Genomic DNA, 144179 nt, shown 5'->3' with positions numbered 1-144179 from the left:
GGTCAAATAAAGGAATGCTTTGTGGGTATGTGGATTACCAAAAATATGTAAGAGGATGAAAAGCATAATCTGATATGGGCACGGGCAATATATGTCATGTGGTACTAAAGTGTGGCTCAAATGTGACAACACATTCCAAGACCTCTGATAATTGCAAATACCTAATTTGGTGTGCTATTTCAGGCTTGCTGTGTCTGAAACATGCATAAGAGCATCTTATAAGGCTGACCACGGTTGGAGGAGTCTAAGTCACTTTGTCAGTTGCAGCTCTTTAATGATATTAAATTCATTAGTTCACTAAGACTGAGGTGAGAATAAGAAGTACTCACAAAAATATACTATTTCTATGGTCTTTGAGTTTTTAAAGGGCTCTTAGGGGTAGTTGAAGCAATCTGTCAAAAGAACTGAGTACCTCTTATGCTAGAGGCAGTGTGCCAGGTAAGGAAGTGGGCTACAAATAAACCATAAGACCCAGTTAAGACTCTGAAACAACAAACTACCTTGCTTGAGAAATAAAATCTGAAACAACAACCAAGAACAATTGAAATCTCTGAGATCCAGCCTATCAGTGTCTAGACTGTATTGACCATGATTAAATGTTGAATAGAATTCATTCATTCGTTCATTCATTCATTTGAGGAGGGGAGACACCACCAGAGTGGGCACAATAGTACATACCTCCTTTCTTCAGTATTTTTTGACACCACCATATCCTCCTAAATATTGGAACATGGGAAGTGAGAATGGGAGGTGGGGGAGGTTGCATAGGGGTTGGCAAGGATGACCTTTTGATAATCTCTGTTTAACTCAATTGCACTTGGATATATTAATGTAGAAAAATGAAGAATATAGAGGAGGAAAGATAATTTTTCCTCTATCTGTCTGAGTTCTTGTCTGAGATCCCTGTAATAAAAGACAGATTAGCAAAAGAATACCAAGCAAATTTATTAACATGTACAACTCACGTATACTTGGAAGATACCCAGGAAAACGTGAATAACTCTCTGGGGTGGCTTAGAACTCAAGCTTGAATGTCATTTTAACCTAAAGATAAAAGAAAGAAATGTGCGTGTTTGGCAGAGGCCAGTTATGAAGAGGTTACTAGGAAAAGCTTAGTAAATAACTGTAAGATTTGTTATGAAGACTTAAGCACGTGCCTTCTCTATTGATAAGATTCTCTTGTGACTTAGAGTCATCCTTCTCTTCCTGGTACAGAGAAGGAGACACCCTTACAAATGAAGATTTCATTTATAAATGTAAATTTCTCTTTCAAAAGGGTACCTTCTACTTTTTTCAGAGCTTTTCCTGTTGTGCTGTTTCTCAAAATAATCAGCTCAAAATAATGCTTATGCCAAAGAGGCATATTTTGGGGTGGCATATTCTGCTGTCCTTTATAGAAGAACATTGTTTACATAATTATGTAGGTCAATATGACCTAGAAGAAATTTTAAATTGCACTTATATGTGTTAGCTTCATTAATTATATATATATTTTGGAATATACAGGAAAGGTGTACAAAGGTGTCAGGCAGTTAACTAATACAAATATTTTTTCCCCTCAATTTTATGTTTGTGCTACAATCAAAAGATGTTAGTTTTTTAAAAGATGTTAGTTTGTTTACTTTTCTTCAGTAGAGTCCTCCAAATTGTATGAGTTTTAGGCCTCATAAAACTTTTATCCATCCCTTATAAATATTTAGCAATAATAATTTAAAAAATACATTTGGTTAAAAACATGAACTCTTAGTCACTTAACCAGATGTAAGTTATATTTTTGACATAGTTTTCTATCAAGCTTGTGATAATGAGCCTATAAGTATTAACTGACTCATAAATGACAGAAGGGGCCACTGCAGCTAGCAGGGAAGTTAGTTGTTAGGGTCATTAGATAAATAGGAAAAAAGCTATAAAAGTGGAAGTGTTATAAATATCACTGTATGATGTATACAAAACTTGCCACACATTGCATGAAAAATCTTAGTACAGGAAAAATACTTTGATATCTATAAAAATATAATTATTTGAAGTCTTAGGCATCATCTTATTTGAAAAAATTGACTTTCATATTTTTTCTTCATCAGGGTTCATCAACACTCATAGGTGTTTGAAATAGCTCAGGAGATTTGTTAACAGAAATTCTCTTATAATAGTTTTCCAACAGAAAACAAAAAATTCTAGGAGACTTGGTCAATAATCATTTTTTCCTAGATAAAGCATGGAGTGTTGTATACATTTTTTAATAGTGGTAAACATGTCAGACTCTAAAATGAGACTAACATATTATCAAGGTATTTATCTTATTAATTTGTGTTTCCAAATTCTGCAATTTTTGATTAATGCAATGTTTGGAAAAATAAATCTGCATCTACAGATGTGATTCTCTCACCCAACAATATCTTCCTACAATTGTTCTTCTATTCTTCAAATTCCACTTCTTCAAAGAAGACTTCGTGACTGACCCTCTTTAACCCTCTCTCCTCTGAAATCTTATATTACTATTGTTTTACAAATACTCTTTATAAATTATTCCTCACTGCGATCTTAATTCTTCATTGTTCAAGTCTAATCTCCCCAATTAGCTTTTAATCTCTATCAAGACAAGATCTGTATCTTTTGACTTCTTGGTACTGCTCACAGTAAAATGTAAGTAATTAAGATTTAACATGATTGAATTTAATTTAATTCGTTGTAGATTCCAATGGATTTTTTTCCAATTAGATGGTTTGGGACTTTTATCCATTAAAAAATATGCTATTATTACTAATTTTAGCCCTTCACACTTATCCAAAGGATGAGCTAAGACTTGTTATATTTTGCAATCTTGAGATACATTTCATAGGCTCTTCATCTAATCACTTTTCTATTCATCTTCTACAAATTCTTTCCATAAAATATAACATGCAGTTGCCTCAGCTCAGATTTACTATAAATCCTTGTTCTACAAGAAACCGTATATTTATAAATTTATGAAAAACATTAGATATAGGAGAAAGGACATATTGAAAACATTTAAAATATATTATTCAAGAAAGAGATGATAATGTATCAGATCAGATTTAAGTACTGAATAAAGAAGATAACTTCTGGATGGGGGGATCTGATTACTGTGTCTTGCCCCTATCACCCACAATTTGACTACTCTCTTCAAACATTTAAAAATATATATATTTAAAACCATTCAAGGTTTAAATAATCAGTTTGTTGAGCTGTCTAAATTCAATTGCTTTAAAAAAAATGAAGCAGCTTTATTTTTCTTCAGTCACTGCCTTTAGCTATGCTGTAACTTATCTCCATTTCTGGTCCCTTAAACAATATTTGAGAGAGATTCCCTATTCCCAGTCAATCTCACTTATTATAACCAGCCCAGTTAAAACATTGAAACTTAAACTCTTTATAAATCTCATCTCCTCACCTCTACTTAGCACAGACCAGATTCCTGTCTCCAACACATGAAGGGAGCGCTGAGAAGCATGGCTTTGGGATACATCCACCACTTCTGTCTTCCAGGTCCAAAATTTGTTCCATTACGAATTGAAGGTTCAGCTTAGGGGACAAGATTACTCTCATCATTTCAAAGGGAAGAGATAGAATCCCCTCTTTTTGGCTACAAAGCTTCTCAGGACAGATGGCAATTGGGTGAATAGTCACCTAAAAAGATATGTCCAAGTCCTAGCCCCTGGTATCTGTGAATGTGACCATATTTGGAAAGAGGATGTTTGCAGATGTAATTAATGATCTCGAGATGAGATCATCCTGCTTTTATAGGATGGTCCCCAAATCCAACAATGAACATCCTTATAAAAGAAAGAAAAGGAGAAAACACAGAGACATACAGAGAGGAAAGTCATGTGAAGATGGAGACAGAGATTGGAGTTTTACATCTACAAGCCAAGGAACATCAAACATTGCTGGCAGCCATCAGAAGCTAGGAAAGAGAGACATGGAATGAATTCTTCCTCAAGCCTTCAAAAGGAACCCACATTTCAGACACCTTGATTTTGGACTTCTGGACTCCAGAGCTGTGTGGTAGTAAGTTTTTATTGGTTTAAGCCACCCAGTTTGTGGTAATTTGTTATGACAGCTGTAGGAAACTAATACAGACTCGTTCTTGATACCTGTGTGTGGCAGATATCTAAATGTTTGCCCTGTCGGGTTGTATACTCGAATTCTTAAGAGAATCTTAGGCAGTCTCCCACTGTCATTTCCCTGATCTGAAAAGTCAGCCTTGAGCTCAAATTTCCCTCCTCATCTTAACCCCTGTAGTAAGCAGTATATCCAAAAGTTTGTGCTGTTGTTACCATCTTGCCTTGAGGTCAATTCTCATTTATGGCTCACTGGCAAGATAGCTCAGATATTCTGTTGTATTTCCCTGATCTCTGAGAAACCCACACATTTTCAACACGACAAATACTGAAAACAGGTCACTCTAGTCCTTTTACTTCTGTACCTCTCCCTAATTTTCTTGTCCTGCTCTGAGGAGTCTAATGCCTAACAGTCAACTAACTTAGGGAATGGTATGCCAGCTCTTTCTCCTGAAGGACGTCCATTTCTAAGTGTACAGCATGGTTTCAGATTTCTTGAGAAGCAGTACCCCCTTCCCTGTGGGGAGGGGGATTAATAATATTTTCTCTAAGAATTTATAGTTTCTACAAGAAAAATAACCTAATGTCTTTCTCTCTCTTACTCCACATGGACCCAACCTCTTTCTTAGATTGGGAAAGAAGATGGAATAGCAGCTGGTGGTAGAGTTGAGGCTGGTTCTCCAAACCCATAATTAACTCAGGAGTCAGGGTGGAGTTAGACAGTGTTTGTCCTTAGCTGTTGACCAGCTCTCCTTAAAATGTTGGGTAGTTAGTGACTCTTTGTCTTCAACTTTGGATGCTGGACACTGATTTGGGGTGCACTGGGAGCCATTTCACTCAATAACATTACATATACTTTACGTGAAATCCCTCCACTAGTTATCTTTAAGTTTGTGGATTAAAATCTTTAATGTGAAAAAGCAGTTAGCAAAATTTAATTTTACTATTTATTTGATGTCCAACTGAACTCTTCAATTTAATTCTTTGTAAAGTAAGAGAATTGGACAAAAATCAAGTATTTCTTACGTAACTGGTGTTTAGGAGATAGAAAGGAAAATAAATGTGCAAAGTAGTCACTGTGAATGGGGGCTGTGATCAACTTAAAAGTGTCAATACTTACCTGAGATGTTGGCATTGTTAGCCAAGCCAATCATAGCAGGTCTTCTGGAAGCCAGTTCCTAACCTCTGCTAGATGGCCTTTAATGTCCATTCCACATTTAATTGTCCATGCATCTGTTCTCTATGCCACTTAGACAGTGTGAGACCATATTTTTCTTGTCATAATGATCGGAAGTAGGTGCTACTAGTCTTTTTAGTTATAAGGGACCAGAAATATTACATATGCAATTCTCCTTTGTTCCACATGATTTTCAAATGGCACATAGGACATTCATGCAGCGAAAAAAGTCTGTTCTTATTTATTTGAATAGAAACTCAATTCTGTTTTTTATAGAGAGAGATATAGATAAAGACTCCTTGCATAATTTTACAGAGATATTTTTCCTGAAATACACATTACTGTGTATATTGAGGGATTATTGCACTTTATTTTGTTTAAAGTCTTACCCAGCATTATTTAGTATCAGCCACTCTTTCACAAAATCATTTCAGCAACAACAAGTTATTCATAGAATTTGAATCCCCAATCCTTCACACCTGAATCAGGTAGCATTTGTAGTTTTGCATTTATGTAATTATATGGATAGAGGCCAGCATCTGACTATGTCATGAAATCTTCTTGTGTAGCTATGCCTAAGAGTGTACATACTGAACTTCAGATTTTTTCCCTAATAAACTGCTTTCTTATTATTTATACTTAAATAGCAGATAGGGCATTATATAGATATTAAAAAAATATGTGTAGGTAGATCTTCATATCTGTGGTCTTCATTTTTGGGTGGTAAACCATGTATAAAAAATTATTTGCTATAAAAAGGGAAAGATGGTTTGATAACACTGATCTATACCTACTTCCAGAGATCTATAAAATTCCAAAGTTCATCAAAATTCCAGAGTACCCATATATGTACACATATGGACCTTCACCTATTTCCTGGTATATACCTCTGCAATGTCGTTTACCATGGCATTGTCCTCACACTATGATATTCTTTTCAGAGTCACGAGGGGTTTAAAATAGTTTGGTCTTGTTGTAACATAGTAAAAATTTCAAGCCGACACCAGTTTCCAGAGAAATTATTCATTTGATGATTTCCTGAATAAAGGCAGTTTTCAATTCTAGATTTAATATGAGAGAAGTGAGGCTCCCTAAATATTGTCTATGGTTATTTTTAGATTTTTACAGAATTCTTTTTTTTACCATGATTAAAATATTTATGAAACTGAGGAATTTTAAAATTCAAACTAATAAATTGGAAACAGGTTAAATGGCAAAGCATTTTCAACATTATAATGATGGATCATTTTATTTTCAGATCCTTTTTCTTGCTAATTGAATCTAATTAGTGAGCACATGCTAAAAAAGGTGAAAATATTAATGAGATATTCATAGATGTTTCATAGAATGAGGTCAAACATTATCACCTATATATATATATTTGTATATATGTTACAGAGAAAATTCTCATTATGCAAGATAATTGTCACTTGTCACAAAAATTTTCCATAGAAATTACAGGTGGCATAAAATTGCAAGAAGCCATTTATCTGATCTTTCCCCTTTCAGTTATTTTACTACCTTTTGTCATAAATGAATCTTCCTATTTTCTCACATCTTTAATTACCACTAACAAATAAGAGAGTGAGAAAGCAATTTCTACTACAATTTTAAACTGAAAGTTTGCTCATTCTGCAAACGTGGTGAGCGCCTGATACAGTTAAAATATAGCGTAGATGTTGTCAGGGACAGAAAGTGTGGGAGACGATTTATATCTCTTATTTCTCTCCATTCTGCAATTATAGAAAAAGATAGTTTACATTTAAAAAAATTTACATAGTCTTTAATTAGTTACATTTATTAAATTGGGCAACAAAAATAAAGTGATTTTTAGGATAGCCATTTCTGTATCTTCTTTTTCCCTAGTTTGTATTTTCATTATTTTATATTATTTTCATTTCCTTCATAAAGTTTTATATATCTGTGATATAATGTCTAAATTTGGAGATTGAAATAAAACCCAGGTTGACAGTATATATGAACAGTATTATAATCCAGAAGGAATACCTTTATATTGTTCATAATTGTTTCTAATTTGAACTATAATTATTAAGGGAATCTGCTAACAGAAGATTGTTTGGCAGAGGATATAACTACAGTGTTGTGTAACATACAAATTGCTCCTCAAGGTAGCAACCAGCTTGAAGGAACCTATAACTGTCTTGTCCCTGAGGGGTGCTTAATCCAGAGTTCATGGCTGAAATTGTATGCAATATTTTAAGCATTTTTCTGTGTGTGTGTGTCTGTGTGTGTTTGTGATTTTTGCGGGGTGGGGGAGGGTATGGCCCATTTATTATCATCAGATTCTAAAACCTTAAGATTCTAAACTCCCTAAACCTTAAGATCGCCTGAAACCTCAGCTTTCTACAGGAAAAGATTTGATTTCTCCCCTATTTTAAATATTTCATGGAATAAATAAATTATCCTGCTATTCAACTGATAAAGGCAATACATGGTTTTTGCCATTAAAATCCACTAACACGGGCTTCCCTGGTGACCAGTGGTTAAGAATCTGCCTGCCAATGCAGGAGACGCGGGTTCGAGCCCTGGTCTGGGAAGATCCCACATGCTGCAGAGCAACTAAACCCGTGCGCCTCAACTACTGAGCCTGCGCGCCTAGAAGCCTGTGCTCCGCAACAAGAGAAGCCACCGCAATGAGGAGCGCATGCACCGCAACGAAGAGCAGCCCCCACTCGCTGCAACTAGAGAAAGCCCGCGCACAGCAACAAAGCCCCAACACAGCACCACCCCCCCCCCCCAAAAATCCACTAACACTATTGGCTTTGACAGGCTCTGCTCAAATAAAGACTAGTTCCACTTCATTTTTAAGCCATTCAGCTTTATCCAAGTGACATTCCTGAAAGTTGTACATTTCATTTGTGCATTCTAATCATTTAATTTAGTAAGCTTAATAAGCTTATCTCTAGTCAAAGATAACATGACATTTATATGACTCTAGGGTGTGTGTTAGGACTGGATTCTTCCTGTTTCAGTTTCAACCTAGACTCTATTTTGATAATATCAGATACCAAAGTGAGTGTGAAACAAATCTACCCAGGAAGATTTTAAAAGAAACTGATGAAGAACCTACTCTTTTATTTCTTGAAAACTCTCACTTACTTAGAGACTATACAAGAGGATCATGGTGTAAAGAGAGGATCTTATGAAAAGGATTAGTAAAGATGTTTCTTTGGAGCTGTTGCCTTGCTTGGCTGTTCCATCCTCTTTTGAGGAAGAGGCATTAAGAGGGGAGTTACTTTCCAACCCCAAGCTTGAAGAGGGTGGGCTTCTAGGCTCACAATTGGTGACTTTTGAAATAGTCAGGAAACTTTATTGTGCCTGACCAAAATAAGCAAAAGTAAAGCAGAATGAATTCTGAGGTTTTTCCTGCCCAGGAAACCCAAAGGAAGAGAGAAGTTCTGACCAAAAGCTGTTGCTTTGGTGGCTGCACTGGGGTAGGCCCACCCTCTCAAATCTTGTCAAGGAAAAAGAGGTGTAATTGTTTCTGGTGAACCAGACGTGGATGTGCTTTGAAGATTTTTGGGGGGCGGGGGATTTGTCCATTAGGGGTCTCAGGAGGAAGCGATGAGGGCTGGAAGTATGCTCTGAATGCTCTGGGACTAGGGCAGAGTCACAAGAGGCCACATGTTGTAGAGACAGATCAACCCAGGACAAGGGTATTTCAGGCAAGAGGAGGAGCATAGAACCATTCTGAAGCTCATAAAGTCAAGATCATGAGAGAAAGGGTCAGCTTTGACTATCTGCTAGGTGCACTGAAGGCACCCAGAGGTTCACCCATCTCCTCTGCCCAGATAGCACAAAGCCAGCCAGTCAAGTAAATCTGGTAAGGAACCAAACAGCAGCTTGCAAGTAGAGAGAGAAGCTGGTAGACAGCAGAAGCCCTGGGCACCACCCTCGTCCACCTTCCTTGAGCTTCCACTTGGGGAAGAAAGAGATTTCAAACAACATCGACTGGAGTGTTTTGAGCATCTGATAGTGGATAGTCTAATTACTAAAATGAAATAGTATCTGCAAACTGAAATGACCATATTGTGATCTATTCCTCAAGAATGTGCAAAAAAGCCTTGGGACCCACTGAGCTTCCATCCAGGGCTACAGGGATATGGTCTTTATTGTAGAAAGTTTAAAGGGATGGTGTTAGAGCAAAAGAAAGTTGTGTTTTATTCATGTCTCAAGTTCTATTTGTTCATTGTACTAGTTATACTGCTTAAATGGAATCCAGGCAATTAGTACTCATATTGATAACTGATTCTTTTTTTTTTTAATGCAACATACTATTTTTTTTTTTTACAGTACTGTAGATGAATAGATGGTAGAGTCTAATAGTACTTAGCTTTCAACTGATATGTTTTAGTCTCCATCATTTTCACTATTAAAAATATAAGTCATAAATGTTTAATCCTTGATGTGTTTTCCATACTATTTCAGGTTATGATATAGTTCATTTCCAAACTTAGTGATTTTCAGAAGAATCTGGGTGTCACTTATGTTAGTGAGAGTGTGTCTGTCATGCAGGGTCAATACTCATGACTCCATACAACCTTGTTTCCCACCTCACTCACTGGAGATGAGAAAACTCTGACTTTTAGAGACAGACTGTCTGGAAGTCATAATGTGAAATTGCCTTCTAAACGAATTCAGCTAAATCACATTTAATATCAGATTTTAGTGACTTTCTCATGACTGTTTATCAGCTCTCTAAGCTCCCAAATGACTCTTTAATTAATTGTTTCTCCTTTAGTGGCTCATTTTTTGTCAGGTCCTAGGGCACTGTTTCACCACCCATATGGCAGAAAGGCTGTCTGAGATTCCACTATTGTTAAATGTAGCCCAGTATCATTTAAGTATGTTACCTTGATGACGGTGATGTCACTCAGGTATTTGGCCTACAAGGAGCTAGCACAATTTCACTTATTTCATTTTAATGGGTCCCCTTGGCTTTGAGGCTATAAACTAAAATACCATTGCAGTCTCCTCTAGCAATCTCAAACTTAATTATTCCACTCCAGGAAGCTGTCTGATGGCCCTGCAGAGACCTGCTTTTTCTCTCAAATGCAATCCCTTATTGTGTGGCAAAATTACCTTTGTTTCACGTTCTTTTTTTTTTTTTTTTAATTTATTTACAAACAGCATGGAAAACACTTCTCAGCACAACTTAATAGGTGATTATCACACATTTGATTTCAAGAAGTTAGATTGGATATTTGTCAGGGTTTACTTTTTATTCTTTCCTATGTAATCATGAAGACTTCTTAAATACTATTCCAAGTACTGGGCATTGTGGTAATGAGGTGTAAATTGTCAGGATAGCTGACTCAAATCTTTTCCCCTACTAAGTTTTGATATTATTTATTAAGTTTCATAGTTCAGATGACACATCTTATATGCCCATCTCTACCAATATCTTTTTTGCTGCTTTGAGCAAATTTAGTTTTCTAAACTAAAATTTCTAAGTGATTTTGAAGGAAGCAGAGAGAGTGACAGAGATACATTGTAAGAGAAAGAGCCAGAGATATCAGAGATTTACAGATGTCATTTGCAATACACAGTTATTTATGAAAATGGAAATGGTCACTAACACATTTGATGAGTGATTGAAATTTTCTTTTAAAATTTTACATTTATAATATGGAATAATACTAATATGAATATTTTCACAATTTGAATAATAACCAAGAAAAATTCAGTTCATAGTCAAAAAGGAGATTGCACTGAAAGCCAGAAACTCTGTAATATTATACAAAGGAATATTTCAGCTCTATTCAACACTTTGGTCTATGAAGACTAATAGGAATCTTATTTCTTACTTCTGTCTCACATTCTTTAAAGACAAAGGGGTAGCCCATGCATGTGCTATGTTTCCTATTAATAACATTTTCTTTCCATTGTTAGTCTTAGGCTTTGGGAAAAAAAATGGCGAGGTGAGAGAGAAAAAAGTGAGAGAGCCTGGTTTTATTATACTTTATGTGTGCAAGTAGTTTTTCATTTTGTTCTTTTCAGCCTAATGCTCTCGTCTGTGCAAGAAATTAAGTGCATGAGAATTAATATGCTCCAGTCAATAGATGAAGCAATAAAATATAACTGAAGAGAAAGGGTCCCCATCATACACAAACTTTACAGACATTTAATTCCCTGTGTGGATGGGATATTTACTTCCCTGGACTGAAGCTTCACACAAAACAAGAATTAGATTTTCTTCATTTTGAGCTTGTAATCCTACTTCATTTAACAACTGTGGAACCGAGAAAGAAAAACAGATGCACGGGCAGACAATATTTGGAAAAAGAACCAGAATGAAGTTGAATTCCACTTGTTTATTTTGGGTTTTGGAGAATGTGGAAAAAAAGAGATTGAATTTAAACACACGAAAACCACAAACACTTTTTTCTAAAACTCATTTTAGTTATCCTCGCTGAACAAACTGAACAATATTTAGTGAAGCTCTGTCTCAATCCCAGTGACCAGTTTTAAATTACTGGATGGTCAGGGGAGAATTGGCGAGCACATCAAAGATTGACAAGTCATTGCAGACAGAGCAGGCTGATGCAGGTTTCACATAATCTATTGCTTCACCATGAAAGGTTCCCCATAAAATGAGTTACTATACTTTGCAGACACATTGAAAAACATATAGGTATTCATAGATGTTATTTGCTTAGGCTTAGAGATAAACAGAAACTAATACTAAGTTTTTAATATTAAGAAATGCCAATTTCTTAATATTAAAGAAGACTTTATGATTAAAGGCTAATATACCAAAACATAAAGTCTATATATTGTTACCACATAAGTGAAGCATATAATTTCCTATTCAAAGGGAACTAATAGGTTAAAATGACACAACAGTCCTGAAAGAACTTTGAAAACATTTATATAAACCTATAGCTTTGACTTTCATTTTGACCGTAATAAATTTCATCTTCTTTCTACTCCTGCAAAGAGATTATTTTCCATATTCAACAAGGTAAAAATTATGTTTTTAAGCAAGTGTCTTTGTATTATGAGGGCTGATTTATTCAACAAATATTAATTAATGGTACTTAGCATTGTGTGACTAGGTTTGCTTCACTCCTGCCATCAAACAGAAAACTTTTAGGCAGGGCAGATACAGATTTTGTGGTGTCTGAAGTTTCCAAAATTTTTAAAGGAATGAAGTACAAAATTGCAAACACATAACTACAAGGGACCCCTCCTAGGGTCTTGGAAGGTGTGTGGTCTAGTGAGGGCCCCAAATTTTAAGCTATATTAGCTTCACAGTTAATCTTACCCTGGTCTCTTGTAATCTTATGGAAAGCATGATTCTCCTGTCCTTTGAATTGGAAACAAATGGTGTCAACCTGAAAAAAAAAAAGAATGCACTCTCCTTTGTTTTTCAATACAATGCTGAACAAGATTTTCTTCAACTTTCCAGCATCAAATGGTGATAAATATGTCTTTCCCTACCTCTTTAGTGGTATTATGATAAGGACACATTGTTTGGGTGGCAATTGATCTAAATGACAGGTAGCAGGAGATGAATCCCACAGCATCAGGAAGTGTATTATGGAGATATGGTACAATACAAGCAACTTAAGATCTCATAAATATTAAGAGATAGTGTGGAGCCCAAACCAGGAGTGAACCTAGAGGTGTCAGAGCAGGGATTCAGGCTAGGGAAACTGAGGTCATGACAACTATTCATATACTAACTGAGACTGGGTTTTGGTAACACATTTATGGAACACTCACCTTTTGGCCATGCATTATGCTAGGCCCTAAAGATATACATACAACAGAAACCAACCACCAGGGAATTAAAAATCTTGTGGGAGAGGTACCTTCTTCAACAGGTGGCATTGAAATAACTGATTTCTAAATTATAAAAACCTATATAAATCATGAAGTTCCTTGAGTGATTATAATTTGTTTACTTAATCAATTTGGAAATCACTCCAGTCCTCCACTCTACCTGCAACATATCCCCTTGATTCAGGAGGCATATCTTTGATTACCTTCACTGCCATTTAATCCAATCCCTATGCCATTTCAGTTTTTCACAGATGCTGGAACTTGGTAAGCTCTTGGAAGGTGCACCTGGGGCAGGACTTGCTTTGCATGGTAAAGTTAGTGGTCCCATGTTTGGATGTGAGAAGAATTAAAAAATGGACAGACAGGTAATTTTATTGATATGCTGCCTTCACTATAGAAGTGAAAGAATACCTTGCTTCATGATCTCAGGAAAGAGGAGGCTTCCTTCTTCATGTAAGACAACCCTTCCCTAGAAGTTGCCCTATAGTCTCTGGAGAGAAGATGCCCTCATAGAGTTTTGAGCTCCTGGCAGCTTTGGATAGCACCAGTGACTTCCATGCCGTCAGATGCTGACTTCATCTATCAGCAGTGTAGGGGAGGAAAAAGGGTTACTCAATCCTTTTGCAGTCCTTGGCTGCGTCTGAAAATTAAACTAACAAAAAGCAATTAGCAGGAGAAAAGTACACAAATGTATATAAGTTTTATGTGACACGGGAGATTTCATTAAGGAAATGAAGACCCAAAGAAATACACCTGAGTATTTTAATGCTAGGTTTGATGAAGAATGCACAGTCGTGTAGATATAGGATAGGTCAGAGAGCATGAGGTAAGTATAGCAAACTGGGGAAACTTAGCAAGGCCTGTTTGTTCAGATTCTTCTAGGTGTCCCTTTGTCTTTGGAGATAAGGATGTTTGTTTCCTCTGGGTATAGGGAGGGCACCTCTCACGTAGGGATTTCATGGTCTGTTTCAGGGAAGAAGGGCAAGCTTGGGGCTGGAGGTCAGAGTGAACTTCCTGCTTCTCAAACTCCTTCAGCTTAAAATATTCAATATGCCAAGGTGACATATTTGGGGGTAGCATGTCCTGAAACCCAGCAGCAGCAGTACTGGAAACATTTGATCACTCCTGTCTCCTTAAAACACTTTCTCCTGACTTCTGGGACACAATTCTCTCTTGGTTCTTTTCTACCTCATGAGTTGTTCCTCCTGAGTCTGCTCTGTCAGTTTCTTTCTTCCTAATGTCTCCAAGTTGGAGTGCTCAGGGCTCAGTCTTGAAGCTTTTGTCCTGTCAGCCTATCTACACACTTCCAGTGGTCTCATCAGATCACATATATGGCTTCAAATAACATTGATATTGTGATGACTCTAAATTTACGTCTCCAGCCTGAACCATTTCCATGAAATCCAGGCACGTATGTTAAACTGCCATAGACATCTCCACTTAGATTTCTCAAATTAATATATCAAAAATTGTGTTCCTGATTTCCCATCCTAAACTAACTTTTCTCACCTATAATCCCACCTCCTAGTCAAAGTCAATTCCATTCTTCTAGCTGTTCAGACAAAAACTTTGAAGTCATCATTGATTTCTCTCTATAGTTCCCACCCTATATCCAAACCAATAGTAAATTCTATCATCTCTGTTTGCAGTCCAATATAGAATTTAATTCTTACTACCTTCATTGCTACTGTCTACATACAAAACACCATTATTTCTTGCCTGGACTTTTGCAATAGCCTTATAACTGGTCTCCATTATCACCCTTCTCTCACTACAGATTAGTCTCTTCCCACAGTCAGGGTGATTCTTTCTAACATGTCAGATTATGTCATCCCCTACAAAGCCCTACAATGGTTACCCATCTCCACAGGGCTAAAATCTAAAGTTCTAATTACCTGGCTTCCATGACATTTTTATGCTTTCCACCCCTGGTCTCCTCCTTGCTCACTTAGGTCCAGATATGCTGGCCAATGTGCAGTTTCTTGAACATGTAGAACATGTTCCAACCTCAGAATCTTTGCACGTGCTGTTCTCATTATGCTCTTCACCAAGATATTTGCACAGCTTATTCTCAGTTGATTCTTAACTTTCACGAGACAGAGAGGAGACAACACCTACCACCGAAATTCTCTATTCATCTTACCTTGATTTATTTTCTTCATATAAGGTATCTTCATTTAACATATTATTGAATATATATGTTGTTTTCAGCTTTATTGAGGTATAATTGACATATAACTTTTTGTAAGTTTAAGGTGTATGACATATGATTTGACACACTCATTTTGCAAAACTAGCATAGTAACATTCCTTAACATCGCCATCAACTCACATAATTACCATTTCTTTTTTGTGGTGAGAACATTTAAGATCTACTCTCTCAGCAATTTTCAGGTATATAATACAGTATTTTAAACTATTCTCACCATGCTGTACATTAGATTTCCAGAACTTTTTCATCTTATAACTCGGAGTTTGTACCCTTGGACTGACATCTTGCCATTTCTTCCACCCTCAGCCCCAGGCAACTATCATTCTACTTTCTTTTTCTATGAGTGTGACTTTTTTCCCCTAGATTCCGCATAAGAGTGATATAATGCAGTATTTGTCTTTCTCTTTATGACTACTTCACTTAGCATAATGCTCTCAAGGTTCATCCATGTTGTAACAAATAGTAAGATTTCCTTCTTTCTCTTGGCTGAATAATGTTCCATTGTACATATGTACCTCATCTTCTTTATCAGTTCATCTATTGATGAACACTTAGGTTGTTTCATATCTTGGCTATTGTGAATAATGCTGCAATGAACATGAGAGTGCAGATATCTTTTTGGGATTCTGATTTTATTTCTTTTGGATTTATACCCAGAAGTGAGATTGCTGGATCATATGGTAGTTCTAAATTTAATTTTGTGAAGAACTCTGTACTGTTTTCCATAGTGGCTGAACCAATATACATTCCCACCAACAGTGCACAAGGGTTCCCTTTTCTTCTCAACCTTGCCAACATTTCTTATCTCTTGTCTTTTTGATAACAGCCATTCTAACAGGTGTGAGATGTTATCTTGTGGTTTTGATTTGCATTTCTCTGATGATGAATGATGTTGAGCATATTTTATTTACATGTTGGCCATTTGGATGTCTTTTTTGGTGAAATGTCTATACAGATCCTCTGCCCATTTTAAAATCAGATGGGTTATGTTTTTCCTATTGAGTTGTATGTGTTCCTTATATTTTTCAGATATTAACCCCTTATCAGATACATAATTTGCAAATATTTTCTTTCATTACATAAGTTTTATTTTGTTGATTGTTTCTTTTGCTGTGCAGAGGCTTTTTTGTTTGTAAAAAGCCTCACTTATAGTCTCACTTATTTATTTTTGTTGCTTGTGCCTTTGATGTCAGTTTCAAAAAAACTCATCTCTAAGACCAACGTCAAGGAGCTTTTCCCCAGGTTTTCTTCTGGGAGTTTTATGGTTTCTGGTCTTACATTTAAATTTTTAATTAATTTTGTGTTAATTTTTGTGCATGGTATAAGGTAGGGGTTTGATTTCATTTCATGTGATTACCCAGTTTTCTCAACACTATTTATTGAAGAGACTATCTTTTCCTCATTGATTACTCTTGGTTCCCTTGTCAAATTTTAGTTGACCATACACATGAAGGTCTATTTCTGGGCTCTTGAATCTGCTCCATTGTCTATGTATCTATTTTTATTTCAGTTCCATAGTGTTTTGATTACTATAGGTATCTAGTATAGTTTAAATCAGGAAGTGTGATGCTTCCAGCTTTTTTCTTTCTCAGGATTGCTTTGGCTATTTGGGGTCTTTTGTGGTTTCACATAAATTTTGGAATTGTTTTTTTCTATTACTGTGAAAAATGCCATTGGAATTTTGATAGGAATTGAATTGAATTTATAGATGCCTTTGAGTAGCATGGCCATTTAAACAATATTTGTTAACAATATATAGAATTAGTAATAATATTTGTTCAATGTCTTAAGGGATGCTTAAAAAGATTTGGAAAAAATAATTCCAATATCCTATTATATAAAATTTAGTGTTTTTTAAAAAAACTAAAAATAGATCTATCATACGACCCAGCAATCCCACTACTAGGCATATACCCTGAGAAAACCATAATTCAAAAAGAGTCATGTACCAAAATGTTCATTGCAGCTCTATTTACAATAGCCAGGACATGGAAGCAACCTAAGTGTCCATCATTGGATGAATGGATAAAGAAGATGTGGCACATATATACAATAGAATATTACTCAGCCATAAAAAGAAACGAGATGGAGTTATTTGTAGTGAGGTGTGTGGACCTAGAGTCTGTCATACAGAGTGAAGTAAGTCAGAAAGAGAAAAACAAATACAGTATGCTAACACATACATATGGAATCTAAGGGAAAAAAAAAAATGTCATGAAGAACCTAATGGTAAGACGGGAATAAAGACACAGACCTACTAGAGAATGGACTTGAGGATATGGGGAGGGGGAAGGGTAAGCTGTGACAAAGTGAGAGAGTGGCATGGACATATATACACTACCAAACGTAAAATAGATAGCTAGTGGGAAGCAAGCGCCTAGCACAGGGAGATCAGCTCGGTGCTTTATGACCACCTAGAGGGGTGGGATAGCGAGGGTGGGAGGAAGGGAGATGCAAGAGGGAAGAGATATGGGAACATATGTATATGTATAACTGATTCACTTTGTTATAAAGCAGAAACTAACACACCATTGTAAAGCAATTATACTCCAATAAAGATGTTAAAAAAGAAAACTATAAAAAGGAGAGAAAAAAAAGATTATTCACTGAAAGAAAAAAAAAAAATTTAGTGTTAATATATTTTCAGGAAAAGGTTTCTAAAAAAATCTACCTCAAATGAAAGGGGCTATTTTCCAGACAGTGTAAATAATGGAATTTAGAATAGCTTCTTGGCTATCTGGCTTTTCCATCTTCTACAGTGTGCATGAAGAAGACCCTTGTCAGTTTGGTTGGTCACTTTGTTACTGTTGGTGTATTTCCTTTTTAACTTTAACAGATTTCATTTGAATAGATGTCATGTGCACATATTTCTGTGATGGCCTGGTGTTGCTCACTTGGTTTACAAACACCCAGGGATGTTGGGTTTAGAAGCTGCCAAGACATTCAGCACCCATGAGACTCTTTTTGGTCTGTATCAGCTTTGCTTCTCAGGTGGGGTTAATGGCTGTTCTTTCTAGAACTTGACAATTGTATTTCTAGTATGCAAGAAGTGTTTCTAACTGCTTTTAGTATTAGGCTTAACCTAGGAGTAACAAAAATCTTATTTTTTTTTTTCCCCTGGGGCCCTTCAACACTTCAACATGTGGGACCAGAAACTGTCTTTTTTAAGAAGTGAGAGAAATTGCAAATATATATAAACAATTTTGGGGAATATAATCTGTGAAAACAGTTTCATTATTCAGTACATCTGAAATGTGAAAATGAAATAAAACAAAACCAAAAGCACCATGGGACGGAATAGTTTGTAAAATAGATGGAAGAATTAGCTAAAGCCTGCATATTTTTGGTGGCTTCAGATTCTTAACATGAAGGCAATATGGACGAGAGTGTAAGAAAATGGCTTCATGACAATATGCCAGGAAAATAACCCTATAAATACTGAGTTATCTGTATCTAACCAATGTGCAGTATTTGGCAAATTTCTTAAACTTACATTTGTAAGAAATATCTATAGAACAGTTGTTTGGCTTCCTTAAGTTTTAATTCTTTGATAGATATATTTTTGCACATTTTGATGGAGTTGAAATGCAATTCAATTATGCTCTATAATTACAAAGTATTTTTGCAGGAGAAAATGTCACACCCTAAAATTCAGAAAGTTTGAAAAAAGGTAAAAAATTGTGAAAGGTCTTTCTAAGGAAGTAAAAATTAGGATCAATTTATCAGTGAAATGATTTAGCCTAGAGCCTAATTTTAGTTAATTCTAAGTCGTTAACATATATTTTAATAGTTTTATTGAGTATGTATTAATCTTTTAAAATATTTTAAAACACCTTTTAAAAACTCTGGTTCTCTCTATTATAATTTATATTAAATATTAGATAGAAGTTAGACGTAAGATGATAAGCCTTTTAAGGAAGATATATTTACTTCACATAGGTTTTCTACTTTCCAAAATAATCCCAAATTTATATATATTTTCAATATCATCTGACAGTGCTTGGCATAACACTTGGCATATCATGGTTATATCAGTCTGGATTCTGGGTTGCAAGCCACACTAACAATAGCTGGCTAACTTATCAGAAAAGAAATTTCTTGGAAGTATATCAGGCCATCACTCACAGACTTAATGGGAAAACTTTAAGATTCTCTGAGCCTGAGAATCAGGCTCAGAGAATGAATAGGAAACAAGGAAGAATCAACATCAAGATTTCCAGCTCTTGTCACATTACAGAGTTGTCTGATCTGGTCTCCATGACAAAATGCTGCTGCTGCTGAAAGTTGCCCCCTGAGAATATATTAAAAATTATGCCTTTGTCTTCATGTCACAAGCTTTCATGTCCATCTCGAGATTCAGTGTCATAGGTAATAACATTCACTTGACTGATAATAGTTAAGTGCCTGACCCTTACTGCCAAGGTTATGGAGAGACAGTATCTGATACCCTTCAGCTTGACAATTTACACCCCAACCAAGGCTTAAACAATGGAAGAATCCCCTCCATTAAATAAGGAGAAACTTTGAATAATGGGGAACTAAAGACAAACAGATGTCCTCTAAACTTGGCATTCTATAATATATAGACAGTTGATTATTGTTATTCAGGTTTGTTATGTTCTATAAAGTCTCCTTCAACACTGAGTTAGCCAATGCTAAGCATTGCAATTAGGGAAAAATACAGAATTAGGTTCCCGTGAGCCACTGGCTACAACATTTTCATCAGCCAAAACAAATGTATAACTTTGTTTTATTTGTGTTTATGTTTAAAGACACCTTATTTAACATATATTGTTGATTCATTAACCTTGGACTTATGACCAACAGCACTACAACTGATGTCTGAATGAAGCTTGTCTAACACACATATTTTCTCCATAAGACACATCACAGCCATCTTGACTTTTGTAACACCAGGTAGCACATTGGCACTATGCTTGGGGGCCATTTTAAACACCAAAATCATCAACGAAAAGCACAAAAATGCAAAAAGTGTGGTGCTAAATAAACTGTGAAAAGGACACTTGTTTACAGTATGAGAGCTAAAACAAGAAGATAGAGTATTGCCTTGTTCAATTTCCAAAGGGAATGTGAGTGCTGGCAGCTGAAATTTTTTGCTGCTCTGTGCTTGAGTATGTCTGCAAATGACAGCAAAAATACCACAAGTATTGATTTTGGGGTTACAAATAAATTTCAGCAAGTAGTTGAATTAACAAATATGAAAGGTATATACATATATATATTTGGAATTAACAAATAGTGCTGTGCTTTTGCAAACTGTAAAGCATACACATGCATATAAAACTGAAAGCATAGTAGTGTAAGTTAATCATCTAACATACCTGAAAATTCTGTATTGGCATTGAAACCTTTCAACATTTAAAATTCCTAGTATATTTCTATTATTAGATAAATGTAATAATGTGAGAAGTTATATATCTGTTCTCTATTTGGTTGTCCAGGTTAATTGCTAATACTTTGAAAACCTTTTTACATCTATGAATTTGAATTTGCTTATCACTTGTGGGTTTTAGTTTTGCTCAGTTATGTCAAAATCTCTTAGTCATTATTCAGGTATCCATTACAAAAAGCTAGTACCAAAGTTCTGTATACTGTTTTCAATCTCTAAACTACATTTAAAGGTAATCATCTAAATAGTTAATTGCTCTCCTTTGTTCAAGGATACTCAGATTGAAATAAACTTTTTTTACGTACACATCTGATGAGTTGGATAGACCTCATCAGCCAAATGGCTTCTCTGAGCATCTGGTAAATTAAAGATATCAAAACATAAATAAGCCTAATTCCTGTCAACATTCCCACCTTTGGTTTCTTTCTGGACATTAGCAGAAAGTCAGTATGGCTTAGTGCTCTCAGTACCTTAAAGTTTTCAATCTTTCTCAGCTTTTTCTTGGATCACTGACTTTTGACCTTTGGTTTATGTCAATGAAGATAATAATATGAAATATGTTTTATGAAGAAATGAGGAGAAATAACTATCAGATCCAAAAACCAAGTTCCAGATGGAAAACCTTGCCAGTCCTATAGTTAATGTTGGCATTGTTGATAACTCTGGCAAAGGTGGGTCAGAAGGATAGTGTTAGGACTTATTTGAAGCAAAGGTTTAGATCATGAATATAGTAAACTTTTACATCAACATGAGGTTGAACAAAAAATCACAATAGGTAGGAGTGGTGTGGCAGACACCTCAGTTCTAGACTGAAATATATCAGATAGAACATCTAAGAAATCAGAGAATGAATATGATTAATTCTAGAAATTGCAGGCTGCTTGGCATCTGCTCCATTTTATACTACCTCCTAGAGTGGGTAGGCTCAGGTCTTGAGATACCATTTTAAGCAAGAAAGGTCGGAAGCTTGCAGGATAAGGTCAGACATGTTAAAATAATATTTTGAAAATAATAATTCTATGATAAAATTAGGTACAAGTATATGAATTTCTGAGGGGAAGTGAATTTAGTTCTTGGAAAATAATAAAGAAAAATGGCAAAGCCTCTAAGACCTAATATTTCATATATTCATTTATCTGAAGTAAAAGCAATTTTCCATATCTAAAATAAAAATAAAATACCATAATTCATTGATTCTAAGATGCACTGTTTCACATTCTTAACATCTCTGGAACCTGGAAGCATCTTACAATTAATGGCATCCTACAATTAAAAGTGAAAAATTTTTTTTCTTCATGAAACTTAAAATAATGAGGCATGTTACAATTGAAGTTAACTTTGCTTTGATTAAATATTGTAATATGCCTTAAATTTAGAAAGATATTCATTAATAAAAGTAAGATTAATAAACTGTACAAAATAAATATTTTAAGATAAATTTAACATAATACTTCACAATTCAAACCTAGAGCTCAGTGGACCCCTTTCAAGGGTCAACTTTCTGTTATTTGGTACACAATTCTTTTTGTATATGTGTACATGTATTTTTCTCCATAAAGAGTCTGTAGTTCTCATCTAATTCTAAGTCAGTATTCAGAAACTGAAAAACACCTTAAATAATTAAGATGATTAATTTTAATATTCCAAATAATGATTATATAGTAGATATTTTCTAATGACTACATTAAACAATTTACATAGGTAGCATTTTTTTCATTTTTGATTCTTCATTACTCTCCTAATATCACACAGCTTAACAGACATGAATCCACCTAAATTTATAGTAGAGTCCATCACTTATACATAGGAAGAAAAAGTAGAAAGGGCCCTCTACTATTCGAGTTCTCAAATATACCCCTATATTACATTTTAATGTCTAGAAAAGTGTCAATTTTCATGTTGACATTTAAAAAATAAGTTTAAATCAAACTTTATAATGTAGAATAATTTCTTCTAATTTTAAAAACAATGTGGTATTTTTGGTAACATACATACAATGGGAAGAAAAAATATCACACAAAATTGAACTATATTCACACCCTAATTTTAGAGGGAAAAGAAGCATTGATCAGGGATAGATAAATTTTTTTAAGATGTAAAATCAGAATAATAGATCTTTTGGTTATGAAGTTCAAAGGCCAGGCTGCTCTGGAGAGGTGACAAAAAGTAGATATTCTTTCTTCAGAACAATAACAGGAAATTTGAGTTGTTCTTTGCCTGTTAAAGACTCAAGAGGGAGGTCATTGGTTTGTGTCAAAAGACTCCAGGCACAGGGAAAATGGGAAAGGGGGACCCTAAAAGGGGAACAGCAACGTGAGAAATTGGGGAACAAAGGAACGTAAGTAACAGATTCTTTGCTGCAGAGATGGCTAGGAATTTAGGAGCAATAATGGCTGCCATTCAATTTTTTTTTTTAATTTTTTATTTATTATTTATTTATTATGTTTATTTTTGGCTGTGTTGGGTCTTCGTTTCTGTGCGAGGGCTTTCTCCAGTTGCGGCGAGTGGGGGCCACTCTTCATCGCGGTGCACTGGCCTCTCACTATCGCGGCCTCTCTTGTTGCGGAGCACAGGCTCCAGACGCTCAGGCTCAGTAGTTGTGGCTCACGGGCCCAGTTGCTCCGCGGCATGTGGGATCCTCCCAGACCAGGGCTCGAACCCGTGTCCCCTGCATTGGCAGGCAGATTCTCAACCACTGCGCCACCAGGGAAGCCCCTGCCATTCAATTTTTAATCCTTACTTTTTTGTTCTGCAGTAATGATGCTCCAGTATACCATGGATTTTGTTGAAGTTTCACACAACAGCATTATGTTAGTTACCTCTTGGGGAATGAAATAGAGGCAGTGCAGACATATTTGAGAGTGCAGACTTTGCAGCCAGACTTGCCTAGGTTCAGATCCTGGCTCCACATATAGCTACCAGCCTCTTTGTGCTTCATTTACCTTAGCTCCAAAATGGGAGTAAAGTGTGCTTAATCCATAGAGTTGTTTTAGGATTAAATCTGTTAATGCAACAGTCCCCAACCTTTTTGGCACCAGGGATAATTTTTCCATCGGGAGGTGGGGGTTGTGGGAGGAGGTGGGGAATGGTTCAGGCAGTAATGCAAGTGATGGGAGTGATGGGGAGCGGCAGATGAAGCTTCACTAGCTCACCTCCTGCTGTGCGGCCTGGGGTCAGGGGGTGGGTTGGGGACCCCTGAATTAATGCATATGAAGTTCTTATACCACCGCTAGGCATAGTGTAAAAATTAAATACAAGTTTTGGTGTAAAATCACACACAGAGAACTGGAGCACCCTGAGGTAGCATTGAGATTTACTAAGTAATTTAAAATTGAACCAGGAACAGGGATTTAGAGTAAAGTGTCTGTGCAAGTCTAAGAGTCCCTTCTGCAAGTGTCCTTTCTAATTCTGTGTGGTACCTCAGGAAGACTCAGAAATAGTGGGCAGAGGAATGAACCTGCTCCAGTTTCATGGAATGGAGGCTTGGGTTGACTTTATAAGGCTATTAATAAAGGGTAACTCTGGAAGGCTGCATAACTTCAAAATGTTCTGGTTATATATGCAACATAGAAAGTGAAATATCCCAGTCATCTTGCTCCTCAGAAATACCCTCTGTTGTGAATTTAATGTACAGAATATACTTTTTTTCTTCAGAGTCTTAATAAAATTATTTTACTTTTGAAGGAAGAAAAGTAAGTGCCCAACTGTCATTTTCATTTCCCTGAATTGACCAGTGTGAAAATACCCCTGTGTTTTCATTGCATTCAAGGTAAGATGCTGCCTTGAAAATTGGGAGACACAGTGGACCAAACTTGGGTCCACTCACCTGTGTGTGGTAAAACCAATCTACTGACACCGGGTGGTGGTGAAGGAAAGTGCAGCGTTTATTTCAGGGTGCCAATCAAGGAGTCCAGGGCAACTAGTGCTCAAAAATACCCATACTCCCTGGTGGGTTTCAGGAAAGCATTTTAAAAGGCAAGATGAGAGAGGGGCATCCCGGGGTATGTGATCAGCTCATGCACAATTCTCTGATTGGTTGTTGGCGAGGTAACAGGGCTGTGTCACAGGGGTTAACATTGTCAATTGCTAGGTTCCATTAGGCCTGGGGGCTATGTGCTCGTGGTCATCAAGTAGTTAATATCTTCCAGTTGGTATTGGTTAAAGCATCTGTAAAAGCTGTTATCTAGGTATTTGAGAGAGGAGCTAAAGCAGAGGATATGGGGAAGGTGTCTGTCCCAGGAAGACCCCATAGGGTCCTGCTCAGTTACAATAGGTCTTCTGGTTTTAACTTGTATTAGTCTATGTAAATTGCTTCATACCTGAAGGACTCAATTTCATCATATTTTAAATGAAAGTACTTAGCAAATCTTCCCTAAAGCACCTTCCACATCTAAAATTATATAATTTTAAGTGTTCAATAGCAATTTGGCTGATTGGATTATAACAAAAGTGCTTTTATTTCTAAAAGCAAGTATTTTCTTTTTCTTTTTTGAAAATGGTGATTCAATAGCCAATAGTCCACAACCTCTAGGTTTCACCAAACAAGTCACAAGTCTAAATACTTCAGAGTAACTGAGAATGTGATTCTTAATGATTTTTCTCTGTATGGGGTAGTATTACATCTCAACTGTATTTATTTACATACCTCTTCATTCTTTTAATCATGAAAGATTTGATGAGAGGTTGAGTTTTAATCTAATATCTGTACTTGGCTGCAGGTATACATGACAATCTCAGTAGACTGGAGGCCATTTGATGGAGGTAGACTGGCTTGCCCTACCTATTTTTAAAGAGCCTTCAGTCAGAATGACCAATTTATAACAACTGGTGTTATAACTGGTGGTGACAGTGGAAAAGGAAGCAGGTAGATCTATAACATAATCTGGGGAAAATAAAAGGAAAAGAAAGGGTTAGTCAGAGATTACACTAGATAAAGCAATAATTTCTAGAAATTTTTTTTCTCCAACCTCCTATAGATTTTGCCTTAGTTATCCATTACCACCCAATCTGCAGTTGTAGTATAACTCACTGTAGGTAGATGTTCTTTAGAATGAGTAGCACATAAAGACATTATTCATTTAACTATTGGTATTTAAGCTAACCTGATTGTTTCTGTCATCAGGACCAGTAAACAGAGACAACTTTGTGGAATACTGTGGAAATCTAGAGTTGGGAGAGCCCATATTAAGTAGATAACTGAATGAGAATTATAGACACATTGATGGGTGGCAGGGTTGGTATGAAGAGAATGGTGCATAGAGGGAAGAGAAACTTGCTAATATACAAGTTCTCTGAAAACTTCCTTTGAGTTTTAATTTTCCATGAAAGCTGGCCCCCAATCAAAGTTCCTAGGGAAACTGGGCTAATTCAAAATGTAGATTCTGTAGTCTGAGATGCTTTGAATCTATTTATTCAGCTCAAGGCATTTGCTCTCTATACATGTTATTTTAGGATTATGATGCCAGATGTTTCTTGTGCAGGATGCCGGCAATGAAATTCTTCATATATTTACCTTTTGATTTTTATCTGGGAGGCTTTGACTGAATGCCACATGACCAGAATTAAAAGAAATATGCAATCCAGTTTTTAAACTTAATATTTAATAACTCTTCTCACAGAGATATACTTATTAATCTTAATGTCATTGATAGTAGGCACTTTTCTCAGTTTTTGTTGATTTTATCTTGTCTTCAATCATACGCTGTGAAATAAAATTAAACATATATAATTACAGTCCTCTTGGTAGGCTGTTGACTATTTTGAGTTAAAAAGCATTCTGTGCTGGCAGCAGAAACACAGCAGCAGTGGTCTAATTTCCTCTAATCCACTAGGTGCCTGCTTAATTACAACCTTCCATTTACTAGCTCATTGGCTGTATTCCATCTCTGCTTGTATATTTTCTTCATTCAGTTTATTGTCCATTTCTATTTCATCGAGTAGCATAATATAGACTGTGCCTGTTTTGCTCCCTAGCTTGCACACATTCAGTTGAGCCGTTTCTATATTTTGTTATGGAACTGATTTTAACTTTTTTATTTACTCAGAGAAGAAAGACATTCATAATAAAGTTTAGTATAGAAAAGGTTTTTTTTTTTTTAAATGTCAGAACATTATGGGAAATAACAGAGGAGTTTGAAAGTCATTTCAACTATCAAATTGAAGATAGATAGATACTGGGGAAAAAAAAACAGATGTTGGTGGAAGAGTTTTGTTGCCATATAATATATTTTGTTAATTAGTTTTAATGAAAGAAAGACTCTTAGAACTAGTTTTCAAAACTGTCTTATGTATATATAATGATATAATTCTTCAAACCAACCAAATATTTTTTTAATTAAAAAAAATGTATTGAAATATAGTTGATTTACAATGTATTAGACAAACCAACCAAATATTGAATGAAGTAAATGAATGAAAAATACAAAATTTATTCATTCATTTAGTGTACAATGATTATTTGTTTAAGTACTTATTGATTATATGCATTTAATTGTATACATGTGAAATATACGGAGTTTCTATCAGCTGAAACAGTTTTGTCATTTTTGTGGTGTTAAAATTACACAGGATGTGTTAGATTCAATAGAATTAATGATATTGGGTTTGGCTTACAGTAAATTTATTCAACTTACTTAGATTGTAATCCACATGAGGGTGGGGATTTTGTCTAACTTTTTTAGCACCATAGTCTGAGACTGATGCTAAATATAATGCCTGGCAATGAGTATGAGGATTTAAGTGAATTTTTCCTATACAGACATAAGGTGACCTACACTTACAGATTTAGCACCATTACACAACCAGATATACACATGAAGTTTGGCCAAATGCAGAATGAGTTTAACCTTGTGAAGGCTGTCATCAGCAGCCAGAAGACAAAATCAGGAAGGTTAGAGAGAAGCAGAGGCAGGAAATTCTATCTACAAGCTAATAATTCAAATGTTAGCTTTTTTAGATTAAAATAAATGATGGCTAAGAGTTGGGGGAGGTATCAAATGGAAAGGGGAACAAAGGATTATTTTAGAGTGATGAACATGTCTGTATCTTGATTGTGGTGTTGGTTACATGTGTGTATAATATTTGCCAAAACTCATAGAGCTATTCTCTTAAAATAAGTGCTTTTTATGGTTTGTAAGTTATAGTCTTCAATATGGTTGATTCAAAGAATGTTCTTAGATAGATAGATAGATAGACAGACAGGTGATGTCTCATAATGTGCCTTTTAAGAAACTTTAGCCGGAGAAACATTTTACAACCTGACTGGAAGCCTAACCTGGAAATAATTTGTCAACTTGGAATTTGTTGACTAGAAAATCAGTGACTGTCATTTTCATTTGATTCTTTTGCCTTTCCTGGCTATTAATCCCTGTGGAAGCAGTGCATAGAAAATAGTAAAGGCTAGAAAGGACCAAGAAATCTCCTTAAGCTCTTTAATTATTATTAGAGAATGAGTTAGAAATTAGGGTCACTCAATATAACTTGTTGCATTTCTGAAGAAACATTTTTGTAATGACATCAAAATTCCATTTTTGAAGAGAATTTTTTTTATCTCTAATTTTGCTGTCATTGCTCATTTTTATTCAGTTAGAAATAGACCTGCCTCATTTGCTGAGACTGTACTTTGAGGGTCTGATCATAAAGCCCTGTCTGACTTCAAATTATATGATTCTTTAAGCTTTCCCACTGGAATGCATGCTCACTCTTCTAACTTTAGTGCTTAGCAATGAAACCATCATGTCATATGCTGTAAATAAATAACATGGATAAGTGAATTACTCTCTCCAGCAGATTTTTTTAACTTAGGTTGAGATAGTCTAGATGAGACAATTTGGGGTTTTGTTTTGTTTTGTTTACTACTATATTCTACAAAAAAATATGTAATATGTTCTCATTTGATTCTTAGCCTCCAGTACCTTAAATTAGAATGCCAATTCCATTTGCATCTAGGATCTACAGGTATGTTTCAATGACTGTTCTTCATACTCAGTGGTTGTCTGCCACATTTTGAACACTCCTTTTCATCTTTGGGGGAATTTTCTTCCTTATAAGTCTTGTCTTCTCAAGGAAAATACCAGGAATTTACTTTCCCAGCCTCCCTTGAAACTAGGCTATGGAATTAGAGGGTTCTGCCAATTAGAAGCATCCATTCAAGAGTTTGATTTGGAAGAGGAGTTATCATTACACGTTGGACGTTACCTGGTGTACCAAGCCATACATTTGGGCATGTCCAGTAAACCTCCACCATAAAGTGAGTTCATCCATTCCATTAATTTATGCCTATGATTTCATGAGAAGTTAATTAATGGAGGAAGAAAAAAATTGACCTTGGTTTGGATTATAGACCATCCTGCATGGTATATCAGGAATGTGGACCTCTGCAGTGTTAGAATAGTACTCAGGGATGTTCCTAAAAGACAGTGGGGAAGAATTAATATCCTAATGGGGAGAATTAGGGGATATACCTCTCATTGTCTATTTGTCTCGGAAGGAAAAATGACACTAGGTACCTTTCACACCCATTCATAGATGCTGATTAATAGTTAGGCTGGATTGGCTTGGACTTACTTAGAAGGAACGAGAATGGTAGACGGCTGGCAAATAAACTCACACTCTAGGTATATTTTATTTTCTATATGAATAGCTCTTTGAGGAATATAGATACCATCCATACCTGTGGGTAGAGTACAAACTAGTCAAGAGCTAGTCAACTAGTATGAACTAGTTACCATGAACTGGACAATAATTTGGGCTTACAGGAATAAATTACTATTTTGGATTTGGAATATTTGGATTTACTTTCTCTCTTTTCCATGAATAATATCTGTGGACTAATTGAATGCCTTGTGTTCCATTATGATATCCATGTACAAGTGCTTCTGATCCTGGACAAAATTAAGGCATAGATGTATACTCACTGGATTTAGAGGTCTAGCTTTATACCCTGTCACCCAAAAGTTGCTGGTTTTGCTGTGTGTAAGATTATTGAAGACACATTACAGCACCAGTCTTATGAGGCTAGAATGCCATCTTGCAGCATGTGGCATATGTTATATACTATTCAATAATATACAGTGCTTTTTCTGTCAAAGGTCTGAGAACAAAGTGATTGGGAGTCAGAATATAACCTCTCACTTTTAGACCTCATGATCTATTGAACAAAAATTATAGTTCATGGTCCATGACTTTTGGCTTTGTTGGTTTGGAAGTCTCAGTACTCAAGAAAAGATTGCTTTCACCCTGGCACACAAGTGTGTTTCCATAGAACTGGGATCAGAGACTGCTTCATGACCATTACAAGCTTCTTATGAACTGGACAAGAATGGGGGTTAAAGTGTTGCTAGTGTGATTGATTATCAGAGGTAATAGGGGATTACATAAGGGGTACAGGGATGAATATTTAAAATATGGGGGATATGCTGGTCTTCATAGCACTATTATAGCTAGTGATAAAGTGAATGGAAGGCTACCATAGGTAGGTACACAAAGGAAGGACCACCAAGGTCCCTGTATCTAAGGAATAAAATGTGGCGTACTATGTCAGGTAAGAACCCTGAACAGTTGAGGAACTGGTCGAGGGAAAAAGAAGCCTAGAATATGTGGTAGAGAAAGAAAATCAAAACTTGACATAATAAGCCATTCCAGAAATAAAGAATATAGTATCTACTCATATTCCCTGCAGTGTCTTACACATATTTACATAATTTAAAATACTTTTTCTCTTTCCCATTCTATTATTATTTTATATTTGTATATTTTTATTTCACAATTTAGTATATAAGAGAATATAAAGATCGACTTATGACTTAGAAAAATAATGACTATCATCTAGATACCTTAGATTTGGAATTGAATGGGGAAACCTATGGAGCTTTGGATTTGCTACTTGTTTAGAGTGAGGACACTTGTATTTTCATTTGTATGAAGAAAATTGCAATATGTTAGCCTGGAACATTTTCTTGTTGGAAATTTAAATATGAAAGGAAAATATGTGGTGATATTGGGATGTCAAGAAATGGATAATAGTGGATATTTGTCATCTCTTGTGGACATCAGCATGTTCTGAACATTCCTCCTCTATTTTTGAATTTCCAGTGTTAGGAGCCCCACATCTCCAAGGTGGAAGTCCCCTTCCCCAGGTTCTCTTATGGCTAAAATATAGATCCGTGACCTAAGTGCTACCAATAAGACATACCACTCAAGAATTCTGTTCGGAAGAGAGTGCCTTGAGGAAGGATGTACTCATAGGATCTTTCTGGCAATTGTGGCAGAACCTGGAGGAGACATTTCTTTTTGGGGGGGGACATAAGTAGCAGAGGCCCTAAAGGCCATTTTTTACCTAACCTGTTAAAATGGTTTCTATTGTTTGTGATCCTGACTGAAACTTACATTGAACTATATGGCACCTGAGTGTGTGTATTGTGTGCATGTGCGTACATGTATGCACATGCATTGAGACACATACATAATACACATTTTTTCCATATGTGTCTATTTATTTATAATATGCTCCCTAAACATAGTGGAACTCAAAAGGCAGTCTGGATGAACAACTGATATATGTGTGTGTCCGCGTGTGTGTGTATGACATAGCATTAATTCAATTTGAATATTTCTAGTATGTAAGTTTTCAGACTACCTCCCATTTTTATATTTATTTGATGAAATAAATTATTCATTTTCTGAGTATCTTGATTATGAAGAAAATAGATTATGAGATTCTCAATATCACCCAATTGAACTTTTGAAATAGTATCACAACATTTTTTTTTTCTTAATTTCAAGGTATTTCTACTCATATAAATCCAATGGCAAGGGAAAATTCACAACTTCACTAAATAATATGAAAGGGTATATATCAGATATATAACTTTTAGAGCATTATTTCTTATTTATTTAAAATAATTTTTAATAGTTTGAGGCTACTATTTTTATTCTTTGCTCAGTGATTTGGAAAGTCCCAGCACTTACTAATCATTTTTTTTTTATTCCAATCATGCATACATATTTTACGAGAGTAATTTATATTTTTAAAAAATACTCTTGTAAATGTTTACTGTGATTTCTTCTCATTGCTAATCAAGCCCAAGTTACTCAGTAACTGAACTGAACACATTTTGAGTGAATTAAGGAACATCTAAAACAATAAGTTTTCAACTATTTAACCAAGTAAATCATGTCAAAGACAATCTTTTCATTTGTTCAGCCCAAGCTAATAAACTGGTCAATTTCCAGTGTGGTGCTTGTCTCTGAGTGGCCAGGTTCTCATTCAGGATGCTCTGCTTCTTCAGCCTTTACTAGACTCTCATACCTGAGTTAGGAATCTGAGAGGCACACAGTCTGTGCAGGTTTATAAGTTCAAGGTACTGTTGTATTCCTTTTACAGTTTAGAGTGGTATCTATTCACACTTAAAGAGGGGAAAAAACTCCAGACAATAGAGAGGGCTTCCAAAATGTCTACCTTCAGGCCTCTCTCCATTTAAATATTTCTTCTGGGTTTTCTGCCTCTATTTCCTCTGGTTTCTAGTGCTTCCTTTTATTCAAGCATTTAAAGAGGAAGTACTAAAACAGACCAGAGGAATCCTGTTCTAGGTGAATAGATTCAAGAGCTCAGTTCTGATGTCTTCAGGGCACACAGAGCAAAACAACTGAGCCTAGAACGGTTTTGGGGAGGTGTACGAAGCCTGGAAACAATCCAGCTATTCTCATCAGAGTTCCTGTGTACTCCTGTCATCAGCAGGGATTAAATGTGAAAGAAAAGAAAGTCTCTACTCTGCTCACTGGCTGCTCAACGGGCAAAGCATTAAATCTCCAAGTCCCTTCTACTTGTGAATTTTAATTGATGGGGCTGGTCCACAGAATAAAGCCATTTTGGCGCAAATGACATGCGTTGGCATTTAAACAAGAATGGCAATTTTAATTTCATCTTCATTCCAAATTAGAAAGGCAAAAAAAAAAAAAAAAAAAAAAAAAAAAAACCCTGTGGTTTGTCAAACAAAAAGCATTCTTTTGTTTGTTTGTTTTTCGTTTCTGTTTTTTTCTGTTTTTTAATGTGGTTTACAGGTATAAAGAAAAAAAATAATTAAAACTTGCCTATGTCCTTTTAAAGCAGTTGGTTAATAAGCTTTGGCTTACAATTTCAATCTGGAATTTCCCTAGACTACCCTATTTATGATAGAGGCTGGATTTTACAGTGGCATTTTATGTGCCTGGTCTACATTTTAAAGCCCAGCCCTGTTGTTTAGGACCAGAAATGGACACAATTTAATTCTGTTTATTATAGAAATCAAGTGCTTTTGGAGAGAGACTTGTGAGCAGCTGTTTAATATTGTCTTTCTGCTAATATAAAGGTTCATTTCTCTTGCCCTCTGAGGAAATAGCAATTCATGAGATTTCTGGAGGCTGTTTTCTATAGAAATACAGGTCTGCTGCCAGGATTTAGGAGAAAAAAAGATTTGCTGTTAATTGGTGGGGCTGGCTCTCTCTGACAGGTGTCAATTTAAGACCTGTATTCTTAATGTCAGAGGATTGTGCAAAGAAGACATCAATAATCAAAATAGAAAAGAAAACATCATTTTTGTCATACAATTTCTTAGCTTTTTTTTTTTTTTTTACTTTTTGTAGCTAAATTCAATATGAAGTTTTTGAAATGAAGATGGGCAAGAATTATCTGCCTTCCTCAGAGACTGTGTTCAATAGTTAAGGAAATTTAAAATTTTCTTTTGAAAACAATGCAGTTAAAATAATTGAGCAAGCTTTAAGGTGAGATGACTATTTAAATAATTGTACTTACAGTGATAAATAACTGAAACTCACGGTCTCTTGAAGCAGGGCCTTGAATATAGCATTTGATGTGTCTTACAGTGACGTAAAGGAGACTATTAGACTTGGAAAATTTAAATGGCATTTGGCTCTTAAGCCATTCCTTTATTTGGTATTGATATGAGTAAAAACATACCTCCAGGATGGGACTGCTCATATTCTCTTAAGGGGCAGTTCTGGCTGTATATTCACTATCTCAAAACTTAGGGTCCTTTTTGTTAGTGTTAAGAGAGAGACAGCCAACTGTATCTAAGAATTTCAGTGATGCTATGAGTCAAAGAATAACAATATCCAGGTAATTGCCTTATTCTTAAGGAATTTTATGAATATAAACTAAATGTGAACTACTTTGACAGTTGGAAAAACATTGAGGAATTATTAAATGGAATAGGATTTCTACCTCACATAAATTTTGAGCCAAATGCCCATTTAATATACGCCTTGAGAACATACCTCGGTGTATTTCTGAAAGCATGCTGGTGGTCTTATAGGTGTGTGCTTTCTGGATTAAGACTACATGGTGTGAGGTTATTTCTCTTTGTGTTCCATGATTACTTTGTTTTTATGTTGTCCATGATTTTGGAAAAGCTAGTTTGGATTTCTTCTTTCATGGGTTTTTCCTTCTGTAAAAAAAAGGTACTAAATTTAAAATTTATTGCACAAACATCGCATTTTGACTGAGTTGTGTAAAATGATTTTACATTTTACAAAATGTAAATGTAACAAAAGAAGCAAATTGTTTAAGAGTTAGGTAGTGTTTGTCACCTGCCTGCCTAAGAAGCTGATGTATTAGAATACAGATTGTAACTCTTCCTGTTGGAAGCACCCTGTGAATCTGCATTCCAAGGTTCTGTTTTTTTTTTGGTTTCCAACTCAAATAACAAGTATTACTGAATTAGGTGGTAATCAAAATATACAGGATGTTTACCTTGAAAACTTGGCTTGTGAAGAAAAGCTCTTTGAAATAAAAAATAATAGACATACACTTACTTTATGGAAAAGAAAAGTTTAATAAGAAATTTTAGTCCCTGAGACTTTTTGGGTTTCAGCAAGCATGCAGCCTCAAGATCTCAGAAGCAAGGATGTAGGAATAAATAAATAAATAAAGTTTCCTTTCCGTAAAAGGAAACTTGCGGACTTGACTGTGTTGCTGCCATCTTCACCCTGGACTATCTGTTAGAGAGAATGACAGTTTTTTTGTTAAACCCTATAAGCCCTGTTTATTTTTGTTGTTATATAAAGGTGAACGCAATACTAACTGAAACATTTATCCAAGCAAATTGGGGTGGGGAAACTGCATGAATCTCTCTATGTTTTTCTCTCTTACTTTCCCTCCTGTGCCCTCTCCTGTTGGGTTGGGAAATGAGGTGTCATAGTCATACCCATTGCAAAATACACTTCAAATGAAAAGGAAATAAAGCTTGATTTGAAGTTGTAGGCTCTGTATTCACACTTGTTTTCTCTACTGCACAGATATTTTAACAGTATTTGTCATTTATGTGCATGATCCTGCTGTTATTTTATTCAAGATTAGACTGATGATGAATGAAATAAGATAAGAAAACAAAACCTGACACAGAGTGGCAGTCAAAAAATGTTGTTTCCTCTTTCTCTTTCCTTTAGGAAATGAGGCAATGTCAGAGTTCACAGAGTTCACATAGGGATTAGAGCACTTTTTGGCATTTGAAAGGTCATGTTATTCTTGTATGCATTTTATCCTGAAATTACTGATAGTAATATGTAATTATGCTGTAGAATACTATTTGGGGAGTGGGGGAATTAAATTTATATCCTACATTTGCAAGCATGTTGTTCTCAGTTGAATGGAGAGAAGAATCAAATTAGCTGGTGACTTTTAAAAGACAGTACAATTTCTATTTTCAAGAATTTTATAAACTTTGACCAAGCAGAGATCTTATCAGCCTGTAAGAAGACTGGTATTCCTAAAAAAAAAAAAAAAAAAAAAAATACTCTTCAGTATCTTACATGGGAAATGACAATTCTTGTTTCATTGTATGTGAAGAAATTGGTGGCTTTCTTAAGTTGACTGTTTACACAATTGAGTTTAGGAGAAAGCTATCACCTAAACCATTCACTTTTCACCCCCTTGCACTGCCACATGGGAATGCATTTAAAGCAACTTGAACTTTGTACATGAGCATGATCCAGCTTTAGTCTTGTCCTGTATTTCAGAAAAATATGGGTAATTTTCATCAATTACATTTACATATGTTTCTAGTCCTCTGTTATGGCTATATCAAGAGGCAAAACTTGTGGAAATAGTACCAGACAGTGATCCTGTTTTAATAAGATTTTCAGTCTAATTATATGTGTTCTAAAGGTTCAAATAACATTTGGATCAACTGCCAAATTTTGGGGGTGCTTAGCTGAACTGAACTTCTGAACTTATGAACAAGCTTACTTTTCAGTGCTTGAAAGACTCTTTTAGTGAAAGCAAATCCTTTGGTCTGGTCAGGATTTATTTATATATTTTTTTACAGTCTAGCCTGCTACATCTGACCTGTATATATCTTTTCTACTTAGTTTACTACTAAGGAAATAGAACCGTCAATTTCAGAAAATGACAGATTATTTTTCTAAGGTGGTGAATACATATTTTGAACTGTGTCCTTTTATGTTCAGACTGGGAAAGAAAAAAATTTCTTTTTTTATGTTTGTAATTTACATTAAATTAAGCTGATGGCTAGATGATGTCATCTCTGACTATAAAAGATAATGTTTTCCAATTAATAGTAACAACCAAGCTTTATATGGATTTTATAATGCCCTCCCCATTTGTTTTAATACACATGTGATCCTAACAATTCCCCATGACATTTCTTATTAAACTCATTTTACCGGAAATGAAGGAGTCTTAGTAGTATAATGACTGGCTGAGCATCTGAGTTAGTTCTCAAACTGAGATATTCTGACTTTTGGTCCATTTTTCATTCCAGTGTATCACAACTACCTCATGTGATGAGGCTTTTTCAAGAGACAGAAGAAAACACAATGAGTAATATGGAAATAGGTAGATTTTAATCTGTGAGGGTGGCAAGTTTAAGGAGAGCTGGAATCTGCACCACACATAAACCGAAGTTATGGCAGAGGAGAAGTGATTGAGAGGAAGTGCCTCCAACAAGACGGGAGGTGGCCCTGGTTTCCTATTTTGTAGCTTTAGTCTGTGGCCCACCTGAATCATGAGGTTCCTCTCTACAGTTTTTTTTTTTTTTTGAAAGAAATAAAAAGAATAACAACATAAGAATCTGATGTTCTCCAGTAAGTGATAGATTCAAAAGGCATTTTTAATTTTTTTTTAATTTTCAGAAGATTGAAAGATAGCTCTCCTTCTTTCCAACATGTCCACCCAAAGAAAAGTTTAAAATTCTAAAATATTTAAATGATTTAAACTGAATCTAGAAAATTAACCATTCAAATTCTGTCATAGATCCAGTTATATTATTATGAATTACTGCAATTGTTTGAAAAATATCTCTCTGGCTGAATTCAACCATTTAAAGGAGTCTCTAAATATTAATCTCAGGCAACTATTTCCTCTCCTCTGAGGATTCTTCTGAAATCACAGAAAAACCTTAACAAAAACAACAAAGATACAATATTGTCATTAAAAATCAAGAAGAGGTTTTGCCAGAACAACAAAAGCTTAAAAGGATTCCTGTAGGATAGAAAGCAAGCGATAAGACTGAAGGAGGAAGAAAAGAAAACTGGCCCTGGGCACTAGACAGAAGCATAGATCCTCTCTAGAAACTCCAAGGTCATACAATCTACAGGTACAAGTGGGAGTGGGCCAGGGAGCAACCAGAACAGCAATTCATTACAGAGCTGCCTCTTTCTCATTTAAATAAATAGGCTGGCAGTAATGACTTTTACCCTTAGGCTCAAGCCAGGGAACTGCTCTAGAAAGAGTTTGTCATTGGCCTCAGGGGTGAATTTACTGGGTCCAGAGAGAGAGACAGAGAGAGAGAGAGACAGAGAGATAGAGAGAGAGAGAGAAGCACAGTGGAATTTGAGGTAAACAGATTTAAACAATGAATGCAAAAAAAAGACTCCTCTATTCTCAGCCTCGCACCCCCCCCCACCAAAAAAAACTCCCACAAACTATATACCCTCCTTAATTTGTAAAATGTTGTTGGAGGGAAGGGGAGTTTCCAGTTGCCTACCTAGTGGTTCTTTATCCGTATACTCTACTGGCAAAACTGTCACTAGGTCCCAGCCCAACAATAACCTGAAACCATGAATTAGTGTCCCCCATTCAAGGAGTGTTGTTGGTTGAGAGGAAAAAAATCTATCTATCTATCTATCTATCTATCTATCTATCTATCTATCTATCTATCTATCTATCATCTGTCTATATCATCTTATACCATCTCTGTCTCTTATCTCTATCTCATCATCCTCTATGTACACAGGAAACCCATGCAAGCCAACTAACTAACCTAGTATTTTCTTCAAAGTAGGACTGACTCCATGTGTAGTGGGTACATTAAACAAGAAAAATTTATAGGGTATAATCATAAAAGCAACTTTATTTTTGTCTTCCACTGTCCTTTTTATCTCACTGGTCAGGCAGAATATATTTTCCTTACTTTTTGATGAAAACTCATGATTATTTTGTGGTATTGCTAATCTAGACAGAGGATAGAGCATCAGACAAAACAGACAAGTCCTTGCTCTCAGGGGCCTTATATATTCTTAAGGGATTTTAGCTTAAGCAGTATTTGTTATATGCCTTCCTGAGGAACTTGGAAAAGTGATTTTTCCTTGGAGTTGGCCCAGGGTTTGAGTGAGACCAAGGTGTGGAAAGGTGACATAATCTTGTTCTTCAGGCAACAGGTACTTTATAAATAAGTTGGTCTTCAAATTGGGGTCACGTCAGTTCACTCTTGGAAGCAGGAGTGGTGAGTGAGCTCAGCACCTAGTAGCTACCACTAATACCATATTTGGGAGATTTTGCTGTGGCAGCTGAATCAACAGCTGGGATTCTAAAATCCCTAACGTGCACATAGGATTTAGCTTTCTCACCCACAAAATTACGGTCCTATATTTACCATCTGTGTGTCACTTTATATTTATGAAATTATAAAAATAAGGATTTATTGGGGAAGAAATATTTTTGAAAATAATTTAAAAGCATAAATCTGTGGCTTAGAAATGCAGTTCTTGATAAGACATGGTCCATTAGACATACAATAGCCCATTAACAAAGAGTTGATATTAGCTAATAATTTTTGAAAGGAATCATTATTAATTAAAAAAAATCATGAGATATTGAAAAGGCTATCTCCTTTACCAATAATAGCAAAAAGCCTTCCAAATTGCTACAGAGTTCATCCAATGCTTTATTCTTTTTAACTGTATCAAGTTCAATATACAATGGAAAGAACAATGAAAGCTAATCTTGTGGCACCTTAGAATGTCTTTTGTTTTTTGCCTTGTATTCAAAGGGCATTTGCTTTTTGCTAGAGGGTTTGAATTGAAAGAATGTCTGTCAAAATGCGGGTCACTTTGTCAGGTGGACGACAGGTTGAGAAACAAAGAAACATGGTTCTGCCAGGCTAATATACACCTGGTAGATGCAAATCTCTTACCAACTGTTCCCGTCGGTGTCATTAGCCCTCCTGACCATAAATAAACAGCCTCTCTGAGAAAGAGCTTCTAGGTATTATGCTTCTTCTTCTGAGTGCCATCATCCTACAAACAAGGAAAAAGTGATCAGAGAGAAGGTGTTCCCCAGATAGGTTATCACCATAGACTGAGCCTTTGTGCTGGTCTGGGGAACAAAGGGCATGACTTCTATGTGCGTCAATGGAGTAGTGTGTCCGTTCCCATATACACTTTTCTCTTGATAAGGAATCAGTGAGTGTTTGTACGTCTCTGCAGTATCTTAAGTTCACTGTTTATAGTATTTCATAGTAAGGAAACTTAGAGATGAACCTCTTACAGAGGAGAAACCTTTTCACATTTGCCTTTTTTAGGAACTTATTTTTCTTATTGCAAATGACTGAGTTTAAGTGGGAGTGGAAGTGGTTTTTTGTTTTTTTTTGTTGTTGTTGTTGTTCGGTGAATTATCAATTTAAACATACTTCTTAGTTTGGGAAAGAGAAAAATCAAGTAGAATTCTCCTTGAAATGTTTAGTTACTCTTTCTCCAGATTTTTGGAAATGACTGAACATGAACTTACAAAGACACATTTTCTTTGTTTCAAAATAGTTTTGGGTATTTAATCTGATGTTAAAGTTTATAATCAGAGATGATTTTGTTTGTTTTTCATGAAAGATTTCCAGTGTCAGTAATTCCATAAGTGTATGGTCCTAATTTAACATAATTGTTCTGAAGTAAAAATAAGCAACTCTGTCACTGTGACACTTTAAAAAAAAAGGGGGTAGTCTTCCAAGCAAATTATAAACAAATTGACCCTCTTAAGATTTTCATTCTTATCTAAAAACCCATTCTTTGCCAGTAAGCCTCATGATTTTTTTTGTGGCTAGGAAAGCATAGTTCTTAATGGTTCATTATCCTCAGCCCTCCTGCTCCAGACAAGTAAACGTAAGCCCATGCCTCATGAAGAATGATTGATTTAGTTACAAGGGCATAATTGTTTTATTAGGAAGAATCAGTTCCTTAAAGCTTTAGGGGAATGACTAAGTTAGAGGTGAGGCTAGCTAGAGTTCCTTTGACATGGAGACAATCAAGTGAGGGGAAATCAACTGGCATCTATTTAATACTCCATGATGTGTGAAAACTATCCCAAGAAATTGTTTCTTTTTCCTTTTTTTCTGTCAAAAGAGAGAAATCAGTACTTTTAGTTAAAATTTACATTCCATTTATAAATAAATGTAAGATGATTTCAAGGTGTATGAAGCTTCTTGAGAGACAGAACTTCATTCTAATTTATATTTATACATACTACCAGTACAGACTGCTCTTTGTAGATAAGGCTTTTTTACTTAGGTTTACAAGGCATGGAGGAGCATCTTATAGAAGCAAGTTGATATTGTAAGAGTAAAGAAATATATATATATATATAAAACTGTATTATTCTGTGAGCAATATGATATGCCACTAATAGATTTATAGGGTTATAGGATTATAGTAATAACAGTACATTGAATTTTGCAGCTTTTGAAGGGATATGCTTTTTCACAGAGACACTACAAATTAGCCACTTCTATGTAATTCCAGTTACTCATGTGGAAACTGAATTTCAAGGTCACCTTGGTTGTGGGAACCAGACCTAGACTTGATTCTAGACCTTTTTGGACCTGGAGAATATTGAGGTAATCCTATTATTTTATATATAATGAAATAACATTTTTGAGATTTCTGAATTGTTCAAGATCATAGCTTAAATTGACTCATATTAAGCTTTATTGAATCATTTAAGAATTTATAAATACATTTTATTGTAAAGAATTTAAATCATATAGATGCAAAAGTTAGGAAGTCACCTTTCTTCTCTATCTATAACCTTGTCAGATTGCTGTGAATCATTTCAGACATAGCCCTCTGGATGTAACCACAAAGGAACGTGTTTACACACATACACATAGCCTCTCTCTCACATGTCTGATTCATTTACTTATAAAATTAATAATAATTTCCATCTTTTTTCTGCAATCTGATTTTTAAACTTAATACATGCAGAGAAACTCTTGTATTTAGAATAGCTATACTATTCTTTGAAATTACTACATAGTATTACATAAGAGATAAAAACCCCTTATTTATGTGATCTCTAACCTATTTGTTAAATAAACTGTGCATTCCCTACTGATTTCAAAGGTCAACTCAATAATGTACTAAATTCTTATTTATATATAACATGAGGTGTATAGTCCTATGATTGGGCCTCAGTCTTTTAGTGACCCTGCACTTCTGGACTGTGTACTTCACAAGGGTGTCTCAGTTTTGTTTTTTTGGTGTTTTTTCCTGTTAGGTGCGATAGTATGGCTAGAGTGGACTGGAGTTGGGTATTTTCCTTCTCCAGCTTCTCCAGAGCTGCTGCAGTTAGAAATTTCCCTTGCCCAGGTCAATTAGGCTCTGATAATACTACAGCAGGTTAGGCTTTGGTTAACTGGTTTCCTCTGAGGGCAGGCCTTGTTAAGAAGGACAGAGTGTTCTGGTGTATTTCAAAATGGCTCCCTTTCCCTTCCCTCTGCAGGAAGTCCAAGGGTATTTTCCTAAAATATTTCAATATATACCATGGGAACCTGGTCAAGCTCCTGGAGGTAAATCTCACAGTATTGTGGGGCTCCCCTGTGACAGGATCCCCTTGGGGCTTTTAGTTGTCAGAGTTGTCTGCAGTTTGTCAAGTTCAGAGTTTCCTACCAGAGCACTGCTTCCTGCAGCATAAGTCTTCCACTCCAGGAAGCAGCCATTTCCTGTATTCACCCGTCTCTCCAATCTTGTGGGCTGCAGATTGCCCTGTGTCATCCCCTTTCTTAAGAATCCTAGAAGAGTTGTTGATTTTGGGGGTCTGTTCAGCTTTTTATTTGTTGTTTGGATGGTGTGGCAACTGCTAATCTGAGAGTATGTTTTATTTTGCATCTGATTATTGTTGTTTATAGGAAGACTATTGATTTTCACCTGATTAGTATATGGCAAATGATAATTAGTAGATCTAATAGTGCTTCAGTTTATATTTTTCTTTTCTAGATGGAAAATTATATCATCTATAAAAATGATAATTCTCATTTTTTTAATTATACATACTTATTTTCATTAAAGAGCCAATTTGGTTTTATTGTCTTCTGTTTTTTACTCTATTTAGTTTGCATGCTTCTTTTATTTTCTAGTTTCAGAATTTGTGCTTTAAGATTTGTTACTTTCTTTTTGTATCTTTTAATTCCCTTTCTTGTATATCTGAAAACATTTCAATTTAGGGGTTGTTTTGACTGAATTCAAAGTTCAAAAAAAATAGTATTCCTTTTATGGTGTTATGTTCCAAGATTCAATGTTATTGATGAAAAGATTTTATATAATTCTCATTCTTTGTAAGCACCCTATGTTAAAAGAAAAAGCACACCCCCTCAAAAAAAGGCCAACTTATGAAATGCAAATAAGAGAAATATAAAAGGCTAACAGTTATATGAAGAGATGCTCATATAAATTGTACCCATCAGACTGGGGAAAAATGATATAGTTTTATAATTCCAAGTACTGGAAGATATTTAGATAGAAAGAAATCTTGTGCACTGATGTTGAAGGTACAGACTGGTTCAACCACATTGTCAAGATATCTTATATCACTTGGTGAAATTATGTATGCCCACACTGAAACCCAGCAATCCAGCTCCTAAGTGTATATCCCAGAGAAATTCTACAAAGGACATAAGGAGACATTGATGACGATTTGTAGTAGCAGAGAGTTAGAGGCAATTGTCTTTCACTGGGAGAATGGACGTGTGTGATGTGGTGGTTACACTTCAAAATGTACCATGAAGCTGGTAGAAACAATGACTAGATATACACATAAAACTTGATCGCTCTTAGGAACAGTGTTGCATGGAAAAAAAAAAGAAAGAAAAACATAATGTTTCCAGCAAAATACCGTTTATATATTCTAAACATATAAATGCAGAAAATAAAACTTTATATGTCCTTCTTAACACGAAAGAATAAAAGGCCAAGAATAATCAGAATGTTTCTGAAGAATGAAATTAAGAATAGAAGACGAGTCCTACAAGACATCAGGACTTATTTTGAAGCTTCAATCATTAAAACAGGTACTCCTGTAAGGAATAAAATAGAATAGAACAAAACAGAAGATTTGGAAACAGGCACATGCATTTATTGCACTTCAATTTATGACAGAAAGGACATGATCAGTAAGTGAAGAATTGAAGGGCATTTAGTTAGTGAAATTGTAAAAATGCTTATTGACATAGAAACGTCAAAAGGAGGGGAATACGCTCTGTGCCCACCAAAAATAGAAAAATAGAATATTCATGAAAAATCCTAATTACCACTACAGTTATATTCTAAATAATCAGAAGTTCTTAAGTAGTTTTTAACTTGAGTAATTTAAGATAAAATTTTCAATTGTTTAGATCTTTTTGTTTCTAAGTTTTAAAACTTTTCAGAATGATTACATGATCAGCTAATAGAATCTGTAGTTTAAAATATATTTTGCAAATTATTGAGGATTTCATATGATCAATGTGTATAAATGTTCCACCATCTGTTGAAAAGAAAATATAATGTAATTTCTACTATCATAGTAGTATGTTTATATTCAATATGAATTGTATGTTATACTTCTGTCATTTATACTTTCTGTTTTAGTGTTTTGTTTATAAATTCTGCTATTTAGTTTTAAATACTTTTGTTTTTTATAAATTCTATTGCTACTATTTTTGGAGGTTTATACTTTTATTTTGGTACTCATTGAGGTAACTTTATAAATTTATATTATATGCTCAAACATATATACTGATTCATAGGCTTTAGAGAGTGTCTTCTATTGACTATCTACTATAATGGTTAAAATAGTACATTTATCATTCTTCATCTCTCTTTATGGCCACTCCAGTTATTTGGTAGTTTTATTGGTTTTCATAGATATTAAACACTACTGAATTAATAGATACAAGCCAGAACAATTGTGGATCTGTTTTTCTCTTGAAACACAGTGTCCCCTCCTTAGTTCTTCTTTTCAGATGGGGTTGCAGGGAAATGATGATTACAGATTTGATCCCTGCTCTTATCTTCTTGTAATTTTGTTAAAAGTTCTATTCTGAGGTTCAGTTCAACTGCCTGAGTGTATACAGCTCATGATCTTAAGATTGCTTTTGTATTTTCTTTATTTTTTTCCCCACTCAATTCATTAGCTTCATTGAATTCATCATTTCTTCCTGGCAGAAGATAGCAGAACTTGAGGTCTCTGGCCAAGAAGCTACTAGGGAAGGACATAGGAAATAGAGTGTTCCTTGAAACTTTGCCCTGGGCCATTCACTTCCTTAGAGCTTCTACTCTATTCTCTCTTTTGATCTCTGTTCAGATTGAATATGGCTTTCAAGACTCAGGCAAATGTTTATTTTATTTTTAAAAAAATTCGCATTGCAAGTCTTTTTTATGAAAAAAAAACACTCAAAAGAAAGAAAATTATATAATATATCCCCATATATTCATCACCCAGCTTCTATAATTATCAACTCATGTCAGTTGGATTTATCTATATTCCTAGCCTGTTCCTCTTCCTTTCTCTTGGGTTATTTTGGAGAAAACACCACATATCATATTACATTGTCTGTGTGTATTTTCGATGTATCTCTAAAAGATGGCTCATTTTAAAATAGAACCTCTCTTATTACATAAAAGACTAGGAGGGATTCTTTAATATAATTGAACATATAAAGATTGTTTAAATTCCCACAACTATATCTCACTTTTTTTAAACAATTTAATTCTTCAAATCATGATCCAAATAAATTCCATGTACAGCAATTGGTGGATATATCACATCTCTTTTAATCTATAGCTTCTACCTTTATCTCACTATTATTTTCTCACAGTTATTTGTTATAGCTTGTGTTATAGAATTTCCCACAGTCTAAATTTTGCTGATTGCATCCTGTGATATATTTAAATTGGTCCTCTACTTTTTTTCCTATAAATTGATTAGATTGAAACTTGATGTTTTTGGACAAAGCTACTTGATGGGTGATGCAATATTTCCATTAGAAGGGTCATTATATCTGCTTGTCTATTTTTTGTGAATTTAGCAGATGATCACTGCTAGATCCATTATTTCATAAAGGGTTGTAAAAGGGTGATATTCTAATTCAATCATTCCTTTTCAATTATTATCTGAAAAAACTTAAATGAATAAAAAATTCTCCTCCGTCAACTTTTTGTTTATCTGAACTCAGAGCATGTAGGGATAGAACTACAGGGTAGATGCTTGAGTCTTTTCCCTATTTACCAGATTTCTAGGTAATGAGTTGAATTCCTAGCATCCTTGCAAAATCATGAATTAGTTTTATAAAATATATATTTTAAAGAGCTTATGAATTTAAATATTTGATGTATTTTAAACAATTGAAATTATTATTATTATTTATGTTTGGATTTTCCGAGATTTGGATAGTAGGAGTGTTTCCCAGTTGGCTTCTGAGTCCTTTTGACATGATTTCAGTAATGTTTGCCTCCTTACTGTGTGGTTTGATAACATGTTCTCAGCTCATCTTGCATAATTTCTACCCCAGCTTGAAATTTAAAATTTTTTTGAGGGGCTCCATTTCCTTTGTGATAAATGATATCTGGAAACCAAAATCTGGCTAAAAGTGATATTTATTGTCCCTGTGTAGGTCTTTTTAGTGAAAAGAAGTAGGACATATTTTTTTTTTAAATCATATATTCATGTTTATACTCCAATTCAAATTTAACAAATTTAGGAATTCAGAATTTAAAAAAAATTTTTTCATTTATTTTTTTATTTATTTTTGGCTGCATTGGGTCTTCGTTGCTGCGTGCGGGCTTTCTGTAGTTGCGGCGAGCAGGGGCTACTCTTCGTTGCGGTGTACGGGCTTCTCATTGCGGTGGCTTCTCTTGTTGCGGAGCACGGGCTCTAGGTGCGTGGGCTTCAATAGTTGTGGCACACGGGCTCAGTAGTTGCGACTCGCGGGCCCTAGAGCATAGGCTCAGCAGTTGTGGCACATGGGCTCAGTTGCTCTGCAGCATGTGGGATCTTCTTGGACCAGGGCTTGAACCCATGTCCCTTGCATTGGTAGATGGATTCTTAACCACTGCGCCACCAGGAAAGCCCAGGAATTCAAGACTTTTACTTAACCAAATTCCTCTTACACGTGAGTCTTCTTTCCTCATGACCAAAATTCCAGTTTTCAATGACATCATTATTATTATTCATTCGTTATGTCCTGTACAGCACACTCAGGGAAACAGTGCTAGCTCTCAAAAATATGACTACTGAAAATAGTTTGAGAATTTTTTTCATTTTCAGTTTTTTCCCTTTTAGTGTATATCCTATTAAGAATGAACAATTGATTTACTGTGTTTTAAAAATCACTTGAAACAAATACTTCCTCTCAGTGTAGTTATTTTTATCAACTCCATAAGACTGTGCTCATTTTTTATTAATTTTCTGTTGGGACTAAGATTTTTAAAAAGTTCTTTTTTTGTATTTATGGAAAATATTTGTTATTCTATCAACTCTGTTTTCTTTTTTTAAAAAAACTGCTTTGTTTGTTTTTGTTTATTTCTCCACTTGGAAAAAGTACAAGCAAATATGCTCTTTCTTAGGTCAATGGTAGGATTTAAAGCATCTTTAAAGATCAATAACATGTGTGTGTGTGTGTTTGTGCATGAGAGAAAGAGAGAGAAAGAAAGAGGGAGAAATAACACAGTTTCAAGAATGTGTGCTAAATTTTGACATGGCAAGTAAATTTGTTTGAATTTATGGAAATTTCCCAAGATAATTTCACTGTACATATTTATAACTAGGAGTCTGTTTAATTTGACTGTTAATAGGCAAAGTTTTATAATTTACATGACTTTTTTTCTAACATATCCTCTGAGGTTGTTTACAAAGCCTACGTGATTCCACTGAGTTTATTTGAATAATTGTGAATATGGTTTTCATTTATATTTTAATGTGTAAAGATATCTTTGACAAATACAAGGTCATTTGGAAATATTCTTCTAATTAAAACACTGCAATTTAGTAATGAGTCGAATGTGTCTTGATAATATTCAGTTTTAACTGAGAATGAAATAAGCCTATCATTATTATATATTGACATTGCTATATTGATTCTTCAAATTTAATTTAACATAGCTCTAATCTTTGAGAATAATTTTTCTAGCTTGCCTACTTTGGTGACTGCTAATGATCCGTGTCTCATGGTATTTATGCCCTTATGTTGTCTCCTTCCACCTTAGACCCAGCTTGATTTGGTAAACGTTTCTCCACAATTTTTCATTGATTTTATTACTTCTTATAGTAGTTACATATATCAATAACTGTCAAATCAATGACATGTTAAAAAGAAGACTTTATTTACTAGGATTCTAGGCAAAATGCTCATTTCAAAAAATGCAATTAATGGATGATGGATGACACTTTTCCAGTGACTAGTCATGGTTGAAAATATGTCAAGATTTGGAGGAGATGTAGTGAGAGGTGAGCAGTGTGACAGTGTAGTAGTGCTGGGACAGAGTGGAAGGAAAGAGAGATTCTTAATACCCTGAAAATGAAACTTGGGAGCATGAGGGTCTAAAGGAAAAATTTTAAAAATGCTTACCAGTATGATGGCACAGTTTATGATATCCTTGGCCACACTTTCAAGAAAACCTATAGTCAAACGCTTCTGACTGGTCAGTGTGTAAAGAACTAGACTCATATTTCTTTGTGGTGGATCCTGGATTTTACAGCTAGAGGATGCTAGCCTAGTTTTACATAGATTTTATCTATTTTTATTTTATTTTATTTTATTTACTTATTTATTTATTTTTATTTTTGGCTGTGTTGGGTCTTCGTTTCTGTGCGAGGGCTTTCTCTAGTTGCGGCAGGCGGGGCCACTCTTCATCACGGTGCGATTTTATCTATTGTTTCATCTCTCTTCTTCCCTGAACTCATCCTATCCACAGTCCACATCTGCTCTTCTGACTCTCGTTTCAGTGCATGGAAATACCATCTAACTTATGACTCAATATAGAAACGAGAGCCATCCTTAACATTTGCCTGCCCCTTCATTTTCATAATCGTTCATTGAGTCTTATCAAGATTCTTCCTGAAATATCTCTCAAATTTGTCCTCTCTGATCACAACCTCCCAAACACTGCTTTAAGTCAGAAACTCCACAGCTGCGTTCTGATCTATTAAAATAGCTTCCTGACTCTTGTGCCTATCTTCAGAATCTGTCTAGTTCTAAACTACTCTCTCCACTTCCATTAATTTTTACTACAAAACACAGCAATAATACCTCCAAATTTTAGATAGAAAATCTTAAATGGCACTGAATTACCAACTGTTAGAAGTCCAGATACCTCAGGATGACATGCAAGTTTTATCCCATTGACCCAATATATCTTTGGGGATTGCACTGCTATTCAAAAGAATTCCCTTAACTGTAAAGAGAATCCAAGCATTTGGTTGGTCCAGGGATGGGCAAAGGACAATGCAAAGGCAACCCAAAACCCTTTTTATGGGTGACAGGAGGAGAAAATTTGGAGTTGGGCTACAGAAATGGAGAGAGAGAAAAATAGAGATTGAAACTTGGTCTCTCTCCTTATGACTGGACCTCTTTCATGTAAATTTAAGGAACTGTTGGCAGTCATCTTCCTTCTTTCATGTGACCTGAGTAGTGGAGAAAGTAGATATGTTGAGAAAAATTATTTAAACACGTTATCAGAAAGAAGCACATATGAAAGATTACAGAGCTTGCTCCCCAGATCCCTTGAAACCTTCTAGTTGCTGATATCCTGAGATGTGGGTTTCTACTCGTCTATAGAAAAGAAAAAAAAAAAGGAAAAAGAAAAAATGAAAAAAGAAAAAGCCAATGAATCTAGTGGTATTGGGAAAAAATAGAAGATACAAGTAATTCTGCTAATTACTAAGTAAGAAGGATAATTTTATTAAAGTTTGTTCAATTTTAACACACAAAGAATTAACAGAGTTTTGAAATTTGCTATATCTCTATAAAAAGCTATATATATATTATATATATATAAATGTATATATGTTTATAGTATTGAACATTAAAGTTAGATAAGGAAACCATTAACAGGATTGTAATACAGTTATTCATTCATCTTTGTCTTTATCTGAAAATTTAAATCTTTGCAATTAGTTCAGAAAAAATTTTTTTTTCTTTGCAAACAGTACTTAATGTATAATTGGAATGAGATGTATTTTCTCAGTCAGGTGTGAATCGAGGCAAACTATGCTCTGTACCCCACCTCTAGCTCACCTATTCATGATTACATGTTAGATTCTTGTCAAATAGCAATGTCAGTTTAAGCTACGTGGAGCTTCTCTGCTGTCCCAAAATTGAGTATGAGGCTTAACGCTAAAGATAAATGGGCTCTAAGTAGCCGATTTCTAAAACAGATCACTGGCAATTAAGTCTAGAATCGTCCCACGCTTCCCACTCTTTATCCCTAGATATTAAACTTGAGGCATGTCTCCTGTATTGGTTAGACTGTATTGGAGACAGATATAAATATGTAACTAGTGATTTAAGAAGGGTAATTTCTGAGAGCAATAGGTGCTCTGAAGGATACAAACACTGAATGTGACAGAATGTGACTGGGACACGGACTCTGGGTAGGATGGTCCACAAGGGACTCTGAAAAGATGACAGTTGGGCTGAGATCTGAATGATGAGATGGATTCAGCTACCTGAATACTCACAGGAAGAGTATCCAAAGGAACAAGTGCAAAAATCAGGATGTTGGAACATGCCTGAGGTGGTTTCAGAACAGAAAGGTCAATGGGCATCTGAGAGGCATAGAGCAGAATAATTAGTATTATGATTTTAATGTATTTGCTAGAATAAATCTGACTATAATAATATAAATAATTTGGCCTTTTCAATGTTTCAATTTCTTATTTAATAACAAATATATCTTAATTTTATATTCAGTGTTTATTTGAATTATTATAATTAATTATAAAAATTGTGAATGATTCTTAGATACTCTTTGCAAGATCAAGTCCTATGTTCTAAATGTAGGATGGGGCTTGTTTTCATAAGAAATATTGTTCATTATAGACATGAATATCCAGAAATTTTATATAAAGTTCTATTAGCACCTTATAGTGAGAAATGAAAGAGTCAATAGCATTCAAATACTTCGGTTTGAATATAAAAGGAAATACTATCTATTCCTCATGTCAGCTATCCTGGACAGTTTGAACTTGTTCACCTAATGTGGTTATCTGGTAAGATTTTTCTTCTTTTTTTTTGGTCAAATCACAGATCCCTTTTCCTTTGCCTAGAGGAATTGGCAAGTATATACTTTTTAACTTACTGTAAAACTTTAAAAGTGATCACTTTGAGCAGATCTTTATTTTAAGATCTTAAGACTATCAATAACTGATGGAGTACAACAGGATTTTTATCCATTAATGACTTGCAGAAAGTTATTGTAAGTCATTATACAAGGCTCATCAGCCCACTGGCTAAAGCAGCAGAAATTCACTTGCAGGCATGGGTGTACTTCAGTACTACAGTTATTGGCTCCATTTGTCAATGGAGAAATGAAGGCTAAGAAAGATTAATTAGGTTTCCCAAGCTTACAAAGCATTGGAGTGACAGAACTAGAAAAAGAGCCTGTGTTGTCTGACACCCAAATCTCAGCTCAGAGTCCTACATAATTTTGCCTCCAGCTAAATGTTACTGGTTTGGTGGATAACAGGCTCAGTGCAGTGTTTTGTTTTGTTTTGTTTTGTTTTGTTTTAAATATCTTTATTGGAGTATAATTGCTTTACAATGTTGTGTTAGTTTCTGTTGTACAACAAAATGAGCCGGCTATAAGTATACATATATCCCCGTATCCCCTCCCTCTTGAGGCTCCCTCCCATCCTCCCTATCCCACCCATCTAAGTGGTCACAAAGCATCGAGCTGACCTCCCTGTGCTATGCAGCAGCTTCCCACTAGCTATCTATTTTACATCTGGTAGTGTATATATGTCAATGCTACTCTCTCATTTCATCCCAGCTTCTCCTTCCCCCACTGTGTCCTTAAGTCCTTTCTCTACATCTGTATCATTATTCCTGCCCCACCACTAGGTTCATCAATACCGTTTTTTTAGATACCATACATGTGCGTTAGCACACAGCATTTGTTTTTCTCTTTTGGACTTACTTCACTCTGTATGACAGACTCTAGGTCCATCCACCTCCTTACAAATAACTCAGCTTCATTCCTTTTTATGGCTGAGTAGTATTCCATTGTATATATGTGCCACATCTTCTTTATACATTCATCTGTCTATGGACATTTAGGTTGTTTCCATGTCCTAGCAATTGTAAATATTGCTGCAATGGACATTGTGGTACATGACTCTTTTAGAATTGTGGTTTTCTCAGGGTATATGCCCAGTAGTGGGATTGCTGGGTCATATGGTAGTTCTATTTTTAGTTTTTTAAGGAACCTCCATACTGTTCTCCATAATGGCTGTATCAATTTGCATTCTCACCAACAGTGCCAGAGGGTTCCCTTTTCTCCACACCCTCTCCAGCATTTATTGTTTGTAGATTTTTTGATGATGGTCATTCTGACCGGTGTGAGGTGATACCTCATTGTGGTTTTGATTTGCATTTCTCTAATGATCAGTGATGTTGAGTATCTTTTCATGTGTTTGTTGGCAATCTATATGTCTTCTTTGGAGAAATGTCTATTTAGGTCTTCTGCCCATTTTTGGATTGGGTTGTTTGTTTGTTTGATATTGAGATGCATGAGCTGCTTGTATATTTTGGAGATTAATCTTTTGTCAGTTGCTTCGTTTGCAAATATTTTCTCCCATTCTGAGGGTTGTCTTTTTATCCTGTTTATGGTTTCCTTTGCTGTGCAAAAGCTTTTGTTTCATTAGGTCCATTTGTTTATTTTTGATTTTATTTCCATTATTCTAGGAGGTGGGTCAAAAAGATCTTGCTGTGATTTATGTTAAAGAGTGTTGTTCCTATGTTTTCCTCTAAGAGTTTTATAGTGTCTGGCCTTACATTTAGGTCTTTAATCAATTTTGAGTTTATTGTTGTGTATGGTGTTAGGGAGTGTTCTAATTTCCTTCTTTTACATGTAGCTGTCCAGATTTCCCAGCTCCACTTATTGAAGATGCTGTCTTTTCTCTATTGTATATTCTTGCCTCCTTTGTCAAAGATAAGGTGCCCATATATGCATGGGTTTATCTCTGGGCTTTCTATCCTGTTCCATTGATTTATATTTCTGTTTTAGTGCCAGTACCACATTGTCTTGATTAATGTAGCTTTGTAGTATAGTCTGAAGTCAGGGAGCCAGATTCCTCCAGCTCCATTTTTCTTTCTCAAGATTGCTTTGGCTATTTGGGGTCTTCTGTGTTTCCATACAAATTGTAAACATTTTTGTTCTAGTTCTGTGAAAAATGTCATTTGTAATTTGATAGGGATTGCATTGAATCTGTAGATTGCTTTGGGTAGTATAGTCATTTTCACAAAGTAATGCAATGCTTTTTATTGTGACTTTTTGGTAATTAATGACTAGGGATGCCTTCTCTGTTCTTTCTAAGACGTTAAACTGTTTCTCTGTGAGTTCTGAGTCATGAATCTTTGTTCTGTACTTGCCTATATTTCTCACCCCACTGATTTCACAGCGAGATGGAATACAGGAAAGACGTAAAGCCTCTGCCCTTTTTTCCATGAGTGACAATATTTTTCCAGTTCAGTTACAGGTTTAAGCATAGGCTCTTTGTTTGCCAATTCATCCAATACCTTGCTCACACAGAGCCCAAAACATACAAATGCTTCCTAAATCTTTATGTTCTTATTCTATTAATTTCAGAGACAAAGTAATGTGATGTTTTTACTTTATATCTTTTTATCATGAAATTTATGAATTCTGCAATAACTTATTGGTAAGATAGGTTACCAAGGAGTATTGATTAAATCCTATTCATTTGTGAACAAGTACATTTTAACCCCATTTCTCATGGGCTAGGATTTGTTTCATAAATCAGATATGCCTTTGTGAAATGTAGCAATATTTTGAGAAACGTAAATAATGACATTGAAGTTTTCCAGTCAATAGTATGATATAATACATTTAATTAATTTTCTTGCCACATCCCAAAGGCAATTGAAAATGGAAGATTTTTCCTCGTCAAAATGTGCTGAACCCACTTGTAATAGTATATCTTGATAAAAAAGGCTATGGCAGTGTGCAAGGGAAAGAAAATGCATTAAAAGGCCTTGTGTTGTGGAAGCAAAAGTACCTGGATAATAAGTTGCCAGTCAATTGAGATTTCACCCTAGGTAACAGAACAAGACATTAGTGATACTAAATGTAGAGAGAATATACCCAAAGCTGATTCCTAGTTCATGATCTTTAAAATATTTGGATGATTTGTTTATCATTTGCACTTTTTCATTTAAAATACATGTATTATAAATTCTGATTACATTAAAAAAATTAGAAGTGAAGGTTTATTTTTTTCAGAAATTTCACACATTTTGCCATTGCATTTAACCAACATGACTTAAAATTATACTTAACATGTCTGTTTCCATACAGTTTCATTTTATTACCTGTAATTTAATTAGCAGTATTTCAACAAAATGAATAAAACTCATTAAGTTTTTCAGAATATGCCCTTCTGATTATTACAGTTCCTAGGTTTTTCTTGCATGGAGAATATTTGGCATAACCATATGCATTTGTTAAAAACGTTAACATCTAATCTAAAGAATTTTTTTCTTCTTTGATTGATGGGCAATTTGTAAAGAATGCAGTTTGTCAAGAAGCCTTTCCCTTTTCCTTCCTGAAATCCCTGTTTCAAACCAGTACTAGCAATTTCCTGTCTATGTTGGCATTCAAGGCATGAGATATCCTTGTTTTTGACAGCAAAGGACATTTGTTTTGTTTGAGCTGCACTCTTATCAGTGACAACAATAAAATTGTCAAGTGTGTTATTTGAAACATCAAATTCAATAAGCACCTTTGTGTAAGTAAGGGAAATTGGATATAATGTTTTCTTTCTTAACCAATGGAGCACACAGCTAGACTTTGGAATAGTTGTGGATTAAATGACAAATACTATATAATTACAAAAGAATGTAATTACAAGGAATCAAGGAAGATATTTTTGTAAATGACAGAATAGAATGTAAGTTATTTGTTGAATTATATATTTGGAATCAAGGGGACTATAACAACAAATAGTTTAAAAATGCAAATAAATTTCAGTTCTCAACAAAGATTTGAAGTTAAATATCTGAGTTGCCACTAAAAAATGAATGAAACAAGATAAAAATTAGACTTCTATATCTCTGTTGATTTAGAAAATCTCACTGTCAATTGGAAATAATAAGAGTTATTCATTCATTTTCCGTATTGGTTTGAAGCCATATCCTTCTGACCCAACTCAGACCCATATTTCTTAATGGATTCAGTCTCTGTAAATGAAAAGAACTAACTACCTTGTGACTTGCTGAGGTAAATTAGATGAAAAGAATTTAAGGATTAAATTTAAGATTCACAACTTTTCAAGTTTTACAACTTATTCTACTCTTGGAAAAATCATAATTATACCGAATCTTAGAAAAAATTTAGAATAAATTTTAGAATAAAATAAAATAAAATAGAATAAAATTCACAGTCCTATGAACATATAACTATATTCTATTAAGTTAAAATAGTTGTAAATCTGTCACAATATAAGATCCTATGCACAGTGTAATAATTATGGAATTATTAAAACAGTCACCAGCAATTTTTATTTTTAGCATCTGTGAAGCAACTCTAATTTATATTACTAATTATAAGTAGATCATATTTTTATTTTACAAGCACAGAAATATCTGTTTTTAATTTCTTGGTTTCTTGCTTTTCAAGATTCCTAAAATATAAATTTAGACAATGTATCCTGAAACAAAATTAGTAAACATATATGATAGGGATAAGACTATATATTTTCTTATTTTAAATGTATTGCATTTTCTTGGAACACCCTATAGCCAAAGGGAAAAAAATACATGGTATCGCAGTCCTTACCTAAATAAAAAATTTTAGGTAGGAATTGTCATATCATTTTTTCTTAAGTATAACTAAAAAAATCCTCTGAAGTTCTGTTCCTTCTGGAGTAATGTGTAAGCTACATGGGTCCAAGAAGATACAACTTCTTTTTAATAGATGGGGGATATAATGTGTTAACTTATTTCCTATGTGTAAACACATCTGAAGAGGTGTTCAGAGTAGAATCCATTAATGTTTAAAATGCACCTAGGGTTGCATTAGTGTCTAAAATAGAGAAAAGGAGAAGGGTAAGATTGTCATTACAATTCTTTCTCTTCTTCACTTTATTTCCTCTTTGCTTCTTGTCTTCCTCCCTTACTTGTTTACCTATGCACACCCCTGATTCACATATAGTCCAAGACTGATGGGCAGATTCATTTCTAGATTTGCAACTGAATTGAATCAGTTTCCCTGCCACTGAGTGAGCAAACTGCAGGAAACTATTTAGGCATTTGGGAAATAATGATTTTATTTTTAAAGATTTTACTGAGAAAAAGCATTAGCTCTGAATTAGAGGACTTTTTAGAAGTTGAAATTAATAGGTGAATGCATAATTAAAGTTACTTAATTTGAGAGCTATATATCCTTTAAATTTTTTCAAGCCATGGGATATTTAATTGGTAAAGTACACAAGAATGAAAATGTCTTGGACCCATTTACTCCTTTTAAAACATAAAAAATTATATATTCATAATATATATATAATTATTATGTATGTAGTTACTAATCTAATGATAATGCCTGCTAAATATCCTAGAATTCAATCAACAAGTCACATGATTTTTCCCTCTAATGCATAGTGTACATACAGCTGGAATTCCACCTGACTATGTTATGTCCAGGCTTTTACCAGATTACTCTACTTCTGGCAGTCTCCAGGGACTGCATGTACGTAAGTTCTGATCCCTGTTGGCACATCATGTAGCCACCTGCCTCTAGAATCCAGCTCTCCACTCTGCTCAGTTTACCATGTGCTCTGTGGCTTGTCATCTCACCATCTGTCTTAAGACTGACTTCTCTCAGGTGACTATTGTTCGTCCAAATTGCTTCATTTTAAGTTTGGACAGAGAGCTGGCTTTTCAGCTCCCCACAGGAATGAATCCCTGAGAACAGGTTGTAATATTTAACAAGATTTTGCTGAAGACTTGGGAACAATAGAAGAGTAATATATAATATAATACAAAGAACTTTTAAAAGGATGCTCTACAGAACCACTCTCGGTACAAGCCAGCATCAGCTCGCTTCCTCCTCCACCTGCCACAGAGTCTGACACATAAAGGTGCTGGGTCGGTATTTTTTTGTGTGAATTCCTTAATGGAATTAAATGTTTGTAAAATCCACATATTCAAATATATTCGCAGAGTTTTTGAACTAGGAGCTTCTTGACCTCTACCCTGCCAACTTGCATCGGGGTTCAGTTTACCTACCCTCAAAGAGAGTCACTTTGAGAAGTTCTCTAATCCAGGCCCCATCTCTTTAAAACTAACACTAACTAAGCCATTTTTTCCTCCTTGTCCAAGTATGAGGATTATTTCTGAAGTAGTGATTGCTATAATACCTTCATTATTCTAATATCTGCCGTAACATGGTACTTTTAAGTACAAAAAATACACATTGTTGTAGTTGGTGTGATATCAGTCAGCACCTCCATTCGCTTTTTGAATTTCTTTCCCTTTCCTCTGCTGCCCACCACCCCACCTTTTGGTTTTTCTGACTCTTTCACCCTTGAAACTTGGTACTCTCGCTGTCAGGCCCTTAACTATTTGTCTCCACACAGTTCCTACAAGCTCCTTCCCACCTGTTCCATTTCTCCATGACCCCCTCTGGTCTGGCAACCCTACCAGCTCTACAAGTTTATCTTTCATCTGAAGAAGGGGAGAAGTTAGATCAAAAAAAGGGACATTCTGTAATCAAATGTTCTGTAAAATTGCCCTTAGGAAATTTCCTGGGAAATTCTGTCAGGGTAAATAAACATGCCAAGGAATTCTGAAGCCTAATAAGCCCAGCTCTCCCAGAGTTAGGAATTCATTCCGAGGCTGCCTTGGGTGTGCTGGACTAACGTTAAAGGAAACAACTGAGCCTGGAGCAGCTATCAACTTAAATTAGCAAGATGATAACTGATACACAGGCACATGCATACGTTTATGTTTTACCCAATGTTTTCCTTTAAAGTAAAGTTATTTGTGTTTTCATAATTTCTAACACAATATTAATATGCAGTAAAATACTAGGAAATTTTTTATTAAGCTATTAATAATTTATTAAGTATTAAGCTATTTCTTTAAGAAGTTTTGAACGTACATGATATTTTATTTAATAACCTTTTTATCTTTCTATAATCAGGTAGTATAGAAAGCTTAGAGAATTACACAATTTATCATTAATAATATTTCTTGATTTGGTTATTCACTACTCATTGAAAAAATGTATCACTTACACATGTGGATTATCAAAGGAATGATGTTTGTGTCCTTGGAGAGGGTAGTTTTGACATTCTCAAAGTGAAGTGGAACACTGGTCAATGTCAGAGGTAGAAAAGAACCTGTTATTTTTTTTTAATTGAAGTATAGTTGATTTACAATGTTATATTAGTTTTGGGTGTACAACATCGTGGTTCGATATTTTTATAGATCATACTCAATTTAAATTTATTATAAAATATTGCTTACAGTCCCTGTGCTGTACATTACGTCCTTGTATTTTATTTATTTTATTTTTGTTTTGTTTTTTGGTCGCGCTGTGTGGCTTGCAGGATCTTAGTTCCCCAACAAGGGATTGAACCTGGGCCCATGGCAGTGAAGGTGCTGAGTCCTAACCACTGGACCACCAGGGAATTCCCATATCTTATTTATTTTGGAATTCCTATATCTTATTTATTTTAAACCTAGTAGTTTGTACCTCTTAATCTCCTTCCCCTATCTTGCCCCGCCCCACCCAGGAAGCACTAGTTTGTTCTCTGTATCTATGAATCTGTTTCTGTTTTGTTATACTCTTTCATTTTTTTTTTTTGTAGATTCTACATATAAGTGAAAACATACAATATTTGTCTTTCTCTGACTTACTTTACTAAGTATAATACTCTGTAGGTCCATCCATGTTATTACATATGCAAAATTTCATTCTTTTTTATGGATGAGTAATATTCCATTGTGTTTTGTCAGTGTGTGCGTGTGTGTTTATGTATATCACATCTTATTTATCCATTCATCTGTTGGTTGATACTTAGGTTGCTTCCATATCTCACCTATTGTAAATAATGCTGCCATGAACACTGGGATACATATATCTTTTCAAAGTAGTGTTTTCCGTTGAAGAGATCTTATTTTAGCGACAGCAAGATAAAATTACTTAGCCAAGGCAGTAGTGGGTATTAGAGAATTATGGGAGGTGCATCTGGATTGATAGGAGAATTCTTATTTTATTTTATTTTTTTGGAGAATTCTTATTTTAAAGTCAGTAAATAAATTTTGCACTGAGGGAAGCAGGAAATATTGAGTTCAAAAAATTTTAGCTTGTTAAACAAATCACAGAAACCGTACAGCTTTCTATTTAGTGTGTTGATGCTGCAGCTAGCCATGTTATCCAACAAAATGCAACATTGTTGTATGTTATGCTCTCATAGCAAAAGGAATAAAAATGTATGCCTTCTGTCCATTCTAGAGCTGAAACTATAGTGGCACATCCTATTACTTACATAAAATCCAATAGTTCTCCCAACTTAAAGATGATGAATTTGGAAAAAATGTAACCTCTGAAATAAAACTTAAGTGACAGTTATTTAGGAACCAATCCCAAGTGCAAACTTTTCTTGTGAAGTAAAACGTTCTGAGTCATTTTCAAACATTTGATAGAAGCTGTGAATCTCCTTTGTGAATTTATAAGAAAAAAATCTAGTGAAAGCAACTGAAAGTTAGCATCTACTTAAGAAAACAAAAATATTCCTTTATATGTATTGTGTGTGTGTGTTTGTGTGTGTGTGTGTTTGTACTAGATCTTGTATTGCTTTTGCTACTAATGTAGGAAGTACCATAAGCCCAAGCATCCCATGCCAGTTAGAGAGGTACAAACTAGGAGCATAGTGTTATTCAAACTTTGTGACAAATATTGCTGCAGGTGCCAAGACAGGTGCAAAATTTTCAAATTATCACCTGGTTTGTTTGCAAGAAGGAGAAGCGTCATGCTGCTTAGCGGAAATGTTGTAGCATTGTGATTCTAACACCTACTCTCTGTGCAAGACAAACCCTTAAACTTTTCCATCTGTGATGGTACCACATTTCATTGAGAAGAATCTATGCCAATTGTACAGCTGTGTGATGGCAGCCAAAAATAAAGAGATTTTGTAGTTCAAGGATTACAATCTATTAAACTATCTTAATTTTAGAAACTAGGGATGCATTTTGATTTCTTTAGGTCATGTATTTGTTGGATTTCTAAAAACAACCCACAGTTGAATTAGCGAAGGATTCACTATTCATACCTCCAGTCCTAAATTGAACACATATACAAGAGTAAAAAGAGAATGCCATTGCCATGTTGGTTTTTTTTACATGAATGTATTCTACTGATTTATTCTAGATACTCATGTGCTGGTTAATTAGCTATCTGTAACACTCCTGTTTTAGAACACTAACTGCTCACATTGAAAGTGTTATCTGTTGCCATTTGCTTGTGTGGCATTGCTCTTGTGAGCTAATGATACTCAGACAAAGAAATATAGTGAATTAAGATGTTGGAAAGTCTTATGCATTATGTAATATTCAACTGCAAAAATTAGAGTGAATATTGATAAGGGGCTTATGTGCATTCGTTGTTCTAATAGCCTGCTGGTTTTAGAAATAAAATCACATATTCATTTCACATCAACATAAAACTTCTGTGAATTGCTACAAGAAATAGTCTGCAAGTTAAAATGATATTAGAACATGTCTGTCCAGATTGGTGGGAGCAGGAGGAATTTGGTATTTGAAAGTCCATAACCTTGATTTTGCTTTCTATCTCCTGATCCCTTGTTATACTTTTTTACACATTTCTTAATAGTAACTAGTTCAGTGTCAGTAGAGCTCCTTTCTCTCTCATGAAAACACCTCAGGTCTCTCTGTGGCTTGGGTCATTATCCCCATTTGTTACCTATCCAGTGCTCCATTTCATGCAAGTTCCACCTCTTGCTCTATCTTATGCTTTCTTCTCCCTTCAACTGAATGTGCAGGACCAAATAAACCTGGCATCTGGATGTGTAGGGACCAATATTTGAGAGTCTGCTCTGTATCTTAGGATCTAAATTCCATCAACCAAAGCACTCATAAGTTCTGGTTTGATTGACATGCTGTTTATATTATGATTTGCATATTAAATATCTGTAAATTCAGTACTTTGAACATGTTGTCATACAACTGTCACATTAACAGTAAAATACTTTTTGCCTCTTTATCTTTTTGCCTTGTGACCCATTTTTATTTCCACCACCATTTTGTACACACACACACACACACACACACACACACACACAAACACACACACACACACACACACAGAGGCACATCTCCAAAATCCCTCATTGAATTAGACCTGGGGAAGGATCCTTTATGATGTTGTATAGGAGAGAACAAAAATTCCTACCGCCACTGAACCGTAGTTTGGAGCCTGAATTTATTTTCTATGAGCATCTTGAACCACTAATTTAGAAAGAGGATAGATTATTTAATGCTAGCAGCTTTCAACTATTTTTGCTTTAGACTAGTTGAATATTATTACATTTTTAGTTGCACTGGCTTTATAAATTGATCCCTGTGGAACTATCTTTTCCATAGGTGGTGTGCCTTCTTTTAAGCCTGGATTAATGCCACTGAATTTGCCCTTTGATGTTAATAATTAAAAGAGAATAAATACTCCTTGTGGATTTTTTCTTCAGTGTAATTTAAGCTTCATTTCTTTCTCAGTAGTAGCTATCTGATAAGATTTACGTCAATGATAAAGACTAATAGGAATTTGTGGTTCATTTTTGAACTGTTGGGAATAATACTAAGTATGTTTCTGTAGTCTCTCTGGAATCATCAGGCTCTACAGAAAATCTTTTGATTTTCAGAGAGTATGTATAGTGAGTATATTTGGTTTCATTCAATCTAGAAGTATATATCGTGCCTGAGCCATTTTGAATAATGCTATGTAGGAATCAAAACAAAAAGATATAAGGTGACTTTCTCAAGTTACTATAATGTATTAGGGAATATAAGACAATTGCAAATAACTGTATTAAAAATAAAACATAGAAAATGTTCTAAAAATGGTAAAATGCAATGTAGGAGTACAGAAAGGAGAGTTTTTTCATTGTTATTCTATTCCTAAGTAATAACACATGAATAGCCCTAAAATATTTGAGGTTTTAGTATGGCAATTTATTTTAAAGTCATCCTCTTCAAATTTTACTAAATTACCACGTTCTTACTTTCAAAATATTCTTGGAGAAAAGTTATTTGTAAAATCAGTGTTTCTGATTTGAGAATATGCAGTAGTTACTTTTACTTGATTTTAGCAAATAGTGAAAACCTTGTAGAATATCCTAGATACAGTACATAACTGAAAAAATTCTAATATGTGAGCTTTAATTCCACATAAATTATTATAAACTGGTAAAGGTAGAAATCACTGGTATAAATTATTTCAGCCCACTGAAAAATAGTATGACTCATTGATGACATGCTGGGTCATGGGTTTATTTTCGGAAACCCAATTGTATTGAAACTACTACAGCTACCGGAAAACCAAGAAAACTTGAAAAGCCTGCAGGAGATTCACAGTAAAACTAGAAGTTTCATTAAGTAGAGTCTTAGGGCCAGAAATCTGGTTAGTGAACTTACCTTGTAGCTGTGTTTATTTAGGAAGCACGTTATTTTTCCTTAGAGTGTAGGTATATTGGGATGGCTGGAGGCTGATAGAGAACAGAGGGTGGCAAACCCCATCCTCACAACAACCCATGTCATAACCATGAGATCATTAATTGAAAGATTTTACTGTGTTAACTAACCTAACTTCTTATGATTAGTTTCTTGGGGGAATTTTCCATTGGCCTGAACAACTGAAAGTACTTGCAATGGCATTAACTGAGAAAGAATATTTGTTACAGTGTAGTATTTGCTATTCTTCCTTAACAGGTATGTTTTTAATAGGTACACCTCACCTGAACTTTAACATGATCTCTGATAAATGTGATACATTTCCTATATGCTTATGGTGAATTTGCTCTTTAGACAAATTCTGCTTTGGGGCATGTATTAGTTTGCTAGGTCTACTATAACAAAATACCAGAGACTGGGTGGCTTAAGCCACAGTTCATTTTCTCATAGTTCTGAAGGTTGGAAGTCTAAGACCAAAGATGTCAGAAGTTTTGGTTTCTCCTAAGACTTCTTTTTTTGGCCTGCAAATGGCCATCTTCTCGTGGTATCCTCACAAGGCCTTTTCTCTGGTGTTTCTCTATGTAGGTCCTAATCTCCTCTTCTTATAAGGACACCAGTCATATTAGACCCTATGATCTCATTTAACTGTAATTACCTCCTTAAAGGACTTGTTTCCAAATATAGTCCCATGGTGGGTGGGTGTTAGAGCTTTAACATACGAATTTGAGGGGGGACAACGTTCAGTCCATGAGAGAGAGTTACAGGGGTTTAGATTTGCTGAACAATGAGAAACTCTAAAAAGTACCCTGAGTAACTAGGGAAACAGTATATGCTGTGAAAAGAGGCTTTATGTGATATTTACTGGCTGCTTGTTTTACCCGTCAAGAACAGCAACAGTTGTTCGAGTCAAGAATCTGGGATTCATTCATTACTCCTCACTCTCCTGATATTTAATGAGTTACTTAGGAGAATAAAATCTGTTCTCTCTCCTGAAGATCTGTCCAGTCCCTCAACTTTCCTCCAGTCTCAGTATGAATATGTCAACTTACATCCTGGCTAGATTACTACGGAAATTTCCTCATTAGTATTTCTGCCATTCTCCTAATTTTAACTCCTTCCGATTCATTCCCAATTTAACATCCAGAGTGATCTTTATATAAACTCTTCAATGTTTCCCCTTTGAACACAGAACTGAGTGAAATTCCCCGCATGATTTAATAAGCTTCTGTCTCCTTCTGTACCCTTGTCCTCTGTCTCCTTCTCTTTTCTTTTCTCACTCACCTCTTACTATTCTATACTTTAGCCAGACTAAGCTGCATTTCTTGAGAAAGATCATGTCCCCTCTTGCCTCTGGTACTTTGTACATGTGGAAATTTTAGCCTGGAGCACTTTCTGCCAAGAATCTTGTCCATATTTAAGGTCTTAGTTTACACAGCATTTTATACAGGAAACCTTTATTGACCCTCAAATCTAGGTCAGATGCTCTTTTAAGCTATCACCAAAACCTACTTTTTTTGTAATTAAGCAATCCATACTTCTCCCATGATAATATTTCTCTCAGTACATTAAAATTACATTTTTTTACTAGCATATGTACTACTACAATATAAGCTCCTTGAGAAATAACAATCCTGCCTTGCTCACTGCTCTAATCCCAGTATTACTGCTGAGCCTGGCATATAGTATGCCTTCAACAGGATGAAGTTACTGAACGAATGATTAGGTTATGGAAGCTCTTCTAACATATATCAGTTTTTAATAGGTCAGGGATTAATGGCAGGGTAATAATTCAAAAATTATAAGTTTTCTTTAATTATATGATTTTGCTGTCTTCAATATTTTCTTCTTCTGTATCTATCATTTTCTGTACTGAAGAGTTTTCTATATTTTTGATCCCAAGAGTCAGGTCATCACTTTTTTTTTTTTCCTTTCACCTTGCATGTTACAAAGAGAAGCTTGAAAGATGCTGATATAGTGTATAAACTGACAACCGGGATGAATTGAAAAACTGAAGCCCAGCATCCAAATTAACCAAGAGGAAGAAAGTAAAAGGACAGTCTGTGTGACACAGGGGATGCTTTAGGGCAGCTGAGGGTGCTGCTGTCAAGTTTCTGCCTGATAACAGAGCTGGTAGCTATCGTTACTAGATTGCTTTCAAAAGACAGGAGACGCTGCAGCTGTGTGCGCATGTGCATTTTAAGAGAAGAAATGTCCACCCAAACATCAAGGTTGTAAATTGTGTGTGACAGTGAATTAGAGCTTTATTCTTCAAACAATGAAACTGAAATGTGATTGAAAGTGAGTGAAGCATGAAAAGGGAACTCACATGCAAAACACTCCTGGAAGAAAGAATGCCTGTGTAATGACTGTGCTAAAAACGTATCATTTCTAAATATATGCTATCAGTTTCACCAGGAATTGGGTCCAGGTTTGTAAACAGTTAGTCAAATAATAAATTTCAGAATAAAATTACTCTTTACTTTAGGTAAAGACTTTGACTATTTGATTACTATGAGAAATGCTTGTAGTCTTTGTTCCTTATGTCTTACATGCCCTCAGTTCTTTAGAAACCATTATGATATATTACTATCGTATCCCTTTAAATGAAGTATTGAGTATTGAGTATATTGCTCAATATATATTGAGCATATCAAGTCCTCTGTGGACTGTGAGTGAAAATGTTAGGGCTTCCCTGGTGGCGCAGTGGTTGAGGGTCTGCCTGCCAATGCAGGGACACGGGTTCAAGCCCTGGTCTGGGAAGATCCCACATGCCACGGAGCAACTAGGCCCGTGAGCCACAACTACTGAGCCTGCGCGTCTGGAGCCTGTGCTCCGTAACAAGAGAGGCCGCGATAGTGAGAGGCCCGCGCACCGCGATGAAGAGTGGTCCCCACTTGTCGCAACTAGAGAAAACCCTCGCACAGAAACGAAGACCCAACACAGCCAAAAATTAAAAAAAAAAAAAAAAAAAAAAAAGAATCCTTTCTTTAGGTGGCTGTCTGTCCAGGTACAGTTATTTGAAGAAAAAAAAAAAAAGAAAGAAAGAAAATGTTAGAAAATCATACTTATACATCTTGCTGCTTTTTTGAGTATAAAGAAACTGCCTTGTTGCTCCTGAGAGGAAAGTTGGACTATGTGGACGGAGGTAATGCCCTGTTACTGGAATTTTACTTCTAGAAAGGGAAATCTTTGGTAAACAAAGTACAAATGACTAGAGAATATATTTGTCCAGTCAGAAGTAACAGACCAACAGTTTAAATCTTTCCCCAAAGAATTACAACATCACCAGGAGGAGGCGTAGGTTGCCTTGCGTGTACTCTTTTCACAACTACTTTGATATCAGTAATTAAACACACATGTATTGAGTAATGACCATGATGTCTAGGACTGTGCAGGGCAATAGAGATGCAAAAATTAAGATTCTTGTCATCAACTTGCTCACAACCACTTGGAAAACTCATGATTTTTCTCAATAATATTATGTTTTCAAAATTTTAATCTCATCATGATCCTTTCTTGCTAAGCCTTCAATGTTTACCCTTTACACCTGGAATAAACTAAAACTAGACACCACGATTCACAACAGTGCAACTGACCTAGTCTAAGTTTCTGGTCTCTTCCACCATCTCCTCAACCCTCACTCTGCTCTTTCAGGTCTTTACATGGTCACTCCTTCTCACAATGTTATTCTCTGTTATATGTTTCTTCCTCAGCGAGACTTTCCCTGACCATGATATTTAACAATCACTTCCCACTCCACACCCCTAAGTCAGTGTCTATCCCCTTTCACTGCTTAATATTCTTTATAGCACTTATCACTACCTGAAATGTTTGGTTATGTTAAGAAAATCCCAATGAAATTAAGCTCCACGGGGAAAAGACTTTTTGGTAACTGCTGAATTCACATTGTATAAACGTGTGGCTCACGGAAGGTGCTTGATGAGTATGTGTTGTGCGAATGAATGACATTCTGGAGAGGTCTTGGCCGTTCAGCATAGGGCGCCACAGTCCTCCACACAGCAGTAGTTTCCACACAACTGCAACAGTGGAAAAAGCTCAGGAAGCCAATCAAAACGTTTATGGAAAACGTTTTCTCCAGTCTCCCATTAAATGCATATTTATAAAATGTAATTTGGCACTTAGACGTAGGAAGAGTTGCAGAATTTCCCCTCAGTTAAGACCTCAATACTGAAAGACTTATCTAGACATGGGATCTTTCCCATGAACTTACACATCAGATGAAGTCCTTAACATTCATTTCTTGAATATATTCCTAAAAACTTGGTTATAAAATCAATTTTTACAAAAAATTTTTTTGAAAAAGTAGTGAGTTTTGGTAAATAGATCTCATATTAAATGTGATTTTTATAAAAATATGTAGATATTTAGAAAGCTGTGTTTTCATGTCAGAATTTCTTAAAATAGAATGTATCTGTAATAGGTATATATGTTGTAAAATTAAAGTGGCGCTTCTGGTTATCTTAAAGCATGGCTAGGTTGCAAACTTTACAAACGCTTTACAACAGTGTGCCAAGAAAGCCAATTTCAAAAAACAATTTGGACTAAAGGTACACACATGTTAAGCCCTGAACCACATGTTGTTTAAACTACATCCCTCTTATTTTAAAGACTGCACTTGCAAATACTGAGGGTGCATTGAGAATGTTTATTATCTACCAGTTTCCTTTTTAGCTTGAGAGACAGTACTCAATGTGATAAATTACCTTTCTGGTAGAAAATCCATTCCAGAGAAACCCTCTGAAGTGACTACCTGTTAAACTAGAAGATATTTAAAATGAATACATTTTATAATGAGAAAAAGAAATTGAAAGGCGAAGCACTGAAATAAAATGCCTGATGGTTGAAGGAAAAAATGAAACTGGATAACACGTAAAATTTACCTTTTTGAGTCATGCTTCATTAAAAAAAAGATATAACAGTAGAGGTAACATGAAATGGTAAATGTCATGCTCAAGATAGGTTTTTGCTGTATGTAATTATGTTATTTTAGTTCATATGATTAAACTGTAGTCTTGTAGATTGCTTTGGGTTAACTTAAAAAAATCTGATATTGTAAACTGAGTTTTTGGGAGGACATGATTCGTGGATAAGTTTTGAGTTGTACCACTGGGAAACCTTCAGATTGAATTCTTCCATTTTCCATCTACCCTTCAGGTTCCTCAGAGCAAATGTTGTTGAAGATCATACCTCAGTAATATTTCCTTAGAAACAGCCACTTCTGAGTGGAAAAATATATTCCACCTATAACACCTAAATAAGTTGCTTCTGTATAAACCTCTCTCTTTCCCTTTTCCACCTCCTTACCCATCCCCCCCACCCCAAGTCTGTCTGTCTCCTCAAACTTCCTTCCTGGCAAGTTACCTTTAAAGTGACTCAATGACTGTTTTCTCATTCAAGTCTCAAGTCAAATGCAGTGGAGTTTGTCAGAAGGTAGTCACTCCTGGACTGCTGTAATAAGAGAAGCTCTCCTAACTTGAAGTTTGCAACATAAAATCTCTCCAGGGAGAATGAAATGGCAGCTGGGAACAGCACTTTAGGCGCTGGAAGCAATATAGCAGCTGTTAGTGGACAGCATTCCTCTTATAGACGTCTATGTGATTTTCTTAGCCAGGGACACATCTGCAGGGCATTATGAATCTGCCAGAAGATTAAAAAATTCATTTATACTTATCGAAATGTCTGAGGGAACTATTTGAAGTGTGAGAGCCCTTTGTAGCTTTTACGAGGAGGCCTTTTCAGAAGCAAGAAATGTCATGTATTACAAAGGCCAGTTTTAAATTCAAACTAAAAAAAAAATCTTATTTTAGGACCTGAATAGTAGAGTGAATGTTAAAAAGTGAAAAAAAAGTAGCATTCTTCTAACAAAATGGCTATTAGTAGAAAATTATCAGGAGACCAAATTCTTTGACCAAATTCTTTTAATGTTCCAACTTGTGTTATCATTTATGTATTTATTTCTCTCTATGAATGTATACATATATGTATACATATATGTACACATATATATTCTAAAATAGTACACACCTGAAACATCTGCTCAAATGAGGATAATTATGTAAATGATATTTACATAGGACTTTTATGTTTTTCAAAAAAATTTTAATTTAAAATTTGAACTTCAAAATAGAAAGGTAATATAGGGCAAATATTTTTGTTTTCATAGTACAGACTGGGAAAACTGATGTTGTGAGAATTTGTCTGTGGTTCTCCAAAACTGCCACAGCAATTGAATGCAATACTTCTAGTTCTAAGTCAACACAGGGCCCAGTACAGCACATAACATAGGGTAGATGTTCATTTCTTTTACATTAAAGAGAAATATGTTTAATGTTAAAAATTTCAAGTGATGTGTTAAAATTATAACATGAAGAATATAATTTAATAATATTACTTATATAGCATTGGTAAAACATATAAAAATATTGACAATAAATTTAGATGGTATGTGGTTTTTGATGAGATATGATAGGATTTATCCTGTTCTTGGAGCAAAATAAATAAGTGGCCACAAATTACTGCTTAATATATATAATTAGAAGATCAAGAATGGGCATGTAGAAGTGGAGGTCACTTGCCTCCATAGAAAGTTATGATCTCTTGCTTTTTAGTTCCTAGATGTGAGCCAGTTCTCACACCCAGAAATCATGGATTGAAAAGCAGTGATCTCCCTACTCCCTCCCCTAAAAGGACCTAGGGCCACTTGTTAGGGTAACCATACACTGGGGAATGGGGAATAATAGATCTTTAGAGGACCCTTGGATGTAGGATCTGAGTTGACACTGATATTTGGGACCCAAAGTGTTGTCATGGCACCCCTGTTAAAGGAGGGATGAACACAATCAGGTAATAGAGTTCAGATCCATCTCACAGTGGGTCCACTGGATCAACTTTGGCCCAGCCTATGCTCACGTCTCTGGTACTTAAACTGATATTCTTAGCTGTTGGCACAACCCTCATACTTCTTGACCTGTCGAGTAACAGCTAGAAGGAAAGGACTAGAAGTCTTGAAAGTTACGCTTTTTTCAAGATAGTAAATGAAAAAGCACTGGCTATTCTCTAATTGGCAGGGAGATAGGGCCACCTCTGCAGGGTAATGATATCCCCAAGCTTCCCTATGGGATCAGATTGAAGCTAGTCTCTGGCTGAGACCACATTCTTACTATGCTTTTTTCCTCTGCTCTTTCCACTTGGAGTTCTCCCTTGCTCCTGAGAGATTTTCCCAATAAGTCATTGAACAGTAATTCCAGACTTAGGCTCTTCTCTAGGGAAGCTATAATTTTTTTTTTAATTTTTAAAATTTTATATTGGAATATAGTTGAATCGCAATGTTGTGTCAGTTTCAGGTGTACAGCAAAGTGATTTAGTTATAAATATTCTTATATCTATTCTTTTTCAGATTCTTTTCCCTTATAGGTTCTTACAGAGTACTGAGTATAGCTCCCTGTGCTGTTCAGTAGGTCCTTGTTGATTATCTATTTTACATTTAGTAGTGTGCATATGCTAATCTCAACCTCCCAATTCATCCCTCCCCCCACTTTTTCCCATTGGCAACCACAAACCTGCTCTCTAAGTGTGTGAGTCTGTTTCTGTTCTGTAAACAAGCTCACCTGCACCATTATTTTAGATTCCACATATAAGTGATATCATATGATATTTGTCTTGCTCAGTCTGACTTACTTTACTTAGTTTGATAATCTCTAGGTCCATCCATGTTGCTGCAAATGGCATTATTTCATTACTTTTATGGCTGAGTAATATTCCATTGTATATATGTACCACATCTTCTTTATCCATTCATCTGTCAGTGGACATTTAGGTTGCTTCCACGTTTTGGCTATTGTAAATAGCCAATGAACATTGGGGTGCAAGTATCTTTTTGAATTATGGTTTTCTCCAGATATATGCCCAGGAGTGGGATTGCTGGATCAACTGGTAGCTCTATTTTTAGTTTTTTAAGGAACCTCCGTACTGTTCTCCATAGTGGTCATACCAATTTACATTCCCACTAACAGTGTAGGAGGAGGAACCCATAATATTTGAAATAACCTCCTCCACTCTCTACCACCTTTTGTTTTCTATCCTCTTACCCATTTTATTTTACTTTTTACATACCTCAAAACTACTTCACATTATATTTCTAAATAATTATTTTTAAAGGTATTCAAATGAACTCCCTAATTAGATTATAAGCTATTCTGAGATACTTTGTGTTGTTCACTACTTTAGCTCAGACAGAATAGGACCTAAGCAATAGTAGATACTCCAATAAATTGTTCATGTGAATAAGCAAATGAGTTTGAAATGGTCAGCATTCATTTACCTTTAAATTTTGTTGTTCTTTATTGGGTAGTTTGTTAACTTATTCCTAAAGGGAAATTTAGTAGCTCAGTTTAACATATACCTTTTTCTATTCTTATTGTATGTGTAGATTCAAATAGGATCAAGAAAATATTTTGAATAAAATTAAATAAACTCATAAGTAAGAATTTAGAAGTTTATATTAGTATAAGTTTAACCTAGTTTTAAACTTATTTTTCCAAATTTACAAACTGAGTTCTTTCCCTTTTATGTTGATAACCTATATCTTGGGTGTTCTAAACTTAAATATGATGATATACCTATACTCTGAAACATAGCAGTTTCCTAATTGCTCCCTACTGGTTAATAGTCATTTTATAAATGGAGCAGTATAATCTTTAACTATCCCAATATGCCATCCATTTAAAGAATGTCAACCTTTTGCACCTTTAGGCTTCTAAAACTTGGTGTAAGGTAGTGGATATATTTTACTATAGCCAGTATCTTATAAAACCTCTATAATTTTTGGAATTGAGTAGATTTTTGAAATCGTTATAGTCTTTATAGCAATATTAATGTATAAAAAGATTTCCTTTTTTTCACTTAAACTAATTGAATTATTTCACTACATATTTTATAGTAGCCTTTAAAATATAGTGAGATAACTTAAAAATATAGCACATTAAATCAAGAAGTTGACATATACTGAGAGAAAGCAGATACTTTGAGTTTATCTCAAGCTGTCCTGCATATTACAAAGCCTAGAGATTTAAAACCTTGAAACAATATTATTTGGTAGGAGTTTGGAGGCAACAACAATCAGAACAAAAACAAGACAGTTCAGTGCTTTTAAAAGTATCATCAAAGAATTAAGTCCAGTAGAGGAGGCATCAGGAGAACGGATTTGTCGTCCCAACTTTGCTTTATCTAGCTATGTGATCTGAGATATAAGTATTATCATCAATAAAGTGATTTTATTTGATCAATATTGAGTGAATGTAATATAAATTTCTACTGTGTTTTGACTCCGTTGCACTCTTCACTTTAATCCCGTGCATGAGCCCATTTGAGTTATGAGGTCACAGTTGCTCATATGGTCACAGTTGCCAAACCAGTAAATAGGAACTGTACATGCTTGACTTTTAAGTAGCAGTCCATGGATGACATTAAGAGATCTGGAAGAATACTTCCTGAATGCTACCAACTGAGCGTTTATAATTCTCCAAATTCATATATTAAATCCTAACTCTAAATGTGATAGTATTAGGAGATGAGATCTTTGTGAGGAGATTAGGTCATGGGAGGGGAACCCTCATGAATGGGATTAGTGGCCTTATAAAAGAGACCCCAGACAGCTTCCTTGTCCCTTCTGCCAGGTGAGGTTACAGCTAGTAGGAGCCATCTATGAACCAAGAAGTGGGCTTTCACAAGACATTGAATTTGTTTTGACCTTGGACTTCCTGGTCACCAGACTGTGAGAAATACATTTCTGTTATTTGTAAGCCACCAGCCTATGGTATTTGTTATAGCATCCCAAACACTCTAAGGCCCTGGGTAAGTTGCTCCCACACTAGAAGAGGTTAAAATTCTTGGCTGAATTTTAGACATGACAATGACAGGAAGCAAAAGTAAACTCTAGTGAAAGAAGAGGCTGTGTGCTCTAACCCTTCAACCCCTGAGTCTTACCATTCACTTTTGGGGTAATAAAACTGCCAGCTAAATTTGGGCAGCTAAGAGTTTAAGGAGCTGTGCTCTCCAAATTTGTCTGTAAAACTGGAAAACTGCAGCCTTGCAGGCATTCACTATGCCATTTTGACATGAGAACAAGAGAAGATAGATGGTTATCGGAGTTGGACACAGGGTAATTACATAGCCTAGTTTGCCCAGGACAGTCCTGATTTACATCTGCTTTTCAATAGCATTTGTCTCAGACAACATGTCCCAGTTTCAGATGATAAATTAGATGATCACTCTAGCTGTAAGTGGCAAATAGAGTTTGAAGTAGCCTTACGAAGTTTCTCATGGCACTAGATTGGAATAAGAATGTAGCTGCATTTGACTGTGTCCCAGTCTACTTAAGGAGACACAACAGTTGAACGAGGCATACATATGGAGACTGCATTTAACTTGGGGCACCTAGATGAATAGAGAGGTGCCTATGACCATGTAAAAATTTACTTGGCTGTAGATACAAATGGCAGCATAATAAACAATATAACAAAATATTATTATGCCTGTCCATTAATGTCACCATGGCACTGTCAAATCCCTGGATAAAGGAGCCTAAATTGACTGATTATAACCTGAAATGACTATTTATCTGAGATTGAATAAGATTAAATTTTTCACTATGTTTTGAAACTAAGTTAAAACTTAGTTCAGTGATCGTTAAAAAGGAAAAAGTAATATATAGATTGAGGAATGTTACCAGCTACACGTATTTTTCAAACTGTTCTCTGAGATGTTCTACAGGTCCTCAGAGTGACATCAGGGGCAATAGTGTATCTTGGGGGAGGGATCTGAGCTCACCACCCCTGCTTCAATCAGTTTGATTCTGTTCCTACTTGTTACAAAAGGTTTAATTGAAGAAAAGGTTTTGCTACTAATACAACGATATTAGAATAACATTTATTCCTCTGTTTTTCTCACAGCCTCTATCCAACACAAGTTTTACTGCTTCTGTTTTCAAAAGTCTGATCATTTCCTACTATCCCCACTGTTAATCACCATATTCACAACCATCATCATTTCTCACCTGGATTAATGCAAGGACCTCCCAACTGGTTCCCTTTTGCTACCTTTATTACCCAATAGTCTATTCTCAACAGAGCAGCTGGAATAATCCTTTTAAAAAGATAAGTAAAATCAGGTCATTTCTGTGCTCGTGACTCTTCAACAGTATCCCATATCACTTAGGCCCTACATGACCTGCCCCATATGGTACCTTCTATCACAAGGCCCTGTTTGAGCTGCCCGCTTCTACCTACTATCTCTCTGATCTTATCCTTTTCCACACTTTCTTATTCTCTCTGTTCAGCTGGCTTCTCAGCATCACTATGTGCACAAACATGCTAATTATTCATCCACTTCAGGGTTTTTGCATTTTCTATTCACTATGACTAGCCCACCTTTCCCCCGGAGCAGGCACTAAAAAATAAGTTTAATGACCACTAGACCCAATGATTTCTACAAAATCATTTTTATAACTTTAGTTCTGTAATTATAAAAAAAATCGTGCATTGGAATACCTGGAATTGAACGAGATGTTCTCTTAAAACTCTTTAAAGGTGAAGAACTCTGTCTCTGTTATGCAGTTCTATGGTGTCAATTTCCAAAATGTCTATTTGTCTCCTGATAGGGGAATTTTGGACCACTGATGTCAATACCAAAGAAATTACAAATAGCATACATTCAACTACCAATATTTATAGGATAAGGATACCATTGCTATCTTACACCATGTAGCAAAGAATTTAAAAATTGCATTTGTTGTTAAAATTTACAAACCTTAAAATCTTCACTCTAATAAATTCAAGGAATCCTGTTTTGTGTTCATTTTAGTCTTTCCTGTAGTTTTCACTTAGTTAGGTATTACTTACAAAATTAGCTTTATAATCATTTCCATAGTCCTCACATATTTAGGTATTGCTTCTAAAATTAGTTTTAAGATCAAGCCAAAAATACTGTCCAAATAATGTAAGCAGCCATACATTATTTCTAGAAATAGACACTTGAATGCAAACTTGGCTAGAGAACTGGAGTCCAATGATCAAGTCAGTTAACTTTTTGAGGATGCAGTTAATTTGTTTTTCTCATGTCGTAGGCAGCCACTAGAGTAGCCCTCAATTATCCTCACCTCCTAGTATTCACACCCTTGTTTAATCTTGCCCCCTTGACTGTGAGATGGACTTAATTCTGATGAATAGAATGTAAGAAATGATGGGTAGTCATTTTTGAAGATGGGTTATAAAAAGTCTATGGCTTCTGTCTTGGGTGCTCTCCCTTTCTCTGTTACCTTGCCAGTTCTGGGGGAGGTAAGTTTGGTGTCCCAAAGCAGCCCTGTGGAGGATCCCACATGAGTGAGCTTGAAAGCAGATCTTCTGAGCTCTGTCAAGAGCTATGTGAGTGAGTTTAGACACAGATCTTCTGAGGGCTAAGAGCCATGTGAGTGGACTTGGAAGCAATTCTTCCCAGTTGACCCTTGAGGTGGCAGCAGCCCTGGCTGCCACATTGATTGCAGCCTTGTGAGAGATGCTGAGGCATAAACACTCAGCTAAGTTCTCTTGAATCTTTAACCATGACATAATAAATGTTTGTTATCACATGATATCATGGGAATATCATGCTAGGGATATGTTACCTAAGGATAACATTACTGATTACTGTAAAGTTCTTTCCTCTCTTAAATCCCTCCCTGCTTTGCTAGGGATAATCGGATTAGACTATAAGCATTGTCATTCTCACTGGTCAAAGAGTAAAAATAATCAACTTGAGGAGAAATGTGATTTTGCATTGTGATAAATCTCTTAAATGGCCAATTGGACACGTCAAATATGTTTAATGTATGTTAATTTTGTAATTTTGTCCTAAAATTCTAGACTTTTCAAAAGTTAGTTTCCTAAATCACCTGCCCAACTTTAGTCTAAAGTGATAAAGTTAAGACAGTCAAGCCAGAGTGACTGCTCTAGCCCTCTTGCATAAGAAAGTTTACCTAGAGGAGACTTAGTTCTGTTCAGATCTGGGCTGCCTCAAAATGACAGCAGTAGACAGGCTGGTCAGGAGGCAGCAGCCTTGATCTTCATGACTGCTGTCCTTACATTCCAAGCTTATACCAATGCCCTTTGAAATGACATATTTTGATCCTTCTGGTCCATCCACACTGGTATGGTTTTAATTTGTCAGAGTCCATTGATATCAGTCCTTCACTCATGGCCTTGCTATATTATGGCTCTGGTACCAGGGACCTCTAGCATCACTGAGCCTTTTATTTGTACAAAAGGAGAAATCTTTCAACATTATTTATATAACTAGCACCTCCATGGCTCAAAGCAGCAGCCTGCAGCCTCAGCTTTCTCCCAATTTTTTACAGCCTTTCTGTATATATAGGAGCATCAGTATTTTTATCTCTACCATTTTCTCATAGCTAAACTTCAATGTGCATTTATATATATAGATACATGCAGACATATGATCATACACACATACACACAAATATAAGAATTTTTCTTTTTTCCAGCTAAACGCAGTGTAATAATTATGTAACAGTTAATAAAGTAGATAAAATAATGATTACAATAGTTTTTACTATAAACAGGTGACACCTTATATTAAATACCAATTAAATACAGAAATACCTTAACTCTATACTAAAATTAATCTGTTTTTGTGTCCCCACAAAATAGAAAATAATAGAAAGTTGTCTATTCACACACTCTCACATACACATACATGAACACACACACGCCCACGCCCACACTTTTCTCCTTGGAGAACATTTACCAACAACATGCTGTTATTTGTTTAGGTATTTCATAAGCAAGTCATCTTTAGAGTTCTCTGATAATAGTCCCCAAGTGCACTTCTTTGGTTATTTTTAGTCAGGTGTTGACTTATTATATACTAACAATTCTCAGGTCACATATGTTTGAAAAGTGCTGGATTAAACAAGGTGAAATAAAAGTTGTCACCTCAGGAAATATTAGATTTTAATATGCTTATATGTATTATGAATGTGCAGTGGGGGACTGCAGGATGCAGCATTCTCCGAAGAACTGATAAAGAATTGTTGTTTAGAAAAACTATATTTGGGGAAAGAAAAAGGAAGAAAGGAGAGAAAAAGAAAGAGAGAAAGAGTATGGAAGGAAGGAAGGAAAGAAGGAAGAGAGGAAAGGAGGGAGGAAGGAAGAAAGAAAGGATGAAAAAAAAGGAAGTAAGTAGGAAAGAAGGGAAGAAAGAGAAAAGGGGACACATATTACTTTTCCAATTGGTTAAAAGACACAAAAAATAGATAATTCACTGGCTGGAATCTACCTAGCATACAATTGTGCTTTTACATGTATAACTATCAATCACATCGTAAGTGATACGACTACTTAAAAAAAAAAAAAATCAAGATTTCTAGAAACCAAATGGGTAAAAGCTCTTTAAGGTGTACATTTAACCTTTTTAACAGGCTTGTTTTTAACATGAACGCTTATTTAAATTCTTAAAGACATCTTCATGTCTTTTTTGTTCTTTGAAGAAAGCTTTAAATCATATCAATGAACTTCAATTATAAATAGCCCTCATGCTTCTAGGAAATAAAATGAAAATATTATTAACCAATTCTCCCACCTGAGAGACATGGGAGAGTTAGGAAAGAGCAAGGACTACAAGTGTTTAATGAAGATATGAAATGTGAAATACCTAGTTAAGTAGTTCTTAGTAATAATTATTACCAACACAATATGGTACCAATTGATATTTTATTGTGCTATAAATATTGCAGCCACTTTCCTGCATAAATACTAAAGTGTGAAATTTAAACTATTTGCTGAAAGAGCTTGCCAGATCTGAAACTACACGAAGGAAAAACAAAAACCAAAAGCCAAAAACATAAGTACTCTTATAGTCAGAGGAACTCCACCTGACAGTTCACTTCCCTATTCAGCTAGCACAGCATAGACTCATTTTTTTTTTCCTGAGCTGGTTAAAATATATGTGTGTATAGTATTCTTAAATGAATTAATCAAGAGGAGGGGTAGTGGCACATAAAGAGAGATGATTTGGTATTGTAAGAATGTCAGTCCCCTGAGGCACTACAGCGACAGTACATAATGTTAAGTGGATGATAATCCTCAATTACATCAGTCAAAGGATATAGTCAAATCTATGAAGGCCACCTGTATGATTGTCTTGTACAAACAAGAGCATTGGTTTTCATTTCAACATCTTTGCTTGGCCTATCTCTCTAAAATGAGGCATCTCTCATGGCTAGATTTCCATGTGTTTCCCCTCAAAATTACATGTATTTTTACATGTATTGAAACATTTACATGTATTAAAACATTTGAGATTCACGTTTATAATCCACCCTCCCACCCATTGTTGGGAGTTAGATGTTTTTATCTTTATTTTATAGGTGCAGGAAGTGAAGCTCCCAAAGTTCAAGTGATTTGACCAAGGACACCCAGGTCAGAAGTGGACAAACCAGATTTGATGCCGTCTTTCTGCTTCCAAGACAAGAACGCTTTTACTTATACCAGACTGTGGAAAGAACCAGGCTGTAATATCTATTTGCTAAAATTTCATGGCAGAGAGATCTTGGAGCAGACTCTCTGAAATGATACTGTGGATTTTACTACATCTACTGATATAGATGCTTGACAATCCTGCAGCCTGTGGAACAAAAACCACATTCACAGAAAGATAGAAAAGATGAAAAGGCAGAGGGCTATGTACCAGATGAAGGAACAAGATAAAACCCCAGAAAAATAACTAAATGAAGTGGAGATAGGCAACATTCCAGAAAAAGAATTCAGAATAATGATAGTGAAGATGATCCAGGGCCTTGGAAAAAGAATGGAGGCAAAGATCGAGAAAGTGCAAGAAATGTTTAACAAAGACCTAGAAGAATTAAAGAACAAACAACAGAGATGAACAATACAATAACTGAAATGAAAACTACACTAGAAGGAATCAATAGCAGATTAACTGAGGCAGAAGAACGGATAAGTGACCTGGAAGACAGAATGGTGGAATTCACTGCTGTGGAACAGAATAAAGAAAAAAGAATGAAAAGAAATGAAGACAGCCTAAGAGACATCTGGGAGAACATTAAACACAACAACATTCACATTATAGGGGTCCCAGAAGGAGAAGAGAGAGAGAAAGGACCAGAGAAAGTATTTAAAGAGATTATAGTTGAAAACTTCCCTAACATGGGAAAGGAAATAGCCACCCAAGTCCAGGAAGTGCAGCGAGTCCCAAACAGGATAAACCCAAGGAGCAACAGGCCAAGACACATAGTAATCAAATTGACAAAAAATAAGGACAAAGAAAAATTATTGAAAGCAGCAAGGGAAACACGACAAATAACATACAAGGGAATGCCCAAAGGTAAACAGCTGATTTCTCAGCAGAAACCCTACAAGCCAGAAGGCACTGGCATGATAAACTTAAAGTGATGAAAGGGAAGAACCTACAACCAAGATTACTCTACCCAGCAAGGATCTCATTCAGATTTGATGGAGAAATCGAAAGCTTTACAGACAAGCAAAAGCAAAGAGAATTCAGCACCACCAAACCAGCTCTACAACACATGCTAAAGGAACTTCTCTAAGTGGGAAACACAAGAGAAGAAAAGGACCTACAAAAACAAACCAAAACAATTAAGAAAATGGTCATAGGAACATACATATCGATAATTACCTTAAACATGAATGGATTAAATGCTGTAACCAAAAGACATAGGCTTGCTGAACAGATACAAAAACAACACCCATATATATGCTGTCTACAAGAGATCCACTTCAGACCTAGGGACACATACAGACTGAAAGTGAGGGGATGGAAAAAGATATTCCATGCAAATGGAAATCAAAAGAAAGCTGGAGTAGCAATACTCATATCAGATAAAATAGACATTTAAATAAGCAATGTTACAAGAGACAAAGAAGGACACAACATAATGATCAAGGGATCAATCCAAGAAGAAGATATAACAATTATAATTATATATGCACCCAACATAGGAGTACCTGAATACATAAGGCAACTGCTAACACCTATAAAAATGGAGATCGACAGTAACACAATACTAGTGGGAGACTTTAACACCCCACTTACACCAATGGACAGATCATCCAAAATGAAAATAAATAAGGAACCAGAAACTAAACGACACAATAGACCAGATATATTTAATTAATGTTTATAGGACATTCCATCCAAAAACAGCAGATTACACTTTCTTCTCAAGTGCACACAGAACATTCTCCAGGATAGATCACATCTTGGGTCACAAATCAAACTTCAGTAAATTTAAGAAAATTGAAATCATATCAAGCATCTTTTCTGACCACAACGTTATGAGATTAGAAACGAATTATAGGGAAAAAAGTGTAAAAAACACAAACACATGGAAGCTAAACAATACGTTACTAAATAACCAAGAGATCACTGAAGAAATCAAGGAGGAAATAAAAAAATACCTAGAGACAAATGACAATGAAAACACGACGATCCAAAACCTATGGGATGCAGCAAAAGCAGTTCTAAGGGGGAAGTTTATAGCTATACAAGCCTACCTCAAGAAACAAGAAAAATCTCAAATAAACAATCTAACCTTACATCTAAAGGAACTAGAGAAAGAAGAACAAACAAAACCCAAAGTTAGCAGAAGGAAAGAAATCATAAAGATCAGAGTGGAAATAAATGAAATAGAAACAAAGAAAACAATAGCAAAGATCAATAAAACTAAAAGCTGGTTCTTTGAGAAGATAAACAAAATTGATAAACCATTAGCCAGACTCATCAAGAAAAAGAGGGAGAGGACTCAAATCAATAAAATTAGAAATGAAAAAAATAGAAGTTACAACAGACACCACAGAAATACAAAGCATCCTAAGAGACTACTACAAGCAACTCTATGCCAATAAAATGGACACCCTGGAAGAAGTGGACAAATTATTAGAAACGTATAACCTTCCAAGACTGAACCAGGAAGAAATAGAAAATATGAACAGACCATTCACAAGTAATGAAATTGAAACTGTGATTAAAAATCTTCCAAGAAACAAAAGTCCAGGACCAGATGGCTTCACAGGTGAATTCTATCAAACATTTAGAGAAGAGCTAACACCCATCCTTCTCAAACTCTTCCAAAAAATTGCAGAGGAAGGAACACTCCCAAACTCATTCTATGAGCCACCATCACCCTGATAGCAAAACCAGACAAAGATATTACAAAAAAAGAAAATTACAGACCAATATCACTGATGAATATAGATGCAAAATTCCTCAACAAGATACTAGCAAACAGAATCTGACCACACATTAAAAGGATAATGGACCATGGTCAAGTGGGATTTATCCCAGAGATGCAAGGATTCTTCAATATACGCAAATCAATCAATGTGATACACCATATTAACAAATTGAAGAATACAAACCATATGGTCATCTCAATAGATGCAGGAAAAGCTTTTGACAGAATTCAACACCCATTTATGATAAAAATTCTCCAGAAAGTGGGCATAGAGGGAACCTACCTCAACATAATAAAGGTCATATCTGACAAACCCACAGCAAACATCATTCTCAATGGTGAAAAACTGAAAACATTTCCTCTAAAATCAGGAACAAGACAAGGATGTCCACTCTCACCACTATTATTCAACATAGTTTTGGAAGTCCTAGCCACAGCAATCAGAGAAGAAAAAGAAATAAAAGGAACACAAATTGGAAAAGAAGTAAAACTGTCACTTTTTGCTGATGACATGATACTATACATAGAAAATCCTAAAGATGCCACCAGAAATCTACTAGAGCTAATCAATGAATTTGGTAAAGTTGCAGGATACAAAATTAACTCACAAAAATCTCTTGCATTCCTATACACTAATGATGAAAAATCTGAAAGAGAAATTAAGGAAACACTCCCATTTACCATTGCAACAAAAAGAATAAAATACCTAGGAATAAACCTACCTAGGGAGACAAAAGACCTGTATGCAGAAAACTCTAAGACACTGATGAAAGAAATTAAAGATGATACCAACAGATGGAGAGATATACCATATTCTCGGATTGGAAGAATCAATATTGTGAAAATGACTATACTACCCAAAGCAATCTACAGATTCAGTGCAATGCCTATCAAATTACCAATGGCATTTTTTACAGAATTAGAACAAAAAATCTTAAAATTTGTATGGAGACACAAAAATCCCGAATAGCCAAAGCAGTCTTGAGGGAAAAAAACAGAGCTGGAGGAATCAGACTCCCTGACTTCAGACTATACTACAAAGCTACAGTAATCAAGAAAATATGGTACTGGCACAAAAACAGAAACATAGATCAATGGAAAAAGATAGAAAGCCCAGAGGTAAACCCACGCAACTATGGTCAACTAATCTATGACAAAGGAGACAAAAATATACAATGGAGAAAAGACAGTCCCTTCAGTAAGTGGTGCTGGGAAAACTGGATAGATACATGTAAAAGAAAGAAATTAGAACACTTCTTAACACCATACACAAAAATAAACTCAAAATGGATAGAGACCTAAATGTAAGACCGGACACTATAAAACTCTTAGAGGAAAACATAGGAAGAACACTCATTGACATAAGTCACAGCAAGATCTTTTTTGACCCACCTCCTAGAGTAATGGAAATAAAAACAAAAATAAACAAATGGGACCTGCACAACAAAGGAAACCATACACAAGATGAAAAGACAACCCTCAGAATGGGAGAAAATATTTGCAAATGAAGCAACAGACACAGGTTTAATCTCCAAAATATATAAACAGCTCATGCAGCTCAATATTAAAAAACAAACAACCCAATCCAAAAATGGGCAGAAGACCTAAATAGACACTTCTTCAAAGAAGATATACAGATGGCCAAGAAGCACATGAAAAGCTGCTCAACATCACTAATTATTAGAGAAATGCAAATCAAAACTACAATGAGGTATCCCCTCACACCAGTTAGAATGCGCATCATCAAAAAATCTACAAACAACAAATGCTGGAGAGGGCGTGGAGAAAAGGGAACCTTCTTGCACTGTTGGTGGGAATGTAAATTGATGCAGCTACTATGGACAACAGTATGGAGGTTCCTTAAAAAACTAAAAATCGAACTACCATATGATCCAGCAATCCCACTCCTGGGCATATACCCAGAGAAAACCATAATTCAAAAAGACACATGCACCCCAATGTCCATTGCAGCACTATTTACAATAGCCAAGTCATGGAAGCAACCTAAATGCTCATAGACAGACAAATGGATAAAGAAGTTGTGGTACATATATACAATGGAATATTACTCAGCCATAAAAAGGAACGAAATTGGGTCATTTGTTGAGACGTGGATGGATCTAGAGACTGTCATATAGAGTGAAGTAAGTCAGAAAGAGAAAAACAGATATCGTATATTAATGCATATATGTGGAACCTAGAAAAATGGTACAGATGGACCAGTTTGTAGGGCAGAAATAGAGACACAGATGTAGAGAACAAACATATGGACACCAAGGGGGGAAAGTGGTGGGGTGGTGGTGGTGGTGGTGTGATAAATTGGGCGATTGGGATTGACATGTATACACTGAAGTGTATAAAACTGATGACTAATAAGAACCTGCTGTATAAAAAAATAAATACAATAAAATTCAAAAATTAAAAACAAAAAAACATTTGAGCTCCTTTCCATGGGAACTGCCATCTTCCAGTAATTTGCCAACATGACTAACACAAGGATAAAGAGGAGAGAGACACCTGCTATATGTTTTCTAGGCCTTTTAGAAAACATGGAGTTGTTGTTTTGGCAACATACATGTAAATATACAAGAAAGGTGCTACTATAGACATGGAGGGAATGGGCACTGTTCAAAAAGGAATATGCCACAAATATTACCATGGCAAAACTGGAAGTGTCTAGAGTGTACCCAGCAGGCTGTTGGCACTATTGTAACAAGTTAAGGGTAAGATTCTTGCCAAGAGAATTAGTGTATGTGTTAGGCATATACACTCTAAGAGCCATGATAGCTTCCTGAAGCTCATGAAGGAAAATGATCAGAAAAGAAGGAAGCCAAGGAGAAAGGTACCTGGGTTCACTTGAAGCCCCAGTCTGCTCCACCCAGAGGAGCACAGTTTGTGAGCACCAATGGAAAGGAGCCTGAACAGCTGGAACATATTCCCTATGAATTCACAGATTGTAAATGTTGTAAAAGTTAGGACTTTGTTTTTTTCTTAATTGAATAGAATGTAGTATCTCCTCCCCCAAAGAAATACTTAAAGCAAACTTTGTGTCCTAATTAATTAGGTAATATCTTTACTATTAAAATTTAATGTTTTTCTTGCTAAAAAAGAAGTTTGAACTACTCTCTGGTCTGTATAGGACAGTATGATTCAAACATTCTGCTGCACTTCTGGCTCAACAAGTCACAATGAACAAAGAGTGTGTTAAATGGGGCAGATATAGCTTTCTTCAAATCATTTTGCTCTTCCATATTCATAGAAAACCTCCCTTGTTTGTCAGATCTGTTTATTTCCTTTTCTTGTTTTTTCATTAATTATTAACATCCATTTTCCCCACTAATCTCTTCCCTCCTGATTTTTCTTTAGATTAGATCAACTCCACTCGTATTATTCACTGCTCCTGGAGGTGAGGAAAAGATAAGCAAACATAACCGGAGAGATTAAAAAGATAAACTGGAGAGCTAGGGGTAGGGCTAAAGAAGCCAGAAGTATAATGGGGACTGAATTCTAGAGATACAGCTAAATGTGTTTCTCTCTGAAAGAAACAAAATTCAGTTCACCAATTAATAACTTGTTCTCCCTTCTGCCTGGTACATACTCTTCTAGATCAATGCCTGCTCAGCTCTTTCTCATAAGTTAGGACTCAGCTCATAAATTACTTTCTTTGAGCAGCTTTTCTTAATTTCCCAGTATAAAATAATGTCCCTTCATCACTTACATCACATCACCATGTTTCAGTTTCTGTATGTCACCTGAGACTATCTGAATATATTTTATGTCATCCCAAGTTCGTTGTCTCCTTCAAATAAAAAGTAACCTCCGTGTGGGCAAGGTTCTTGTTTTTCTTTGAAGTCTCTATCACTGGCATCAAAAGAAAAGACATAATTTTTTTTTTTATAAAGGTAGATCTTTCTCTTCATAGAAGTTATAATTTAATTAGAGAGTGGAATAACTAGAAAAAGCCTGAATAGTACAATGCACCTTGTGAGCCATCAGTCCAGGTTCATGGATGAGAGAAATCAATACCACTAAAAACATTTGGGAAGACTTCATAGGGGATGTGAGCTTTAAAATGGCCTCTGAAGAACAGGCGAAAAGAAGAAAGAGTGTTCCCAGGGAGGGGAACAGCATGCACAGAGATAGTGGGGTAAGAATTAGCCTTAAATGCTACTAAGTGGTTTATTTCACACCACCAGCTCCTAAGTTCTTTCATGCAAGAGTGCCATTTGAAATTATCCTCCTGAATTTTTTATATTTAACACCATGGCTTCCTTAAGGAACTGGTTGTAAAGGCATCACTTGTCTTTGTGCTCAAGTGTAGTGCTCAATAAGCCTATGTTCAATGCAGTGCTGTCTTTCTGACAAGACAGATGAGGCAGTGACATTGTGAGCAGAAATTGAAGACTGTGTGGGCTGTGGCTTTCACAGCAGGGATTTGTCAGACTAGTCTGGATTTCATTTGGAAAACCTTAAGCGCATTTTCATGAGGATGTCTACATGGGCTGGCATAAGAGTTTCTCACTATTGCCCTAGGCCAGCGTATACACATTGCCTTCTCTCACCTTTTGATTTAGAAGCTGTCAATTTACCACTTTCTCCATCTGATGAAAACCCTGCCTAAGGATCATTTTATTCCACAGGGTATTTAGTTAGTGGAAGGGAGGCAGCTAAGTATGAATTTTTAATATTGGGGAGTGGGGAATTAGCAAAACCAAATTTTTTCTTATGGTTTGATATTATACCTTTGGTATATACCTTATACCTTTGATATTGTCTTGTGTGTTTGTGACTTTGTGTGGATGCATGTGTGTGTTTTGTGTTTGTCTGTGTGTGTATGTGTGAGTGTCTGTTTTCCTGCTCCTTTTCTTTCTTTTCTTTTATTGTCGTATTGACAGGACTGTGCCCTTCTGGACTGTACAATGTCGAAATAGAAAGCAATCTATTCTGAAACGGCTGTTTTAAAGAATAATTGATGGAGATGGAAACCACTAGTAGGAAAGAAAAGGAATACAGATGATAAATTACTAGAGATCTGAGTGTTACAAACATTAAAAATATTGAGACACACTCATGCCAAGAGGTTTTGATTTCCTAAATAATAAGAAAAAACTTAATTGGAAGCATCATTTTCTTGATTTCTAGTAAGACCATATCTACAACCAAAGACAAAAGCTGACATACAGATGCTGAGGGTACCATTATATTTAGAAAAGATAATCTTATCTTTGAAAGTTTCTATAGTTATGAATGACATTTTTTATGGCTATTAGCGATGTCCTTAAAATTTCTGTAAAACACTTCTATAAAGTATGATGATAAACTGAATATTGGGTTAATTTTTATTTAAAAATCTTTTCCCAATGTGTATATACTCTTATATATGTTCAGGTATATGTTATGGTGACATATTTTTATAAATGTACTGTGAAGATTGTCAATACAGCTGTCACCTAATATAAAAGGTTACTATCTGTGATGGATGTTGGATGACATTTTAAAACATAAAAATAATTTTTAGCAATACTTAAAACTATTAAAGATATTTTCCTTTAAAAGAAAACATTGTAGAAAAAGGTAACTTAAGCAATGATATTTTGAGTTTACATTAAATGTAAATGATAAAGCAGGATAAAACAAATAACCAATGTAATGCTCTTGGTTTAATAAGCTCATAACTTGGAAATGTGTCACTGGTGCGTTCAAAAATAACCAATTTTGGGTGAACATTTAAAGAAATTACGGAGAAATAACCTAATTATAAAATTTTAAAAATTCATCCATAAATGATCTATATTTACTTTGAAATGTTATATAATTATTTCAAATCTACTGGATTTGATAAAACATAGAAAGTAAAAATACTAAAAAGATTTGTAGCATTCAGACAGCAGTACAGCATATCTCACCAATTGTGATAAAAGATTTACAGGCTAAATTACAGAACTGTACTTAATTGTCTATATGTTTATTCATTTATTTGATCCTTCATTAATTTATAATTTCATTGTGCTTGTTAACAGAGCATTTGGTTAGCCAATTGAATTAATTAGTTGTTTATTCTAAGTTAGGAACTTCTTAATTGCTCCTGGTTGGATTTGGACCAAAATTTTCCATGCCTTAATTTATAAAAGAGGTTATATGTCTGTTTACTAGTTTGGGCTCACCTAAATGCTAGGTTGAAAATTAAAATACATTTGCCTTTTGGGACTACAGTTTCACTTTCTGAATGTTTTCTCACTGTTTGTCCATATTCCCTTCATTTACTGTTGGCACTTGCATCCTCAAACCCATCTGTTCTGCTGTGTGTTAGTCACTTCATATAAGGCAAGTATTTCACTTATTAACAATATCTGTAATTTTGGAATGCAGCATCTTTCCCTGTTAAGAGAAAGTCAAGCTTTAAGCAGCGAGTGGGTATAGAATTGGGGGAGCTAGGTGTGGCATTTGAGGAGTGTCTATTTCAGAGGGGAAAGTATAAAAGGAAAAAGGAAAACTAACATTTATTAAATACTATTATTATGTGCCAGTTACCCTGCACATGCATTTATCCATTTTATCTTATTTGATGCTCAAAATAATCCCATGAGCTGGGTATTACTGCTATCATATTATAAGTAATATGTATTTTTGCTAATGAAATCTAAAAATTACCTATCTGAGATGGCTGCCAAGTATCAGACTATGCATTATAAAAGATTCAGGCTCCATTAACTTAGGGTTCCTCTATGGTAATGCAGTCCACTATGTAAACAGGTGTCATATGACTCTCTTATGTTGCCCTATGGGAATTGGCAACTGGGGAATTGGCACAAGAATGCTGGTACTCTGGCTATTGCTAATGTTGTGAGTAATAAACTCTTCATCTCTGACCCAGGAATCTCATGTCTTCTATCAACTTTCATGAAACTGTGGAAAGCTAACTTGTTAGGTTCCAAATAGAGTAAAATTGTGGACCCTTTACAGCTCTTGGCAATGATGCCATGATTTGACTGGTAGCTTTATTTTCTTAGTGGTACATGAAGTAATGGTATATTCCAAAATTAATGGCTTCTTGGATTAATGACATGTAGTATCTGAATATACATTCCTACACTTACCATGAATAGAGTCAATGGCATCCACACTTTCTCTCTAAGAATCTTGTCAAATTTCAAGTTCTTACAGCACAGAGCTGACCAGAACATGGTATAATCCCAATATTTTCATTTAAAATTAGACCTAGAGAGAAACCTCATATTAGCTTTACTCGAGCTCTGTTTTGGAAAGCATTTGATACTGGCCCACCTAATCAACTCATACTTTTATTTCTCACTTTCTATTCCCACCTTGTACATAGTCTCCTGGGAAACTTCCTTGGAGGAAGTTTGTCTGAGAAAGCTGGCTTTAGGAATTTTTGGCTGCGACACTCTATTCCTTACTCTTTTTTAATGAAATCAACAAGAAAATTTATTATTTTAGAGTGAGGAATAACTGTGAAAGGGCCAAGACACTTCTGTCTTATATATTATCTCCCTGTAGACAAGCAACATGGGAAGACAAATCATCATTACAAGATTTTGTGGTAGGCACAGAATTAAACAATATTAATGTCATTATGTTGTTTACTAGCATATGATTGAAAAAAAAAAAAAGCAACAAAACCCATTAATATCCTTTCCCTGGGATGCCAGGGTCCAGTGTATCATTTGCTCCATTGGCTTAAGCCTTATCTCAATGGTTTCATTCTTCAGGATAAGTGCTTTAGTTTTGGACATCAGAAAAAAATCAAGCTGTTGAGATATGAAAGGAAAGAGACTGAGGATTTCTGAAAAAGACACACATTTCCTGTGGGCATTGTCTGGAATGGGCATTTGAAGATGGATGGAAATGTAGTAGCCATCTTCAACCATATACAGAGCTAGCCTGTAGACAGGCCAAAATATACTTAGAAATAGCAAGATGGAAATCACCAGATGCCAATTCTGTCACTCTGCACTCAGCAGAAAACTTTCCTGGGCTAACCTTGCATGTCTTTTTTGCCTTCCTTCCCTGGCAGGAGTTGAGGGGCTTAGTGGGATAGAGTAGATTTGAGCAAAAGACATGGGCTCTCACTTATTTCTTACTACAGCTCTTCTCATTAATTTTCAGCCTAGTTTAATTCTTCCCTAGCTGAGGAAAGAGATATCAGTTTTCTTAATTCATGAATAATTGCTGGTCTTTTTTTTTTCTCTCTTTCTGATTCCAGGTATAGAATTATTTCAGTATTGAAGATTACAATGTAGTGTTCTTTTTCTCCAATGTCCTTTTGAGGGACAAGAAAAGAGTATTGAATGGAAATGAAAGTAAACCAGTTTTGTTTTGTTTTGTTTTTTTAAATAATATTTATTTATTTATGTCTGTGTTGGGTCTTCGTTTCTGTGAGAGGGCTTTCTCCAGTTGCGGCAAGCGGGGGCCACTCTTCATCGCGGTGCGCGGGCCTCTCACTATCGCGGCCTCTCTTGTTGCGGAGCACAGGCTCCAGACGCGCAGGCTCAGTAGTTGTGGCTCACGGGCCCAGTTGCTCCGCGGCATGTGGGATCTTCCCAGACCAGGGCTCGAACCCGTGTCCCCTGCATTGGCAGGCAGATTCTCAACCACTGCGCCACCAGGGAAGCCCCAGTAAACCAATTTTTGAAAAAGCAAATTTCTAACAGCCACAAATGAATGATCCGTGTACCATATTTTTATGTATATCATTAGCCATTATACTTTCTTATTATTATAGGCTTTTAATCATTATTCCTCTAAACAAACTATGGCTTCATGCATATCTTACTCTGTTTTATGTAATTTCTGTTAGTTCTTATAAATTTTATCATATTTCTTTGCTTTTATAAAATTACTATTACATTTATTTTATGGTATTTGATTAAGAGTTTCAACATATCAGATATTGAAACTCATATTTTTCAGACCATTGCTCTTAATAAACTTATTATCTGATTGATTTTTTTTCTGTTTTACACTTTAATATTTGCTCTTATTGATAATCATAGAAGTTACATGTAAAAAATAATTTTCCCATTTCATCCATGCTAGGTGCATTGTTCTGTAGGGAATAATTCTCTTTCATAATCACAAAAGTGCTTCCAAAGATAGTTTTGTACTATTTCTTTTGAAAGTGTCTTTTGAAACACCATATTTTCATGACCATATATAATTTCCTGAAGCCTTTTTATAAAAGGCTAAATGGTAGCTTTTATCTCACTTTCTTGATACAATTTTTCACATTTCTATCACAGGTTTTACTTTTCTTTCAGCAACATTATTTTTAAACTTCAAATAGTAGTAGAATTCTATGTCACTTCCAAACCATTGATCAGGCTATTGTAAATAACACCTCATTCTCCATCATGATTCTCTGTTACTTTCTTTCACACTGGCTGTAGTTACAAATGAAAGAAGGGTCAAAGTGAGGTCACTGCAATTGCTTTGAATATGAGTGAATAGTGACCTCTGCAAGGTAGAGCCAAAGCTTGGGATTTGAGTATGGCAACAAATACAGGGAACTGTTAGTTCTAAGGATGCCCACCAATAAGTGAGTCAGAGTATGTTAAATATTGGGGATCAGTATATAGGCCAGCAAGACTCAAATAGATTTGGAAATGTGTTTGAACTGAGTTCTAGATCCAAGAAGCTGTCACTATTTTTATTTAACAGGGTCTGTAAAGCCCTGCCAATATAATAAGATTGTACACAGTAAGTTGTTATAAAAAGAAAAAAATTGTCATTATTTCCAAATAATATAGCTATTATATTTGTTCAAAATTGCATCTCACCTGAGAGTCCTGAAAAACAATGGCTTACACAAAATTAATATTTATTATTGTTATTATTATTGTTGCACATAAAAGAATACTAGGGGTAGGAACTTCCCTATTGATATGAGTTTTCCTGACATTATCAGAGAATGAGGCTTCTTCTAGTTTTTGCTCCATCTTCCTTAGTATGTGATTGTTGTTAATGTTTTCAAGATAGCTAATGGGCAGTAAGGATCAGGACAAAGGGAAAGAAAAAAAAAAAGATCATGGCTAGGTGAGTCTGCTCTGCTATTTAAATATTTTTTCCTGGAAAGTGCATTTAAGAATTTCTACTTATATAGACTATGTCTCATGATCATCTCTACTCTCCAAGTGAGGCTGAAAGACAGTTTTTAAAGCTGCATTGATATATTAAATAACATTAGAGATTTTTTAGTAAGAGAGAGGAGGATGACCATTGGGTAGGAGAAAAATAGTCTCTGCCACACTTAAACATTAGAAAACCAAAGAGAAGAAACCGAAAATTCTTGGAAATAATGAGAACATTTACTATGTGGATTATGGTTAAGACAGATACACAAAATCAAAATGCATTTTTGTATGCCAGAAGTTGAAATGTAGAAACAATAACAGTCACTACCCAAAATAAACTGTACATACTTGGAAATTACTCTAAAAAATTCATAATATTTATTTGAAGCTCTTCACACAACTTTCTTGAGAAATGTGGGAAAAGATTTTAATGACTGGAGACACATGACGTATTCTTGGATGAAAAATAGAATGTTTTAAAAATATCAGTTATTTCCAAATTAGTTTATTGGCTTAGTGTAAAGCCAATGAAATGCCAATTTTTTTCCCATCTTCAACTCAATTCTCAAAATTAACAGGAAAAATAGTAAGAACAGAATATTAAGATGTTTTTAAATTGTAACAAGGATAGATTTGCACTACCAAACATAAAAACGTGTCATCATGTTATAAAAACAAAATAATGCAATTATGAAAAGCCATAGTACTGAGCAAGGTTTAGAAACCAGATCAGTAAAACAGAATGAATTGTCACAAAATAAAGTAAAATATATACATATATTGTATTTATCATATTCTTAGTATATGATAAAGATATCATTATAAACTGTTAGGAATGAAATAGACTTTTCAACAAATATATGAAAAAAGTGTACTTAAAAATAAAAAATCAAATCAGACCATTGTTGTATCCAAAACACCCAAACTCCAGATGAATTAAAGTGTTGAAAGTAAAATTCATAAACAAAGAAACAATAAACAAAAGAATTAAAAATCTAGAAAACACTGATCTCAGATCAGAAAGGGCTTTTTGAGCCTTCTAGTTCCTGAAAATTATATCACAAGGAAAAGACTGATAAATTTGCTAGATTAAAATTTTGAAACTATCTTGATGGTAAAATACCATAGAAAACATTGAACAGTCAGAAACATATTTAAAGTAAAAGTGACAAAGAAAGAGGATGTAGAGACATAACTGAAGGCCAGCACTGGACAATGGTGTACAAGTTATAGAAATAACTGTCTGGCAAGTATTTTGTTGATAGCATAGTATAACTAAACACCAGGGTTTACAGAAAAGCCTTAATTTCAATTTATATAAGACTTACCATTGGCAGGTTTTTATATTATATTGATAGGTTTTCTCAATATGGACACATCTATGACATGTTCATAACTTCATCATCCTGAGTTATATTAAATCATGGCTTAAATCCCATAAATTCTGATAGATCAATCCAGCAGCATTTGTCCTAATGTACATGTATCAATAAAACATAAGGTATAAAACTTGTTCATTTACTTTATCACCTCTCAAGTTTTGTTACTATGTTCTTCCCAGTAGTGTATTTCAGCTTAATATATTTTATTGCTTTGCTGCCATCCAAGAGATTTCTACAGTCCTCATGTTTCTGTTTGTTCTTAAAGTGCCTATGTGAATATATTTTATTTCAGCAACTATAAAATGTCTGCTAGCTACTTAGAAATCATTACACTTTGGAAAAGAAAACCACCTTTAAATCAAATTGAATATGCATGGGTCTTTAAAAGGTCTGACCCTACTTAAACAAATGTTACCTTAACAGAGCAATTGATCTCAAGGAGGATCAATTATGATGAAAATCACTAACTTCAAAAGAGAAGTCTTGTCTTTGGAAATGAACATGAAGTTATTCCTTTGAATTCTAATAATACATATGCCATTAGAAAAATGAAATGCCTTTATCACAGAGAAGATATGGAAATGTGTGTAAGAGAATTGATTACATAATAATTAGTTCTTGCTGTTTAAGTTCATTAGTATTATTCATGGAATAAATAGACCGTATATGCCAGAGCTAGGTCTTCTTCCAAATTCTGTGAACTACTTTAAAGGAAATACTGCCTTTATTTTTAGGGAAAAAATTTAATAAGACTTTTCTTGATTCAAACAAATAATGACTTTATTTTGGTTAATGTTAATTCAAGACCTAAACTGATCACTTTTCTGGATATATTATCTTTGAACATATTAGGGAATGAAATACTTCTTTCAGATAAGAGAACTACTTGTGCATATAAACTATCTATAATTTATCTTTATTATTGTTAAAACAGTGCCAAAAATTCTCATTTACCCTATTATCTTACTTGCTGAAAGTAAAACTGAGCCATGTACACACAAACCAACATATTTAAGTGAAAATTAAAAGTTCATTTTGATCTGTGTAAACCTTTGTAATTAACCAAATATGTGGAATTAAGAAAACAGATCCTTATTTAACTCATTCATGTATTAACACAACATTTAACAGCAGTTAAATGGCCAAACCTCCATTCCCTTCTTACACATTTCTAGCTTAAACAAATTTTTACACAAATATTTAAAATTTAATAGGTATTTCAATAAGTTAAAATATTTTGTCTTTTCAAAAATATACCTTGTTCATGATAAAATGTCTTTCTTTAAGGGAGGATATTGGTATATATAATACTCACTGCTTATGATGCATAGACTGTCAGAGTTATATAATAATGAGTTTGAAATGATTAAGTGAAAGCCCTTCCTAAGTTTCTGTAGTGTGAAGACTAAAAAAGAAGGTGATTTTAATGTGCTTGCAAAAGAAATGTCATGATGTCCCTGTTTGGCCAGTGTGGATGTGTTTTCTGCTTGGGCCTTGTATTAGTTTGCTAGGGTTGCCATAACAAAGTATCAATACCACATACTGCATGGCTTAAACAACAGAAATTTATTGTCTCACAGTTTTGAAGGCTAGAAGTCCAAGATCAAGGTGTCAGCAGGGTTGATTTATTTTGAGCCATCTCTCTTTGGCTTAGAGATACCCATCTTCTCTTTGTGTCTTCACATGGTCTTTCCTCCGTGCCTGTCTGTTCTAAATCTTCTCTTCTTATAAGGACACCAGTTATAATGAATTAGAATCAACCCCAGTGACCTCATTTAACTTTAATTACCTCTTTAACAGCTCTATCTCCCATATGATCACATTCTGAGGTATTGGGTGTTGGTACTTCAACATATGAATTTTGGAGTGACATAATTCAGCTCATAACATACTTTGAGCAAGAAATGAATCTTTCTGCCAAAGGAATTTAAACATCTCTATCATCATCACAGTAGGCAAAACTGTGGTGATGATGATAATGCTGACTAGGGAAGAAAGAGTATAGCTTATAATCAACACAGAGTAAGAAAGCTAAAATTACATAGTGCAGTAATACCCAGCCATTCTCTTTTAACGAAGCTGGCAGTCACCATTTTGGATACATATTGCAAGGAAGAAAACTGATATGATTAGTTCTACTAACTTAAGGTGTGAGTGCTATTATGTTTAGTTTTTCTCTGTGTACCAGAATGCACAAATGGTCCCAGAAGACCAAGAGTAAAATAATCAGGTGGCAAGTGCTTTGGCCTTCCAAACTGAAGTGCTACATACTTATGCCAGACACGCAAATGAAGAGGTCAAAACTCAGTTTTGCAATCCTTGGCTCACTATCTACCTTAGCCTCAAAAGTTGAGCTTGGGAATTAGAGGGATGATTTTTCTTCAGCAGAAACTTATACTTGTTTAAAAAGGGGTAGGGGAAATTGTGCTTTACCTCATTTCAAGTCAAGGGTGATGGTCTTGACTTTGGTGCCTGCAGTTTGGGAGCATATTGAACTGGCATAAGATGCATACCTAAACACTTTCCCCACTTATATTCTCCTCTCAAAAAATGTAGAGGCTAGAGGCTGGCAGAAATGACCTACAGAAGCAGAATAGAGCTCTGTATTAGGACAGTAACTGCACTCTAATTCCCAACACAATAGACCAAGACTATATCTTTTTTGCTGAAAAAATCTGGGCCATATGAACAAGAAAAAGCTGGCCATGGGCTGACTTAGACATGATCCAAGAGCATAAGACATCTAGAATAATGAGAGAGAATTCAGAGAACCATAACACTACTCTATGAAAGAAAGTGATAGCTTTAAATACCTACCTGGTCCAGAATGTACCATAACCCTCATGACAGTACTGGTCATACATGACCTTCCCACTAGCATCATGTACAAGTTAGGGAAGAAGGGAAACTTATACTTGAAATGTAATTCAGAGTTCTGACTGTTAGATACAATAGACATTTAAGTTGTATAAATGATATTAGGCTCAAAACTAAAAGTGAACAGAGAGCTTTTTTTTTCTGAGAGTCAGGAGATAGGATTCAAGGCCTGCCCAAGATTTCACATGGTGACAGGAAAGAACCAAACCTACAGGATAGATTTGAATGTGTACCCAGCAGGAAAGAATATTTGTTTCTGAATTACATGCAACCCTCGTTTATTTGATTAATGCTTAAAAAATATTAAATACTGCTCAAGTCTCTGGAATTATGGAAGTATTCTTTTTTTTTAATAAATTTATTTATTTTTATTTATTTATTTTTGGCTGCGTTGGGTCTTCGTTGCCATGCATGGGCTTTCTTTAGTTGCAGCAGGCAGGGGCTACTCTTCGTTGCAGTGAGTGGACTTCTCATTGCGGTGGCTTCTCTTGTTGCAGAGCATGGGCTCTAGGTGCTCAGGCTTTAGTAATTGCGGCATGAGGGCTCAGTAGTTGTGGCTCATGGGCTCTAACGCGCAGGCTCAGTAGGTGTGGTGCATGGGATTAGTTGCTCCGCGGCATGTGGGATCTTCCCAGACTGGGGAACGAACCCGTGTCCCCTGCATTGGCAGGTGGATTCTTAACCACTGTGCCACAAGGGAAGTCCCTGGAAGTATTCTTTAGGGCTCCCTTCTTGCCAGATTGTCCAAGAAACCTGACGGGCTTTCAAAAAGTGAGAAGTCCACCTTCCACATTCTTGTGGATTTACCTTTCTGTGTATCTCTGAGTTCTTGTCACAACTTCCATGTGTTGCTATGGTTGAGTCTTCATTATCTGCAGTGCATGAAATTTGTCTGGGCTCTGATTCCCAGAAGAAGCTAGCATGATCCCTTGAAGGTGAAGAATTGCACCTTGTTTATGGTAGGATCCACTAAGAAAGCTTCAGTTAGATTACAGCCTGTGGTCTTCTGCAATGTTTAACAATATACATAGATAACATCTTCATACACCCTGCCACCTTTTATGTGCTATACCAGAGTGTCCACCAGGATGCTTCTATTGCTGCCATTCATCCTAGGAGATCAGACAGGTTTCACTTGGCTACCATTCAAGGATAGCAGTCAATACACTGATTCCTTTCTGTAGAGGCACAGTCCTGTCAGCCCTGACCTACCTTTCCCATCCCCACCCACTGCTAGTAGATATTCATGGAGAAGGTACAGAAAGAATGACATGCTCTGTCAGCCCTCAACGTGTCACCCTACTGCATCAACTTTTTAAGGAACTGGCACTTGATTTCTTTCCTTTCAACAAATAGGTTTGCAGATAGTAATAAAGTCCTTAAAACAATAAATATACATCCTATTGCAAACAGCCTGGGGCAAACTATAACTTGTTTGTAATAGGAAGTGATGCCTTGAAACTTTCATAAACAAATCCATACCAGATCAGAATAGAGAGACTGATCTTAACAATACCAGTTAAAAATCATTGTTTCCTTACTCAGAAAGTGAAATAGATTGGAGAATTTTCTAAATATCACACACACACACACACACATAGTACTCTAAACTGTAAGCTTTTCACATTACATGGTCATAATCCATTCAGTTTCGGTAAGTCTTTTTATCATCTTCATAAAGTGGTAAGTTAAAAAAATCATTGGTTTAGGTGGAATTTCTCTGTCCATTAGCATCAGACTTTTGTACCTAAAGTTGGAAAAACCAGGGAAACAAAATGTATTACAGAATAATGTCTTCAAGAGGTTAAATTCCACCTGTTGTCAACATAATAGAGGAATACATTCCATGGTTATAATAGTCTATTTTAAGCTGGAGAGCTTAATTATGACTGGCAGATGAGTTTTTCCCTTGAAGCAAGTATATTTGTAAAACTATTAAAAATGCTAGGGAAGGTAAACAGCTATCTAAATTTGCATCTCATTTGATAAATATTAAATGCTTTGGAAAGACGGGATGAATCTGCACTAAGACCTAATTGATCTTGATTAAACCCATGAAAGTCTTCATCATTGATAAAATTGATTTGAGGAGTTAGGACCAGGACCAGTACATAAAATACTCTGGTAAGATTCTCTAAACAACAATTAGTTCCTTTCCAGCCCCTCTGATATCTGCTGTATTATAAACTCAACACGAGAATTAGAAGTAAAGAAAACAGGAACTAATTAAGCCAAAATAAGCATAAATAATTTATAAAGAAACCATTGGGGGGGACTTCCCTCGTGGCGCAGTGGTTAGGAATCCACCTGCCAATGCAGGGGACACAGGCTCGATCCCAGGTCCGGGAAGATCCCACATGCCACGGAGCAACTAAGTCCGTGTGCCACAACTACTGAGCCTGTGCTCTAGAGCCCGCGAGCCACAACTACTGAGTCCACGAGCCACAACTACTGAAGCCCGCGTGCCTAGAGCCCATGCTCCACAACAAGAGAAGCCACCGCAATGAGAAGCCCGCGTACCACAACGAAGAGTAGCCCCCGCTCGCCGCAACTAGAGAAAGCCCGAGTGCAGCAACGAAGACCCAATGCAATCAAAAATACATTAATTAATTAATTAATTAATTATTTAAAAAAAAGAAACCATTGGGGTTGGAGTGGCTGAAGTGTATCATGGATATTGTGTGTACAACTGGATTTTCTTTATTTATTAGAGTTTTCATAGCTTTTACAAGGAAACAAAATGTTACAATTTAGAAGGGGAAATACCTAGGAAAAATTTGTATAGTGTTCTATTCTCTACATTTTCATAATGATCTAGTTTCTACATTTTCAGATATTTTCCAGAAACAAATGACAACCAAAACAACAAAACACATTTACCAAACCTCAGTGTTCCTTACATTGTAGACACTGATGATAAACAGGGAAAAGAGAAACATATTAGAAGACAATATCTAAAAGGGAAAGTAAGCAAACAAAACAGTGTTCTTGAAATATTGCATGCTTCTCTCACGTTTTTTTCTTTATTCAAAATTTCTGTGCCCTGAGAACCTCTTATAACATTCATCACATTATTTTTGTGATGGCGGCAGTGGAACAGCAATCAGGTGATAACATTCTGACAGACTTCAGTAACACACAAATAGCATTAACACACAACCCTTGGTCTAAGGCAGTTGACTATGATGTACCAGACAACACTAATCAATCAGAGTTTGAGTTCCCTTTATTCTGACAAGGCTTCCTAATATAAGCCATCAAAAGTAGTTTAAAACTCGGTAGTCTTGCCACCCTGTTTTTAATAGAACAGGGACATACCTCAGCTGCTGTCTTTTCCTTTATTGAAAAACTGACAGAGCATTACAAAATGCATCTGCCTTAAATATTTGAGGCCAACTATAAAACATCAAGATACATGGTAATAAATGCATCCGTGATGATGTGCTGTGAAAAGAAATATTCATAAAACTGTCAAAAGGCCAGCAAAACAAAACAAAACAAAACCAAACCTCCGAAACTTGAAGAGCAGGAATGAAGTTAGAAAAATAATTTTGCTAAGAAGGCAAAAATATCGTGGAAAAAAGCCTGGATTTAGTGGTCAGGAGACCTGACTTCTACTCTCTCCATGGGAGCTAAAACCTGGGTAATGTAGGCAAATTGCTAAGTCTCTCCAGGCTTCCCTGCACAAATTTAGAAAGTAGGGAGGCAGACTGGATGATTTCCAAGCTTCCTTCCAAAGCCAAAATCTGATGAGTTTTTAGTGATTTGTAGTTGTTAGAAAGAAGACAAGAAAATTCAAATTCTTGCTTAACAATCTTCAGATGAAAATAAAATTTTCTTTTTTAACTTGTAGAAATTGTAATTGAAATACAAATGGCCACAACTCTCTATATATGTATTTTTTGCTGCTTATTTTTCTAGCACTTGGTTTGATATTTATTTCTCATGATCCATTTTTACAAATAAAGAACTCAATATCATCAAAATTACTATCAGATATTTATCAAGTACTCACATGGCCATGAAGCAAATGTGTATGGAGTTCTTAACAAATTATTTCCTTAGACCTAATGGTCCTTAAAGGAGGCTCTGTAAATATTTACTGAACTTCTACTATGTGCAAGGAACTATTCTAGATTCTAATAATAAAGTGGTAAACAAGACAAGCAAGATATTTGATCTGACCTATTTTACATTCTAGAGGAGGATGATGAAGAATAGATTAGCAAATTAGTAAACAGATAAAGGAATAAGAACATCTCACATGATGGTAAGTTTTGTGAAGAAAGTAAAATGAGCTAGATGTATGCAAATGTATTTCTATCAGTTCCTAATTTTCCTTTCCTATCATAGGGAGATTGCCTTCTTTATTATATGATTAACAGCTACCTGTTTAAAACAAATGTTCAACCTGGACAACCAGACACCTATTCCCACACCAAACACAGAAACCAGCTTAGCCCAATGGATGTAACTTCTGTGTTGTTCCTCCGTGTCCTAGTATTTTCCATTTCTATTTAAATCTGGAATTTAAGATATCAAAATGGATCTCTAGGGCAAAATCTGGAGATAAAATTTACCATTTTAATTAATGTAGTAGATGATGAAATATTTAGCATATATGAGAGAGGCTGATTAATATTAATTTAATGTGTTTTTTTTTCCTTCCTGTAAAGATTTGTACTGAGATGTGGTGAGTTTTGAGATAATACTATATCCCTTACTTTTTATTATTTGGATTTTCTTTATTAGATAGTTTTTTGGAGATGTATTACCTGAAAATATAATTTGATTAGTGGGGAGGGAGGATTAGTGGTTGAGTGCCAGGCTAGATGTTGTCTCCTCAAGGCCACTGACAATTCCTTGTTTTTCTCTGTGACAGCTGCTGAAACAAAGAGCACCCTAGGCTGTTTGCAATTCCCTATTTCATTGTGTGAATAAGAATGAGCTTTTCCAGGCCACAGGTCCCTGGGAACTCAGCCTATTCTATGTTGGAACTCCCTAGCTGCCCTTGGGATGGAGTGGGCTCACCCTGTGGATCTGTGCAATTTACTGCTTACTTAGTTGCAGGTGCAACTTGCACCTCTGCTAGGTACTCTACCTTTAGTTTCAAGGGGAATTAGCACCTTCTACAATGGCATAGAGAAAAGATAATTATTAGTGGTCAGAACCTGAAGTTGAATCCCAATGGTTCTAATATTGTTCTAATTGTTCCAAACAGTTCTAATACTACTATTACCAAAAATAAAAATCATGATAATAAGAGCTAATATTAATTGTGTTTTAGGCAGTGCAAAATGCTTTATGTGTTATTTCAATTAATATTTGTAACAACCCATGGAGGTAAGTACCATTGTCCCTTGATATCTGCAGGGGAATTGGTTCCAGGACCCCTGTAGATACCCAGATTCAGTGGCTCAAGTCTCTTATATAAAATGGCATAGTGGAGTCAGCACTTGGTATCCATGGAAGTGGAACCCCTGGATACAGGAGGGCCAACTGTATTATTATTAGCATAGAGAGATTAAATAATTTGTTCAAGTTGAGAGTGGTCATTTTTTTAACTTAAATTCTCTTGTTCTTAGCCACTTTGTGTGACAATGTTACTTAGCTTTCCTTAGAGTCCTAGATTTAGTTTCCTCATGTAAAATAGGAATAATAATGTTTCCTCCTCCTCACATATATTAATGTTATATATATAATATGTATATATATATTCATAGAGACATATCTATCTCTGTCTCTTTATCTCTTTTTCTCTATCTCTATCTCTAACTCTAGCTCTACCTCATCATTTAGCACAAAGCCTGACCAGTGATACATTGTTAATAAACAGTAGCTCAGCTTTTCTTTTTTTTTATTTATAAAATTAATTTCTTTTTGAAAAAATTTTATTGGAGTATAGTTGATTTACAACGTTGTGTTAATTTCTGCTGTACAACGAAGTGAATCAGTTATACATATACATATATCCACCCTTTTTTGGATTCTTTACCCATATAGGCCATTACAGAATATTGAGTAGAGTTCCCTGTGCTATACAGTAGGTTCTTGTTAGTTATCTATTTTATATATAGAGTGTGTGTGTGTGTGTATGTCAATCCCAATCTCCCAATTTATCCCACCCCCCCGTATCCCCTGGTAACCATAAGTTTGTTTTCTACATCCATTACTCTACTTCTGTTTTGTAAATAAGTTCATTTGTATGCTTTTTTAAAATTCCACATATAAGTGATATCATATGATATTTCTCTTTCAGTGTCTGACTTACTTCACTCAGTATGACAATTTCTAGGTCCATCCATGTTGCTGCAAATGGCGTTATTTTGTTCTCTTTTATGACTGAGTAATATTCCATTGTGTATATGTACCACCTCTTCTTTATCCATTCCTCTTTTGATGGACATTTATGTTGCTTCCATGTCTTGGCTATTGTACATAGTGCTGCAATGAACATTGGGGTGCATGTATATTTTTGGATTATGGTTTTCTCTGGGTGTATGCCCAGGAGTGGGATTGCTGGATCATATGGTAGTTCTATTTTTAGTTTTTTAAAGAACCTTCATAATGTTCTCCATAGTGGCTGTATCAATTTACTTTCCCACCAACAGTGTAGGAGGGTTCCCTTTTCTCCACACCCTCTCCAGCATTTATTGTTTGTAGATTTTTTGATGATGGCATTCTGATCAGTGTGAGGTGATACCTCATAGTAGTTTTGAATTGCATTTCTCTTATAATTAGTGATCTTGACCATCTTTTCATATGCTTTTTGGCCATCTGTATGTCTTCTTTGGAGAAATGTCTATTTAGATCTTCCACCCATTTTTTGATTGTGTTATTTGTTTTTTTGATATTGAGCCACATGAGCTGTTTGTATATTTTGGAGATTAATCCCTTGTTGGCTGCTTCATTTGCAAGTATTTTCTCCCATTCTGAGGGTTGTCTTTTCATTTCGTTTATGGTTTCCTTTGTTGTGCAAAAGCATTTAAGTTTAATTGGTCTCATTTGTTTATTTTGTTTTTATTTTCATTACCCTAGGAGGTGGATCAAAAAAGATCTTGCTGTGATTTATGTCCAAGAGTGTTCTGCCTATGTTTTCCTCTAAGAATTTTATTGTGTCTGACCTTACATTTAGGTCTTTAATTCATTTTGAGTTTATTTTTACGTATGGTGTTAGGGAGTGTTCTAATTTCATTTGTTTACATTGAAATTTTTTATGTATGGTGTTAGGGAGTGTTCTAATTTCATTTGTTTACATGTAGCTGTCCAGTTTTCCCAGCCACTTATGGAAGAGACTGTCTTTTCTCCATTGTATATTGCCTCCTTTGTTATAGATTAGGTGACCATAGGTGCGTGAGTTTATCTTTGGACTTTCTATCCTGTTCCATTGATCTATATTTCTGTTTTTGTGCCAGTACCATATTGTTTTGATTACTGTAGCTTTGTAGTATAATTTGAAGTCAGGGAGACTGGTTCCTCCAGCTCCAGTTTTCTTTCTCAAGATTGCTTTGGCTATTCAGGGTCTTTTGCGTTTCTATACAAATTGTAAAATTTTTTGTCCTAATTCTGTGAAAAATGCCATTGGTAATTTGATAGGGATTGCATTGAATCTGTAGATTGCTTTGTGTAGTATAGTCATTTTCACAATATTGATTCTTCTAGCTCATCTTTTCTATGCTTGTGCAAGGTGCCTACTCTAATGTTGAACTGAACCCAGAGAGGAGAGCAAGAAGTTGGTATGCATCAGTGACAGATACCTTTGCTTTAGTTAGGTCTGACAAATTTAATGAATTTACTGAAGACAAAGTCAAGTCTGATCTTTTCTGATTCCTCACACAATGGCTAGACTAATGTCATTACCAGCCATTTATGAATTCCTACACATTTATAATTTTTTATTCATACTGATAATGCAAAACTATTGTTATCACTTCCTTTTTATAGATAAAGAGAGGAAGGCTAAAGAGACAAAATGATTTGTTCTAAGTCATACAGAAAGTGACAGTAAGGGTACATGTGTGTAACTACAAAGCTCATGATATGTTTTGTAAATCAGATCACCTCTGTGGCAGACAGATCCTAGGGTAGCCCCCATGGTTCCCTACCCCCTGATGTTTATCTCCCTTGAGTGTAGGTGGGACCCATGATTTGCTACTAGTCAGTAGAATATGGCAAACATTAAGGGCTTCTGCAGATGTAATAAAAGTCCTAAATCAGTTGGTTTTGCATTAATCAAAAGAGAGATTATCTTGGGTGGGCCTGACTTACTCATACAAAAATGCTTAAAATAAGGACTGGGATCTCCCTGAGGTGAAAGATTCTCCTTATGGATCTGATGAAGTAAGCAGCCATATTAGAGAAACCTACATGGAAGGAACTGTGGACAGCCACTAGGTCCAGCCTCTAACCAACTGTTGGAAAAAAACTGAGACCCTCAGTAATACAGCTGCAAGGAAATGAATTCTGTCAACAACTTACATTAGCTTGCAAGTGGATTCTTCCCCAGTCAAGACTCCAGATGACAGCACAGCCTGGCTGAAATGTTGATTGCAGCCATGTGAATTGCTGAGTAGAGGACCCATCTAAGCTTTGCCCAGACTGCTAGTACCTAGAAAGTGTGAGATAATAAAATGTGTGTTAGTTTAAATTACAAAGATTACAGTAATTTGTTATGCAACAATAGAAAACTACAGCAATATCAAAAGTATTCATTCAACTAATATTTGTGGAGTATTTTCTATGTGCAAAGTACTGTGCTAAGGCCATATTAAATGTAAATAAAGCTATTTTCTAGAATCCCTGTTCTCAAGAAAATTACAGCTGCAACAGTAGAATCACATTGGCATCCTGGTACCATTTGACTTCTTCTAGGAAATTTTATTAGCCCTTATTTGCAATCCTCCATTAATCAGAACATGACAGCCAGGTAGTAGTTTCTATTTCTTGAATTTTGACAAGGATTGGGCTAAGAAAAATACTTTCAAATACAGGGATATTAATTTGGACACGGGTTCTTTTCTAAGCTCATATGAAAACATGATATCCAAAGATAGCCAAATTAAATAGACATTTTTATGATAACTTCAGGTTTGGTTACATCTGAAGGTTATAGATCTCTTGAATTGCTTTTTAATTTTAAAAATGTATCAGTATTTATGACTGTAGTAAGTCCTACTGTCCCCTGGATTTGAACAACATAGTTCCTAAATTAAGGGAGTAAAAACCGATGATATAAATTCAATACTAATTTACATGAAGTTATATTAGAAAGAATGTTCTTTGGATTCCAGTCATGGAAATCTTGGGGAAAAAAAGATTTCCAAATTCAATTCAAAGCATACAATGTTAAATAAATGTGTTCTTATTGTGATCTAAATTTGTGTTTCTTAACTGCCATAGGATTTTCAACATCAACATTCATTCAAATTTGTTTGTATACTGTAAAAGTCAATTAAGCCGAATAGGTCATTCTTATGTTGTAGGGCATATCAATTTAAACTCCAGAGGAAATCTTCTAACTCCTATATAGGAGTGCTTTTAGTTCTTGGGCTTTCAAGCAAGAAGTATAGAAGATATTTCCTTATACTTTGTTAACCTCAAAATAAATAGCTTTTGTAGGAGGTATCCCAAGTTTTGGTCTTTTCTGATATCCAGGTACTATCCAGATAATATTAAACATCAGTATGCTTAAATTATTTACAAATTAAGCATGCTAACATCAAATATAGAAAAAATGCAAATTAGCATGATAAATTATCAGTAAGAGGTGAATATTCTGAAGTGAAATTATACAATAGCAGGTACACTAAATACAAGATCTCAGAATAAGAATAAGTAAGACAGAGATTAATTATATGTAAACAGAAGAATGGATTTAGGTTTTGTCCTCCTTTAAATCTAGTTTTTCTCTTAACTCTTACCTTCTGTATTCTTAAAAAACAAACAAAAAAACAAATTTCATGGAATATCTCACGTTAGTGAAAAATATCCTTCTTTAATCTTAATCTCTCAGAGAAAACTCTCTTTCCCCCCACTTCTTTACCTGATCTGCATTGAAAATTCATAGTAGAAGAAGAAAAACAAAAAAGCTTTTACTCTTAGAAAACCAAAAAAGCTGGTAGAAAGCTTTGAAATATCAATACCAAAGTTTTTTTTCTATCTAAAACTCTCTCACACACACACACCTACACACACAGACCCTAGTCATCAATACTACTGATTTTCTTTTTTTTTCTGAGTCTGTCACTCCTACCAGAAGTAGCTGCTAGGCTTGATTTCCTCCATTAATGAGATCTGTTCAAGAGTGTAATTTTCCCAGTAATACTCTTGGAGAGCTTTTTGTCTCAACAACCCCATGCTTCAAAATCTCAAAGTTGCAGTCCATGTGTACAAACATGTACCATCAAGAGATTTCATTTCCGATCAGTTCTCCTACTAGTAGTGCCTGCTGCAGTCCCTGCTAATGTACCATACAGAAGAAAAGAAAAGAAAAGAAAAGAGGAATTGAAGTGAACATCTTTTTTCCTCTCCGTTTATCTGCATTTGGAGGGCCTCTCTTTCTGTGCAAAATACACTAGAGAAAGCATGGTTGTTTGGATGCTTCCTGCATTTCATTATCTTTTGGAGTTTTTAGTTTTTGCTTGCTTTATCTTTCTTTATCATTATGGAAGTTTCTCTCTGGGTCTCTGAGTTACTGTGTTTTGCCAGTTAAATCCATGAAACCCTTTATTTGCGGAAAGAATTGCATACCAGTACTGTCAATAATGAATGGTTATTGTAAAAAGGGGCTCAGAGAAAATAATTAAGAGATGGAAATCTCTTAAGAAACTTTTGCAAACCAATTGCAGATGTAATCTATTTATGTAAATGATGGGTTAACATGTGTATAGCACCTTTCTTCCAAATAGATTACTAGATGCTTAACAACTGTGACTATTATATTCTTGAATGCATAGTATATTCTTTCCTTTCTCTGAAGTTGTTTTCATGATGAAATGTTGGGTCGGTTTGATAAAGTTTAGTATAGATTATTTAAGGCCAGAAATATAAAAGAATGGATGATCCATTTGAGACAATTAAATTACATCAGCGTGGTTCAATGTGCACACGTCCAAAAAACTTTGGGATCGGAAAGGCAATAACTGGGCCTAGGGGACCAAAAAATAACTGCTTTCCCTCTGTTATATCTCCCATCTTGTAACCACAACTTGACACATTTACCTACTACCACCACCTCACCTTTTATTTGCTTCATGCATAACTCCCTTCATTCTCCCTTTCTCAATTAGAAGTGTGAGAACTTCTATTCGATACGGTTATTGTAACTTTCTCTTCACCAAACTGCAGTTGTTTCCAGTTATTTGGCGGGGCTCTTGTCCCTGTATTTTATAAAATCCAGCTTTTCTAAGATCTCACTCTGGTCCTACATCCTCCCTATATTAGTAACACCCTAATCTCTTCGTTCATTTTCTTTTGTGAAAAAATAAATTTCTCTACAGGTGTCAAATATAGAAACTTACATAGTGACTGTGTATTCAAACCAAGATGAATTTGTAATTAAAAAATAACTTCAAGGTGTGTTGTTGCTGTGTGGACATGAATTAGTTGCAAATGGGATTGGGGAAATACACGGAAAATATGTGAAAGATGTGTTATTCAGAGGATGATTTGTTTTTAATAGTGGAAGAAAGCTGTAAGAAATAAGTGCTGCCTCTCTAAAAATAATATTAAGAGAAGTTATTGAAATGTTCTCTGGGAGAACCAGTAAATGAAGTGTGGAAGCTAATTGGATTCTCAAAAATTGACCCCAGCAGTATTCTTGTTTGAGTATTGTCAGTGTGAGTAGACAGTGTGCAGAGGTCCAGTCACAGGACAGACTGTGTTCTGGGCACTGTGGATGAAAACAGGAACAGGGCACAGCCTTTGCTTCCGATTAATTAGTGCATTTGAGTTTATATGGCTAATTGGAATGATAAAAAAAATGAAGAGACGTCCTTTATGGTTGCAGTCACCCAAAATAAAAGCCTATTACCCAGGATTAGACAAAGACAGGTAAATAGTATTATCATTTTCTTGGCTAATTTGTAGTTTGTGACTTTAAATATATTTTGATAGTAATGCAGGCATACCTTCAATTCTAAGCTTGAAACCTTCTATAAGGCAGAGTAATAAACAAAATTCTCTCAGGGCAGGTACATGCCTATTTTATATCTTTCTGACTTTAAAAATTAATTGGCTCTTAAAGCATGACATTGGATATATCTCCTTACTGGAGTAGTTGAAAGGAATGATTTAAGGATAACTGGAAATTACAAAGGGCTTCACAAATTAAGTTAATTCTCCCTTGCAATAGACTTTCTCGGTAGAAAAATATTGTCCTCCTATAAATGGCAGTTAAAATGGTAGTTAAAATAAATAAATTAACACAAAGAAAAAGATCAAGATTAACATTATGTTGGCCTTATGGTCTGATGATAAAAATCTCTTCTTCCCTATTAAAGGTAATGCGTTTTAGAGTTATGCGTTTCTTAAGGCATGTATCTTTTTATATCATCATCATCAACGACAACATTATTATCATTATTTTCATTGTTATTACAACACTAGTCACATTAGCATTTCGTACTAAAATATTTAATAACACTCTCCAGATACTGACAGTATATGATAGATAGGCCACTTCTAAATAGTTGCAGTTCAGGCTTTCTCTGTTCTGGTCTATGTGTGAAAACACAGTAAAAAAGAGAGGCCTGGAAAGCAGAAGGACAACCATTCCTTTGAGATGTTTTTCAGAATTTGAGCTAGGGAAACAGTAAGTGAAATAGCTCCTTGTTGACCTCTGCACTTTATCTTCTCTCTTTTTTCTTGGCTCTAATTCTGGATTTATTTTCTTATATTGTTTTGTATAAGCGATGTTGGGATTTGTCCTGACTTCCAATCACTATGGGATACTTTATATTAGGGTTCTTTTAGTTAAAATCTGGTATAAAAATGTGCTTTTATATGAAAGCCTGATTGTATAATTTTGTTGTTCCAGCTTTTCCTTTTCTCTTACGTTTTTTGAACTATAAGTTTCAAGTAATTTGAAATGGGGCCCTTTTGCTTATTCTAATTTTAAGAATTTTGTATATGCTTACTGGGAAGAATTAGGGCAGATGTTTAGCCTGGTTTACTTGTTTATTATAGAAACAATCCTGAAAAGGACAGTATTTTCCAAACAGATCAGTAGTGACAATGTTGAACTTAGCCTTGTGATCCTGGAAGAGTGAAGGTTAAAGAAATCCCTCAACCCTTTTGTGTTCCTGAAAAGGCCTTGCTTGGAAGAACCATCCCTCCCAGGTGACATAGATAAGACTCAGGGATGCATCCTACTTTATTGATGACAAGCCAGACACAGACCCACCAAATTCCCCTTTTTGGCTTCTAAATGACTAGCTGAAAGGCTTGCCCCACTAGTCAATAGGAACAAAATGCTGGTTAACCAGACCTTGGTTAAGCTTCTCTCCTTCCCTCAGGCCCCTAAACATTAACAGACCCTCAGCCTGAGCAGCAACAACCTTCCTTAACAACCTCTCCCAAGCTGTATTTCAGGCCTTGGGATAAAACATTTTCTGATCTACTACCTACTATCCTGCCACCTCACTTTCCCACCTATTTTAGCCTTATTTACTCCTTATAAAAGAATACCCTTTTAGTAAAAAAAAAAAAAAAGAAAGAAGAAGAGAACCCTTTTCTGCCTGATCTCTGAGACACTGGCTGATCTCATGGTCAGAGCTTCTCCCTCTTGAAACAGTCCCCTCCCCCAATTACAATAGTCCCTTTCCCTCTCTTGCAATAATTTTTTCTAATAAAGTCTTTCCTTAGCAATGTCCAGAGTTGTTATTTGAAATCTGTAAATATTTGTTAGTTAATGATATAGTATTATATTCAGCTAGTGCCTTAAATATGGTAGATTAAATAAGGTAACTAATGTATCTAGAGTAGATTATTATCAAAAGAATTAACACATAAATGACTGTGTCAATTATCAACTTACTGTGTTTTAGTTCCAAATCTACCCTTGTTTACCTTGCTTCCTGACATCGGAGCTGTGCTCTGTAAACTCCTTTGCCAGCTGGCAGAACGTTAAGCTTCATCAGTAGAGGGCACTGGAGTGACTGCAAGGTGATAGCAGTAGGAAGACACTTTCCAGGTTCAAAGTCCCCATTTATTATTATTATCATCATTTTTAATCTTTATTGGAGTAGAGTTGATTTACAATTTTGTGTTAGTTTCAGGTGTACAGCAAAGTGAATCAGTTATGTGTATATATATATCCACTTTTTTTTTTTTTTTTTAGATTCCTTTCCCATATAGGCCATTACAGAGTACTGAGAAGAGTTCCCTGGGCTATATGGCAGGTTCTTATTAGTTATGTATTTCTATATATAGTAGTGTGTATACATAAGTCCCAATCTCCCAATTTATGCCTCCCTCCTCTTAACCCCTGGTAACCATAAGTTTGTTTTCTACATCTATTACTCTACTTCTGTTTTGTGAATATGTTCATTTGTACCCTTTTTTTTTAGATTCCACACATAAGCAATATGATGATATTTGTCTTTCTGTGTCTGACTTACTTCACTCAGTATGACAATCTCTAGGTCCATCCATGTTGCTGCAAATGGCATTATTGAGTCAGGGACTCCAGGGGCCTCTGCAGACAAGCAACAGCTGTGCCCTCATGCCATGTTCTCCCCACCAGCAGCCCTTCTGAAGGCTCCCAAACCCCAACAGTTCATTGCTTCTACAAACTATTGTCAGCCAAGGCCTCTGACAAGTTTCTTCACCACTGGCAGGCTGTGTATCCCTGTGGCAGCCATTCTCTCTTTGCTGAAGCCTGAATCTCAGCATTGGCTGGGCAGTGGTCTCTCCTGGTTCTTAGTTTCTTTATTGTTTCTCATCCTCTAGAGGTAGTAGCTGCCCTTTTGCACCCACTGCTTCTAGATCCCTTGAAGTCCATTTTATTTACTCTTAGTAGTTAAACCATTTTTTACTAGTTAACAATTCTTTATATTGAAATTTCTCTTTTCGAATAACCAGTATAGTTTCTGTCTCCTAACTGCTACAATGCAATGAGTGAGAAATAAAATTTCCTACAAGTATTCTTGGTCTCAATTTTCAATATTAGTGGACTCTAGTCTTAACCATTTCTCCAATTTTATCCATCTCAGTAAAACATACCCATGTGATAAATCACATGACCAGCTCTTCTGTCTAGAAATCTGGGAGTCATCCTTGACACTTCCCTTTTTCTCTCACCTAAAATTTAATTCATCATCAAGTACTGTAGATTCTACAAATGTATCCCAAATTGTATACTATTGACAATCTCTATTCCACTCCACCATCCTACATTACTATAGGCTCTTAAATGCTTCCCCTTCTAGTATTGTTTCTCAATCAGCTTACACAATTCAGACTGATCTTTTAGAATACAAACTGGATTATGTTATTTACCTGGTTAAAATATGTCAATAATTTACCATTGCACTTTGGATAAAATTAAAATTCACTCATATAGCCTATAGGCTACTATCATGATTTGGCTACTGACTACCTCTTCCCTCATATTACATTTACCTACCCTGTTTCTCTTTTTTTGTGTAGAAAATAACATTTTAAATTTCAGGACAAATCAAAGCGTTATCTTTCAGAGGTATTTAAAATGTCACTGAAATTCACCAGTGTGTTTCCAACAATACACATAATTCAACCTAAGTGACAACAATGGACAGCTTGGTCATATACTGACAATGACAACTACACCATGGGTGCTGCCTGGCTTTCAGAAATTGTAAAACACCATTGATTGTAAGACACAATAGAATGGTGAAGCACAATAAAACGTAAAAAACAAAACAAAACTTGTGTTTTAAAACTGATGATATACAATAGATAATTGTTTGTGCTATTATTTATTTAACGTCTGCTTGTTGACTAGACTGAAAGCCATGTGGCTTCTGTGGACCATTTGATTTCTAGCATCTTATGCACTTTCAGGCATTAGGATGTATTCCATAAATATCAGTTAGTAAATTTGCTCAACTTCTCTAAGTACTAAGTGGTAAGATTCAGGATGATTTTTGTCAATGGGAGAGAAAATGGTGACTGACTTCAGGGATTAGAGAACCAAGAAAAGAGAGTCTTTTAGTCTCACTGAAGCTTACCACAAAAGGAGCAGTATCCAGACTTTATATACAAAGGTTGTTGGGAGACCTTTTCCTCCCTGTATTTTCTCAACAGAACCTACAGGCTGTGACTTTAAACCTCAAGACAAGCTATGTGTCACATGGGCTCCAGAGCATTAAAGTATGTGGTTCTTGCCTTATAATTTTAGCATTGATCGTTAGTTGGCATATTAAATCAATAGCCAAAACCATTGTTCTACTTTATCTTGTTATTAGCTGTATTCAGGACCAAAGAAAAAACACTGCAGAGCTGATCACTTACTGTATTTATGAGTCCTGTCCATTAGTTGGAGGGCCAATCCCCTCCTCTAACACATCCTTCAAATCATGTTTGATTTATTGATTATATAAGCCTTGAACTGTGAACGTTGGCTTCAGGAGCCAGTCAGCATATTCAACCACAGAGGAGTGGTGAATATTTATTGATAAACAGATAAATAGAGAGGGGGGCTCTGTTTTAACAGTAATATTGATTCTTTTTGAAAGCGGTAGAAGAAACTTTGAGATTACCACACATCCCAAGATCAAAGTAAAAAAAATCTTGTATGTAGGGTGCTTTGTTGTGTAAAATCTGTTGGCACCAAAAGAGTATAAGAACTTTGGACATCAGAAAAGTTTCAAGATGTTAGATGAATGAAGCTCGGGGAATTATTTTAACTCTGGAAATAGCAGCAAGCACATTGGGGAAGTATCAAGGAATATTGGAGAAACATACTTAAAAGGAGGCAAGGTCATTGAAGCCAAAGTAGATCTATTTGACAGGCTAAAAACATAGTTTTATTTATTTATTTAAAAAATATTTAAGCACTTGCTATACTGCACAGAAAAAAAAAAAAAAAGAAAAAAGAAGCCGCAAATCCCTTCCCTCTATAGAGCTCATATTTTAGCAGATATACTCAGAACTTACTGCTGTTAAAATGGTATTATAAGGGCAGCTATATGTAACTTATTACTAGATTGACTGGGGTCAGAGAAACCTAAAAGAAAACAAGAGGCATGATCTCATGGAGTAAACTGGAGTCATACCCCTGAAAAATCCTGGATCCAAGTAAGTACACTTTTGAGAGGCTCCCTGTTAAACTTCAGACATGAAATCAGTAATTAAAACATTCTTGGGTTAATCGTTCATTGAGGAATGGGACATATTAATGTGGTAAGGAAAAAGATATGAAAGGAGCCTGAGACGACAACCTTGACATATCATTTTTAGATTAGTTTCAATAGGACATTTATCCTTAGATAGCACACCAGGGAAATATATGTAGTTAGGGCTCAAAGGAAAGGCATAGGGAACATGAACTATACTAAAGGGAAACCAAGCAAGACATTAACTGATGAAGTCTAATCCTGAGTTAGTTGAGCATTTAATACTAACAATAATTTAGAAAAAATTAATAACCTCACCCAAAAGCAAAACGAAAAATAAAAGTAAAATATGTACACTTTGGAGAGAAGAAAAGGGATAACTGAAGATTAAAATCTGCTCAGCCTGCCTAGAAGAAGAAACAGAAGGTAACGACACTAGCGGGTAATCCTATTAAAGCAGAAAAACATAATTGGCGAAACAAAATGTTTCCGCTGTTATCGAGGTAGTAGAATTACTCAAGGTATGGAAAATGGAAAAGTTTTCAAAAGGACAGTTTTTGAGGTAGATTTACGGCCCTCTTCAGAATTCCGAGACGCATGTTTCAAAACGATCAGTTGTACTTTTGATTCAAGATTCTGCTGAGGATAATTTTCCAGCTGGGTAAAAAAATATGCTGAGAGGCTTTTCTTTTCTTTTTTCTTTTTAATTTATTTATTTTTGGCTGTGCTGGGTCTTCGTTTCTGTGCGAGGGCTTTCTCTAGTTGCGGTGAGCGGGGGCCACTCTTCATCGCGGTGCGCGGGCCTCTCACTATCGTGGCCTCTCTTGTTGCGGAGCACAGGCTCCAGACGCGCAGGCTCAGTAATTGTGGCTCACGGGCCTAGTTGCTCCACGGCATGTGGGATCCTCCCAGACCAGGGCTCGAACCCGTGTCCTCTGCATTGGCGGGCAGACTGTCAAACACTGCGCCACAAGGGAAGCCCGAGGCTTTTCTTTAGTAGGCAGATTTCCCAGGGCTAAGACAATTTTCAGAGCAAGAAGCAAAGGTAAGTGGGTTACAATGCCAGAAGGGTTAGCAGGAAACTTACCATGTAAGACTCAGGGACCGTGGGGATCACCACTGCAGACTTCTGTATTTTACATGAAAATGGGTAGTCACTTGCCAGGAAAGGAGGCAGAAAGAATAGGTTGGTCCTGCCCCACCTTCCTTTCCTACCTCCCGAGAGAGGGTAAACATGGTGACATAATGAACCACTTGTTTTATCCATTGAGATTAAATTTATAGGTTGTAAACTACATCAGTTTGCACAGGCTAATTGGCACCCTGCTGAGATGAAGCCGAGAGAATTTTTCCTTTATTCTCATAGCATCTTTGTGGTCTGAACCTTCCTTCAGATAAAAGGACCCTTTGACAACATTAATATGGAGTACAAAAAACACTAAGAATGAAAGATTGCTTATGGACACTGGGGAATTTCTTGTGTTCTCTAAATTTTGTGGGCATATGGCTGGTTTTGCAATCACAAGACATGTCCTTGTAATTATTAAGGGCCTTTTAAACAGCCATATATGCATACATATAATAATAATAATAATTTTATTGATCATTCTTATTATGTACCAGACACTGTTGTTCTAAAGTTTTAATTTAAAACATAAATAAGCTTAGGGTTCAATTAATTCAACCTTAAGGCCTAAAAGAGCTCTTTTTTTTTTTTAATTCCTGGGAAAACTAAGTCATGAGACTAATTACCTGGGATTCCATGAGAACCCTCTAACTGAGAGTGAGCAGAAATTGAGGATGGTAATTATGGATTTCATTTCTTGAGATTTTCATAATTTTGAAGTAGAATTAAAGTTTGGACTTTAATTTCTTCCTGGACTTTGATAAATGGGAGAGGAATTAATAGTATTTAAATGTTAGGCATTTGAATATTTGTGTTCTTTGAGGTGTTTTTCTGCCATCACTGAGCTGATTACCAAATTTCTAGTAAGCTATATCTGTCCTTGGGACAAGATATAATATTTAGGATGGGAATTATTCTAGGAAGCAACTTTATTGGCCGGTGGGGGTAGTGTGGCCTTGAAATTAATTTTGTGTAATATTTTGACTTAATCTAATACTTTCTTGAGGCAAAAGCTAAACCCACATCCAGTGGCCCCAGGATGATATTCCAAAAAAGCTGTATTTGGTATTGAGAAATTATATTAGGAAGTGGGAGTAGGACCAGCCTGAGAGAATAATGATCTTCTCCACACAGGGGCACAGCCACATCCCTGCTTTTAATTACTAAGGGTTAATTGTTAAGACCCATAGGTTAAGATAATAAAATCTGGGGAGTGATAGAGTGCAACTTATTTCCTTATAAATCTATTTCCCGGAGATATCATTTATTCCAGTCCCAGGGAGAGAACAGTATTGTGAAGTTAATTTTGCTGTTCTTCCAACCTCCCAACTCCTTCCCTTGCTAATTGCCTAAAGCAATTTAAGAGAAAACAGATTGATCAACATGATAATTATTGTTGAGAATTGAATCTCAGTTACTAGTGTTTTGAGCATTGGAAATTTTGGTGTATCATGTTGTAGTTTTTGTAAATTATTTTGGATCTCTGCTTAGTTGTTTTTTTTTAGATTTCTCTCAATTTTGTACTTTTATAATCAACTTTAAGTCAATTATATATACATATCACTATTTGTAACATAAAAAACTTGTGCCAATTTTAATACCAAACAGTAGAACATTAGTTAGAAAACTGAAAATAACCCTAATATACTGTGTGGAGCAATTTTAACAAGAATGGGTTAGTTGGAACCCTTTAGGGTTTCACAATTGATGGGATGCTTGTGTAAACTATGATAGTGTGCCTAAAGTCAATAAAACTTACTTAAACATAGACTAGGATTTGGAAGTATAAACATCAAGGTTTTATTAGTGGTGGTATCTGGATACATGAAAATATCTGGAGGCATGTGATTTTCCTATGACTTTTTTTCACTTAATTGTATCAATTATTCTGTAGTAAGTATTGCATTTGTAATAGGAAAACTAGAATTAATCTAAAAATAAAATTTACTGTAAAAGGAAAATGAGTAGGTTTGGGGAATCTCAGTGATTAAAAATTATAATTCATTATAAACCAATTATTTCACTTCTGCTGGTTTGCTATGTTTTAATTTTATGCTTAGTTGTGAAAAACAGTTTGTTCCAATTAATTCCTCTTGCTGGACATTTAATTTTACTTCCCAATTAAACCCATATTATTGGATATTGAAGTTGTGCAAATTATTTTCAGTTAACTCACTGGGCAATTGCAATGTATAACTCTTTAATTGAAACTAAAGATTTTAAATGAATTAGAATATAATTAAAAATTATAAAATTTAAAAATCTACATATGCTTATATCTTAACTCTGCAGGATGCAACTTTATCTTTTTGTTATTTTGATTCCATTTTAGAAACTTACGTCTCAGGGTTGGGTCACCAATAATAAATATTTATTATAGTAATAGTCATTGTGTATTTATCCCAAATCACTTGGCCTTTCATAAAAACACTTGAGTTTTCTTTAGCATTTAATACTGTTGAAATCTGCTCATAACTCTCTCCATTACTTCAATATAGTCCTACGATATCATGCTTCTTTTTCAATATCTTTACTATGTCTTAGTTATTATCTCCTACTGTCTGCCACTTCTATTTGTCCTTTCTCATTCCCCCTTTCCTCTCTTTCACCAGTTGTTTCCTTCTTCACTTTCTTTCTCCTTATCTCTACTCTTCCATTTTTACTTTCTTTTTGTTTCTGATTATATTTTTTCCCCTTTTTTATTTTCTGCTATGATCTTCCTCCTTCTCCTGCTTTTGTTCTTTTCCCTTCTAAATGAAGGCAATCCTTTAATTCCTAATTTTAATTCTAATTCTAAATCCTAATCTTAATTCTTTTGAATTTCCTCTACACCAGTGAATTTCAAAATGTGGTCCCTTCTTTAACTGCATATTTGTGTGAGGCCAGATTTTTTTTTAACGTATTTCAACCAAAACAATGTATCAGAAAGAATTTCACTCCTGCTAGATGGCCACATCCTAATCCCTGAAACCTGTGAATGTTTTACCTTAAGTGGATCAAAGACTTGCAGGTGTGATTAAGTTAAGGCTTTTAGGATGGAGAGATTTTTCAGGTGGCCCCAATGTATTCACAGGTATTCTTATAAGAGGGAGGCGCTAGGTCAGCGTCAAAGAAGTGAGGATGGAATCAGAGGCCAGAGTGATTTGGCCAAAGTCAGGGAATGTGAGCCACTTCCAGAAGCTGGAAGAGGTAAGGAATGTGTTCTTGCCAAAAGCCTCCAGGAAGAAAACAACTTTGATTTGCTTCATGAGACCTGTTCAGACTTCTCACCACCAGAACTGTAAGATGATATGTTTTTATTGTTTTAAGCCACTAAGTTTGTAGTAATTTGTTACAATAGCAATAGGAAACTAACACAGGATTTGTGTTAGGATGGCTGTTTAAGGCTGGTTGTTGAAGAGCTTTAAAGATTGTAGGTTCCTCCCCTCGGAGAGTAAGATTGTTTTCAGATATGCAAGGGGAATTGGAAGTTATTATTGCTGGGTTTTTTGGCCTTAGTAATTTGAGATGTTACCTTTATCATATATAAGATTTTTGTGTATACTTGAGCCAATTTATGGGCTTTCTATTCAATTACACTCATCCATTTTCTATTTCTAATCCAGTACCACACTTTTAATTATAGAGGTCTTATAGTATGCTTTAATTTCCGGTCGGGTTAGTCACCTCTCCTAGTTTTTTGTTTTCCTGGCTATTTTTGCATGTTTTACTTTCCACTCTAGAATGAACTTTTTAATCTCTATAAATTATTTTTAAAAGTTGCCCAGTTGACTCTGGAAATCAGAAAGGTTTAAGAACTGCTGATGAAGAGTTTAACTGCTGATGGGAATTTAAAGGGCAGGTGTATTCTGTTTAGAGGAAGGTAAACTGAATCTGTGACAATTGCAAATTGAAAATATCAGTAAATAATTATTTGTAATCCACTTGATGATAATTGCCTTTAAAATCCACTGTAGTCCAGTTGCTTTAGGAAATCTATTAACCTTAATAATCTGTACTGATACTGAGTAGCCATTGCCATAGTAATTTCCCTGGTTGATTATGTGAGAAAATTACAAAAGTTAATTCTCTTCAGTAATCTATTCAGTGTAATTTTCCATAACTATAATCTTTTTTTCTCTTACCTCTTTAATTTTTTAAGGGCTATTGATTCATAATGAGTTGACAGTGTTAGTCTATTTAACTTGTGGGTAAGGAAACCACAGCTGGGATGGGGAAGATTTTAGAGCAGTGAAGGAGATTCAAGGATGTCATTTTTTGCTTGTAAAACATATGTATTTCTTTTAAACACACTCACACATACATATATGGAAGCAGAATGTAGAAAGTGGTATAAATAGTTATAAATAAAATGTTTTGCATGTAAAAAAGAAAAAGGAATAAGTACACTGCTCACCCAAATGGCTGTTACTGAGTTATAATTGGCAAATCAGGATTTTAACAATAAAATGGAGTAAATAGTAATTTCAGCTATTAGGCTAGTTTCAAGAATGAAAAGTAGCTTACAAGTACTACGGTGCTTGGTTAGTGGGAAGTCTCTCTAGGAGCAATGTGTAATAGAACCTTCTCCACAATGAGGGAAATATTCTAGATCTGTGCTGTCCAATATGATAGCCATTAAATATGTGAGTCTACTGAGCACATGCAATGTGGCTAGTGCAACTCAAGAACATAACTTTTAATGTTATTTAACTATAGTTAAAATTTTATTGAAAGTGACATGGAGCTAGTGACTACTGTACACACTATCATTATTGCCTCAAATAGCTGATTCAGACTTCTTTGTTAAAAATGATGGTGCAATATCTAAGGTACATGGATAAATTTGTCTCTATAAAGGTAAACAACTACTTTTTTTAAAATTTTTATTTTTCATAAATTTATTTATTTATTTTTGGCTGCTTTGGGTCTTTGTTGCTGCACAGGACTTTCTCTAGTTGCGGCGAGCAGGGTCTACTCTTTGTTGCAGTGCGCGGGCTTCTCATTGTGGTGGCTTCTCTTGTTGCAGAGCACGGGCTCTAGGTGTGCGGGCTTCAGTAGTTGTGGCACAGGGGCTCACTCGTTGTGGGTCACGGCTTCTAGAACGCAGGCTCAGTAGCTGTGGCACATGGGCTTAGTTGCTCCGCGGCATGTGGGATTTTCCCGGACCAGGGCTCGAACTCGTGTACCCTGCACTGGCAGGCGGATTCCTAATGTCTGCACCACCAGGGAAGTCCCTGACAACTACTTTTCTTTGGCCATTGCTAGCTGGTCACTGTATAGATAGATAGGCTTGCTTGTAACCTTTACTTAGCTATTTACAAGACTATTTACTACACCTCATTGAAGATTTAGTTGTACTTCATGATTTCCTATGACAAAATAATTTTGTTAAACAATGCTAGTCTCAAGCAATCTATACCAGCCTGTTCTCCAGTAACAATGCAAAGATATGACTAAATTCTATAAATTTAGATTACGTGCTCTGTTTGAGCTCATTAGTAATAAAAGTCAGTGGTATACCACCAGCCTTGCTTACTGCTATTTAATCTACTCTAGTTATTCTAATACTCGCCTGTGCCTTACAAGAGAGAATATAAAACAAAATTTTTGTCCTTTGTATATTGCCTAGGTTGCTGAAGATTCTCTTTCCAAAGGGTTCTTTAAGACTCATATTCTGACATACAATTTATCTCATCATAAATATTTGAAGACTGAATGCTCAGTACTGTTTATTTATTCATCATAGAGTATTTCTGAATTATTTCATGGGTATGGGATTTTTGATGCCAAACTGAAAAAACAAAAAACTAATAAACCAAAAAATTCCCAACTTTTTGAAAATACATGCATACTTTTAAAATAGAACAATAAAAGTGTGTAATGAGAAACTTTTTGGAGTTGCATATATATTTAGAGATAAGATAAAAATCTTTTTAATATAGAAAATTTGAAACATATGTAATATTAAAGATAATAGTGAAAAAAACATGAAATACCCATCATCCACTTTCAATGATTATCAGGGCACAGCCAATCTTGTTTCATCTATAGCCCCATCCTTTGTCTCCCACATGGTTATTTTGAAGCAATTACCGACATTATTTTGGTTCATCTGTAAATATTTCAGTATGATCTTTAAAATACAAAGTCTTTAAAAATCACAGTGACAAATCAAGTATCACATCTAAATAATAATAATTTCAATATTGTCAAATATCCAGTTAGTATTCAATTTTCATCATTGTTTTGAACACACAGTTTGTTTGCTTAATTCAAGGTTGAAATAAGCTCCATGCATATAGATGAATGACTGATGTTTCTTGAGTCTTTTTGATGAATGGGTTTCATCTCCATTGAACATTTTTTCTTTAGAATTTTGCTATTAAAGAGACCAGGGTGTTTGTCCCATGGAATTACCTGCAGCCTGAATTTTGCTGATTTTAGAGCATAAACTAGACTTTGAGTAATACTGCCATATTTTACTCAACAAATCTGCTATGGATAGACTTTTGAGTGGTTTGCACACTTTACTATTTTGATAATGCTTTAATAACTAGCTTTGTGCATACTTAGTTTGTATTTTTGCCAGGGTGTATTTCATATAGGTAGCTAGACATGGGATCATAGGGTCAAAAAGTAAACCATATGAAATTACTAGACATTGCCAAATTCTCTGCCATTAGAGTTATTCCATTTGCATTTCCACTAGCAATATTTTAGTATGCTTGTTTCCCTACAACTTTGCCAACAGAGTAGGTAGTCAAAGTTTTGGATTTTTGCCTAATAGTTGAGAAATGCCATCGAAGTATAGCTTTTCTTTGCATTTATCTTACCATAAGTTAGGTTAAACATACAGACGAGATAACCTTGTACTGTCAGGGCATTAAGCAACAATTTTTTACTAAAACGTTATATATATGTATGTATATATGTGTGTATGTATATATATGTAATATAAAAGCAGTGGCTAGCCTAAAAAGTTACTTTTAGAGTGGCTTATTGGGATATTAAATGTTAAGACGATTTTGATAAACAAAATATTGTGGAAATAACTAATTTAATCTAAACATTTCAATTTAATCAATTGTGGTATATCTGAAAGTATTTTGTAGAATGATTTTCATCTGATAAATGGAAAAATTGGTAAAGGTGCTCTCATAGTCTGTCAAATATTTTTCTGTCTTGGAAAAAGTAAAATTTAGATTTTTAAAATTCTTGATATTTTAATATGGCCTGTGGTTTCTTTAATTTTGCAAACGTTAATTATCTGGTAATAGTGGCTCACTTTGAAACATAGGATGTGAGAAAGCAAAGAAAGTATTTCTTTTTCTCCCATATCAAGAATGAAAGGCTAAATAGGCAAACTGGAATACTTAATATACACAGTGGGTCTGAGATTTAAGAGGTCAGAGGCAGAAGGGGAAGCTAAGAAGGTAAAAGCTGTCTCTTCCAAAAGGAATGCATTTTTGGTATTTCTTAAAATGTCTGAAAGACTCTTTGTTTTGTAACATTATCTTTTTTAGATTTGGCCTTTCCTCTTCTTCCCCTTTCCATGTGTGGCAAGGGTAAACTGCACTTTCCTTCCATTAGGAAGTCCCATGGAAGCCTGGAGAAGCCAGGGTGAGGTCTAGTGGAAATCAGGTACAGAATTGGCAACTTAGGAAAACTTTGTTCAAGTATGTTATAATAAATTCTAGAGTAGTAGATCCCAGAGCCTGGTTTTGACCTAGGAGAAAGCAGATAAGGGTATTGCTCAACCTACTTTAATTTGAACCACTCAGTGGGTAGAAAAGAATACTCGAAGATCACAAGGCTAAGATATCACTCATCACTCTGGGACCAAAGGGCTGCATGGTGTTTCTCCCTCGAAGACTTGAAAATGTATCGGGCTGCTGGCTTAGACTTTGGCTTTCCCAGCTGTTGTTTTTCAATGGAAGCAAAATTAATGTCTTCCATGTGCCTATCACATGGTAGGTTATGAACCAGTTTCTGAGGATACAAAATGATAAGACCTCTGTTCTGAAAAAGGTTGTAACCTACTCAAAGAAGCACTAGAACACAGTGGTTAAACATGTGAATTCTGGAACTATATTCTTAAGTCTGGGTGACTTTTCAGCAAGCTATTTAACCTCACTGTAACTCATTTACTTCATCTGAAAATAGTTAATAGTAACTGACAATATTTGTAAAATGCTTAAAATAGCACTTTGTACCTAGTGAATACTTAATATTAGTATGAGTATAGTTATTTAAAATAGATCTCATCTTTGATTTGCCCCTGTAGAAAAAAAAATGGATATGCTCTTCATTTTTCTAATATCTCCAGTTCCATCCCTAAGGCTAAGTGCAGATAATCTTCCCTGATCATCCTGCTAGAGGTCCAGGGACATATATACTCCTGTTTTTCTTGATAGATGAAGACAGTGCTTAGTGGAATAAGCAAGTTTTTAGCCATACAATCTTTTTTGTGCCACGAATTAGCTGTGCATCCAAAATAGGTGATTTACTAGCCACAGATCTTAGTTTATCCACTTACAAAATATGGAAGTTTATCTTTGAAGTCCATCATATCTGTGAAACATCATCATTAATGCATAGTCTTGACACAAATATGCTTCATTTTAAGCTACTATATGAGAAATGTAGACAAATTTTCAAATACAGCCAAGTACACTCTACCTACTGAAAACCTTGCAGTCAGTTATTGCTAATTCTTGGGCTGGGAGGAAATGTGAGATCTAAAGTTTACAGTCCACTGAGCTTAAAGTTAATCACAGGGTGTTTAAGATTAAGTGCTATGTTTACAGAACTAACAATTCTCTTTAGAAAACATACCCCAATTGGGTTTGCCACATATGCCAATCTCTTCAGAACCTGCAGATACAGAAGGCCAACTGTACTATGCTTTTTTATACAAGGGACTTGAGCATCTGTGGATTTGGGTTCTCCACAGGGGGGTTCCTAGAACCAATTCTCCACGAATACTGAGGGACAACTATAATGGAAAATATGCGATCATTGGTTCATTGGTACTACTTCTCCATGTGGGTGAGTGTGTGTGTATATAAGTATATATATGTGTGTATATATATATATGTATTTTGGTATATATACATTATATATGTACATATATGTACATACATATACACACATGTATATACATACATGTGTAGACTCACATATATTTGACATGCACATGTTTACATACATGGCATACACAGAGGGACAGATACAATCATGGCAATGGTGTCTGTGTGTATCCTTAGAGCAGTGGAATGATTAAATCATTGCAGATTTCTGATTTACAGTAACTTGTAGACTGTAAGTAATCATTCTGAACTTAACTTTTATAAGACTCAAAAACACTTAAGATATTGAACTCTAATATTTCAATTATAGTTATTTATAACACAAATAACTATATTAAATAATTTCTAACATATTATACTGAGGTAAAATACAACAAACATTTGACATTGATATTAACAAAATCTGCTACTAAAGACTAAAAATTGAAAATGTTTATAGAGATTGGTTCATATCTGTAAAAGGAGAGGTTCCCATTAGAGATTGTATGGTTTAAAGTATATGAGGAATATGGGGGGGGGGGACCTTCAAGATGGCAGAGGAGTAAGACGTGGTGATCACCTTCCTCCCGACAAATACATCAAAAATACATCAAAATGTGGAACAACTCCTACAGAACAGCTAATGAACGTTGTCAGAAGACCTCAGACTTCCCAAAAGGAACAGAAGCCTGTGGGCAACCTACATGCAGAGTGGGGACAAAACCAAAGCTGAACCCCAGGAGCTGTGAGAACAAAGAATAGAAGGGAAATTTCTCTGTGCAACCTTAGGAGCAGTGGATTAAACCCCACAATCAACTTGATGTACCCTGCACCTGTGGAGTACCTGAATAGACAACGAGTCAACCCAAAATTGAGTCATTGGACTTTGGGAGCAAATGTAGACTTGGGGCTTGCTGTCTGCAACTGACTTGTTGTTGATTTTTATGTTTATCTTAGTATAGTTTTTAGTGCTTGTTACATTGGTGGATTTGTTTATTGGTTTGGTTGCTCCCTTCTTTTTTTAAATTAATTTTTAAATTTTAATAATTAAAAAAATAGTTTAATTTTAATTATTTTTGAATTTTTTTCTTTCTTTTTTTCTTCCTTTTCTTCTGAGCCGTGTGGCTGACAGGGTCTTGGTTCTCCTGCCTGGTGTCAGGCCTGAGCCTCGGAGGTGGGAGAGCCAAGATCAGGACATTGGACAACCAGAGACCTCCATGCCCCATGTAATATCAATCAGTGAGAGCTCTCCCAGAGATCTCTGTCTCAATGCTAAGACCCAGCTCTACCCAATGGCCAGCAAGCTCCAGTGCTGGAAGCCCCAAGCCAAACAACTAGCAAAACAGGAACACAACCCCACCCATTAGCAGAGAGGCTGCTTAAAATCATACTAAGTTCAGACACCCCAAAACACACCACCTGATGCAACCCTGCCCACCAGAAAGACAAGATCCAGCCCCACCCACCAGAACATAGGCTTCAGTCCCCTCCACCAGGAAGCCTACACAAACCACTGAAACAACCTTACCCACTGAGGGCAGACACCAAAAACAATGGGAACTACAAGCCTGCAGCCTGTGAAAAGGAGAGACCCCAAATGTAGTAAGTTAAGCAAAATGGGAAGACAGAGAAATATGCAGCAGATGAAGGAGAAAGGTAAAAACCCATCAGACCAAACAAATGAAGAGGAAATAAGCAGTCTACCTGAAAAAGAATTCAGAGTAATGATAGTAAAGATGATCCAAATCTTGGAAATAGAATGGAGAAAATACAAGAAACGTTTAACAAGGACCTAAAGAGCAAACAAACAATGATGAACAACACAATAAATGAAATTTAAAATTCTCTAGGGGGAATCAATAGCAGAATAACTGAGGCAAAAGAATGGATAAGTGACCTGGAAGATAAAATAATGGAAATAACTACTGCAGAGCAGAATAAAGAAAAAAAGAATGAAAAGAACTGAGGACAATCTCAGAGACCTCTGGGACAACATTAAATGCACCAACATTTGAATTATAAGGGTCCCAGAAGAAGAAGAGCAAAAGAAAGGGAATGAGAAAATATTTGAAGAGATTATAGTTGAAAACTTCCCTAATATGGGAAAGGAAATAGTTAATCAAGTCCAGGAAGTGCAGAGAGTCCCATACAGGATAAATCCAAGGAGAAGCATGCCAAAACACATATTAATCAAACTATCAAAAACTGAATACAAAGAAAAAATATTAAAAGCAGTAAGGGAAAAGCAACAAATAACATACAAGGGAATCCCCATAAGGTTAACAGCTGAGCTTTCAGCAGAAACTCTGCTGAAAGGGAGAGTGACAGGACATACTTAAAGTGATGAAAGGAAAAACCTACAATCAAGATTACTCTACCCAGCAAAGATCTCATTCAGATTCGATGGAGAAATTAAAAACTTTATACAGAGCAAAAGCTAAGAGAATTCAGCACTACCAAACGAGCTTTACAACAAATGCTAAAGGAACTTCTCTAGGCAAGAAACACAAGAGAAGGAAAAGACCTACAAAAACAAACCCCAAACAATTAAGAAAATGGTAATAGGAACATACCTATCAATAATTATCTTAAATGCAAGTGGATTAAGTGCTCCAACTAAGAGACACAGACTGGCTGAATGGATACAAAAACAAGACCCATATATATGCTGTCTACAAGAGACCCACTTCAGACCTAGAGACACATACAGACTGAAAGTGAGGGGTGGAAAAAGATATTCCATGCAAATGGAAATCGAAAGAAAACTGGAGTAGCAATTCTCATATCAGGCAAAATAGACTTTAAAATAAAGACTATTACAAGAGACAAAGAAAGACACTACATAACAATCTAGGAATCAATCCAACAAGAAGATATGACAATTGTAAATATTTATGCACCCAACATAAGAGCACCTCAATACACAAGGCAAATGCTAACAGCCATAAAAGGGGAAATCAACAGTAACACAATCATAGTAGGGGACTTTAACACCCCACTTTCACCAATGGACAGATCATCCAAAATGAAAATAAATAAGGAAACAAGCTTTAAATGACATTAAAAAGATGGACTTAATTGATATTTATAGGACATTCCATCCAAAAACAACAGAATACACTTCCTTCTCAAGTGCTCATGGAACATTTTTCCGGATAGATCATATCTTGGGCCACAAATCAAGCCTTGGTAAATTTAAGAAAATTGAAATTGTATGAAATATCTTTTCCAACCACAACACTATTAGACTAGATATCAATTACAGGAAAAAAACTGTAAAAAATATAAACACATGGAGGCTAAACAATACGCTACTAAATAACCAAGAGATCACTGAAGAAATCAAAGAGGAAATCAAAAAATACCTAGAAACAAATGACAATGAAAACACGATGACTCAAAACCCATGGGATACAGCAAAAGCAGTTCTAAGAGGGAAGTTTATAGTAATACAATTTTACTTCAAGAAACAAGAAAAATCTCAAATAAACAACCTAAGCTTACAGCTAAAGCAATTAGAGAAAGAAGAACAAAAAATCCACAAAGTTAGCAGAAGGAAAGAAATCATAAAGATCAGATCAGAAATTAATGAAAAAGAAATGAAGGAAATGATAGCAAAGATCAATAAAACTAAAAGCTGGTTCTTTGAGATGATAAACAAAATTGATAAACCACCAACCAGACTCTTCAAGAAAATAAGGGAGAAGACTCAAATCAATAGAATTAGAAATGAAAAAAAGAGAAGTAACAACTGACCCTGCAGAAATACAAAGGATCATGAGAGATTACTACTAGCAACTATATGCCAATAAAATGGACAACCTGGAAGAAACGGACAAATTCTTAGAAAAGCACAACTTTCTGAGACTGAACCAGGAAGGAATAGAAAATATGACCCGACCAGTCATAAGGACTGAAATTGAAACTGATTAAAAATCTTCCAACAAACAAAAGTCCAGGACCAGATGTCTTCACAGGCGAATTCTAGCAAACATTTAGAGAAGAGCTAGCACCTATCCTTCTCAAACTCTTCCAATATATAGGAGAGGGAGGAATACTCCCAAACTCGTTCTACAAGGCCACCATCATCCTGATACCAAAGCCAGACAAAGATGTCACAAAAAAAGAAAACTACAGGACAATATCACTGATGAACATAGATGCAAAAATCCTCAACAAAATACTATCAAACAGAATCCAACAGCACATTAAAAGGATCATACACCATGATCAAGTGAGGTTTATCCCAGGAATGCAAGGATTCTTCAATATACACAAATCAATCAATGTGATAAACCATATTAACAAATTGAAGGAGAAAAACCAAATGGTAATCTCAATAGATGCAGAAATCGCTTTCAACAAAACTCAGCACCCATTTATGATATAAACTGTTCAGAAAGTAGGCATAGAAGGAACTTAACTTACCTCAACATAATAAAGGCCATATATGACAAACCCACAGCCAACATTGTTCTCAGTGGTGAAAAACTGAAACCATTTCCTCTAAAATCAGGAGCAAGACTAGGATGCCCACTCTCACCACTATTATTCAACATAGTTTTGGAAGTTTAGCCACAGCAATCAGAGAATAAAAAGAAATAAAAGGAATCCAAATTGGAAAAGAAGTAAAAGCGTCACTCTTTGCAGATGACATGATACAATATGTAGAGAATCTTAAAGATGCTACCAGAAAACTACTAGAGCTCATCTATGAATTTGTAAAGTAGCAGGATACAAAATTAATGCACAGAAATCTCTCGCATTCCTATACACTAATGATGAAAAATCTGAAAGAGAAATTAAGGAAACACTCCCATTTACCATTGCAACAAAAATAATAAAATACCTAGGAATAAACCTACCTAAAGAGACAAAAGACCTGTATGCAGAAAACTGTATGACACTGATGAAAGACATTAAAGACGATACAGCAGATGGAGAGATATATCATGTTCTTGGATTCGAAGAATCAACATTGTGAAAATGACTGTACTACCCAAAGCAATCTACAAATTCAGTGCAATCCCTATGAAACTACCAATGGCATTTTTCACAGAACTAGAACAAAACATTTTGCAATTTGCATGGAAACACAAAAGACCCTGAATAGCCAAAGCAGCCTTGCAAAAGGAAAACGGAGCTGGAGGAATCAGGCTCCCGGACGTCAGACTATACTACAAAGTTACAGTAATCAAGAAAGTATGGTACTGGCACAGAAACAGAAATATAGATCAATGGAACAGGATAGAAATCCCAGAGATAAACCCACACACATATGGTCACGTTATCTTTGATAAAGTAGGCAAGAATATACAATGGAGAAAAGACAGCCTCTTCATTAAGTCATGCTGGGAAAACTGGACAGCTACATGTAAAAGAATGAAAGTAGAGCACTTCCTAACGGCATACACAAAAATAAACTCAAAATGGATTAAAGACCTAAATTTAAGGGCAGACACTATAAAACTCTTAGAGGAAAACATGGGAAGAACACTCTCTGTCATAAATCACAGCAAGATCCTTTTTGACTCACCTCCTAGAGGAATGGAAATAAAAACAAAAATAAACAAATGGGACCTAATGAAACTCGAAAGCTTTTGCACAACAAAGGAAACCATAAACAAGATGACAATACAGCCCTCAGAATGGGAGAAAATATTTGCAAATGAAGCAACTGACAAAGGATTAATCTCCAACATATACAAGCAGCTCATGCAGCTCAATATCAAAAAAACAAACAACCCAATCCAAAAATGGGCAGAAGATCTAAATAGACATCTCTCCAAAGAAGATATACAGATTGCTAACAAAAACATGAAAAGATGCTCAACATCACTAATCATTAGAGAAATGCAAATCAAAACTACAATGAGGTATCACTTCACACTAGTCAGAATGGCCATCACCAAAAAATCTACAAACAGTAAACCCTGGAGAGGGTGTGGAGAAAAGGGAACCCTCTTGCACTGTGGGTGGGAATGTAAATTCTATGTTCTCCATAGTGATACAGCCACTATGGAGAACAGTATGGAGGTTCCTTAAAAAACTAAAAATAGAACTCCCATGTGACCCAGCAATCCCACTACTGGGCATGTACCCTGAGAAAACCATAATTCAAAAGGAGTCATGTACCTCAATATCCACTGCAGCACTGTTTACAATAGCCAGGACATGGAAGCAACCTAAATGTCCATCGACAGATGAATGAATAAAGAAGATGTGGCACATATATACAATGGAATGTTACTCAGCTATAAAAAGAAACGAAATTGAGTTATTTGTAGTGAGGTGGATGGACCTAGACTCTGTCATACAGAGTGACGGAAGTCAGAAAGAGAAAAACAAATACCATATGCTAACACATATATATGGAATCTAAAAAGAAAAAAATATGGTTTTGATGAACCTAGGGGCAGGGCAGGAATAAAGATGCAGACGTAGAGAATGGACTTGAGGACACGAGGAGGGGGAAGGGCAAGCTGGAACAAAGTGAGAGAGTAACATTGACATATATACACTACCAAATGTATAATAGATAGCTAGTGAGAAGCAGCTACATAACACAGGCAGATCAGCTCGGTCGGTGCTTTGTGACCACCTAGAGAGGTGGGATAGGGAGGTTTTGAGGGAGACGCAAGAGGGAGGGGATATTGGGATATACGTATACATAATGTAGCTGATTCACTTTGTTATAAAGCAGAAACTAAAACAACATTGTAAAGCAATTATACTCCAATAAATATGTTAAAAAAATATATGAGGCATATGGTTTGATAATGTGAGCTCTTGAGATTGACTGCCTAAGCAAAATTGGCTTTGTCATTTATTAACAGTGTGATCTTGGACACTCCATTTCTTCATCTGTCAAGTATATGTAAGGGGTGTGGGACAGTGCTTGGCACAGTTAAAATGACCATAATTGTAATGAAATAATGGAGATTCTTCCAGGTCTATAATTCTATGAAATAATAATCATGTCTGTTTAAAAGAAGATACTAAGGTTTTCTTTAGCCATATGATACTGAAGAATCTGAGCCCTTAATGAAGTAAAAACTTCAATTCTTTTTTATCATATGCATTTACAATATAAAGCAATAGCTTACAGAACTTAGCTTGGAACTTGCTACAGTTGGAGGTGATATGAGAAGGGCGGTGTATTTGTGGAGTTCTTGAGAGAAATAGAATCCTGTTCTGAGAGGGGAGAGGGGAGCAGAGAGAAGAAAAGGATTATTAGAAATTGGCTGGGCTTCCCTGGTGGCGCAGTGGTTGGGAATCTGCCTGCTAATGCAGGGGACGCAGGTTCGAGCCCTGGTCTGGGAGGATCCCACATGCCGCGGAGCGACTGGGCCCGTGAGCCACAACCACTGAGCCTGCGCGTCTGGAGCCTGTGCTCCGCAACAAGAGAGGCCGCGCACCGCGATGAAGAGTGGCCCCCGCTTGCCACAACTGGAGAAAGCCCTCACACAGAAACTAAGACCCAACACAGCCAAAAAAATAAATAAATAAATAATAATAATAAAAAAAAAAAAAAAAAAAAAAGAAATTGGCTCATGTGATTGTGGATGTTGTGAATTCCCACACTCTGCCATCTGCAAGCTGGCATTATACAGGAGAGCTGGCAGTATAATTCAGTCCGAGTCAGAAGGCCTGACAACCAGGAAAGCTGAGGTTTGTAAATCCCAGTCCGAGGGCAGGAGAAGATGAGATGAAATGTCCCAGCTAAAGCAGGAATCTAGAAAAGAAGGCAAATTCCTTCTTCCTTCACATTTTGTTCTATTTAAGCCCTCAGTGGATTAGATAATGCTTACCTACATTGGGGAGTGCAATCTACTTTGAGTCCACAGATTCAAATACTAATCTCACCCAGGAACACTCTCAAGATACATCCAGAAAGAACATTTAATCTGGCACACCATGGCCAGTCAAGTTAAAATTAACCATCAGAGGTAAATATGGTGATAACTGGAGGAATAGTACCAATGTATTTATATTTCTAATCTTGACATATGAAATGAAGGACTCATGTAAATATCACTCGTGTTTTATATACTATTAATTTAGCTTTGTAGTGACTCAGCTATTTGCTATGTCTGAACTCTTTATAAGGAGAATTTTAGACCTGAGCATCAATTAAACCATATATTCAGGGAATGTACTTGGTGGAAAAAAGAAGGCCAGTGCTTACACATCGACCTCTCTTCTTTCTCTGTAGAGAATACACTTTATAAATCACTGAGGAATAGAGAAAAAACTTGATGATTTTAATGGTACTGGCTATTGTTTCCCTAGAGTAATTCAGTTAAAGTTGCCCTGTGTTGAACATCAATGAAACAATTTCTCTTTCCTCTTAAGTTCATGCTGTATAGAGAGTTAAATGGGAAAAAAATATATTCTAGATCATTTTTACAAGGACAAAATTTTTGGCCAATGTTTTTCATTGTAAAGAGTTGTGTAAGTAAAGATTATTCATTTAGACAGTGTTCTCATTTCAACAATAGCTCATTTCTAGTATTTAATTACATGTTGTTCCAAATGATATCATATCATATACCAGTAGAATAGGAAAGCTTTCTCAAGCACTCTTTGGAATATCTCATCTAATTAGAGGACAGAACTTTTATGTTGTGAATATAATCTAATGTTGTAGAATGTAATTTCTATTTTATTATTTGGATAAAGAAGATAGGAGAGTGATCAAGAAAGAAATGTTTGAATAAACATTTAAAATAAGTTCAAATGCTCAAATGTGTTTTTATTAATGTGAAATAGGTTACATTAGAAAATAATTGTATATTTTGTAATTTTACTAGTCTTTAAGGATTATATGAATAAAATGCAGACACTAAAAACTTATACCAGAGTCACAAAACTAGTGGGAAAATTAACATGACCAATTCTAATAATTTATTTAAAAGAACTTTAGACCCAGAAATAGACCCCGACAAATACCGATTTTTAATTTTTGATGAAGGTGCAGCAGCAAGAGAAAGAGTAGTCTTTTCAACAAATGGTGCTGAAGTAATTAAACATCTATAGACAAAAATAATAAACCTCAATATGTACCTCACACCTTATCCACAAACTAACTCAAAATGGATAATTCAAAACTATTTAAACTTTCAGAAGATAACATAGGAGAAAAACTAGAGCTTGGTCAAGTGTTCTTTAGAAATGACACCAAAAGCATCATAAAAAAAATTGATCATTGGACTTTATCAAAATTAAAACCATTATCTCTGAGAAAGATGGTTAAGAAGATTAAAAGACAAGCTGCAGACCGAGAAAAGAATTGCAAAGTGCATATCTGATAAAGATTTATATCTAGAACATAAAAAGACCTCTTAAAACTCAACAGTAACAGACAAACAAAAAACCCAAACCATTCCAAATAGAAAGTGGGCAAAGAACATGAAGAAATAGTGCACTGAAAAGGGTGTAAGGATGGCAATAAATACATGAAAAAATGTTCAACATCACTAGCCATTAGAGAAATAAAAATTTAAACCAAAATGGCATACTTATTGGAAGAGCTAAAATAAAAAATAATTACAATACCACATGCTGATGAGGATGCAGAGAAAGCAAATCTCTCTTGCATTGCTAGTGCCACGGTAAAATCCCGAGTTCATGTGATATTCCAAAACAAGACATACAACTCAAGGTTATTATCTTCTCCCTGATTTACTACCATATCTTAGCACAATATTTTAGTTAGGACATGCCTTGAGTCTAATTTCTTATGAGTTAAACTTTAAAAATTTTTATATTGTATTATGTAACATTTATTATACTATATATTGTATATAAAATATGGGTTGAGCCATCAGTGTTTCCACAAATTTTAAAAAATAAATTTGTTTATTTATTTATTTATTTATTTTTGGTTGCGTTGGGTCTTCGTTGCTGCGTGCGGGCTTTCTCTCTAATTGTGGCAAGCGGGGGCTACTCTTTGCAGTGCGTGGGCTTCTCATCTTGGTGGCTCCTCTTGTTGCAGTGCACTGGCTCTAGGCACGCGGACTTCAGTAGCTGTGGCGTGCGGGCTCAGTAGTTGTGGCTTGCAGGCTCTAGAGCGCAGGCTCAGTAGTTGTGGCGCACGGGCTTAGTTGCTCCATGGCATGTGGGATTTTTCCCAGACTAGCGCTCGAACCTGTATCCCCTGCGTTGGCAGGCAGATTCTTAACCACTGCACCACCAGGGAAGTCCCCCACAAATTGTTTCAATATTACAAAGACATACAATTTTACTTAACTAAAAGAGCTTGTAATAATGAATAGCTTTTTTAATGAATAACTGCCAAAAGTGGTTAAGCCTATGAATACTTACAATGTTACCAATGATATAGACAATGTATTCACTTAATTTTAATTTTTAGACTGTTACTTTAAGGTCTTAGACTAATATCTTACTGAGTTAATAACTTAATCTTTGGTTACTTGGACAATTTCTAAGAAGAAAAAGATGAAAAACACTAGTCATTAGTCCTTGTCTATATCTACCCTTTTCTTTATTTTTATTTATTATAGAATGGTTGTATAGTAAAAGTATATACAATTGCCTTTGAATGATCAACCTAAAAATTTATTAATCTGATAGATTTATGCTTATGAAATAATATTTGTTGGCTTTCTGCCTTTATTTTTGAGTTTGGAAAAACAAAATTTGGTTACTTTGGATAAAGATATTAATTAGAAATAAACTATATTTAGATAACACTTGGTTCAAGAGTTACAGAGAAATATCAATGTATTAGTTTGCCAGGGCTGCCATAACGAACTATTACATACTGAATGATTTAAGTAACATAAATTTATTTTCTCACAATTCTGGAGACAAAAAGTTCAAGATCAATGTGTCAAGCAGGGTTGGTTTCTTCTGAGGTCTCTCTCCTTGGTTTGTAGATGGCTGTCTTTTCCCTGTGTCCTCATGTGTTCTTTTCTCTGTGTTTGTGTTCAAATCCCCTTTTCTTATAAGGACAGCAGTCATTTTTGACTAGGGCCCACTCTAATGATCTCATTTACTTAATTACTATTTTAAAGACCCTATCTCTAAATATAATCACATTTTGAGGTACCAGGGGTTAGGATCTCAATATATGAATTTTGGGGAGATACAATTCAGCCCATAACATACATACATAATATATATTTACATATACAAACATAACACACATACATACACACACAAACGCACACACACACACAAGATGATAAATATGCTTTGGTAAATACCCCAGTATCTCTTTGTATTAGATTGGTGAAAGGATTGTTCTCTTGGTTTAATTTTGGCACTCTTATCCTCTAGTGTAGAAGAAAACTAAAAACTCTGATCATGATCTTTTCTTAGTATTTACTATGCTGCAGTGCTCAAATGTATGATCTCTAGAGTCTTAAATGCTGTTATACAGCTACTGTTCCCAAACAATCATATACCAAAAAGAATGAGGAAATCTAAACTTTGTAGAGATTGAAATGACCACAACCAGAACTTGTTACATGATCACACTGCACAAAGCATGGTCTAGACTTGGACTGATCGCATCCCTAGATGATACTGACTTATTGTTCAGCACAGATATAAGAATTACAAGGGAGCATAGAGAACTGTGGTTACATATGATAATATGTACACAACTCTGTCCCAGGAAGTTCTTTCTCAGGAAGGTAAGGGTGTAAACCGAAAAATAACTTTACTGTTTACTTCAGGAAATTGCTGTAAATCAATTTATCTGGGCAAACAATTTGCTCCTCTGGGCAAACAACTCTCCTGTCAGGAAAATAGAATGATCACTGGTGCAAAAACTCACATGTCACGTAAGATTTTACTCATCAAAACCCTCACTGTTTTATGTCCATCAGTTCTAAATTATTATGTCATATTCTATGCTGAATATCAATCAAGTTCTTGTCTTGAACTTTGAACCTAGTCTCCCAAATTTTGTAAGAATCCTTCCTTGATCTCTCTCTTTTGAGGTGCAGCTAAGACTGTCAAAGTGGTATTCTGTCTTACAGTCCAAACTCTAAGAAACTTAACTTTGCTGGAAAGACAGATTTTTGATGTTCTTTTAGGGGATGTGACAGTTGATACATTTTACACCTAAACTATGAATGTTAATGTTATTAGGAATAATCTATTTGATATATTTACATATCATTTTGAGTATTTTAGTTTTCATTTCCTCAAAGTTAAACTTGTCTTGCAAATAAATTAAGTAAAAACCCACAGAATCTATATTTTGATGATTTAACACTTAATCCATTAAATTATTTGAGTGATTAACCTAAAAATTCGATTCAGTGCTATAATTTGATGAGGTAATGAAGCGGTGTCAGACACCGTGCCTTGACGTTTAACCATTTCCTCTTTTTTACTTCCTGCCAAAGTGCGCCTCTCATCATAAAAAACGAAAATGTCAGATTCTGACTTTTCAGCCTCGCTTACAGTAAGGCTAAGCCATAGCTCTGGCCAAAGAGATAAAAAAGCAGAAGTGTGTGTGTGTGTGTGCGTGCGCATGCGCGCGCGTGTGTGCATGCACACGTGTATCTGATATTTTCCTTGATTAAAAAAAAATAGGGAGGATAGAATAGAACCTTAACTTACTTTCTTCTTTGGGTACTGTTTGAGCATGTGATACAAAGACATGCAACATCAATCCTGAAACCACGAAGCCACAGCCTGAAAAGAGAAGCCAGATCTGGATCTTTGGTGACACTGAGACATTGAGCTAACCTTTAAAGTACCTACCTTTAGACTTGTTGTTTATAATAAATACTTATTATTTGAATAGGTTATTCCATAACTTACAGCCAATAGCATCTCTGATTCAAATATTAGACCCATTAATTAATTATTATTATTTTTTTGAGTAACAGGTTATTTGGTTAAAAACAATATGTATGTTTTTGGTGGCAAATAAAGGGTCTGCTCATAGTACATTGCATTATAAAATAATAATTGTTTTATAATTACAACATATGAAAATAATATTTTGATTGTTAGACATATGAATGGATCTATTGAATTTTCAGTGTTTTTTTGGGGGGTTTTTTTTTTTTTTGCACTTTATTGATCATTTGCATAGGAAACTCAGAGGAAAGTAGACGTTTATGTCCATTTCAGCCTCTTACAAGGAAGTCTCACAGCATTTTATATTTAAAATTTTACATTTCTTTTGGAGGTTTTTTTTTTAAGGAAAACATGATAAGTATTCAGATAAGTTAAAAACAATGAAGCATTATCACATTATTTTCAGTCTTCTGTGAACACTTTTCCTTTTCTTTCCCATTTTTCCTCCCTTATATATTTGAGCAGATCTGGATTTGAGCAGATCTTTCACCTTTGTGGAAGGTAAAAAATGGGTTTTTGCTGATGATTGTACTCTCCAAATAGAGGAAAGTGTTCTGACACATTTTTGAAAGTGATAGCAGTAATAGCATTCAATCATAACTCCATGAATCCATTTAGGACAGGTTTAATGAGCAGGCCTATCTCTATTTTTTATTAGCAACATTATACACTGAGCTATACTGAATACTTTTCATTGCATTATATGGAAAAAAATATTTGGACAGAAATTTCGCTGGGAACTTTGTAATCTCTGCAATTTATTTTTGCAATTGTGTGAAATTTAAATGTGTACATGGATATAAGTGGAACTAATCTGAAAACATAATATAGTCACAACTTATAGTTTTAAACTTTTTCTTCAAACAGAGGGAAAGCTTTAGCTGTATTCAATTATTAAGGGTACTTCAAGCTTAGTAAAGGGGTATTATCTAAGAAGAGTCTATATTTTTGGGTTTTCTTAACAATTATCCAATGTATTTTTAAACAAATTATCTTTTTATTTGGCCTGTAAATGCATAAAAAGTATATGACCTCTGTTCCTTTTTTGTGTGACAATTTACCTGGTTTAGAGACCTTGGTTACTTTGCATATAGTTTTCTAAAAGGCAAAATTAGCAGACTACAGAAATCGTGTGAGGGGGAAAAAAAAAGAAAAAAAATATGGTTGTTTTGGGTGAATCTAGCAGAGAAAGATTCTAAGATAAATAAATTCTTAAATAGTCAAATATAGCACTCAAACAGTCGCCTCCAAAGAAGTCAATGAGAGACAAACTCCAGTCAATTGAGAGATGAACAAAAATAAAGTAAAAATTGTTGTGTAAAAGGAATTACAGTAAGTACTGAATAAATAGATTTAAATCAATAGTTTGTAAATATATTTATTATAAAAATGGTAACTGAGTTAATATTTTAATGTTAAATTGTATTTTTTGCTCCCAGTAGGTACATTTCTATGTGATACTTGTGTCATGTTTTCTAGAAAAGATTGAGTACCTAGGACTCTGTGGAGGAGAGAGCAGACCATTAAATTTCTTATTTTGAGATTTGCATTTTAAGATGGACTTTTGAAATTTCTGGTGTAGGTAACAGTTTGACTTTAGAGTATCCAGAGTCAAAATACATACCTTAATAATAGATTTCGGAAAAATGCATCATTAATAAGTATAAGATTTCCTGCTGTAGATATAGTAAAGAAAGGGAGCAGATTGGAGAAGATAGCAAACATTAGAAGTTTGCATCCTCACCCAGGCTAAGGTCTGGGGTCTATGATAGCAGCTTTGTGATGGTGGGGATTTGAGGACGGAAGGGAGACACTTTCTCATTTCTCAGGAGGTGCACAGAAGGTGAACAGTCTTCTGGAATTGAGTTTTATTGCTCTAGCATGGTGCCCCCAGGAGAATAAACATGGTAGCTTGTGGTTTTGTTACAGAAAAGGTCTGATGCCAACAAAAAATGGATTTCAGTGACTCCCAAAGGCAGCTTGTTCCTGATGCAGTGATGCTATATAAACATGCTGCCCTCCTCAAATTCTACCCCTAGATGCCATCACAGGTAAAAGGAAGAGTAAAGGTCAATTCTCTATTAACATATTTTAAAGTTGAAATTATTAGTAAACCTCAGGAGTTACTGAGTTTACTTGAAAATGTCTAGATTCAGTTTTTTGCAATTGCATGAAACAGGAGTTTGAAGTGAGACTAATTTTAGTTTTAAGGATATTTTCAAAATAACATTTTTGTGTACATCAGTTTGTTATGAGAAAACATATCTGCTAAAAACTAAAATTTCAGTGACTAATTACTGAGATAAAAATACATAAAATGTAAAATGTTAATAATAAAATTCCAAATAGTATACACAAAAAAACAGGAAGTGGCTATTAATTTCTTTATAATTCCCAGTGAATCAGGATGCTTTTTCATCTTGATGATGATTTGAGAATTATAAGCCTAAATATAAATTTAATACCTTAACGTCCTTGTGAAAGTAAAAATAGTATGTACATTACATAAATTATAGAATGAAAAAATCTAAGAAAATATTGTATGCAGAATAAAATATATGTAATAAAGGAATAGCAAGAAAATACAACAAAAAACAGCAAGTACAGTAAAATATAGAAGAAAAAGAAGTGCATTAACTTTGACAATAATTGTAAAAATTTGAACTTGTTTATAGAGCAAATAGTTTCTTGGAATGGGTTCCAAATCAAAATCCATCTATATGATGCTTGCAGAGCTTCACTTAAGATGATACAGAAAGCTAAAATGCAAAGAATGCATAAAGCAAATCCAAAACGAAAAATAAAGAAAAAACTTAAAAAAGCAGGTGTCAGTATATTCTTAGGAGACAAAGTAGAATTTAAAATAGAAAAAGTTAACTTGAAAAAAGACAGCCATTCATATTTATAAACAGTACAGTCCACAAATCAGCTATATCTCTCATGAAACTATGAACCACTATGCAACACATAATAGAATATAAAAATATATAAAGGGACAGAAAAATAGTAGAAAAAGAGGTAGAAACTCTATTCTACTAAGAAATGTTAGTCTTTTATGGCTGGTAGAGGTAAAATAAAAATAACATTAAATGTCCTATACGCCATGCACTGTTTTGAGTGCTTTGCATGCATTTATTTAATCCTTATAACAGCTCCCTCAGGTCATATTATCCCAGTTTTTCATATAAGAAAACTAAGACAGAGATAATTTAAATAACATCCTTAAAGTCACACTGGCTTGAATTTGACCTAGGCAACTGAACTCCAGAATTCACACTCCTATCCACTACATTATAAAAATTATAGGTAACACAGTCTCAAGTATGATCTTCAGACATTTAAATGTACCTTTTTAAGTATCAATAGATATACTTAAAGATCATTTCATAAACAAATTTCAATAAGTTAACTAAATTAAAAGTAAGATAGTGGTTACCAGTGAGGAGAGGGAAGGGGGAAGGGGTAATATAGGTATAGAGGAGTAAGAGGTACAAACTATTCGGTATAAAATTAACTACAAGGATACATTGTACAGCACAAGGAACATAGCCGATATTTTATAAATGGAGCATAACCTTTAAAAGTGTGAATCACTCTATTGTACACCTGTAACTTATATTAAAAAGAGAAAAGAGTTCCCAGCTGAGAGAGAGAGGTACAGGTAAACATGTATGTGGAAAGAGCATGGAACAGAGGTACTCTGGCTCAGCCAGGAGTGATAAGCAAGGAGTAAGATGAAAGAAGAGGTCAGGGAAGAATTCCTGGAGAAGGCAATGCCAGATCAGAGTTCCTTCTTCAGAACTACACACGTGGCTGGATCAAGTAAGAGGTTTATGAAAATTTGAAAATTAAGTGAGAGGGAGCTCCTTCTGGTCCTCTAAAAAATTGACAGTATTAGACAGGAGATTGTATTAATTTAGCTGGTCCCAGTGACTATTAATCTTAGCTGTAATTGAAATCCACATAGCATTAACCTCTGGGTCTGCTGTTTTAGAGTTTTCCAGGTTCTTCTCTGCTGGAGGAAGTGGTTCATTTGTCCCATGACAATGAATTCCTTTGTGCCTGTCTTTCTAGTTGGCATCCAGGTCTTCTGAGCTCGTTATAAAGTGGTTCTCCTGCCAAAACCCAAAAAAAATCACAGAATACAAGCCAAATAAGAATTGTGAAATCTCTTAGGATGCCCCTTAATTCCCAAACAATATTTCCTCATAGAAATATCAGTTTTAAGATGACTCAAATGTTCGTAATTAATTGAAACTGTGGTGATTCCATTATTCGGTTAAACAATCAGTCAACCCAGTATTTATTGACTGCATGATGCCAAGCTCTATTTTAGGCATTGAGGATTCTATTGTAAGCTAGGAGTCAAGGTCCCTTCACCCACAGCATCTCTAGCCTGGTAAAGAATATGAATAAATATGCAAACAAATTAATTCGTGGTGATGAGTGCTTTCATGGGACAAGTTCAAAGTTCAAGATCTCAAACCAGGTGTATCAGGGAAGACTTCTCGGAAGAAATGATATGTAAGCTTGGACCTGAAGGAGTAGGAGAATCAGGTAAAGAATTCACAGTCTCGAAGAGATGGAGGAGGGGGATGATGAAGAATGTTCTTGTTGACTGAGCATGAGACTGTGGGAGGGGCGAGGGGAAATGTGACTTGTTTCAGAAGAGCTGAATGCTCAGTACCACTGAACTATAAAGTAGGAAACAAGAATGTGAACAATGAGGCTGGAGGCGGGTAGCAGAGGCCCAGGCAGAAAAGGTCTAATTAACCATGTTACAGACTTTATATCATTGAGCAGTGAGGACCAATTGAAGTATTAAAACTGTGATTATGTTATGGAAGTAACTTAATCAGATTGGTGTTTTTGCAAGCTCACTCAGGATACTTACTATGTGGGAGAATAGATTAGAGTGGAGCAAGAGGTAGGCAGGGAAACCAGTTAGAGATTTTGAAGCTCTGTGAAGCTTCCTAGATTTGGGAATTGTCCTTTCCTTTGATATCCAAATCTAAATAAAATAGAATAAAATAAAACAAACCCCATCCCACATCACCCAGAATAATGTTACATTTTCCTCTTAATAGTCCATACTTCTAGCTCAGAATTCCTGCTTCTGAGTCAGTTCTTAATCCCTTTCCCCATCATCTCATGTAGCTGATTGTCTCTCTACAGTGCTTTGCCCCAACCATTTGGGGAAAAAAAACAAAAACACAAACCAAAAAAACCCAACAGAAATTGCCATTTTCTGGCAAAGGTGAAGAAAGATGAATAGGTTAAATAAATTCAGCATAATGTGATAAATATTCCCATTGTGGCATACACAGGACATATAAGTTGGCAACTCCACTGCGCAGTTCGCAGTTCAGGGGAAAGGAAATCTAAGCTGTGTCCAGCCCATGGAGCAGGATTCAGACAAATGAGAAGGTGCAGGGCAGAGGGAAGGTGAGTGTGCAGGGAATGAAATGGCCCGGGCAAAGCTGCACAGACACAGGAAGACAGGTTTTGGGAAATTGCATATAATTTAGTATTGTTGGGACATTGGTGCAAGATGTGAAGTTGGAAGAGTTAAGTTGGAAAAGATGATGAAAGTCAATCTTTTCTTTAATGCTTTAATTCTGAAGGACCTCTCAAAATTTAAGTATTATTTCCATCAAAATAATATATCAAGTTTAAAAAGTAAAATTTGTACTCTAAGGATTATAAAAATAGCAGGCCTCTGTCTAATTCCGTCTGGAAGCTTCCACTTTATGGTGTTTTTTTGACATCTACTTCTATTCTAAATAGCATGAGTATATCAATGCTTTTTTCTTTCTTTTTAAAACTTATGAATTTAATTTTTTGGTCATGTTTTAAAAATACTTCCCCAAGTTTGAGTTGCATATTCCCCCACCTTGTCTTGCAGAAATAAAGGCATAAAAAATTTAAATCATTTGCCTAAAGTCATAACAAATCTTTTAAGTAAAGCCAGGTAATTTTCCACACAAAGCAAATAGGTAATATAATAAGAACTAGGAGAACTATACCATCATTGGGTTTCTTGTTTTTTTGTGTGTGTGTTTGTTTGTTTTTCTGTAGGACAGTAGCGACATTTGTGTTTCATGATGAATTCTATATAAACTTGCAAGTATGATATGTTGCATCTAATAAAGAATTCCTTCTTGAAAGAACAAAATACCAAAATATTTTGCACTGGAATTTATTTGAAATTACTTTTGCTTTTGTGGATTTATACAGTGTTCGGTCTCTGGGATTAGTTTTCAAATTGGATTTCAGGAGGGTTTGAAGCATGTGCTTATATGGCTCCCAATATTTGTTATAATTTTATTTATGATTTAAAAATTTTTTAGATATTAATATCCTATAAGAAAATAAATCATCTGTCTTTCATCCTCCCTCCCTCATGTATACAAATCTACTTCCTTCTATTGTTCCAATATACTTATACTACAATTTTTGGTTAAATAGTCATTAAAGTAACTGTGGATATTTTTTACAGCCAAGACGTACTATGTACTATGATCATTTTCCCTTTATTTTACGTTTCAATTGTTTAAAAAGTAGTCAATAATATATTTTCATTTGCTTAGCTTTCTGTCCACCCTATCAATAATTTATCCCTAAGTTATCTGATAGAATTGAAAATAACTCCTGGATATGTTAAAGCACATCAGATACTCTACCCGTTTAATTTTCTTCTAGCAGACAGGACTCTCAGAACACTTTGTCCTCCCGCTTTAGTTTCAGCTCTTTGCTCTGTAACTTGTTCCTCACACCATCTTCTTGAAAATCCCTTTCTTTGACCAGCATCTATTATTTTTTGAGTTGTTGTTTCCTCTTTACTGATTTATTCCCTTAGTTTGGTGGGCTACACTCAACTGTTAGCTTTCTGAGGAAAATCCCTGAGTTATCCATTGGTTAGCTTCTGTTTGACTTTATCTCTCTGGGGTTTAGATTCCAGGTTTCTCTGAGTTACTAAATCATCTTAAGGGTTCAGGTTGTAGCTTTTTCTGAGCTATTAAATCATGTACTATTAGTCCAGTTACTTTCTTGGTTTCTTGTCTGCTGTTGTTACTTTTTCCATTCCATTTGTCCTGCTGGCTTAGTTCCTGTTTTATCCTTTTATTATCTATTTAAAAGGTTTGGTCAGCAGTCTCTGAAATGGCTTCTGAGAGTCACTGCCTCCTGGCATTCATGCTCTTGTGTAACCTCCTCCCCTTAAATATGGGCCGGACCTAGTGACTCACTTATAAAGAATAGTATATGACAAATGTAATGTAATTTCACCTCTAAGATTAGGTTACAAAGAGACCTTGATTTTGGTCTTACTTTCTGTCTCTCTTGCTCTCACTCTCATTCTTGCTCTCTCGTTGGCTCTGAGAGAAGCAAGTTTCCGATTGTGAGCTGCCCTATACAGAGCCCACATGGCAATGAGCAAAGGGAGGTCTCTGGTCAATAATCATCAAGGAATGTAGGCCCTCAGTGCAATAGGCTGGGAGGAACTGAATTCTGCCACATGAATGAGCTTAGAAGCAGATCCTCCCCAATTCAAGTCTTCAGACAAGAAGACTTGACACTTTGACACCTTGGTTGTTGGCTTGTGAGAAACCGTGAGGCAGAGGTACTCAGATAAGCTGCACCCAAGTTATCCTAATTCTCAAGGTGATAGTATTAGGAGTTGGGCCTTTGGGAGGTGATTAGATCATGAAGACAGAGACCTCATGAATGGTATTAGTGCTCTTATAAAAGAGACCCCAGAGAGATCCCTTGTCCCTTCCACCATGTGAGGATACAGTGAAAAGGTGTCTGTGAATCAGGAAACAGGCCTTCACCAGACACTAAATCTGCTGGTGTCTTGAGCTTGGACTTATTGACCTCCAGAACTGTGAGAAATAAATTTCTGTAGTTTTTAAGCTAACCAGTTTATGGTAGTTTGTTATAGCAGCCTGAGCAGACTAAGACCCTGACCCACAGAAACTGTGAGATAATAAATGTTTGTTGTTTTAAACTGCTAAATTGATATTATTTATTTTATAACCATAGATGACAAGTATAGAGAGATTTTTAAGAAGGAATAGAGAATATCACATGTGTTTGATTTGTCATGTCTGAACAAAATCCTGAAGACTTTTCACTAGAAGTCATGATATAATTTTTTAAAAGAAAGTAAAAAGATAATTATTTTAAAGAGTTACTATGTGGAAACCTTGTGGGGAACATACGGGAGAGAGCCAGACTGGAAGAAAGGAGCTATTGCAATGATCAGATGAAAAATGATGAGGACCTGAATTAAATCAGTATCAGAGGATATGGAGGAGAGAAGGCAAATTTGAGAGCTATTAGTCATTGATACAATGTGATTGCTGAGTAGATATTGTGATTAGATAACAAGCAGATTTCTCCCGGATTCCAGTCTTGAGGGAATGAAGTGGATTATGGTTCTGTTAATTAGGGTGAAGACTAGAGAAGAAGGTGTGAAAGTGGAGAGGATAAGAATAAGTTTAGTTTTGGACATTCTGAATTTGAGATGCCCTGGTACACCTGCATGAAAATAATGGTAATGATGATGATAATAAGCAACATGCATTAACTGCTTAATTATCAATAGGCCGTCTTTGATGCAGCCTACATGAATTATTTTGTATTATTCCCGTGACAACAATATCTAATAGTTGCTATCATTATTTCCATTAAACAATGAATAATTTGAGGATTAGAGAGGTCAAATAACTTTCCCAAAGGGCGTAGAGTGATTTTGATATAATAATTTAAACATAAACCGTCTGTTTCCAAAGCTCAAGCTTCCTGTCTCCCCTCTACACTGTTCTTATAGGACCAGCTCTCAAAAGGAAATAATTGGGCATTGTCTTCAGAAATTCTGAATTCCTTTTGGTTGCCTTAAACATTTTTGTAACCAGACAATTCTGGTTCTAATTACATGACTGGGCCTACAGCCTGGACTATAATTACAGGCATTTAAAATTTTCTGGTGAATTATTGCATTTTGTGGATCAATTACATGTAAGATATGTTGTTGATAGATATGGAAAAAGACAG

This window comes from Balaenoptera musculus, chromosome 5 (assembly GCF_009873245.2).
Source record: "Balaenoptera musculus isolate JJ_BM4_2016_0621 chromosome 5, mBalMus1.pri.v3, whole genome shotgun sequence".
Taxonomy (NCBI): Eukaryota; Metazoa; Chordata; class Mammalia; order Artiodactyla; family Balaenopteridae; genus Balaenoptera; species Balaenoptera musculus.
The sequence above is the reverse complement of the archived record's forward strand: the minus strand, read 5'-3'. Positions refer to the sequence as shown.